Raw genomic sequence first — 125,308 nt, forward strand, 5'->3', positions numbered from 1 at the left:
CGCCGCTTAGTTACTATTAAATTGGCATTAATGCATGAGATTGGCATGACATAGGAATGGAAAAAAGCGTAAGTAAGTGTGTGGTATTATAAGACGTGACATGCAAGTAAGTGAATATAGCTAGTGCGTGACATGAGTGTATGGTACTACAAAACGTGACATAAGAGTAAGAAATAACAAGAGTAAGCATGACATTTGTGAAGCCAGTCAAAACAATTATGAGGAAACAAATTGGATCGAAAGCACCATATTTTGGAAGTACATCGCTTACATGGTTCAAGTAAGCATCAGACTATAGGAAAGTACGCGGAGAGGAAGTGAATAAGAAGGTAAAAATTGAACGTTTTTTTACTGAAAATAATTCAGCTCAAATCCATTTTACAGTAGGAGCTCAGTTGAACCTCGATGCAAAGAATTTCGTAGTTGTCCTTTATAAAGGGGGTTCGTTCTACTAGAGTTCTTTTCAACACATTTTACTGATAATTACCTAAAAGAATATAATCCAATTGAAATGTGAAACAACAGTAAAGCCATTAAAAATGCAAGCCATTGATAGGCGGGTCTATTTAATACCTCAAGCATTTCTGCTTTTCTATACTCCTCGTCGCTTTTGATTTTAAAGCTTGTTAATCACAAAAATTGTAATAAGTTCATATTGTATTAAAATTTTAAGGATGGAAGCTATAAAGTTCACGTTCAAGACTATATCGTTAGTTAAACCTGGGTTTCCTTTTTATATTGGGCTCGATATAAGGCGAAGAAATTCAAGAATCAAAGTTATTCAACTAAGTTGTTGCACACCAAACCCCTACCACAATGCTATGTGTCATTATTAACTCTCACCAAAATGTTGAATAAAAATATTTATTATAAAACTTGTCTTATCAGACGTTACAAATGTGTATATAATAGCAGCTAAGTTGTCACGTAATCGGACAAATGTAATACAATGCACAAAACTGCAGTGTTTAATTACAGCAATACAAAATGTAAACTTCTTGTGGAAAAGGTAATTCAGAACAAACTACTATTTACAAGCTAATCTTTTAAGCTACCAATAACATTAACAATTTAATCTTTTAAGCTACATTGTACCTCGGTGACAAAATAATTCAGGATTTTTTAGTCCCCTAGCCTTTTTTTTTGTAACTCAGTTTACTCTACATGTGAAACTAAAACTATGAAATGAAATCAACATTTCATTATATTTATCAACTGTATTTCTACTCAACGGAGAGGTTCTGGATGTAATTTAAAACGTAAATACCAACATTTTACTTCCTTAAGTTAATATTCAGACCCAAGTCTAACAAGATAATCAATTAAAACCAAACTTGTTTAATCAAGACTAATATTGCCTCTAGCAAGGCAATTAACATGGTCAGAAATATTCATTAAAACATGTTCTTAGTATCATCAAATGAAAGAAATCTGAATCATGACATAAGTTATTCATATTATCTCATAGGTGAGTATATATCATTTCTACTGAAAAATCTGGATTCGATTATTATCAGAATCAGTCACAACTATCCTACCATCACTGAGAACTGCTGTAGAGACTGGGCGATTAAACTCTCCTATACCGCTGCCTTTTGTTCCAAACTTTGTGATAAACTTTCCATTCAGTTCAAACACCTGAACTCTGTGATTCATTGCATCACAAACCATCAGGTGTCCTGCCTTGTTAATTGACAAGCAACAAGGTTCATTGAACTCCCCGCCCCCCTCTCCCTTCTTTCCAAATTTATACTGAAAATTGCCATCTCTATCGTGCACTTTGATACAATGGTTATTACTGTCTGACACTATAAGATATTTGTCATATTGGACACAGTGGATAGGAAAGGTAAAAGAGCCGTCCCCGCCAATTTTGTGCAAAAGCTGGCCGCTTTGAGAAAAGATCTTAACTAGGTTGTTACTTGAATCTGCAACAATAATATTTCCGTCACAGTCAACAGACAAGCCACGTGGATTCCTTAGCAGGTGATCAAGATTTCCTTTGCCACCAAATTGGTTCAGGTGTTCACCCTGCTCACTGAACAATTGAACGCAGTGGTTTAAACCTTGCACCACTAAAATACTCTCATTCTTTATATCAAAAGCTATCCCAGCAGGAAAGTTTAATTCTCCCTGTTTATCACCAAACCTACCAAACGATCTTAAGTAAGTTCCATCACTACTAAATACCTGAATTCTGTTGTTACCCTTATCAGTCACTGCAATTTCATTACGTTCATTCACTGCTACTCCCCAGGGATCCCGTAGCTTTCCAGGAGCTGAGCCTCGCTGTCCAAATGAAAAAACAGGTCTGAACTGCCTGGGTTTGACCTCCACAGCAAAGGGGCTGCCACGGACATATTCTTCATTCACCTTCACTGATAATTCAAATTGTCCAGTTTCTTTGGCAAGATAGCTGACTTTGTAGTTGCCATCTTTGTTATCTCGGACTCGTGCTTTAGTTCCACAAACATGGCTTTGATGATTTCTGATTTCCACTGTTACACAGTCACGCTCGTCATAATATTGTTCTGCTTCAGCATTTCTTGTTGTCAAAACAAACTCTGCTTCAAGACCGACAAACGCTTCATCGATTCCTTTTCCATCGGCAGTTGACAGATGCGGTCTAGTAAGAAAGCGTTTGAAGGAGCCAATGTTTTCAGCGTTTACATTCTCGAGAAAAGTTTGATTTTTCACGAAATCAAACACGAGAAAGTTTACCCCGTCACGACCGGCTGAGTTTTCTTGGCCAACTTCCTCCTGAAATATTTTGTTTAGAAGCTTGTTCGGCTGCATGATTTCGGCGCTGCCGCTTCGTTTCAGAAATGTTTCAGCTTTGTTCAGTGTTGCTTCGGACATTTTCACCTCGTCTTCAATCTCGCTCTTTTTTGTTTCAAGACGTTGGAGGGATTCTTTTGCCTGGTTCTCAACTTCATTAATAATCTCCTGCTTCTTCGCATCGATAACTTGAAATATTGTCTCGACGAACTGCTCCACGCTTCTTTTCACGTTGGCGGCGTGTTCCTGAATTTTAGCACACTTTTCATCAAGTTTAGTGATTTCATTTTTCTTCACTTGCACTCTTTCTTTCTGAGATTCAATCGCAGATTTCACTTGTAACTTGCGTTCATTTGCAGCTTCTTCCAAAAACATCTTGGCGTGACCTTCGTGATCTGTCAAGGCACAAGCGTTGCAAGCAGAAACTTCACAGATCTTACAAAAGAATTCCAGTTCTTTCTTTTCGTGTCCTGGCTTTCTACAGAATGCTGGTCTTTTTAACACTTCCTCTATGTCTTGATCTTGGAAGTCTTTAATCGCCAGCACCCGGTGTTCTTTATTCGCTCGTATTATGTTGTGCCCAGTGATACAATCGTCACACCAGAATGCACAACACTGGAAGCAGTACAAACTCTGGGAGCTCTTTTTGTCGCAGTTTCCACATTTGACTGCCGTAGTGTTACACTCTTTGATTGCCAACCCATCTAGGAGACTGTTGATGCGAAAGTTGGTCGGCAGATCCTTCAGGTTTCCATTGCTAGGGACTCTACTCTCTCTTCTACATTCTGGGCAGGTTATGACATCATGGCGGCCACTCGTTCGTAGAATCCCGTTCAAGCAGTGAAGACAAAAACTGTGTAAACATGGCAGCTGTTTTGGATCTGTGAATGTGGTCATGCACACAGAACAGGATACCTCTTCATGAAGACTGTTTAGCAAGGTTTTTATATCCATGATTGTAAGCCGAACACGAAATGGGTTGGGAATTGAAAACGCCTTAAAACAACAGTGAAGTCTTGTAATAGGATATGGCTTTTATTAACCTGATAATACTGAGCAATCACGAAGTGATATTATATATATTCTGACCTCTTGTCTACTTTCGTGGAATAATTATAACAGAACGCCAAGGATTCTCAGAACTGTGATCGGCAAAGCTTGATCTACAAATTAAAGCTGTCAAGCAATTTGTCAATGTGGGTTGTTTTGGAAAAGGTTGTGAAATATTACAGGACATGTCGAAATTATTTTGTGTTCCGCATAGTTCGTAATCGCTCTCTTACTTAGCTCACTTTATTTCAGTCCATAAATTGCAAAAGATACCTTAGGGTTGTTTAACACACTTATCAGATTTTGAACTGACGATCAAGGACCTTTGTAGTACGCGATTTAGTTCATATGTAAATATTTAAGACAACGCTAAGGAAATATATATAGAGACGAGTTTACACACCGCGACGAGCTCGTACTAGAGAACCGATACGTTGCGTAATGAAAAAACATCCCAAAAGAAGCCACTAAGCTTAATGGTTATTAGCCGCGAAAGAACGGACGCTCGAAAGTAACGACTTTCGGGGAAACAATGGAGAATAATACGAGAAACACATACAAATCCGGACACTTTATCACACTATTCACATGTAATTAAATTCAGTAATCACACCAGCTTGCCTAAATACTTCTTCCCTTTATAATTCTAAAAATTGTAAGAAAAAAAATTCTTATAATAAATATAATGAACCTTGCACCACCGACACATGATGGCATTTAAGACTGTGTGACACTTCCTGTACAGAATGAGTATTACAAGTTTACAACGCATGGAAAACTGAACATTCTAGCAAAACGCAACCTCCCTACCACCCCACCCCCAAACTTAATTCTTTAAACCAAAGAATTTACGGTCGAAAGAGAGGAAAACGCTAACTTTTTGGACAAAACTGCACAATTTTCTTTAATAACTTTTAATCACTTTCGAGTAATCGACCAAACAGCACTACTGAAACAGTAGCAATGTATGTTAAGCACTAATCCACTTCATTTTCAAGCTTGTAAGTTTGTAGTCTGGCATTTTCAAGTTCAACAGGATCTGCCAAATAGCCTCTGTTTTCTACGCTTGTGTAATATTCCATTAACTTCCTGGGTGGGCGAGCTCTTCTTGGGATCCTGCGCCCTTCAAACTTCTCTGGTTTGAGTAAGAGGCGTAGACCCAGTTTGTTATAATAACCACAAGTGATTTTTCCACCCTGTCGCTCGATGGCTTTTATGGCTGTTTTCGACGCTCTGCTAACTTCGATATCAAGTTTGGCCTGGAACCAAGTCGTACCCTGTCACGCAACATGTTCAGTTTCAGTACACAGGCAAGCTATCGTTAATTTAAGGTAGCCATGTCACGGATGGCACACGTTAATATTTTTTTGGTTTTTGGTAATTACAATCCATCTCGAGCTCACATGGTAAACTGTTATGTGGAGATTTTGAGTACACAGAAAAATGTATTGATTGATGGTAGCAAAGGACAGCATGATTGGCCCCTACAGCAACAGTGAGTTTCGTTTTCCAATAATTCCCCTCAGAGAAAATTGAGGGTCATTTACCCAAAGAACTAATAGTTTCAAGGCATGTGGCATGATACATGTATATTATCACAAGATATTCGCAGTTCAGCCTTCTAATGGAACTGGAGGAGTGAGATGGCTCGTGACACTAAACTCCAATTCCTGGATATGAAAACTTAAAGAGTAAAGGTGTGGCTCTTCCTCCCCCCCCCCCCCCCCCCTTCCCTCTCCCCAGAAAAAAAAAAGTCAGTCCATTGTAGGTACCCTTAGCATGTGTGACAGGAAGAATGAGCAAATCCCAAGAAAGCAGTCACCGTATCTACTTTTGCGTGGAGAGAGGTTTGTGTTCAAACCCCCTGGCCCATCATGCCACTGCTTAAGCCGGCCATGGCCAAACGGACTTGCAAGTCGCAAGTAGCCGCAAGTTGAACTTGGGTGGAGACTTGCGCTGTTTGGCAAACATTAATGGACTCTTAAGTGTACTCGCAAGTACACGCAAGAAAAACATTTCAAGGCTACATGCCTGTATTTCATTAGCTAATAGGTTGCTTTAACAGAGAATGGACGTCACTCAACTTGTGTTGACTTGGGTTGGATGGCCAAACGGCGAAAAACTTTCGTTGACTTGCATTCAAATTCCATCTCGACCAAACTGAGCGCAAGTCATTGCAAATAAACGCAAGAGCAAGGCCTGGCCAAATGGAGCCGCAAGTAGACCCAAGTTTTCAAATAGCGTCTACTTGCGAATCCGTTTGGCCAGGGCTTTATATCCTATTTTTGTAACCAGTATATCTAGGGACTAGAAAAATTTGTACTCCCCCTGGATACGATATTAATCCAATACAAGGTTACCTCCCAGCAGTCATTAGCAGTACCCATTTTTACTTAAGGGAGAGAGATGCACTGTCAGAGAAAATTCTCTTGCCCAAGAACACCACACAATGACCTCAGGCAGGGTATAAAACTGGGTCTTCTCAATCTGGGGTACAACTTAACAAATTCTCAAATTGTCTGTTCTCGCTTGTTGCCGCATGGCATAAATTAGAAATTCATGAGTCTGTCCGTATATTGACAATGAAAATTAGCCAATGAGCTTGCGAGAATTTCTGCAGTTATTGTAACAAGATGATTGTATCACTGCTCTTAGCACTAGTTAACAGTCATACAGGAGGGTAGCAAAGGGGTTTATGCATAATGTTATTATACATGATGAGGGCAAATATAAGTCCATGGTGAACGAAAAGTAACTAAAAGACAAACGTTAACGCGATTTGTGAATTTGTCATAAATTTATCATGAAAAGTATATGGGACACACAAAGTTTGTTAAAAGTTGTGCTTGAAACAGAAACTTGGCAAACCCTTCCCTCGTACCTTGTGACCCTCATACCTGGGTTTTGTCAAACTCACTGTCACGGTAATGAAAAAAGATGAAGAGCTTACCCCTCCTAATAATGTAACACCATCCTTTATTCTCCCAGCGATTGCTCCAGATCTCCAAAGGTGAAACATCGTGATTGGTTCTTTGGGATTTATGCGTCCACTGTCTACAAAGAACTGCAGCCGGTTTAAGTTTAAAGGTGAATAGATCTTCTTGTACCTGTAGGTTTTTGAAAGCAAAACACATTCTAAGTGTAATAAGGGTGATAATTTATGATTGAACTTGGTGAACTTGATATCTGACTCATTCAGTGCCTTCATGGGTGACGTCTACAGGTAATAACAGTATACCTGTCAACTCTCACATCTCAGGAGTTAGATCTAGAGCCAGCAGGGTGAAAACGTCAATCTCATGCTTGCTCATGTCCACAAACCAATAATTGGAATTCATTTCTTGCACCTAGCTAAAGAATCTTATAGAGCTATTACAATCTTATTTAAATAACACAATTTCGACAAAAACTGTGTAGAGTCGAACCAACGCAAGAAAAAAAAAGGACATGAAAATAATGGTCCACTTCTTTAAATTCTCAAGGGAAAAGTAATGGCAATGGGATTGTTTAACAAAACAGGAAATGTTCAAAACATCTGAAGTCAGAAATCTTCAGAATGTCTTCAGATATCTGCAATTATGGTTGGGTTTTCTTTGAAAATCATGGCAGTCCCACAATAGAAACCTGAAGCCAGTGAACCAGAAAGGTTGGTAAATATGCATACATGTACTTGTGACAAAATCCCCAGAAGGTCATTTCCAATTTTATACAGGTCTAAAGTCTATTCCAAAACGAGTCCTACTTCAGAACCCATCTAATGAAAAGTAAATAACTCTCACTCATATTTTGATCATTTTTAGGTAAGTCAAAACTAATGGCTTACTAAATATTATAGAACATGTTTTGAATCAGGGGCAAATAGCAACATGGAAATCACCTATTATTTGCAATTTTCCCAACAAACTTGCACTAAAAAAAAATGACTTTAAGATCGTACTTACACATTTTTAAAACCATGCTTAGGAACCCGAATATAGAACGGTGTATTTCCTCCTTCAAATCCAAGCCTGGGTTTTGTGTTTCTTTGACCCTGTCCTTTATGACCACGCCCAGAAGTTTTTCCCCGTCCAGATCCTCTACCTCGACCTTTACGGTGTTCCTTTTGAATAAAATGAAGAAAAAGTTTCTAATTGTCATGAGAATGCCCTAGTACCTGTGGCAACTTTGAGGGAAACACTTGATGTAAACAATACATTTTCTACTGTGAAATATCAAATTTGCATATCTATGTGGATGGAAGTGGTTGGTAAGAAATAAGATGGGCTAAAAAAAAGTTTTCGCAGATTTTAATTGCAGGGCATAAATTCCTGTAGTAGTATTTGGCAGTAAATGTACTTACTTGAGGCATTTTGATTTTGTCCCACAAGACAATGTAAGCTAAACAGTTGATAGTTTAGAAAAGGAATTGTTTCATAAATTTAATAAAATAATATGGAAGGGGAATTTCTGCTTTTAAAAATTCTGTGCTGATTTATTGGCCTCAACACATGTAGCCAAGCCATTAATGCAACCAAGGCAAATAAATTGATATGAATAGCTGCTAAATGACAAACAAACTTGATCCAAGAAGGTGAAAATGCTTGAAAGCGCCAAAAGCAACTCAATGCAACATGGAACTGCATGACTTGACACAACTCAATTCTTGGCTATGATCAATTAATAAAGATCATTATGCGCTACATACAATCTTAGTTGCATGATTCAGTTGTTAGTACATGTACATGCCAATTTAAATGGATGGAGGACTACTATGGTTACAATAATTATTAAGCACATTGTTGGTTCTTTATCAAAAAAACATCCATCAGATCTGAGATATCTCAATATTTTTGTCTGTCGGACATACCAGTAATAGTGAATACGAAAATGCACTTAAAGATCATTTTACGGAACAAGGGTTAACTTTGTTAATGCATTACCTCTGTGTAGGGTGGGTGAGAGATCACATGAACTCCACGGTGGGGTTCTAAGGCAAATGGCCCTTTGAGAAGACTACGAAATTGCCTTGTTCCTACTCCCTGAAGTTTTTTTGGCCCATATTGCATTTCATTATTTGCATATTCCAGGTGGATACCAATAAAGAACCTTTTTTTTAATGCAACATCTCAAAACAAGCAGGGTGACATATATCACATATATGGTAAATTTCTATTCTTAGTACAAACATGCATCCTTTAATGGTTTGAAATGGTGAGGAATAAACATCAAGGAGATTCCACTGATGAAATGGAGAGTAACAACGGCTTAGAAAAAAAGATATCATCCTTTAGGTTCATGACACAGGCTTCCAGTCACAGGAAGCTCTGGAATCAAAGGTGTCCATGAATAAAACAAAACCACACCACGGACAAGTTTTAAGTAGACTTTTACATCTATAATATGGAAATATCACTATTTCCACCGAAGCTAAAGTTGTCAGTTACTACATTAATAACATTCTTGTCTAGATCGAGGCATCGTTTTGGTCTAACCTTGTAACCTTTTGTGTTTTCAAATTCCCAGATATGTAGAGTGACAAGAATACAAATTTAATTAGAACAAATATAATTTTGGAGAGGGCTTTTTGAATATATTAAAGTAATACTTTTATGAACATGATCTTGACAATGTCAAGTCAAGGGTAGAATGAGGGTAAAATGGGTGATCTCTCGGATTTCAATTTTCTTTTAGGGTGGTATCTCGGTTACAGAGGGTCCCCAATAGGTTTTTTGCAATCTGGGATTAGGCTTATTTGAAGGCCGGGATTCAGGATTTTTAAGGAAAAGGAGGACAAGATTCAGGACTGTAATTATGACTGGGACACAGGATTAGCAATTTTACGAGGTATGAATTGTGAATTGTGACTTTCAAGAAACCAAAACTCAGGAATTCCACAAACAAAAATGTACAAAGAAAATCAAGCTGCCCTCTTAGTTACGTCCGAGTTAGCCGAACAATGACGTAGTCAACTTGTAACACAACTTTACATGTACATCCACTTTTTCCACAATTCAATACTCTGACACATACTCTTAAGTATGCATCAGACCGTTAAAAATGGTAACTGAACTGAATAGAGTGCAATTTGGTCTGAAATCGTACGTGTGTGATCAAAAAAAACAAGCATGCAGCGTAAATTCAATTTGAAATCACAGATTTGTATGATTTCAGACCAAAATTGCACTCCACTGAGTTCAGTTTCCAGTTTATTACATGCATTTTAAAATTGCACAATTTCTAGCCAAAATACAAGAACTAAAAGATTTTGGTCAATACCAAAATTTGCCAAACAATGACTTTTTTTCTTTCATTTTCCTGCAATGTGATTGGTTAATTGAAAAAGCCTTGAAATCTGATTGTTTTGTTTTAGTATTCCATTCTCATTGGCCAATTTGCTCGAATTTTATATCCATACAGACTTTAATTTTATAAAACTCCATACAACCTGCTCTAGTACGCTTTGGTCATTGGTGATTAATGTAATCATTTTGAGCAGAAACATGCAGTACAGGTTAGACCAGGCTCGAAAAGAGTACAAGTTTCAGTACTCTGTTAAGCAAAAACATACTCGATATTGTACAATTTCCAGATGATTGCTGCAATGGCTGAAAAATTGTCAGTGAGAAAACTGTCCTCTGAGTTGTGATTGAGGGTGACTTCCCATTATGTGTGACCTGTGAGTTTACTGTGGCATGCTGTGATATATGCTTGTGATGTTCTTCTTTGATTGCTATCATCCCCGAAAGACAAGTGTTTCAGGGATTGCAGTGATCCGAAAGGTAGGCATTGCAAAACAAAAGGGGCAAAACAGCAAAAAAAAAAATAAAAAATGAAAAGAAAAGAAACGAGCTATAAAAGATCCTAAAATGACTGATTCACCGACACAACTAAATAATTTAAAACTAGACATGAAAAACAAATGAACAAGACTATCGTTTTAGTGAAGAGAAATACAGCCAACTGAACCTAACAGTCAGTGCTTGGGTCTGTTGGGAGGGAATCAGGACCTAGACTTCAAGGATCTTTTCTGCTGACGTGAGGACTTCAGAAAATATGACTGGGATCCGGATTAGCCGATAGAAACCGTCGGGATTACGGGATTGAGGGAAAATTCCCGTCAAGGCGGCAGGATTGAAGAACCCTATTGGGGACACTCTGTCAGAGTCCTGCTGCAGAACGGTGTTGGTAATGCTACCTGACAAATAGGGGCATCTGACATATAGGGGCACTATATCAAAATACCAAAAGTTTATGATTACCTCTGCATGTTTAATGAGTTGCACTACTAAAAAAAGGGTTAAAATGACAGCTTTTGATTTCTAGCAACTATTAGGGGAAGGAAAAGACTAATAATAAATTGGTTCGCTGAGCTGAGGTTCGAAGAATGGAGGTGTCGAGAAATCTAGATCCACAGTCTTTCTTTGTCAAAATTTTATAAGTTTCAATATGAGTAATTCGGAATATTTTTCAGAATTTCAGAATTCTTAAGAGATTGATAAATGGCTGAACTCTCCTACATGTATTGCGACTCATGTTCACGCGCGGATCTGGGCTGTTTTGTTTTGGCAAATTCATGGATGCTTCATGTTTTCAAAATTGATTAATCTATCGCATAGTCTCCTTTGCAGCCGTTATTGCAAAGGAATCTACATCGTTTCTATCACGGGAAAAATACAATAGATCGTTTCCAATGTCACATAATAAAAAAATAAATAAACCCCATACAGTACTAGTAGATAAAGAAGATCATTATTTTTCCTAGGGTTAGGTCTTTGCATTTTCCCAAACTTAAGACATTTGTATAAATGTTTCACAGAAATTTACAGAGCTCACAGTATGGAAACACCGTGTTGGATTACCTTCGTGGTCAACCAATTGTCTCAGTTTCAAATGTAATATGGGTGAGCACTAGCTAAATACTGTAGCTGGAAGGCGTGTGTGATATAAATGAGAGACTTTTCACATAAAAGCATCCGCGGCTGCATACAAGAATGTCCGTTGGTGGGAATGACTCAATACAGAGTTTGTATGGGTGTTCAAACAGGGTTTTGTGAGGGCGTAGTAAGAAGAGCTGTCTGCTTACAAGAGTGTTCAACTTCAAAAGATAATGAATGGCAACAGCAAACATTTGTAGAAAGAAACTAGGATGTACTATCAACTATTAAAAACCAACATCCCTAATGTCTCGTGCTCCTATTTGTCAGATGCCCCTATTTGTCAGATGCCCCTATATGTCAGACGTCCCTACTGTAAAAGTCAGACGCCCCTATTTGTCAGATGCCCCTATTTGTCAGGTGCCCCTATTTGTCAGATGCCCCTATTTGTCAGACGCCCCTATTTGTCAGATGGCCCTATTTGTCAGATGCTCCAATAAGTCAGGTCATCCAAAGGTAATCCAACACAGAGTTTCCATACTGTGGGCACTGTAAATTTCTGCGAAACATTTACACAAATGTCTTAAGTTTGGGAACACGAAAAGACCTAACCCTAGGAAATATAATGATTTTCTTTATCTGTTTCTTGACTTTATCCACTGTATGGCGTTTTATTTATTTTTTTATTGCTTGACATTGAAAACGATCTATTCTATTTTTCCCATGATTGATATGATGTAGATTCCTTCGCAATAACGGCTGTGAAGGAGACTACGCGATAGATTAATCAATTTTGAAAACATGAAGCATCCATGAATTCGCCAAAACATAACAGCCCAGATCCGTGTGTGGCGTAAGTTGGTTGTAACAATTCTGTGACAATTTCAGAAACAGATCGCCCTTTTCAAATTAAAGTTTACTAAACTTGAGTCGCAATACATTTAGGAGACTTCAGCCATTTATGAATCTCTTAAGAATTATGAAATCCTGAAAAGTACTCACAATTATTCATATTGAAACTTATAACATTTTGACAAAGAAAGCCTTTGTTACAGTGGATCTAGATTTCTGGACACCTCCATTCTTCGAACCTCAGCTCAGCGAACCAATTTATTATTAGTCTTTTCCTTCCCCTGTAGTCGCTAGAAGTCAAAAGCTGTAATTTTAACGCTTTTTTTTTTTTTTTCATAAGTCCTAAGCTGTCATTTTAAACCATTTATTAGCAGTGTCACACATTAACCATGCAGAGGTAATCATAAACTTTTGGCATTTTGATATAGCGCCCCTATATGTCAGACGCCCCTATATGTCCTGAAGACGCCCCCATTTGTCAGGTAGAGTTACCAATCTTAGTGCTGCTGCGAGCTTAAAGCTTTTCGCAACTTTTTTCTTGCAACGGTACAAGTGGTATAAAGCAGATGCTTGGTGTAAAGAGGGCTTACGCGGAAAGTGTTCCCATTCATCCCCACAGAAGATCTATACTGAAACCACGCAGATCTGGAGCAAGGTTCGTTCATGGATGTTAGCATTCAGTAACGCTGCAGCTTATATGTGTACACTAATCACTGTACAAATAACTCTCAAATCCTCTAAATTTTAAATGATTTGTGAAAAAGTTAAACTTTAGGGGATAGAAAAACACCTACCGGTTTAAAAGCCTCCGGCAAATCTCTGATGTTATTCAAAGCAACGCGAGGAAATTGCCTCAAAGCAGCAAGGTTTTTTCTGATGTGACACGCCGCCATGTTGGTTCCTCCGATTCTGGTTTGGTCCCAGGTTTCTTTCGTTCACTGGACGTCGTGTTTGGGAGAAAGACTTGGGTCCAGTTTTCGCGCGTCAGGCTAAAATTTCCCAGTAAGCACCCTTCACGTAAGAACCATTATTAAAATCTCAATACTGTACTGTGAATGATGATTCATGGACTAGAAAGTGCGGGCGACACTCTTCAAATGTTATGTCTTGTCACCCTTTCTTTTCCTGTGGAAAACTAAAAGAGTTTCTGTATCAAGTCTCAGTTCCTTGCCAACTTGCTCAAGACCCAACAGTTCTATGTTCGCGGGTACGCCGTGAACTAGCATAACGTACGCTTGCATCATAGTTAGTAGAAGGAACAAAGCAAAGCCTTTCACTGATTTAGTTGACCGTCAATGCAAACACTGTGCGGACGGCTACCGTCTGGTCTGTGGTTCCTTCGTGTGTACGTGGCATCCTGTACCATGGAGTCCACTCCAAGCATCAGAACCCATCGGCTACAAGTCAACATTTACGCAAGTTCCTAAGAGTTGACAGCTGTAGGAATTAGCAAGGAGTGACAGGTCTGCACAACTTCTAACAATGGAAACTTTTGTACCATGTAATATATGACCCCTTTATAGTTTTGCTCTTACGAGTATGTCTTTTAGGGATTTACCTCTTTTATACGATATTAGTGGTGGCTCTTTGAAAATTTACCGTAGAGAAGGCTGATTTTGTATCAAGTGCCATTTTTCCATTAAAACATTTTTGAGGTTGGGCACTGATGGTTGATATTGTGTTACAAAAGGCAAGAGTTCTTTCCGGCTTTCATGTTTTTGTCTTAGCGCCGATTCCCTTTCTGTGAATTTAATATCTGAAAGGAGTGTTTCGATCAGATTTTTTGGATAACCTCTAGCAAGGAGACGTGATTTGAATTTGTAAATGTTCTCTTCAAATGTTGCTCTTGAAGAGTTAGTTCGTAAGAGTCTTAGAGCTTCGCCCTTCACGAATCCCTTTTTGACACCCGGTGGGTGGCTAGAGGAAAAATGAGTGTATTGAAAGGTTTCAGTTGGCTTAAAGTGTGTTTTTATATCCAGGATGGATTGATCTCTAAATCGTTTGCCTTTGTAGACAACTGTATCCAGAAATGTAGTTTCAGTATTTGAAATTTCAGCTGTAAATTTGATTGTAGGGTGACGTGAGTTTGCTTGTTCGATGAACTTGTCTATATCAGGTTGGCTGACATCCCACAAAGAAAAAATATCGTCAATATATCGTTTCCAGATTGTGGGTTTTGCGACGCTATTGCTAAGAATCTCTGTTTCGATATTGGCCATAAAAATATTTGCAAAAGCAACGGCCATTTTAGTACCCATGGCGGTACCGTGGATTTGTAGATAATTCTTACCGTTGAATTGGAAAGAATTTTCTTTCAGTATCAGGCTTAGCATTTCTTTGAGATATTGTGTGGGGATAGGAGGGTTATTTCTGTGAAAGTTTTCGTATGCTCTGCATACTGTAGTTATATCCTCTTCTTGTGGTATATTAGTATATAGACTTGTTACGTCCATTGATACAAGGAATGTTTGTTTATTCACTTTCGTCTTTTCAATGAAATTAATAAAATCTGTAGTGTCTTTTAGATAAGACGCTTGTGATATGGAAATAGGCTGAAGTAATGTGTCAGCAAATGCTGATATTCGTTCTGTAGGCCCACTGCAGCCTGAGATAATTGGTCTTCCTACTAGAGTAGGTTTGTGGATCTTTGTAAGGGTATAGAATTCCGGAATCCGCGGTGGATTTGGTGTTTGAGATAACCACTTTCTAGTCATGTCATCAATGTAGTTGCCACGGTGTAGTTCTGAGATCAAGCGTGACACCTTCGTATGTGTTTCCTTAACTATAGGCTTGTCAAGAGGCTTGTAATTATCTAGGTCATTGATTTGGACTTGGCCCTCTTGTATTTTATCATTTTTATCCATGACTACAAGTGTGCTTCCCTTGTCCGCTTTTTTGAAATTAAGATCTTTGCTTTGCTGTAAAACATTTAGCGCTTTACGTTCTTTGCGTGACAAGTTTGGTTTTTGTCTGGTTATTTTTATCTCCGCGATTTGTTGTTTAACCTCTTCCAGGTAGGTTTCTAATGTGACTGATGGTTGGACTGGCGGTTCCCAGTTTGATTTGACATAGAAGGGATGTATTGATTTGTTTTGCCCGTGAAAAATGTATTTTAAGCGCATTCGTCTTGCGAAATCCTTGTAATCTCGCAAGAGTTGGCGCCGTATTTTAGTTTTCGTTACTGTGGCGGTTGGTATAAATTTTAATCCCTTTGATAGCAATTTAATTTGGTTGTCAGTCAAATTCGCTTTCGATAGATTTTTAATAAATCTATCGTTATTTTTTGTAAGAGAAGAGGTTGATAGTTTTCTGCGTTCATTACGCTTTTTGGTTTTTACTTGTGTTTTTGTGATTTTTGATTTTCCCTTCCTTTTATTTTTTCTGTCTGTGTTACCAGTGTTAGAACATTCAGTGAACAGACGTGTACTTTTCAACATCTTTATTGTTTACAACTTCCTTTAATGTTGACAGTAGTGTAGGCACATTTTCAGCATCGATTCCTAGTATAGCTGCTAGGTTTTTTACACTGATGTCCGCCGATAGCGGTTTAGGTTTGGATTTGTTATTTAAGCCTCTCTCTGGAGTTCCTTTTCGGAGAGTTTTACCTTTTTCTTTGCGAAACTTAATTTTTTGTTTCTCGAGGCGGCGGTAATTAAACCTAGTGAGTGCTGATAGAAAGCCATGCTCTGCTTTTTGTTTGACCGCCTGAATGTCTTTTTTGAACTGTTCGTCCGGCGGGATATTCGCCCGCGCTCTGTATCGTAACGACTTTGGACAGGTCTTATTGTCCAAGTGTGTCTGTAGCTTCTTTATGGACTCCTCAGTTCGTTTGATTTTATCCTCCAGCGAGTAAAGGTTTTCTGGTTCCGCTTTTCTTTTTCTGTTTTCTCCGTTTCTTTGGTTTTTTGCTGTTGTCTCTGATGGTGTTTTGATGGGTTGATAACTCGTTATTTCGTCCTCGGGCTCTGAGGCTGTACGGTGGAGTCCACTCCAAACATCAGAACCCATCAGCTACAAGTCAACATTTACGCAAGTTCCTAAGAGTTGACAGCTGTGGATGTGTGGTTAAGATGCTATCGTAGGGCGAGTTACCATCTGTGGCCCCTTTCTTGTTTGTTTGTTTTTTTGTTTGTCTTTTTCCAGTTTCGCAAACAGCCGACGAGGCTTGCCTGGAAGGTTTAGGCTTCGTGATGAAAATTACAGTGGCGATGACCAAATCATGCTAGTGGCGCTAGTTGATCTTCTGGTCTACTTCAGTGCCCCCGATCGAACTGCTGGAGAACGAGAGCGGCTCGACTTCCAAAGGACAAAAATTGAAGAAAATTCAACGCATCTAAGGTCTAACCCTGCTGCAAACTGGCTTCATTGTAACCGACGGAGGGAATCTCAGTTCTTAGAGATTGAACAGTGAGTGCAATTGTCTCACAGCTGAGTGTAATGCTCTTTCGACTGAAAACACAGAAGCTGTACAGTAAGTGCTTGCAAATTCAGTGTGTTTCCTTTTTCCCTATAGATACATATATAGAGGCGAAGAAAGAAATTTGAAGCCGTGCTGAGGAAGAGCTAACAATTTCAGGCGAAACCTGGCCACTTTTTTAGGTTCAAATTTGAAAGGAACGTTAAAATACTGTCGTCGAATATTTAGCCTGCGTCGCAGACAGTCTAAACCGCCAGTATAGTACTATATCGGGGATTTTATGACACGACCGGCTGCAACGCAGGCTACGAATATTCAGCTGGGTGAACATCCAGGCTAAAATTTGATCGTTTTGCCCGGGTTATTCCCGCGCAACCTTTCATGCAAATGTAAACAAACATGAGAGGCAATATATCTGAGTCAACGGACGACGTCACCGACAGCAACAACAACAACAAAACCTGTTATTTAAAATTAAAATAGAAATAAATATCTTCATTGACCACTCCCCCAATGGGGCTTTACAGGGCCAATGGAAAAAAAAAATGATGTAAATGAACATAACGTGGTTAAAAATCCAAACTGATAGGAGGCAGAACAGTTGGCTATTTACAAACGTGGCCGAGGAGTTGAACTGAGGTCTACCGAGAAACAACACCAGCTTAGTAGTCAGGGCGGGACTTGAACCCGCGACCTCCAGACTACAAGTCCGGTGCCCTAACCACTCCACCATGCTGCCTTATTTCACCAGAGAGTTAGAAATAAAAGCGAAAAGCTTTAAGAGGAACTCCTCAGCTGACCCATTCTAACTGGCTTGCAATGATTAGTAGCGTTTTTAGGCATTGAGAGATTACATGCCCTCCAAATTCAATCCCTCCCCCTTGTTTCACTGGGAGTTTCTCCACTGCACACGTGGTAAGTGCTTTAAAATCTAAGTTCGCGTAGGCGCAGTGCTATCTTATATAATCCCCTCGTGCGTGGTGACGGACAGAATTCCAATCAAACTTCAACTTATAGGCAAGTCTCATTTACTTTTCTAATTTCAAATATATAAAACTAATGGTTAATGATGTACGCTAGTAGATAACGCGTACAGTTGCGTCACATAAACGTTGTGTTATTCTAAAGAATTTTACAATAAGGTAGCGCGTCAACCCGACGCCGGAGAAATTTGAAAACGCAGCTTTATTTTTTCCATGGTTAGGCCTTCCATCCACACTAATCCGTCACAAAAACGTAGCTTTTCGAAAACGCTCTTCAAACTGGAGGAATTTTTAAACGCCTGCTTTTTGTTTTCGCGTGGAAGAAAAACTTTAATTTTTGAAAAAAAGGGGCTTTTCGAAAACCATTGCTTCACGATAATCATGTGATTTCCCTGAACGAGTTTCCTCAAACACAAATCCAATATGATCGGTGATTGTTTCGTTTTCAAATTCTTCCGGCGCAGTGTGAACGTAAAACATTCGATGCCTTCTCAGAGTGAAACCTGCGTTTTCAAGTTCCTTAGGCGTAGTGTGGACGGAAAACATTTGATGCGTTTTCAGAGTAAAACCTCCGTTTTCAAGTTCCTAGTGTAGTGTGGAAAGGGCCCGACATTATTCTTACGAACTATCACTTGTCGAATCGAAAGTTGAAAACTGTACTGCCAAGAGTCAACATATCCGGTTCTTCGCAAATTCACAAGTTTATTCAAAGTTCACACTGTTCGTCTACCTCTCGCTCTGGATGTATAAAAGCGCGAGCTGACGTACGGCACTCCCCCCGGGGGGCTCCCATATCTCGTACTTTTTAGGGAGTTAAAAAGCAGTTTTGGTACCTCAAAAGTACCACAGCGAGAGCTTTTACGGTATCTTTTAGGGTATTGAGCCAAAAAAAAGTATGACAGGAGGAGATAATGTGTTGTTTTGGAATTGGTACGAACGTATTAGGGATGAAACGAATTTCAAGCCGCACCCTCAAAACAGGATCTGGGTACCTCTTAGGGGTTCTTTTCAAAATTCCCGACAAGCATCTCTATCCTTTTTCTGTGGGAATACTCCCGCCCCCCCCCCCCCCCCGTACCCCCTATAGCTTAGCGAAATTGGCCTACAACTATTTCTTAACATTCGCCTTAATCATAGCCTGAAATATCAGTTATCTCCCCGGGTTTAGGCTGAGGGCTAACATTTCAAGCTACTTTGATCACGGAATGTTGCAGGGCACATAAGCTTATTTGCTTTGTTGATAAGGGGAATCACGTTTACAGTCTGATGCTAATTATCTGGTAATCATCGACTGTCTAGCAACAGGCACTTCTGATTTCTATAAACCACGCAACTTAAAACTACGATAAACTGTCACACCTTACGACTGGAGCTTTCTCGACAAGTGACTGAGTGAGTTTAGACAATCGATCAGTTTACTGACTTTACGGCTATGCTGTTGCCAGTTGCTAGTTTCTTGGACTTATTAATCAAAAAGTCTTCAGGGAGGGTGTTGCGGCTATTTCGTTTTCCCTTGTGTCTTGCTTCTTTTCTGTTCTGTATGTTAATGCAATTTCTCACATTCTGCATGCTTTTATTTCTAGCTTCGTATGTAAATCTCGTCCCGTATATATTCATGTTATCTTCCATTCTCATTCGAGTCAGTATATCGTCCGTTACCTTTGTAACATTTTTGGTTCCCTGAACCTCGTTTTCCAGCATTTGGTAAGCCGTTTTAGTTCATCGTCTTTTGTATTCCTGTTAGGGTTCTGCTCTCTTCGGTCATTTATTTTGTAGTAATTCATTTTATGTTTATTTCTAGGAATTTACCTTCTTACTTAAGAAAGCTATAAAATTTGCTGGACCTAAGCGGAATTCATCTAAGTTGCATCAGAAGTCGGCCCTCTACCTCTTCAGGGGCTAGGAAAGGCAATTGTTCCCACATGTTTTTTTTTTCGGGCGGTTACGGGCGGCAAAGGAAGTTGGAGGGGTTTTCCGCACGGGCGGTTACGGGCGGCACAGGGAATTGGAGGGTTTTTTCGCACGGGCGGTTACGGGTGGCATAGGCGTAAATGGGTTAATTTAAGTACATAAACAAGCCATCCCAGTCCATGTGGCATTTTTTTTTTACGAATATCTATACTAGCAAGGATAACAAATGAACACAAGCCCTTTAGTCATCAATTCAAAAGTTTTTGTCAAAAGTAAACTACAAACACTAAAATGGAGAAAAATAATTCAGTTTTATTTTGGAAAAATGATCAACAAATGCAGAAGGAGAGCAAGGCTAGTAATTTATATTACAACAAGGTTATAGGCATCTGGATTGAGAAACAGTTTAATTTCCAAAAAAAAGTACTTTTACACTCATTTGTTCAGGATCTTTAGAGATTGATAAACCTGAGGTGGGGCATCGATTAGATTTTGCTTGGAAAAATGGAAAAGTTGCCATTGCAGACAGATATATAGTACCATATCTGAATAAATCTTAATGAAGTGCGGGGTTGCTGAATTAAAAAAAAAGGATAAAAAACATTTTCCAACATCAACTAGGCACCTTTCTCAAACAGCTCCTTAGCAATTTTAACAAATCATGAACTGCAAAGCTCTCTCTTGAAATTGAATGTGAAACAAGACAGGATTTGAGGGAAAGGTCCAGTAAATATCCAAGACCATTAATACAATTTGCTACATTCCAGTCGGGAAAACCAGTGCCATTCTTGACAAATCTTATTGAAGCACTCGTAAAGTCTGCAGCAGTTTTTTTTTTCGAATAAAGGTAAGGTGTGGAAACTTGCAACAAAACATGTCCATGTAGACTTGGTCTGTCCTTGGAAACTGGTACTTGTTCCCTCATCTGGGCTCGAATGGTGATTTTCAATTCAAAACATTTGACAATGTTTTCACGTACAAATAGAGAGCAAAACTATCAGAAAATACCAGGGTATTAACTTCATTTCTCAGCTGTTGCATCACATTGTCAGGCAAGTCAATAGTGATGTCTTCAACTTCAACAGTAGACAGTCCACCATCGCTTGGAGGTAGTGTTTGAGAATCACATCCAAACCATTCCAGATGCCTTAAATCTGCCAGTCACCTACAACATCTGCCACACCAACTAATTCATGGTTCCGCATGTCCAGCATACCATTTGTCCACATCTGAATTGGTGACCAGTTTCGTTCTGTTCTGATTGGGTGATTGTTCCAGGAGGAGGTCAAACTTTCAAGAGCTCTATTGTAACTCTATTTATTTTTGAGCAGACAGAGTGGGAAAAAAAAGATGTATATGTCATAATTTCTGTTTAGAATTCCCTATTCTTCCATTGCCTGAAATGTATAGTAATATATGGCAAACCATACATAAAACATCTCGCCACAACCGTTCTATGCGCTGATTGTGTACTGATGATCCTGCCAGGCAACTTCCCACGTTTGAACCTCTATATATACTCCTCCATCAGCTCCCACACCTTAACATTCTCTCTTCCCCGATCAGTTCTCACTCTGGATGGCCATCCAAAGTTATTTGTGGCAGACAGAAAAAGCTGCCTCTCAGTGCCGCTCTTGTTGTTGGTAGAGCACTGGAGAAATACAATACACCTAGAAAAACCATCGATAGCACCATAAACCACAAATCCCCAATTAACAAAACCGTGACAGTGTCCATCAAGATGCCACAAACTATTTGGTCTAGGCATAGAGCGGGCCTTACGATATACAACACTGGCCCACCTTACCCTTACATTAGCGGGGTCTACACGAACAATACTTTCTCTCACTCTCTGTCGCTGGCTTTTCAGTCCAAGTGATCTTAACCGTCCACTTATCATTGAGCATACAATCAAGGAGCCATGTTTAAGCATAAACCGTTGAACTAAGCCATAAGTTCCGGAATCTGTTATGTCAGTAAAAGCCGTTGTTATACCTCCCAGCTCAAATACGTTTTCCGATTGGAGGAGAACGTGTCACGTGCCATGGGTCAAAACTCACTAACTCCCTAGGGCGAACAAAACTCACTAACTCTCGTGATCAGGCCATGCACCTTGAAACCGTGGCAAATTTGTGTGCCAGTCGACCTGACGGGCAACGTTTCTCACTAGAGAAGGCATTCATTATTCAAGAAAAGGGATTTATAATTCGACAAAAACATATCAGAATAACAAGGGGGAAAATCTGAACGTTTTGCGCCTTGAAGCTTTTGATTTGATGCCAAAAATGGGTCGCCCTCGTTCGGCAACTTGCTCTTCGATCGCAGTCGCCACTCGCCAGGTAGGAAAATAGTTGTGGCATTTAGAACAAAATATGCTGTTCCTCGTCAAATCGAACCCAGAATTCTAGAGTTAAGCATTAGAAGAAGGCAAAGCAATTTAAGTATTGCCTTTATTTTTGTTAGCTGCGAAGAAAAAGACTGTTATGGTGTCGTTTCGGTAGGACAGCTCGGTTTGACTGCCGCTCGTACTGCAAGCACAGCCTCCATAGTCGTCAAGCAAATCATTTTTTCGTAGTTTTTCTTTGTATTTTTGAGTTGGGAGGTATAACAAAACACTTAATGACTGGCCCCTCGGGAAACAGTGAGGTTGTTTCCCCTCGACCCTCATTGTTCCCGTCGGCTTCGCCTCGGGGAACATCGAGGGTCTCGGGGAAACAAAACTCACTGTTTCCCTAGGGGCAAGTCATTAAGAGTCCCTGTCCATAAAAATGGAAAATAACTCGGCAAGGGTCGAAAATTCGATTTCGCTCATATTTTCATGGTAGATAGGCTAGGGCATGACAAAAACTACTGGATAGTTTTTTTCGCAAAATATCCTTTTATTTCAAAGAAATATGCAAATTACCAAATTCCGTTAAAATCGTCATTTGACGCACCATTTTATTAAGCAAGTTTGAGAGCCTCGCATGCAAAACCACATCATTCTTCCGTCTTTAAAACACTCAAATATTTTTGTGCAATGTTTAAATGTGTACTGGGTTGATTTTAGGGAAAGCTGCGTTGTCGTTTTGGGTGCAAAATAATTAAATTTCGAAGACATATACTTCATTCACTTAAAAGTACTTCGTGAATATAATTAATTTTCACCATGTGCGAAACCTTCAAATGGATCAAGCTTCTGGTGGTTGAATCGCAGGAGGATGGTCTACAGATTCCTGTAAAAATTTCTTTGGGCAAATGATTGTGAGCGACGCGAGAGCTTTTCAAAGTACGTCAAAAATGCAAACATTTGACCATTCGTCGTCAAATTTCAATTTACGGGTTAGACGTATATTTTAGCATGCGCCACATGACTTGACCTATGTTAAGTTGAAATAGACACAGAGCTGATAATTTTGAAATGTTCTAACCTCATTTGCTGTAAAAGGCAGGTCCAAAGCCGATTTGACGTGTTTCTCTCACCATTCGTCGCACATAAAGCAGAAGTTTGCTTTTGTTTACATAACGTCCGATGTACATCGCCAACTGTCAACTTATTTAACGGTCGAATACCATGAATCGGTGACCATCTTTCGACACATATGATCACCACTGCATCTAAGTCCAAAACGGCTAAGTCATTTGTAGATAGTTGCTTGCTTTGCACTACACCAAACTATTACGTTTGATCATCATGGTTTGATGGTTTGAATCCTTGCTTGCAGCGGTTCCTTGTTCGTCACGCAATGCTGTCATCCCATTTTAGGGGGTAGGGGTAGGACAATTTCTATCCTAATACGTAAGGCTCCGTAAGGCTTGGAATCACTGGGAGCACACAATCGTGTTGAGTAGGAAGAGATTGAATTAAGAAATGAAAAGAATGAATAGTTTACCATTGCCCTTGTTGTTATCTTTTACTCGACCACCGCTACCTACATGCCCTGCGTAATACTGTAACGCTAAACTCATACCTAGGTCTTTTCGCGCTATGCAATTATTTTTGTTTTATACATATAATACAGTGGGCTACCCCCGGGGAAATGGGTGGTGACCGCTTAATGGGGCTAGCCGTTCAAATAGAGATTGGTGTACCTTGAATATTTAATTTTTCACCGTCTTTCTGCGCTTCTGAACATCACTGCATCTAAGTCTACAACGGCTGAGTCATTTGTAGATAGTTGCTTGCTTTACGCTTCGCCAAAATATTGCGTTTGATCGATTGCTGACCATTGTTGATAAGCGTGTCGGCGCAGCACAATCTTACAACCGTTTTTTGTTCGTCACGCAATGCTGTGACGGCATACGCTGCACATTATAATCTATTTTGTATAGAGTACTCTCAGGATAAGTGAAACAATTTAATCATTGTTCATCTGTTTGTTCATATATATAATAATATGTGTATATTTATATAATCGTGTTCTATAGTGTACGTGGCGTCGGTCCAAATCACGTTTGTTGTATGTTCTGACGTTTCAGACAACAGCTGATAAAGCTAGTGCCTGTACTCACTAGAATTTTAAGAAAATCGCCATAAACAAATTATAGATCAATGAAGCAAGAACTACCTGAAATAAAAATAGGAAATCACAACGTGTCTAATTCGTGAGAAAAAAAGACTAAATTTAATTAGTAATTACGTGAGTAAATAGCCCTGGCCATGCCATTTTATTTGGCGTATTTTGTTTGCTTGGTGGCGAGGCATTGGTATGTAACAGAAAATAGTGGACTGTTGTCAAAACAGTCCAAAATTATCGTCAGTAAAATATTGTAAATAAAACACCTATTGACCAGTTACCTCCGCGCCCACCATTTGGTCATTCCGATAAGGGTTTCATTATTGTCTTTACCCCTATTAAGCGGCCACCCAAAATTTAAGAACTTTGTTTTGGAAAGGGCGATGGCAGATAAGAGTCTGAAACTGAAGTGCATGACGAGTGATAATTCAAACACACATCTATCATGATTGTCTTGAATTGACTCCATGTTCGCCAAGAAATTTATAGCCCGACAGTGAAAAATTAAATATTCAAGGTACACCAATCTCTATTTGAGCGGCTAACCCCATTAAGCGGTCACCACCTATTTCCCCGGGGGTAGCCCACTGTATTACATGTATAAACCAAAAATAATTGCATAGCGCGAAAAGACCTAGGTATGAGTTTAGCGTTACAGTATTACGCAGGGCATGTAGGTAGCGGTGGTCGAGTAAAAGATAACAACAGGGGCAATGGTAAACTATTCATTCTTTTCATTTCTTAATTCAATCTCTTCCTACTCAACACGATTGTGTGCTCCCAGTGATTCCAAGCCTTACGGAGCCTTACGTATTAGGATAGAAATTGTCCTACCCCTACCCCCTAAAATGGGATGACAGCATTGCGTGACGAACAAGGAATCGCTGCAAGCAAGGATTCAAACCATCAAACCATGATGATCAAACGTAATAGTTTGGTGTAGTGCAAAGCAAGCAACTATCTACAAATGACTTAGCCGTTTTGGACTTAGATGCAGTGGTGATCATATGTGTCGAAAGATGGTCACAGATTCATGGTATTCGACCGTTAAATAAGTTGACAGTTGGCGATGTACATCGGACGTTATGTAAACAAAAGCAAACTTCTGCTTTATGTGCGACGAATGGTGAGAGAAACACGTCAAATCGGCTTTGGACCTGCCTTTTACAGCAAATGAGGTAAGAACATTTCGAAATTATCAGCTCTGTGTCTATTTCAACTTAACATAGGTCAAGTCATGTGGCGCATGCTAAAATATATGTCTAACCCGTAAATTGAAGTCTGACGACGGATGGTCAAATGTTTGCATTTTTGACGTACTTTGAAAAGCTCTCGCGTCGCTCACAATCATTTGCCCAAAGAAATATTTACAGGAATCTGTAGACCATCCTCCTGCGATTCAACCACCAGAAGCTTGATCCATTTGAAGGTTTCGCACATGGTGAAAATTAATTATATTCACGAAGTACTTTTAAGTGAATGAAATATATGTCTTCGAAATTTAATTATTTTGCACCCAAAACGACAACGCAACTTTCCCTAGAATCAACCCAGTACACATTTAAACATTGCACAAAAATATTTGAGTGTTTTAAAGACGGAAGAATGATGTGGTTTTGCATGCGAGGCTCTCAAACTTGCTTAATAAAATGGTGCGTCAAATGACGATTTTAACGGAATTTGGTAATTTGCATATTTCTTTGAAATAAAAGGATATTTTGCGAAAAAAACTATCCAGTAGTTTTTGTCATGCCCTAGCCTATCTACCATAAGAATATGAGCGAAATCGAATTTTCGACCCTTGCCGCGAAATTAAGAATTTGTCTGATTTTTACAGGCAGGCACTCTTAAGTGCTTATTGTTTCTTGAGTACCAAAGTCTACAACCCTTCTCCATATTGTCCATCTTGAAACAAGCAACACGTCACTTATTTCTTCCACTTAACTGCGCAGCCTAAAGAGCGCAATTGAAGCAACACATGTTCACTTATTTCCAGTTTTGGCCTTCCATTAGTGCGACTCACAGGCGGAGATTCCACAGTGTAAACAGCAAGATTAGTGCACTGAGTAGAGGATTTCGCATGATTCAATTCAATCTGAAGAAGCTGATAATTTCGCAGCAGGTCATAAAGCAATGCTTCACTCTCTGAATCACCTTGGTCAACAGCTAAAGACAAAATTTGCTGCAAAGCATAGACATCCTGTTCTAAACGCAAGCCAAGAATATCCCTCTCCAAAGATCCGGGCAAAGATGTACGTGGCACACTCTCGCCGTCATCAAGTATGGAAAGGAGAAAGGTAAAAAATAACTCCTACTCCCTCGAAAAATATAACGCCCGGACGGATTATCAACCTCGTTCCCAGTGTCTTCCCTCTCTTCCTCCCTCGAGAAAGTACCCTGGTTGCGGCTGGTCACGTGTCTATGTATACAAATCAAATCCGCACAGAGGGTGTGTCTTTGATTTAATTTTGTCAACACTGTCTATGGAGGTGAAAGATGCTTTGTCTTACCGACGTTATTTTGAAAGTTAAGAAAGTTATTTGTCACAGATCCTGCCTGACCGGTGCTTCGTTTCTATCGAAACCTCTATGAGTATGAGATGTTGATTGAGAGGGAAGTTTGCTTAATCTCACTACTTTTTTAAATAACCGTCAACAGTCTGCTTCGGATTAGTTTAATCAGTTTTTCAGAGCATAAGAATTAAATAGCCGTCAAATTTTCGACGGGATGCATTCAATTTAATAAGAAGCTAGTCTCTCGACCGAAAATTGGACTTACCGCTAAACAATTTTGAAACGAAAGCCTTTGGATTTTGCAAACGCGCGGCCGATGTCGCTGTTGTCCAGTTCGTCATAAAATTTTTCACTGCAAGAGAATCGGATGACCGCAAACTTTCGATTGGGTGAATTCAATCAAATTCAGAGTTAGTCTCTTGGCCAAACACTGGACGTATCAAACTCTAAACGAATCCATCAATGCGCGCCGCCGTCGTGATTTTGCCGATCGAAAAATATAAGCTTAAGCTAAATCAAGTTTTAATATTCAGCGCGCAGACGTTGTTGATATCAAGTTCTTCGTAAAATTTTTTCGTCGCAAGGGAATGGAATGACAGTCAAACTGTCGATGAGAGTAATTCAGTCAAATTCAAAACTACCTTTGTCGGCGAACATACGACGTATTTAACTCTAACGGAACGAGTAAATACCGTTGTGATTTTGCCGAATGAAAAATAAAATAAAATTCACCGCGTGGTCCATTTATTGTGGTGATCGTCATTTCCAAGTTCTTTGCCAAATTTTTCACTGCCACAAATTCCAAAGACCGTCCAACTATCGACGGGGAAAATTCAGCTAAATGCAGAGCTAACCTTTTAGCCGAACATTGAACGCATTGAACTCCTATATCAAATGTGTCAATGCCTTCGCTGTGATTTTTGCCGATCCACAACGGGAGGGTTACAAATTCCACTTCCTACTGGGCTCAGTAGGCACGCTCTGTGCTGAGACAAACTTTAACTTTCCAGCCCCTCCCTTCAATCACATCTCTGGAATCTGCAAAAATCTAGCAGACACGTGACCAGCTAGGGCACGTTCTCGAGAGAGGAAGAGAGAGGACCATGGGAACGAGGGTGGCGGAGTATGGGGTTTGGACGCCTGCATGTTTACTTTTCTTGGCTTGCTTGCGGTTAGCACGGTTAGGTTTGCTTGCAGTTAGTGTCACTCCATTTTGCTCGCGGTTAGCTTCACTCCATTTTGCTTGCGGTTAGCTTTCATTTGTATGTTAGGGTAACTCTATATTAATTTATATTACTGTTCATTATATTTAGTTTAGATTTTGGCATTTCTGGCAGCTAGCAGCACGGTGGTAGAGTGGCAAGAAAGGTCACGTCGGCCCTGGTTCGACTCCAAGTGAGTGCAAAGTTATGCAGCTCTTTTTCGTCATAAAAAGTTGTAAGACTTAAGATTTAGTTGACACAGTGTTTCTTCGTGTAGGTACCCGAGAGGAAGTCACCTTCAATCTACGCCCGTGAGCTAGAAACACCCCGAAGAATCCCCGTCCGCCATCTTGTAAAACAATTTAGCCCCAGTCCAACCCAATGCTACAACCTTCGTAGAGGATCATGGGATTTGTTGACAGACGTTTTCGCCCTTCTCGAATGTGATCGGATTTGCCGCTTGACTGAGACCGCAAACTGTTCAATCTGGTCAAATTTCTTTTCGTTGATTGTGATCGGTTCTTTACTTTGGTTGAAGTTGATTAAATAGGCCCTTTGCACGATCCGGTCACATGGTACAAATCACACATGCTGGTGAGCAAGTTGCGTTGTGGGACTTACAAAACAAAGGCAGGTCCAGGTGGACTGGTACGAGTTGCATTGTTTTGGGAGTCCCACTGCGCAGCTTGCTCACCAGCATGTGTGATTTTGTACCATGTGACCGGATCGTGCAAAGGGCCTATTTCTTAGGTTGAATGAGATCACATTCGAATAGTGTGATCGTCCGGGTGAGTGTAGTTCTGAAAAGAACTGTTGTTGGCGACTGACGTTTCGACAACCTGAGCGGAAGTCATCTTCAGAATTAAGTGAATGGTGTTTGTCAGTCGATGACGTTACAAGTCTGGTCCGTTGAACGTGATTGGTCAGTATAGCCATGATGGTATTGGCTGAAAGACTCGTGTAAAGTTTGTCATTAGTCATAGGTGGGTTTCGATCCGTCTTTTGTTAGTCAAATAGGTCGGTTTTTGGTCCGTGTATTGTTAAGTCCCATTGCATTGACTGGGACTCTGCTCAGTGCTTAACCTACAGTACAAACTATTTTCAACGACTGACTCTGGAAAGCTGATACACTAACCTAGAACAAACGCCTCTTAACAGATGTCAACAACTACCGGCGCCTTACAAACGACTTATCCATGACAGAAACGAAACCGACAAATGGACTTCTAACAGACCGACTTAACAATACACGGACCAAAAACCGACCTATTTGACTAACAATAGACGGATCGAAACCCACCAATGACTGATGACAAACTTTACACGAGTCTTCCAGCCAATACCATCATGGCTATACTGACCAATCACGTTCAACGGACCAGACTTGTAACGTCATCGACTGACAAGCACCATTCACTTGACTCTGAAGATGACTTCGCTCAGGTTGTCGAAACGTCAGTCACCAACAACAGTTCTTTTCAGAATTTCACTCACCCGGACGATCACACTATACGAAGTATTATCCTGAATTTAATCGTGCCCGTTGAATGTGATTAAACATAACGTATATTTATATTATGGTTCATTGTTATGGTTCATAACATGTATTTACCTTATGGTTTTTCATAACGTATATATTTACATTATGGCTCACGTATATATTTACGTTATGGTTCATAACGTATATTTATTATGCAGACACGAGTGTTTTACTGGAAAATACAAACAAGTTGTTCTGATGCTAGCTAGGTGTATTTACATGACAAAAGCAGTAAGGTCTGTATCAAAACAAGGTCAACTCCTGCTTCGCTGCCATCCAAAGGCCAGGTCACTGAGCAGGCAACTGTAAAATGGTCTATTGAACAGCATGGATGATTGGAGAAGAAAGGCCGACACTCCACGATCTTGGCTAATTTGTTTCGTCTCTTTTGTAACATTGACCTTCAACATTGGAACTTACTACAGTTTTGGCTTATTGATGCCTTCTCTAATGGTGCAATTTCGGCAAAATAACACGACAACAGGTAGGCAAAGATTTTATTTGCGACCGTTTGAAGCACTTTGATCCTGAACTAACTCTCTATGGGGGCTAACCCTGCTAGAGCTCAGTCGCAGGCCGAGGAGAACATTTCTTTTCCCTCAAAATAGAGGCGTTGTTGGACATTTCGAAGAGTAGATTTGCCAGCACAAATTGTTAGCCACTACTTATTATTCAGATCACAGGCCGCCCAAGCTCACGATGCGAGGAGGTATTTATTCGCGTGATTTACAGCCAACATCTACTATTACATAACCACCGAGTCTGGTTGCGCGAAACGTGACCTTCGCCTTGCAGCATATGTTATGGCGCGTTTTCAGAGTCAAAATTAAAAACTAACTTTTCCACCTATTCTTACTTGCTAAATAAAATGTCACACATTTCCTGTTTTTGAAATTAGATTGCACCAGGAGCCATAATCGGGGACGGAGACCGCAAGTCTCGGGATTCGCGCGCACCTATGATATGGGACAATATTTCTATTTTTAGAACAAATTGCGCCATCCTGACGTCATATATCCGCGCGGATTCACGCACATGTCAGGGGCTCTCGCGTGGATGTTGTCACGTTGCGTGATCAAATGGTGAGAGTTAGAGATTCTCTTGCGTATTTTCCACGGCAATGGCAGGGAATAAGGCAGGGAATACGAACCAGGACGCTTATATGTAGTTTAATGCTCTGAGCTAACGGAAAAGGTGGGTTTTTCAGGGTCGAAAACAAGACTTCAATCTCGCGCTGGGAATGAATAATAAGATCTGCTCACGCTAGTTGTAAGCTCACGCGTATGCTTAAGAATATAGCGAGAAAACTCTCTACTCTGGTATCGAGTTAATTTTTGTGAGTTTCTCAGACAATGTTTAATCATAACCAAAACCTGTTTTGATGGTTTCTTATTGTCTCTGCTTGTTTGGTGAGTTTGCAAAGGTTTCTGAAAGGTAAGTCTGACGCGTACAATTAGCTCATTTGCATAGTGCAGCTCGTGCACTTTCAAGTCCGAATCGGTGTTTTCAATTGTCAACAAATCTTGACAAAGATTTCTTTCGTTATCTTTTGTGTTGAGATGCTGCAACAAATTTCACGAATGCAAAAAAGGCTACTGTCATAATGTGTGTTTCTTCAACATAAGCATAGTGAAGTTTTACACTGCGAAAATGAAAATAGACAAGGAGTTTTTATAACTCGATCAACAAAATCGAAATCGTTATTCCAAGTTGATTGAAGAAAGCGTCATCGTAACTTTGCTGATTATTTCTGCTTTATTCACATATTTTCAGCTTAGCTTTTAATATGTTCTCACACATTTATCAATCTTAAACATATTTAAAAACTATAGAGCTATTGTTTGAGTTCGATGTACGCTTTCACACGAAAGTGCGGCGGAAGTACAATTTGTCATGTTTACTGACTGTACAAAACACGCATCGGCGGGCGCTCTCATTCATCGACAACAGAGAATTTGCTGGATTTTTACACGAATAAAACTGAGCAGTATCTACGGACGTAAAGTTATTAAGCCTCGATGAAACATCAAGCGTTGCTTACAATTCAAGCGAAACTCAAACTAGCAATTATTTTGTTTTACTTTTCGGTCGCGATAGACTGACAAATTCCTCGCAAGCGTGTGGCAAGAGGAGCTATGAAACTATGAAGTCCTGAAGCTCTGCTATATCTAAATATATCCAGCTAGTTTTTTGCTGTGTAGTGGAAAAGCTGGTAATCTTCAACATATGTGAAATTTAAAGTGGAGTAATGTACAGCTCATGTGAAAGAAGCATCACTCGGAACACAACTTGGTCAGCGATATATATAAGCTTACAGCGGAACATACCTAAATTCGACACTGTCTTACTTCACTCAAACTGGAGCAGCTTACGACGAAAATACTTAAGCAAAACTCCAACAGACGTAAACGCGTTGAGTTGTGGGGCAAAAACATGAAACATTTCGGGAATTTCGGACGCCATTTCCCCCGCGCGACATCCGCAAAAATCCTCGCAGCATGCACGCGCGTGTGCCGCAGGTGATGGCGCAATTTGTTCTAAAAATAGAATTATTGTCCCATATCATGGGGACAACCCCAATACTGGAAATGGCGCGCGCTTACGGTCTCCGTCCCCGATTATGGCTCCTGGTTACCAAATGTCGTATTACTTAGTTTAACTAAACATCCCATACTGACACCTTACAAGTTCGTTATGAAACCCCGCTGCCGAGCCGACATTCTGATTTGCAAAATTTGTAAATGCGCTTGTTCTGACTTCTCGATTCTACCAGGCGTCTTCTCCGCGCAGGCCTGGATCCTACATTATTATATATAACATGTGACTCCAAGTTTCGCGCGTACTTTCGTCTGACAACACTAAGATCACTTGATCACCGCGAGGTCTACTAAACTTTAATATGTCAGATTCCCCGCAAAATATCTTGAGAGAAGCGGCGGATCGTCTGATTCAGACGGCCGAACATTTGGGAAGAGTAGCTTCCCTGTCATGGGCGAATTCTGCAGCTTCAAGTTTGCCTGCAACAAGCTCTGTTCTTGCTACTGCAAGTGGCAACGCAATTTCAAATATTTCGTCCACAAACAGTGCACCACCGATCGCTTCGTCCGCTGCTTCAGAGCACGCCAGGTTATTTGGATACAGGCCTCCAGTTGCAGGCAATGTCAGAAGCCATGGTACCAGTGCCAGAGGTAGAGCTAGAGGTCGATCAAACTCTAGCGCCCCGTACCATCTCCACCACCGAGGCCTCACGTGGAGCAGATCGTTTGTTTGCTTGGCTTACAGCAATCAAACACGTACACGTACACCAAGCCAACGGGTTGTGTTAGCGCTAAACAACCTGGGGGAAAAGCGCATAGAATTCCCTCGCGATGGCAACGGGGCTCAAGTACATGAAGCCATCATCAGTACATTTCCATCCCTGGCAAGCGGCTACCAGCTTCTCCGCAATTCCGAGGGTCGCGGAAAAGAGTTGTTAAAAATACCGATGCCAGCAAGAGGCTTTTCCGTTGACTACCTTAAGAGTGTCCTTGGCCACGCGAAAGGAAAAACAAAGACAGCTCTGCATGGACTCCCAATGTGGTTTTTGTGGTTGCGTCGCATTATCAAAAGCCTTCAAATCATAATTTTGCTCCTACAAGCATGTCTTTTAGAGATTTACCTCTTTTGTAAGATATGATCGGAGGCTTTTTAAAAATTGTTTTCAGTAGAGGCTGATTTTCTATGAAACTCCAGTTTTCCATCACGATTTTGTTAAGTTTCTTTACTGCAGGGTGGTATGTAGTGACAAAAGGCAATAGTCTCTCTGCCGTTTTTTGTGTTTGCGGTTTAAGAGCCGATTGTCTCGAGTGAAAGATGACCTCTGACAGGGACCTTTCTATATATTTCTTCGGATACCCGCGTTCTTCGAGGCGTCGTTTGAAGTTTGCAAGGCACTCTTCAAATGTTGTTTTTTAAGGGTTTGTTCTAAGCAGTCTTATTGCTTCGCCTTTGATAATGAGCCTCTTTTTACCCCCGTAGGCCGGCACGAGCGGCTTGTAGTGAGTTTTGATGTCCAGGATGGATTTTTCTATGAATCTCTCTCCTTTGAACACTACTGTATCAAGGAAAGCTATTTCGTTCTCTGATATTTCGGCCGTGAATTTTATTGCTGGGTGGAATGTGTTAGGTTGCTCAATGAAACGATCTACTTCATTTCTTTTACAGTCCCAAAGGGAGAAAACGTCATCAATGTAACTATATAAAATGTTTAAGCAAGCAACCGGAACGATGATCCTGCTGGTGGTATACGCTGGATCAATAGTGATCTAATCGGCTTTACATATAAAATGAAGAATGCAAAAGCAAAAACCGACACAACCTAGGATGATTTTTTGAAGGTGTACTATATTTCGGCTGGCCAAACCAGCCTTCTTCAGGTACAATGAAAATTTTACATTGGGACGTGGTCAATTGAACAAAAAGGCAGAACAATTGATCCTGATGGTCTGAACATCCGCGAAGAAACATATTAATTGTTTCCATTTGTTTTCTTTTATTATGTTTTTTTTTTAATCATGTTATTTTATTTTACCGTATGCTTATCCTTAATTTATACTGTCAATTGCTTTTACGTACTTCCGGTGTTACGTAAATATCGGCTACATAAAAACACGTCCCAATGTAAAATTTTCATTGTACCTGAAGAGGGCTGGTTTGGCCAGCCGAAATATAGTACACGTTCAAAAAATCATCCTACGTTGTGTAGGTTTTTGCTTTTGTATTCATCAACGTAACGTTTCCATTCTCTTGGCTTGGTATTGTTTTGTTGAATTAAATTTGTTTCGATCTCCGCCACGAACAGAACATAATCACCCACATCTTCACTTACTGTGTCCTGTTGAAGTCTTCTTGCAAAGTCGACTAATGTATGGCGAAGACCGCTCAAGAATTGCTCTTGTGCCGTCGACGCTATTTATAAATCCCCGGGAAAACTCCGATGGATCCTGGCACTAGGTTGGCATTATAGGATCTAGGCCTGCGCGGAGAAGACGCCTGGTAGAATCGAGAAGTCAGAACACGCGCATTTACAAATTTTGCAAATCAGAATGTCGGCCTAGCAGCGGGGTTTCGTTATGAACTAAACTGCTTGTTAGGTGTCAGTATGGGATGTTCAGTTGAGATGTTTAAACTAAGTAATACGACATTTGGTAACTTATTACATTGAAAGTCAGAACGTGCCGGACTTAAAATCCGAGAGAAGTCAGGAAACGCGGATAATTTTGTTCAAAGGTCAAAATATGCCGGATGTTATGATTTTAGTATTCAGGAAACGCGAAATGTATTGTTTCGGAGGTCGAAAGAGATGTGCAATCTAATTTCAAAAACAAGAAATGTGTGACATTTTATTTAGCAAGTGAGAAAAGGTGGAAAAGTTAGTTTTTAATTTTGACCCTGAACAACGGTTTGAATTTATACAGGTTTGTATAGGGAAAAACGGTAATCGACATTATAGCTGAAATTTTGATATTTTTGCAATAAAAATGACTTACCTCAATGCCTTGTTGTCTTTTCTACTGTCATCTCGCTTCTCAGCTCGATCCGAAGCCTTTTAAGCGAGTTATCGCTTTTCGTTTTCCCTCCACTAAGAAAGAGTACCGAAGTCTTTTAAGGTATCAGCCAACCCAAAATTGACCGTTTTGCATAGTCTTGGATTTTTATATGATTCGATAAATCTTAGGAATAGCTTTCGTTTAAAAAAAATCCACAAAAAAATGTTATTCGTACGGGAAGTTATTAAGCGAAGACAATTTTGCCATCTTAATTATTCTAATTAGCCGCTGACAACTCTTGTCATCGCATTGTCAAATAAGGAGAGGTTACGTTACAGCTAAGCGCATGTGTGTGTGTTGTGTTTCACAAAATACTCGCGACTCGCCATCTTGGAAGCTCTCAAAGTTGTCGTCTTGTGAAATCTATGAATGTCTTCAAAAAAGAAAAAAAGATCGTGTCCCTTTTCTTCGTCAAAGCCAAGACCAAAGAAAGGGAAGAAACCATTTAGCTGTGAATCGGCAGCAGACCTCGCTTCGAGCGACAAAGGTTCTTTCTTCACCCAAGACGAATGGCTACAAGAAATCGAAGAACATGAACGCAAACCGGATATGAGTGAAAAGCGGGTAACCCGAAAACACTGACCCCCGGTCCGCGGACCCTCACTACGGACCGGGTCCGTTGACTACCCGTGGACCGGTCCACGGACTACCCTTACAGACCCCTCTACGGACCACCCCCCAAAATAGAATGAAAATAAGAAAAATATTTCACTGATGGGTTGTCATATCAGCGAAATTTTGAGTGTTACACTGTGCAAATGAAATTAACACGCCCCCCCCCCCCCCCCAAAAAAAAATCATAGATGCCTAAAAGTTCTTTACAGCGTAAGGAGATGTTGATGGCAAAAAGAAGGAAAGTTTTTAACTTTCATTTGTGCCTCAATGGCGCTATGGGAGGTGTGTTTTTAGGTTCAAATAGGCGGTTTAAGCTTATTTGTATCTGTAATTTCGCTTAGCAAATTATGAAGCCTGGAACGACTTCACGAATCTACGCGAGAATGGGCTGAACAAAATAGCAGAGGGGAAAGAGCACAAATTTCGAGGCTTCCCAGAGGCTTCCCGGAGGCGTCCTGGAGGCTTCCCAGTCTTTCATATACGGTATGACCACGGAAAAGGAAATGGCCATGTGTAATGATATAACTTGCGCCGGAGCCTGAACCCAAGAATGTTACATTTGCACACTGTAACGTTGGAAATTTTGCCGACACAAGCAATCTATTAGACAACCCTTAAGTGAAATATTTGTTTCTTATTGTCATTCTATTTTGGAAGGTGGTCTGTAGAGGGGGTCCGTAGGGGTAGTCCGTGGACCGGTCCATAGGTAGTCCGCAGACCCGGTCCGTAGTGGAGGTCCGCGGACCGGGGGTCAGTGTTTTCGGGTTACCCAGTGAAAAGCAGTCGGTTGAAATGAGTGCAAGCCGTTCTAAAATTCGGTTAGAAGAAGCCGAAGAAGAACAAGAAGATGTTGGATCGCGGTGGGCGAAGTTGAATGGTCGAACCATTGTTTCCTACCGCCGCGAAATTTTGTCTGTTTCTTGCTACCTGTCAAACTACTATTGTTCAAGAAAACTGATACTTTCTTTTATCGATCAACACTTTATTTGCTTGACGCCTAGGTGTCGCTAATCTCATGGCGGTCGAAATTCTATTTTTTTCTTGTTTCTCAAAATGAAAATTTGGGCGAGTTGTGCATGCATTTTGAACTCCAAGTCGGCAGCCCCTGGACCAATTTGGCTGGAATTTGGCCAAATTGTTGTCAGATAGCTTTTCTACAAATCCTGTCTGCGAATTTTAATTCTTCTTTTCATTTCAAAGTTATAGCCTATTTTCCACTGGTGGTGGCAATAATTTCTCATCCCCGGATAAATTTGGTTGTAAAAATAAAACGAACGCACATTCCAGAAATCTGAGACATGGTTTTTTAGGCAAACGAGTGAAGAAATGAAAGCCGTATTAATCGTTTTCTTCCGTTTGTTTTTGATGAGCGTGGAACTTAATGAATGAAAACACTTAGCCTTGCAAAAACCTCCTCATTTTTTAAGCGCATTAAAGTTTTGTACCTTTTAAAGGGAATTAGCTGTAATCATGATTATTCAGCTTTCAAAAAATATACGGTTTATAGGGGTTTGTGTTGAAACAAAGAGCGCTAGAACGATCCGCGCGCAGACGCCCCCGGTGGGTTGGCTGATGCGAGTTATCGCTTTTTGTTTTTCGTCTGCTAGGAAAGAGTACTCTTTCTTATGCATCAGTCAATTCCAGCAGTGCCCATCCCCGCTCGGGCTAACCCCGGGCATTAGCATTTTTTTAAAAACATGGGCAAATTGCCCGGGGTGGGGACACATAAGCTGTCTAAATGCCCCGGAGTGGGGACGAAGAAAGAGGGCAAAAGCCCCTCCCCCGGGATCGTCGCCTTCCGACACCTCTGCAGTTTTTTGAATTAATCAGTGAATAAAACGGTCAACTGTTCGGTATTTTAATGCAACGGTAAGGCTTCAAGGACAACAGTACGTGTTAGTTGATTCTGATTATACTTATTTCTTTATATTTGTTTTTAACAGTTTGCTAGAGGATAGCTGGGATTGCGGCGGACGTGCCCCCAGCCGCGAGCGATGATAGGCGCCTGTATTCGCAGGCTACTTTTTCTGTGAAGAATCAAGACATTTTAAATGATGATGCGTTGCATTTTAAGCTCGCAAGATCTGTCTTGAAGATCGCATCATTTGAATTCGCAAACCTTGAGTATTTTAACTCCACTTTCATGAATTTAAAAAATGTTAAGCTAGTTTTGAATGCGAAATGCGAAATAGTCGCTTTCACGTCAGTGATTGTTTTGTGATAAACAAAATATAGTTCACCTTACAAGTAATGAAGAAATATGTAAAATTGAGAAAACATACTTTTAAAAACATCTTCAAGTTTCTCTAGTCCCTGACGGACAAGCCATTGTTCGACAAACGTCTCGTCTTTCCCGATGAACTCATCCATGGCACTTTCAAAACACGTGTGTCGAATGCACAGGGGTCGCCCCGGGGTACGCAAATGCCCAGCCCCCGCGCCGCGATAAAATTGCGGATGCCCCACCCCCGGGACTGACAACGTGAGCAAATGCCCCGCGGTTGCCCGGGGGGGGGATGCGCACTGCTGGAATTGACTGATGCATTAGTAGAGGAAAAACAAAAGGCGATAACTCGCTTAAAAGGCTTCGGATCAAGCTGAGAAGCGAGATGACAATAGAAAACACAACAAGGCATTGAGGTAAGTTATTTTTTATTGCAAAAACATCAAAATTTCAGCTATGGTGTCGATTACTGTTTTTCCCCATACAAACCTTTATAAATTCAAACCGTTGTAACACAACACCACCATATGCATGCTGCAAAGCGAAGGTCACGTTTCGCGTAGCCAAACTCGGTGGTTATGTAAAGTAGATGTCGGCGGTAAATATGTCAAGTTTCACGCGCTGAACGTTCGCATAAAGATTAAAAAATAAATATATAAATAATAACTTCTCGCATCTTGAGCTTGGGCCGCCTGTGCTCAGATTCGTTGATTTTATTTGCAAATGAAGATACGTGAGCTAAATGCGCCGGGAAGGAAAATCAATACGGCTTTGAAATAAAAACAAAGAGGAAAGAAACTGACTTAAAATAGAGAGTCGTGTTCAAATAGCGGCTTAGGTGATCGACTGCGACCTGTGTGATATATGTAATTTTGACCATGCGGTTACAAGGGTCTGGGAATTTCTGGGTGGGGATATGCCGCTGGGACCCTGGAACCCTTAGCCCATACCAGAGCTAGTTCAGCTAAATTTTGCTAACCTATACTAGAGTAAACTTCCCAAATCCCCCCCATCTATCGACACTATTGAGACTGATTTGCGTAAATTTAAACTTGCCGATTTGATTTTTTTATATTTTTGAGTGGCAATTCCTGGTTTCATCAGATAATATCTTCAACCAACCAGTCAGTTTTGTGAAAAATGATACCCTATTCTAGACCCAAACGCTCTGATTTATATACCCTATCCTAGAGTAAACTGCTTGAAAACTATACCCTTCACAGCAGCACATACCTATATAGCCCATATATGGCAGTGCCCCCTCCGGGCTCCACGTTGGTGGAGCTCTGTGTTCCACCAATATAGCGGCCGGAAAATAGCGCAAACATCTGGAACTTACTTTGGCTATCTAGACAGCTGATTATCTGAACCGAACCAAAAAACATTTACACAAGCACTTTTCCCTATACTTTAACTCCTAAAATGGCTAAAAATCACGAGATAAGTGTATATTTATCGACAAACGCGATCTTAGCCTCATGTCACCCACCGCCATAACTCCGAAATTCAAAATGCGCTGGTTTCCAAACGAAGAACGTTATTGAGCTGGAAAGTTGTGAACAGATATAAATTTAGTACCTCTCATACCTGATGAGGATAAAACTTTTGGGGGCTCTTTAGTTTTGGATTTGAGAATTTGATGACGTCACGTGCACACACTCTTTAAGACCCGGCGTAATAGAGCGTTTTCATTGTCACACAATAAAAAATAAAATCGAAAACCATTCGGTAGATAAAGTCAAGAAATTGTGATATTACAGAAGATAAATAAAGAAGACAGTTCTCCAAGTTTAAGGTATGTGCGTTGTCCCAAAGTTGAGATATTCGTCGAAATGTTCCGCCCAAATTTACAGAGCCTATTATGGAGCCGCCATGTTGGTGTTCCTCTGTGGTACACCAGTATGACGGCCGGGAAATAGTGTTAACATCTGGAACTTACTTTGGTTATCGGTGCCAGTGATTATCTGCACGGAACAAATAAACATTTAAATAAGCACTTTTCTAAATACGACAACGTCTTGAATGGTTAAAAATCACGAGATGAATACATATTTTTCGACAAACGCGATCGTAGCTTTATGTCATGCACCGCCATAACGTCAAGGTGCGCTGGCTGGAAAGTTGTAAACGGATATAACTTTAGTAACTCTTATGCCTGACGAGGATAAAACCTTGGTGGCTCGTTAGTTTTGGATTTAACAATTTGATGACGTCACGTGAAAACGCTCTGTACGGTAACTAATACAAGGACTCTGCGCTCGAGCTCTGCGGGGGAGATTAGACTCAAACGGGGCGCTCGCTTGCAAGGAAGAGTCGTTCAACTTTTAGGTACCGGGTTCTAATTTCGAACTGGACAAGCAGCAACAACTAGCAACTCAGTCTGGGTTCCAACAACAGTTTACTCCTAATGCAAGTATAATCAAACGTAGGCCGGTTGCGTGACACCCTGATGTATAATTCATGAAGCACACGCAACATTTCTCTTTGATTTTTTTTGTTTTTCAGCGTGGACAGGTTCATTGTACGTATCTCTTGCCTACATGTTTGGACCATTGGTGACTCGCTTTATTGGAAGGTTTGGTTTTCGATTCACCGCCATTTCTGGGGCTCTTCTGTTGTCGATTAGCTTCATCGCAACTTCATTCGTCAACAATTTCTGGCTTTTCTTCGTTTTGTTTTCCATACCGACAGGACTGGGTAGCGCAGCATCTTACCACTGTGCCATTTTAGTTGTTCTTAGGCGCTTTGTCAAATGGCGATCTGTGGCGGTTGGTATTTTATCCTCGGCATCAAGTGTAGGCATGTTCGTCATGGCGCAAATAACAGAGGCGCTTCTCTCCAAATACGGACTACGAAATGCTCTCAGAGGATGGGCCTTGCTGTTCTTTCTAACCGCCTTCTTAGCATGCAGTTACGACTCCCGTGATCATTTTGAAAACGAGTATGACAAAGTGTTAACAATGGAAGAGAATAAAAAGCAACCTCCTTCAGTCGTTCCTTCGTCCGTGCTACGGAATAGTTCATTTATGATCTACCTCGCTTCACTTAGTCTCGTGTTTTTTGCAGTGCTAACTCCGTCAATTTATATGGTAAGACTTCAGCAAAAGAACTCTCAAAGTTAAGTTGCCTGCTATGCAATTCTTGACCTGACTAGCAGTTGCTGGCGTCCCTCATTTGCTTTTCGGAACTGAGCTTCCATTAGGGAGTCAATACATGCCACGATGACGACGGTCACCAAACAAAAGTTTTTAGGCCCCTCCCACAACACGCCAGAGAAAATTTGAAAACGCACACACTAATCCGTCATGAAAACGGAGCTTTTCGAAAACGCTCTTTAAACCTGAGGATTTTGAAAACGCCGGCTTTGTGTTTTCGTGTGGACGGAAAACAACTTTTCCAAAACGATGACGTCACGATCATCATGTGATTCCTTGCTCGAGTTTTCCTCAAACACAAATCCAAAGTGATCGGTGACTGTTGCGTTTTCAAATTTCTCCGGCGTAATGTGGATGGGGACAGTGGGGCGAGTGGTTCGCTTTCGCGCCTTTAGTTCCGCGTCGTTCTTTGTGGACACAGCCTTTCTGCCCGCTCAACCTTAGCTGATAAGAAAGTCAGGTAGCTTTTAGTTTTCTGTAGCCTTTGAGGGTAAGCTCGTCGGCTTAGCTATTCCGAACAGTATTTAGACACGATGTAACCTATTCGCTTTCCTTTTCCCTTTCAGGTGAAATTTTGTGAAAGTGAACTCGGTATTCCTTCTGACCGCGCGAGTCTTCATTACACCTCCATGGCGATTGCCGCATTCTTCAGCAACCACATATTCTGCAAACTAAGCGAACTAAAGTGCAAATTTGTCAACATCTTCGACCTCCACCAATTAGCGACGACTTGTTTTGGTATCGGCTTGTTGTTGTTGCCCTTCATAAGGTCGTTCACAGCTATGATAGCGCTTTCTGTACTATTTGGCCTCATGGACGGTGGGCGGTACGGCTTGATGCCACTAGTCGTGTTAGAATGTGTTGGTCAGAAGAGGACAGACCAGGCGTGGGGTCACCTTAGCTTCAGTGTTGGTCTGGCGTCGTGCGTTGGACCCACGTTGATTGGTAGGTAACGTTTAATAATAGGCCTTAAACGCACTCTCGGTATTGGACTGGAAATAGCTTGCAATTGAGGCTCATGCGAGTTAATAACATATCAATTGCATTTGAAAAGACTCCCCACATTAGCCTCAATGCTAGCTAATTCCACTTCAATACCGACCATACCGAGAATATGAACATGACCTATCCAGTCAGCTATGCTAGTCACATCCAAATCTTGCGGAATAACTGATGCCGGATCACGGGTAGTGTAACTTGCCTGACAGTCGCTCGAGTGATCACAGGGAGTCAGATGGAGCGGCGCGCAAGAGCGCAAAAGAACGAGACACCTGTTCCAACTCGCATCCTGTTATTTGCTCGAGCGCCTGAAGACTCCTTAATACACGACTGTACATAAACTCCATGATTACTTTGGGATTTTATCAGGCTGCTAAAACTTGGTTTCATAAATCGAATCAAGCCGATTACGTACGGAAAACGGAGGTGTTAAAAAAAAAAAAATGTTCAAATGTTGTTGTTTATAGTGGTCAATGCGCTTAGCTACACCTATGGGCACTCCCTACTACACCTATGGTGGATTGGTTGGCGAAGAAATTTAAGCCGTACATATAGCTTTTTTTGCGTTCGAAGGAACGCTCATCGCGACAAAAGAGAAAAGAGAACTGGAGGCAGTCGTGTCACTTGGGCACATCTCTTACAAGTTTTGCTTATCTTAAGCCCGTGTCAGTCATGGACACCAGGCTTAACGTGGGGAAGGGGGAAAGGGACAGAGAGAGGGGGGTGGGGGGGGGGGGGTCTTTACGGAATGGTACTTGCGTCCAAAATGGCCTGGGCGCTCAAAAGCCTGTTCCAGTTTTGTCGCTCGCGCCCGTCCTTTTTTTTTTTTTATTTTTTATTTTTTTTATTATCCCCACTGTACCAAGAATCTGGAACAGGCAAGACGCCCATGGACACTGGGCGAGACATTTCACTGTCAAAGCTTACTACCAGACCTCGTTCCCAAGGTCTTCTCTGTCGTTAAATTCCAACATGATCTAAAAACCAAGAACAGGTTCTGTCTCGTCATTTGTGATGTGCCTGTTTTGCAGGTTTTATTGCGGACTCAGCGGGAGCCTATGGGCCGGCATTTTTCGCAGCAGGTGGGATAATGGTTTTCGGTTCATCTCTGGTCTTGCTCATAAAGCTTACAAGAAAATTTCTACTTAGACGACAACACGCTTGAAGCTCGGCAACATTCCATGGGAAGCTCTCTCTTTCGAGAGAGAAATTGTGCTGTGATTGCAGAGTGTTTTCGTCGCCTTGCTTGTCGCATAGATTTAGCCAAGCTTGAAAGCGGCGCTCCTCAGTCTTTTTTTGGGGGATGTTGTCAATCTTACTTATGAAAATAATCTAACATGTGAGGCAAATTTTGGACAATTGTGTAGTTTCAGTCCATAATAAGTTAAATTGCATCAGCAAAGCTGTGTAATGGTGTGATGATGAAAATAGAGACATTATTTCATGGGCAGATTTCAGTGGAGCCACCAAAAATTTTGATCATGTAACAGAACTGTCATTTATGCTGCGTGGTGGCATTTCTTGTTCTTTCCTACCTTATTCAAAAAGACAAGACATTGTTATAAATTATTATACCCTTTCTTAACTCCCACACAAAAGAAACTTGCATATTTTTGTTGTGGGGCATGATTGCGATACGGTAGTTACAACATACTGAAATATAGCGAGGGTTCGAGCTATCAGGAGTCGACTGTATTTACACACTAGGGCACAAATTAACCTTACTGGAAGTTATCAGTGGTTAGGCTGTCCATCAAATGTCACAAATCTCTCAACACTGTCTTCTTGTAAACATACTAATCTTGCATCCGGTTCTCCATTTCGTGCCGGCAGAATATTAATTTATGCCAACGCAGATTATCAACGCAGACTATAAATCAAGCACAATTAATATCATTCCAAAGCCAAAAAAGGAATTATTTAAATAAATAAACTATGAGAGAATTCTCTCCAAGAAACACTGCTTAATTTTACAGGCACTACAAATAATTACTTAATATATATTTAATGTGTACCATACAGTGTAGTTGTCTCAGTTCAGTTCAGTTTCTGTTATTGCACACTATTTACAGAAAAACAACTTAACGTAAGATGGTTTACAGTGATATAGGAAAAATAAATACAGATAGAAATAAACTAGAAGAAACAATATTTAATTGTGTACAGTGACCAAAGTAGCCAATGAGCTTTCGAGTTGGTCACTGTCATACAGATATAAGTTGGCGTTGGCCGCATGCTAAGTTAATTTAAATTAATATTTACATTAAAGACGATATTATTATCATAAAAGAAGAAAGACATACATAAATGCAGCTAAAATAAAGGAAAACAATGTCCTGAATATTGTACAGCAATATCTTACATAACTAACAGTTAAACTATGGTCAGTTTTGAGTGGTCAATAAGAATCTTTTATACCGCTTTTTGAAGAGCATGTATGGAAAACGTTTAAGTTCTGGTGGGACAGATTCCCAGATTTTTATTGCAGAGAATTGAAATGTAGATATACCATAATTGGTGCGTATTGATGGCTTAAAGAAGTGTGCTGTGACAATCAGTTGCAGCTATGATTAACAGATTAAATAACTACACACAGGATGGGTTGCAAAACTCAACTTCCAGGTCAGGTTGTTCAATGAACTTAGTGCAGTAATTATAATCGCATCAAGTTGTCTGTAAGTACTGAGAAACCAAACAAAGCTTTACAATCTCGAGCAATAAATTATTGAAGTGTGACACTTTTATGTACAGTGTATAAATATATTTCCATTAGTATTGGGAAGCTGCATCCATCATGAATTAATTTGTTCCCATGTAGTTGTTTAAAGCACTTCTCACACATGAATCTGTCTTAACAATGGTCTCCGTGTTCTACAACAATTTATACACATGTATCGTACACTCAGTGAGATATTGTTTATAATCGTATCTATAACAAAATTCTCGATCATGATTGGTTCTCCGCGCGCCTATTTGTCACGTAATCGGCGCGCGATCATGTGGGTGTCCAATCCTCCGTAGGAAAAAAGATGGCGATTGGTACATTTACCCATAGTTCTTAGCGCACGAAAACCTTGCCAACGTTCATAAAAACGTACAGAAGAGTTACAAAATCTTCAAACCTAGCATAAACAATGTCCTTCGTACAGGGACAAATATTGTAAAAATTTGGCTTTCTTTGTGCCTTACAGGCTGTGTTAGGTTCGCAAGGTATCGTGGTAAAATGTACAGCCGCCATCTTTTTTCCTACGGTGGATTACAGGTATCCAAGTGGTCAATATTTTTGCATTTTAGTTTGCAACTTTTTCACCGCAAAACATTACCGGTCTAGATGTCGGTCTGGATGGGAAAATCTAGACCGCTTTCAATATTGATTCCAGCCAATCAAATTCGTGAATTCGGTAGTTCCCAGTCCTTGTGAGACACAGCCATATAATAAATATATAACATAACATATTTGCATGCAGAGTCACGTAAAACGTTTGGCACGAATTGAATCCTTCTGTGTATTCAACACAGTGCTCAATTCCTTAATGAAAAGCATTTCAAAAACTAAGCAATCAAACTTCGATCTGCATTTCTTCAAAATAGGAATTCTTATTCTTATTCCAGCACAAGTTATGAGGACTGACCCGAACTAATCTTTCCGATAGGTCAACAAATCAACCATTTTGTTCGCTAAGTTTATCGTTTTGTAATTTCTCAAAACACATGAAACACGCTGTACTCCAAGGCTGCATGTCTCTTGTTTTCTTTTTTCTTTCTTTTTTTTTTTTTTTCTTCAGTAATACAACTACAAGGCTGCATGTCTCGGTCGAACTGTTAGCTGGAGTATGGCCGCCACGTTAGGCAACTTCGTCGTCGTCGTGCGTACGCGCCCACGAGCAATACCGCTAGCCATTTTTACCACGACAAAAGCGATTTCCGGGTTTCCCCAGTTTCCATAAGTATGGGGCTACGCCCGGTCCTTACGGCTCTTCGGGCCGCCGGAGCTCCGCTATGAAAAAACAAAAATTGAATCAAAGGAAATAATGTTGCCGGGTTAGCAAATGTTCGACAAGTTTTAACAAGAGACAGACCAAGCTTATCGTTTTCAATACAAATATGTTTATTAAAGTCAATTTTACACAAAAATGTCCATTTTGTTTTATTTTAGTAACAACTTTCTATGTCATAATGCACATGTATATCAACCATTTGTTTGTGCGAATAAAACTTTAAGCCGACTTTTTTTTTAATAAGTCTTTCTTCGTAATTTACACGACCGTGTTGCATTACAGACTAACACATAAAACTATACTTATGCTTATTTCTATTTCGAAACCATTTTTACGTATTTTCATCGAACTTTTCACGAGAAGGAACTTTATACTCGTCTTCGGAGGAAGACCGAAGGACCTCCGAACAGTCCCGACTGCTCTTACCAACAAAACAACAGCCTACGAAGTGACTAAGCTCAGTGCCCTGTTCATATTTCGCAAAAACTTAAATCGTAAGACGAAGAACTTCAGATACTTTAATTTTCGTCAGAGAAGACGCCTCAGGCCGTTCTCTAATGTAACAAGGTTACCTTTGTCTAGTGTTTGCGTTTAAAACTGGAGTAATGTACTCTATGAATCAGGGCGATGTCACATAAGCAGCCAATCAACTAAGAAATTGACGTCTGTTTTTTATGCGTCTGTCCTCTTATTGATGATAAAGTGCGTCATAACATTGTCAAAGTGGCTGTGGAACCAGAAGAAGCTGTACTCTTATTGATGATAACAATGAGCCAATCAGCGCGCGAGAAATTAGACAGTTATTGTAAAAAAGTCAATCGAGCTTGAACGACTATCCCGCGCTTTTCGGCTGTCATGTGTTGCTTTTTCCGGGCTTGCCACCCGTTACATGTCATATTTTTCACACGATTACTCACCTTTTAGAAGTCACTAGAAAATTGATTTGAACTAAATTCTAATATTCTATATACTGTAGACTGAAAGTCTTAGAAACTTCTTTGACGTTGAGTTGAAATGCTACGTGAGATGAACTCGAAACTGATCAAAAATGTAGCTTGGAATGTGAGCCTCAACAACCTGAAAGTAAATCAAAGTATCCATTGAGATAGGAAACAGCATGGCTTAAACAACTTTATTAACTATAGTTCTTGCTCCTTGATGTAATGTTAGGATTTTTTTTGGAAGAAGGCGTCAAACTTAGGTTTCGTTATTTCGCCACCTTATGAAACAATAACGTTTCCGCGATAATGGAATCCTTAGAGACAAATTATTTTTGAAGCTTGCACTTTATTCTGGCAATTTCACTAATTGAAATACAGACATTTCCGCTCACGTTTTAGTACGTTTCTCAGAACGTTTCACTGTATCTATGTACAGAAAACATATTTCCACACCGAAACACAAAGACAAACAACTGCAAGTACGAGGAATTGAAATACGATTTCTGTCAGAGACCCTGTCACGCACGACGTCCTTTGGTCTCCCCATGCACGGCACGAATTGCGTTGCGTAAAGATCACAACTGATTTATGATTGGCCAAGCTCTACAGAGGAAATGTAGTGTTCTAAAGTGTTTGTTTTCCTGTAATCCAACAACGGTGGTTGTTATTTGGAGTAAAAACAAGGCAAAGCAAAACTGACCTTTCTTGGAAGCTCACTGTACATGATAAAGTCTTCCATGAAAACCAACAGGTTTACAACTTCTGCTGGGATCTCCTGGCTCCTTACACTGAAATATATGTGAATCAATGAATAGACGAAGAAGCGAACGAAATAACCAATTATCAACCTACCGAACAAACTAACGAACGAAAAAACGAAAACGAACAGTTGATCAATCGAACGAACGAATGCCTGAATGCTGTATGAATAAAGAACTACATGAAGAAACAAAATAAATTAATAAACAAACAGATCGACAAAAAGACTGACAGATTGGTAAAACAGACAGACCGACAGACAGACAGACCGACCGACAGACAGACAGACCGACCGACAGACAGACAGACCGACCGACAGACAGACAGACCGACCGACAGACAGACCGACCGACCGACAAAAAGAGACATCTAGATATATAAGTACATGCAGACAAACTGAATCAACAGATAAGATAATTAAATTATTCTCAAAATAGAAGCACGAATGTCACTCGAGTCATGAGTCTTCGAAAGCGGAATAACTAACTGATGACGACAAAAAAGAGAAAAACAACGTTCAGGTTATCCCCCTGCCATTCCTGGATAATAATAAGATGGAATTTGAGGATTGTTCGAGGGTGGCAAGGTTCCGTACTTACTTAGTAGCAGAAGCTTCTATAAGGGACCTGACGTACTGTCCACAGCAAGCCAAGAATTGTTCCGTGTACTCCGAATGGAATTGTTTAAGGACTGTTATCATTCCCACAACAAATGGCGCGCTGTCGATTTGATCGGTTGGACGCCTTGCTACCATTGTGCCTGGAGCAAGAAGACAGGTATAAACTGGATTAGCTGGGTACAGGCGAAAAATCAAATGCCAAATGACGGTGAAAACACGCCTACGAGAATCGACGAAGCCTTGGGGTCTCTCCCCTATATTGCTCACTGCGTCATAATGGTGTGAAAATTTTCGCAGCACTCGAGAGTCTTCGCAATAGTTTGGATTGGACACTCTTCAGGTAAGGAACGAGGATCCTCAACTGAGTGATAGAATAATACAACAGGCTCACATCCCACTTTGGGAAGGAAAACGCAAAGGCATGGCAAGTAAATAAAACAAACCCGTGCTTTTTAAATCTACTCTTCAAAGAAAGCAAGGAAAAAACTAGTGTTTGAATCGTTTTAGTCCCTCCTTTGAAAAGCAAGTTCTGAAACATCTCAACGCTTAGCATCCATTCATCTAACTGTCTTGAAAGGTAAATTACAATAATTTTGACTTTATGTAGCTAAGGTATATTTTAAAATGTAAATAGTGTCCCCAATTATAAATACCATTGACACTTAAATAAAATCTTTCATTCAATAGGATAAACAAAGAAAGTTGCAACTTGTTTCAGAGCATGATGGTCCCAGAGAGAAAATTTGTTGCGTTGTCCACCAATATCAAGTCAAAAGACTGCAAGTCGTTCATTTGCATTTACGAGTGTAATCTGGCATCTGTCCCAGGTTTTTCGAAGGATGTAGAACGCCACTGATCGGTTTCATAACTAAATCACTACTCATTGTACAGCTTTGTTGGTTTTACTGACACTTATATCTATTAGGTACTGATTTCTCCGGTGGAAGGCTCTACCACCCTTTGAACAACTGCGACATCAAAGCCACAACTTTGAATACAAAGCCTTCTGTTGAAATGAAGTGGTCATTGGCTAATTCAGTTCTTACCAACACTCTTGACGTACACCAGCTTCGACAGTTGAGCAGTCACGCACAGAAAATTCAGCAACGCAAAATACGGATACTTCTTTGTGGTGATATAAATCTGTAAAAAAAAATCACAAAATCCCTTGTAGTACAAAACTGAAGAACAACTACATCACGCAGGGGATGAAAAAAGAAAGAAAAGAAAACAATTACAATATGACTTCAGAGCAAAATAAAAGCCTGACCTTGGTCAGGGGGTTGTGGATTCCAGCCCATTCAAGATATGACGTCAGTTCAAACATCAACGGGTTCTCTTCTTTGGGATATGGCCGAGTGGGATCCTGGTAGTGAGCCTCGACATCGCGCAAAAGTGCGCTGTAGTAGAATTGATGAAAGAAAAAGACAGAGGTTAATTCCAGTTTAAGAAAGAACTGCTACTCTATCTAAACAAAGCTGTTGTTGATTTTTCTCAGGTAGCAAGTAGCATTTAGTAAATTTTGAGTCGTGACGGTAAACGGAAAACTTGCACATCACAACCTTTTCATTTCAACAAGATCAGTGATTGAAACATAAGGAAAGATACAGCAGAGCTCTCTATTTCGTATGACTTTCACAGTAAGCTTGTCCTATTCTCGAGTAAAATAGAGCGCATCACTTTTTCAAGCCAAAGTTGATGAATGAATATATTTGTTCGACCGGGCTGACAAATAAATTAAAAATAATCTACACTTTCAGAGCTTAGTCAACTTCTGGTTGACGACGAACACGGCAAAAAGGCGTATTTCTTTTCTCTCTTTTTATTGCAGCAATAATATTACAAAAAGGCGTATTGCAAAATATGAAGCCTAGTAATTGTTAGACGGCTATAGAGAGCACCACTGTAAGGAACAAAACCATTCTTACTTGTTAAAAGTCTCCAGAGCATTATGAAGAACCTCTGAATCAAACTTGCAAGAGCAGTTCAGTTCATTGGCAATCTGTCTTCTAATGAGCTGCATCTGTCCCACCTAAACGATGAAAAATAGCATAAGCCGAGGTACGTTGGCATAAACAACAAAGAATAGACGGACATACTTTACCTTCATGATCACCTCACAGTACTGAGTCCACAATCGAGCCAGCTTTTGGGTAACTGGAGGATACACCCTATAGGGTGAAGCTAAATGGAGAAAGAATACACACATTTAAGACATGCGCTAAAGATTTTACTTGTAAGCACTGTCTGACCTACTAAGTTTGTCATGATCACAGACTACACATGCGCAATAGGCGACTTGTATGATGTCGACATTTGACTACAACAAGCGGACAAACTGCTAACGAAAGAAGGCAAAAGTTTAATTGTTGTCGTTTGCTGTTAAGGGTAAACGTCTCCAATAATTCAAGACACAGGATTTTGTCAGTTGTATTCAAATGTTGACATCTTGGAAGTGTGCTGTTACCGATGAGCTTCATGGCTTCTCAGAATTACTGCTCTTCTTTAATTTTCATATCATAGAGCAACCATGAGGAAAGCTCTTAATTTTTCACTTAGATGAGACTCTATACAATCGCAGTTTATCTCCCAGAACTTTTTCCAGGTTGCTCAACAATGCGGTGGTTCCCATTTATACATCTGGGTGCAGAGAGGCACTGTGAGACCAACGTGTCTCGCCCAAGAACAAAACACAATGATACACGCCAGGGCTCGTTCCCCTGAATCCGGAGCCGAGCGCACTAACCATGAGGCCACCGCGCCTCACCGAATATACGAACGCGATTTATAACCAAGTTGAGGAAACGGGAGAAATTCTGGTTCCATCTCTTGTGCAAGGATAAGAGTGTTCCATACAAGAAATACCAACCAATGAGACTCTTGACAGGTGTAAGCTGTTTGGAAAGAGGGACTAAAGTGTCCGCCACAAGTTTGTCTTTAAGTGCTCCTCTGAGAAGCCCCTGGAATTTCTGGGGACAGCAACAAAACAATGCCGAGATTATCACAGATCCGTAAACAAAGACACAGAAACATGCATGTGTTTCAACATAACTCTTAACTTGAACTGTATATTTACTTTTTCAAACAGGTTTAAACAAAGGAAATCATTACGTTATCAATCATTACGGTGTTTGGATATCTGATCTTAATTCGTACAGATTTTTACGATTTATTTCTCCGTTTTCTCCTTAGTTTTAGTCACTTTGATTGAGGAGGTATATCAAACACTCGGGGCAGGGTTTCAGCACATTTCTAAACACCTCAAGGCTCGTTAAAAATACTGCATTACGTCGTATCTTTAACTCTCCTCTCGGGGTTTGGAAATATGGTGAAGTTTACACAGTCTCTCGTGTTTAACTATATTACGTAGACAAACAATTTCCAAACCTGCAATTCCTTGACGATCATGAATGACAGCAACTTGTCTAATCCAGTCAGTCCAAATGAACCAACAGCCTGCTGGAGCTGTTTTAGAATCAGTAAATTCATGACCTCTTGTTTGGTTCTACTGTCGTACCAGGCTCCCATCTGATCAATGTAACACGTGGTCCTGCAGTTAATAAGATAATATCTCGTTGTAAATGTAGCATTGCTACAAGTACCAACCAAACAAGCTGGCTCAGAGCTTTCCGAAAAGCCAAGACCCTTGATTAACGAAGACCAAAACCTGCATAAATAAATCTCTTACCTGGTGTCTGTTATTCGTAGAATCTCCCTCGCTAGTCGTCCAATGAAATTCACCGATTCATCCACAGGGGGAAACTTCGGTATAGGAATTGTGGTCGATTGATAGACAGACTGCCAATCATGAACCTAACAAGACAGACGTAGATTATCATAAAAGAACACTGTACCTTTGTTACATGCAAATAAAAGTCGATGTTAGTTTAACATTTGACATAATTTTCACGACATCAAATTTTCGCGTCGCAATAACTTTATCGTCTTTCTTAAGTTTTGATTATTATTTTGTTTTGAAATCATTGTGGCACTTTTTATCTGCAACAAAAGCTCACAATCCATTTTACAATTGACAGTAAAATCAAAAAGAGCTTCTATACGAGTTTTGCCCCCAAACTACATCTACTTTTTCGAATGTTTGCTGTGCAGTACGTTTACTTCGAAAAAATCCTTGCAAGTCCTTACATTTCAGCCCTGCTGTTGTTGTTTTTGCCGTTTTTGTTGATGGTAATTTTTGAAAGGTCTATTCGAGAGAACAACACATCGCAACTCAACACAAACCTTTTCTCTCAGAAAGCTGTTGCATTCCTGTTCCACGTTGTAATTAATAATCCTAGAAACTTCCTCTTGCCAGATTTTCAGGCCATAAATGTTGATGTAATCTTGGATGTACTCAAAGGAGCGGCGGAACCCATCCATTCTTCCACCGAGCTCTTTCAGCCTTATACTAAGCTCAGATTGCTGTCAGAACAAACAAAATCCGGGATCAATTTTTCCGCCCAATCATATGCCTGTCCTTAATTACTTCATTTCATATTTATGACGCCATAGGCTGTTTCCAGAGGCGACGTCTAATGCTCTGGTCCCAGTCGTTTAAAGGCTGAACAACGCTATCCACCGGATAAATCGCTATCCAGTGCACAAGCGTTAACAAAACAAACCACGCTATCCACTGGATAGTGATTTATCCGGTGGATAGCGTTATCCACTTTTCGAACAACCCAAGCCTGGTGGTAATGTTTGGAGATAAGTTTGCAGTGTTTAGATGAAAAGAAATAAAACGTGTATGGCTCAGAAAGGGCGGAGGGGGTAGAGATGTTTTATGTCCAACAGTTGCAGGATTACGGACCTGACAGCATCTTACATGAAGTTTGAATCTACTATAATGATTTTCTGAACATACATTTGAGATGGATTTCTACTGTCGCGTAGATTCACGCGCTTGAAGGAGAGCAAACAAAGAGATTTATGGTGTCTGGGAAAGACGTTGAACGTAATTTAACTTCTTTTGCCCCAATCCTCCATAAATTTATTTCACGTATTTTACGTGGGTGCATTTACGCATGTAAAAACAGACAACATTGGAATCCACCTTAAAAGTGCTCTGTTTGAATCCCAGTACAGCGTACCTTAGCTTTTGGACTGAAGGTGAGGCCCATGTGCAAGGCAGATGCTACCTGTCTTACCAACTCCTTTCTTATCCCATCCTCTAACAGCTGCTTTGGATCAATCTGTCGACAGTGGAAATAACACGTGTTACTTCGACAAAACGGTGCAAGGGGAGGGAGAACAAAATGTAAGCTAATTTTAAAGACTTTTCCGAGGCACAGCTATATGTACAGATTTTGAAGAAGTCTGCCAGACCTTTTTAATTTGACACTAAAACTCTTTTTATTATTTCAGGCGAATTATATAGTTATGTAACAGAACTAGACCATTAAGGTTTCCATAAGTGAAAACATCTCTTTTAGGTCTCCACTTTTCGAAGTCAGAAGTGGTCCATTGATCTTCTCACCTTTATAATTCCCACTAAAGTTGTTTTCATCATCAAAATCCCTTCTGTGAACACTGAGATGGCATGAGTCAGCTTTGCTATCTGAGAGGGGGAAAGATGTTTCACTAGACTGCTAAAAGCTAGTAAATGTTATACTTATAGAGAGAAAATCAGATCATTTCAAATGAACACGATATGATGGTCTCTTCACGAAATTCAAAAAACCTTCCATATTCATTCAGAGTCGAAGAAGCGGTATCGCAGAAGTCATGGGTTCGCATCCCATTCAAGCCTGAATTTTTTCAGGCTTTAATCTCACAACTACTTAAGGTGTGTGCATAACTGCGATGATCAATCATTTCTTCATATCTTTCTCCGCAGTTCAAATATGTGATCTTTCATATATTCACTTGTAAGTGATACCAGAGCTTGGTCTCAGCATTTTGTTGAAATTGAAGGGTACATACCTGGTATCTTTCATCTAATTGTGCATATTCTCTCAATTTGTCCTTTTCCAACCTGGTTGGAACCTAAAATTAACAATCCCAAGATCGATCTTTAAGTGACACCTAAACCCTATCAATCTGGCCTCAATTGTTCGAAGGCTGGATAATGCTATCAGAGGGATAAATCGCTATCCGGTGAATAAGTGTTAACAAAACAAACCACGCTATCCATTGGATAGTGATTTGTCTAGTGGCTAACGTTATCCATCTTTCGAAAAACCTGGGCCTGATTTGTATACAGCATGACCAAGCTTGTGTCACTTGATTCTAAAATCTTGTTTTCTTCTTTAAGAATCTGTCCTTTTCAGAGAATTTCTTTCATTATTTGTTGTTTCCTGTCAGAAACGCTACTATCTACGTATGTGAGATTACTTTACGGTACTTTACTTTACTTTACTTTACTTTTTGCAGCCCAGCGTCTACATCTGGTTCGATTCGCTATAGAGGTTATTCTGAGAAAGCTTTGCGTAAACTCGCTATAAGATTGTGGTCGCTAAAGTGCAAACTGTTGACGTTGTGATCGCGTAAGGAGTGATAATTTTACAGTTTGATAGTTGTGAGATTAATTATTTAAGAGTAACCTTTTTCTATACTCAGCTTTTATATATTAACAAGAGGAATCAACGGTTCAAGTCAAAACGAAATTTGTAACTACAGCAGATTTTACTTCACCAACCTCTTTCACATTGCTAATCTGAAGTTGAATGATTCTCGCAAGAAGACCAAACATTGTCTCAGGAATAATCTGCAAAACCTGCAGTAACACAATACAGTGTATTATTTCCTTGTTACAAGTGGAAGAAATTGTTCCTTGCTGGGTGTCAAGAACATACTTAGAGCAGTTTTCAATTGAGTATCGTAAATAAAAACTAAAACCATTGAAAGTAATCAATCTAACCAATCACAAACGACACAGACAATCCAGTGAACCAATCAAAACTCAAAGCAAATACATGCATATGATGGGAAGTGTGGGATAACATGTATGAGCACGTACACAGTTATGGCGGGTTATGGTTTTGTCTCATTTACCTTTCTAACATAAGCGACCAATTCGCCAGAGTAGTACTGGGACACACTCACTAAATCAGGACTGTTTGCCTGGCCAATGCGCACAAGAGGCAAATCCATAGCTGATGCCATCTATGGGGAAATTATAAAAAATCTAATAGTTTTTTTTTTTTTTACTGTGAGAGATCTGGAGACCGCCTGAAATTCAAACTCGGAAGAGGGGAGTGGGCGGGGGGGGGGGGGGGGGGAGGAGATGAAAAGGCATCCTAAGGAGCAGGGGTGGTGCTGAAAGAGGAGTAAGGGGGAGGGGAAGTTTTTTCCTTCCTTCCGCCACTAGCCCCATTACCCTCTCCCTGGAAACTTTTCCTAAGCCAACATGGTGGCGAATCTACTTGATCGCAAGCAAAATACCGATAACTCATGAACACACAGAAAACCCCAGTAGTGCGGGCTAATCAAAAATCAAAATTAATGCACAAAATTGAGTGCAGTGGGTGGTAGATACTAGACTACAATACCATGATTTTACATTTTTTTACCTTGAGGAATGTTGCTCTTAGTTTCTGAACCAGTGAAGGGTTACTCTTTATTCCTTGCTGCATGAATCCAGAATAACTACAAAATAAGGGCAAAGAATAAATAAGCAGGGCAGTACCAAGGTATGAAGGGAAGAGTGAGTCTGCCTCGAAAGGAATGAAGCTGTGAAGGCCATCATGTGGGGTCAGCCATCAGAAAATTCTGATGCCGTGAACCAGTGACAATATGATATTTGAAGATCCCTGTTTTTATTGTTTTAAGAGTGTAAATTTTAAATAATTTAGTGTTTTGATAGGAATTTTATGGCAGGTTCACAACAGCCCTTGGGTTGCCACATGCCGACCTAAAAGAATATGGTGTATAAAATGTAAGTAAATGGATAAACAGTCAATGAACTGTTTCACTTATCCTAAGAATGCTCTATACAAAAAGTATACAGAGCAAAATGTAAAGATATGAAGACAGAAGGTAAATGTAACTCAAGTTTCATGCACTAAGCAATCATCAGACTAGATGCGTTTTGCACAAACAACGAGTCTGATTATCGCTAGTGTGTGAAACTCGAGTTACATTTACCTTCTGTCTTTATATCTTTATATCTTTATATCTTTATACAATGTGAGTATGTACAGTATGTACATAAGGGTTTGCCGCACATTGAGTTGGTTTGCAAATCTTACCTATCAATGATGTTCCAGGCATATGATAAGTCCGCTACCAACTGAATGGTGATCAAAACCTTGAAACACATCAATGTAAGAGTTATTAGAAGCTAAAATTGTACAATTATAACAATCTGTTGCCTAACTCATGGTGATAACTGCTCTCATAACCACAGACTGATGTAAATAATACACACAGAAGCACCTCTTCTTTGATGTTAATTGTCCTTATCATCTGATGCAGAAACTGTCTTGTCTCCAGCAGAAACTGTCTCACTTGCAGGTTGCTTTCTAATTGATGAAATTCTTGAACCTAATGAAACAAAGATCATGAACTAATTAGAGCAATCTCTTCTGGACTTTGCAACTCTCTGATCAATTTTAAGGGAGAATATTTCAAATGCTCCTGTTCTAGATTGCAGTTGGGTTGAAGAGTGGTTTTCACTTGAGAATGGAAATGTAATTGATTTTGCACTTACTACGCCACACAATTGGTTTAAAAACTTGCGCCACTTTTTCTTCCAATTTCTTCGCAAACCAATTGTGACTCGTTCGCACACGTTTCCAGCTCTTTGCGTCAGCTAAATGTTATTACAGGTACCTGAAATTATGATTGCTTACCGTAATTAATTGCCTGAGTGTGTCTTTTGTGGTTGGCTCTCTAGAGTGATTAATTTGGTTTTGGTTTTACGACACTCAATTGGATTCAACCGCTCTATAAGTTTGAGTTAAAGCAAAGCTGCAATAACTGGTAACAACGGTAACAACGTTAAACACATGTCCATGTAAACACAATGTAAAAGTAGATAGAGACCTCTTCTAATGCTTGAATAAGCTGCACCATTTTCCGTCCAGCAGAGGTAGAATCGTCATAGCTTAATGAGGAAATCTGATTGGACATCTCCTTGAACCATGCCTGCAGGTTTTCTGGAAGATATAAGAACTAAATGTTACTGACTTCAGATCTACCAGAGCATTCATTGGTTAACAAATCAAATTTGTATGCAATGAGTTTGTAATAAATAAGTAACCCGGCTTATACAGTAGTACCATTCTTTTGAATTCGTGTGAGTGGTTTGGTCCCAGAAAACACTTCAGATAGCTCATCCATCCTTTCAACTCCTTCTGTTTTGTGTTTCTCCCACTGGGACTGCTTCTGTGCCAACATCTGCTTGAACATCTAAATTAAACAGCGAACACAATGCATAGACATATGTACCTGTGTTTCATGTTCAGTACAAACAAAATTACAGAACTTCATTTATTACACTTAACAACTAAAGTTCATAGTTCTAGTGTGCATTGAATACAAGGAATGCAAACAATGCACTTTAGATGGGTCCTAGTTGACTTTCCCTTGCAGTTACCAGAAAAGCAAATAAGATTATGCACATGTATGATGCTGGGGTTCAAAATATACCCAGCAGCTTTTGTGCACAGATCTGTGATTTGAATACAACTTAAAGGAGCTACGTCATGGCTAGCCTATCTTGAAAAGCTTAGCCTAAATTTTTCAAGTTTGTCGTTTGTAATCCGTGTTAATCTTCTCCATCCTTGTTTCTTTAAGGTTTATTCTTATCTTTTAGGTGCTTTTCTATCTCAGTGAACTTTTATTTTTAGGTTTCCTTCAAATTAAACCTAATTTTGTACGAGGCGAAACAACTCAAAATAACGTGACTGAGCTCCTTTAAACTCTAAAGGAAAACTTCACTCTTCCATCAAGACTCGCACTCAAGAAAGATGTACATGTATGTGTACACACTGTACTTTTGTACTACACAAAACACACCTGTACAATCTACATAGCTCACGAGAATAAACAAACCTCTTTCAGCTTCAGTTCAAACTGAGCAGTATTCAACAGTAGCTCAAAGACAGCTCTTGGGTCATAACCTGACATAGTTACCATCTCTCTGAGGGTACGGCATCTCTTGTGCACATCAAACACTGTAAAATGATGCCAATATGTATTTATTACCTGAGGCCTTATGAGTCCCATGGCACGATAGAGGCTGCTACATAATGATGAAGAATTGATACAACCTATAATTTACTGTATATGTATCTTAAATTTAGTTATAACAGGGCTCCAGCTTCCTGAAGGCTTGCCAAGTGGAGCACAATTCTAATAGGAACCCATGAATTACTTTTCTTATGGTCATCATAGTCATCATGGTCATCATGGCTAATGGGCTCAAGGGCATGTACACACAATGCTGCCCAGGTACTCATCTTTGATTGGATCACAGGTTCAAGCCATGTTAAGTTATTGTAATCAGGAGCTCCACTTTTAGGCTTGGCTAAATCTATATAATTTATACACAAATATATCTTAGTGCTAATGTAAATACAATCTCTGACTCTTGAAGGACATCATACTCAAGTACAATTGTACAATTCACCAGGAGGGTGTGATTGAATTGCTGGGTTTCAGATTGGTGGGTGGGAGGGTGAATGCCTTAAATGTGACTTAGACCCCCCCTGTCAAAAAAAAAAAAAAAAAAAAAAAAAACACATTCATGTGAGCACCCAGACTTTCAACTTTGCCTAAGAAACATATTTTTTGGGTGCAAAGTTTGTTCTTTAGCTGGCAGAAAACAACACTTACCTTCACAGTTATGGAGCATGAGCCAGCGTAGTGTTACATTACAGTCTCTGATGCAGTTCATGAGTTTTGGAATGTGATCCAGTGCATACTCCTCCACAAGAAATCCTTCTTTGAGATAATTCATCACCTGAGATCATTACAAATATCATATACAGTTTAAATTGTACCACTGTTCATAAAAATACCTCTGATGGAACTTTGCAAAAGATCAATTGAAAGTAAAATAAAAAGAATCAATAATAATTAATGATTTTATCATTACAGTAATACTGTATAGTTTGGTATGTGATTTTTATAGCAAAATGAATTCAAAATTATTGTAAATGGTTTTGTTTTTGTATTTTAATTTTAGGGTGGAATACCCATTTAATATAATTATCATGTACAAAGGAAAACACTTGTCTATGAGTAAAAAAGATCAAACTAGATTAAAACCATAGACATCATCCCATCATACATACATGCATATTGAGGATAAATGGCCAAAACTTTTAACATTTGGCTGAATGAAGGCCCCAGCAAACCCTCCGTTGGTGAATGTTATGGAACAATAAAAATCCAGTTAAGATACAAGTGCACATATGTGTAAGGTTGTATTCAAAAGTATCAATAATCATGCTTGAATCTGTTGTGCATAAGCAAAGTCAAACACTCCTCAGCGAGAGATTTAAAATTGCTGTTCTTGTCTGTATAATTAACTTGCAAGCTTTAAACCTATCACTTCACACTTGGTAGTAATTCTAATAATTATACAAAGGGGAAGTTTAGATGTTTTAAATGCGGAAAGATGTGTTAAGTAACACAATATTATGAGCCAAGCAGATTTTTTAAAAAAAAAACATTTACCTCTGCATTTAAACTTCTAACTTTGGCATTAGATCTGGTTGCCTGTAAGGGAATTACATTGATAAGCTGATGAATGTCATTCTATGACATGCACCTGTACAATATTGTATATAGAGTAATCTTGGTTTATCTTGATGTTCTTTAAACCTATATTTACTTACTACAATAGATTAACATAATAGCACCCATATTTTCACCAATCACCTAAAATTTACGAAGTGATGGAAATATAAATTTTACAACACGTTACATGTGATAGGTCTCTGTTTACTGTAAGACGTATTTTAAGATGAAGTAAAATTAAGATCTTCTCACCAAAGTTTTGACATTAGTAGGATCTAGAGTATTGTTAAGAGCTGTCTTAGCAGCTTTGTAGGGATCCCAAGCTTCCACCAGATTCACAACATTTCCCATGTAAACACTGATCACCTGCCAAAGGACATTAAAAATATGCTCAGTTTGAACTTTGACAATTAATAATGCAAAGTTCAGACACAACTGAGTAATTTCACTTTCCATTCTGAGATGGCCCAGATATTGATTTTGCTACACAACAACACTATGTATGCCCAAGCAATGTTAATATACATGTACCGGTACACGTACATGTAAGCTGGAAAGCAAAGAATGAACCCATTTAAACTGCAAGTATTTCCCTCTGAGTGGTAGCCCCCAAAAAAGAAACGGAGGACCAAATGAGGACCTCAGTTGGTAGAGCAATGGTGATTTAATCCACGGGTCTTGTTTTCGAATCCCACCAAGGGCAAAGAGTTTTCTTTACAATTAACTCATGTGGTTTTGTTTCTTTTCTAGTGCTAATTCTTGGAAGGAAATACTTTTAAAAAAAAATAACACTCCAAATTACTTAAAAGTTAATTCAGTCACTAGATTCAAAATTGTATACGCAATGTTAACATAAGCTGCTGTTTTTGATTAACCTGAAAATTCTCAAGTTTCTGACTGATGTGAGTCACACTCCATGTATTATATTTATCAGATAACCATGCAAACAGTTCAAAGATTTTATTAATAATTGCAATTTAATAATTCTAGTAGCTGATCTTGTACACAGTGAAGTAAAATGGTACTTGGTTTTCTGAATGACAGCTTACAAAAGTATAGTACACATACGTACAAAAGAAAGTCCTGAACATTTAAATTTAACTGTCCACAGCACTGACCTGCCAAACCTCAGGTTCAAGGTAGAGCATTTAGTTGAGAAAAGGGGGGAATCTGCTGTAATCAGCTGTCTTACCCAGTTATCAGGGAAATGTTTGTCTACAATCTCTCTCATTTTAGCCTGCTGGTTCTGTAGAATGTCTGGAGCAAAAAACAAGATGACATACAACATGGAGGCCTGGGTTGCAAGAGCTGTGCTACGGTGTTCTGGTAAAGGATACGCTGAAATCTGATGTGCACAAAGAGAACCAAAAATAAAGATTCATAATAAAAATCAACTTTGAAAAAGCACTTTGTCAAATGAATTAATGCAAACACACATACAAAAAAAGGAAAAAAAAAAAAATAGAATCAACACCACATTTGGGGTCACACCTGATTGTAGACATCGTCAGACCGAAGACGACCAATTAGCATATCCACAAATGAATCAGGTACTGAGATACGTCTTGCAAGAAAAAAATACAGACAGACTGAGTTAAAAAATGGAGACCACTACAGCTGTCATTCAGAACTGTAACTGTGTTGAGTATCACCGATTCAGAAGTTTGACAACTGAGAGTACTATCATGGAACCTTTAATATTCCTCTGTTGCAGATCATGATCATGAAGATGAGACTGAGGAAATGAAAAATCAGTTGAAACTAGTTTGAAAGATTTAAAACCAAAAACAAAAAAAATAAAAAAAAAGAAACGCAGATTTTAAACCATGCAAAGTACATGAAGAAAGCAAACAGCATCATTGTTTTTACTTTGACTTCTGACAGAAGGACAGGAGACAATAAATATCAAATGGCTACAGACATACATGGTGAAAGTGCAAAAATACAAGACTACTCACTGAAAATAATCCTCTGGGTACTTGAGAGGTCTTTTTGATCCTGGAGCCAAGGAAAATCCAGTGCTTCTAAGAAGCTTGCACACATCATCGATATTGGAGTCAACATCAGCCCTGGCTGCACTGAAATGGGAAAATCAAGCCATGGAAGATTTACTAGAAGCAATTTGTAGATTCACATTACAACAGAACACAAACAGAATCTTATTATTTGAATGCAAGCAACAGCCATGTACACATACTCTGATTAGCCAAAAATAGTTCGAAACAAATTTAAAACACTGGGTTGTTGTTGGAGTTCCGATAGCCATCGGCAGCATAACAGCAAGCTGGTTTCTTTCTGAGTGAACAGAAAATCTTGGACCTAATATGTACTGAAGCAGAATGTAGTGGACAAAGCACAATCTTATGTTTTCATACATTGTACATGTATATTTTATAGACTCCACAATTGCCAGCATGACTATATAATTTAACAACTGCAATAGCTGTCTTTATGTTCTAGAAAGGTGGTTAATGGTGGAACCTCTCACCCAATCGAACCTTGGCATGTGATTAAAGGGCCCTAATCAGACACACCTTTGTTTTTGTTTACATCCGAGGGTTTGGCCATTATATTTTATTCGGAGCATGTTGAAATGAAGGAAAGTACTGTGAAACTACTAAAGATGATTAAACATAATTATAGTATTATATACTTTCAGAACACAACTTACAATAAAGCAATGGGAGTTTGCTTCACTATGCAATATCAATAATTTCAATGACATCGAAAATGGCGGAGACTGACTAGGGTCCTTTAACATTACACTATAATGATTCAATAAGTGTATGACTATTGCAGCGTAAAACAAGACCTGCTTTCAGGCTTGACTGTAATTTATAGCAGGCTGCTGAAAATGTAACTGGCCTTACCAGTATCTGTGATATGACACCAACATTCTCTCACGCACATCCCCTTCAAACTTCATATCAATGACAAGAAGCATAACCCCGTACAGGTACAAACTTTCACACTGTGTGGAAGAAGGTAAAAATAGCAATGCTAATAACAAACAAGACTAGAAAAAACATTTTGCAGTCAAAATCTTGAACAATGTACATACATTGTCCTTTCAATTTAACCATTATTTTCTTAGCATGATATAATTTTCCAAGAAGCATAATTACTGTTAGTATATCCATGTATAATGATTGTAAAGTCTAAATATTTAAATTCTTATTCTAATAAATATCCATGGTACACTTATACATGTATATATGAAGCAGTGCTCAGGCCTTTCATGTATACTTTCAGGACTAGTCAAAGCAAACTAGTTTTGAAATAAAAATAAAAATAAAACTATGTGCAACTGTCACTTCCAGCAACGGTGAACAAATTGGCACATCAAAAGCTACATGTACAGTATCGTGAGGCACTTCTGTGTCTGATTTAATTCAAATTGTACTACAGTAAGATTTCTATAGTGAAGTAAAGAATGGGTTAAGATTTGAGACTGAATTCTCCAGATATGTTTAAGTACATGTACATCATAACAAAGCACAATGATCACTGGTGGGAATGAACTTTACCATAAGCTGTTTTCCGTCTTCATTGAGCAGTACACTCTCTAGTGTTTGCTGAATGAAAACTCCTTCATCAAGATCTTCCAGGTATCTAATAATAAGACATCATTAAAAGAAACATTGATAGCAATTACATGTAGTGACACGTATTATAAACAGTGTAATTGCATTTTGTCCACATCATCAGAGGCTATACTTGCTCCAGTTCTATAGGATGAAGCAAGGTCTGAAGAAAATTTGCCCTTTGTGCAAACTCTAAAGTTCTACAGTGTATGATGTGCGAGTTCAAAAGTCATTTCCACTGGCCCACAAAAACATTCATCCATAATAAGATTAACTAAAAATTAATTATTTAAATTTAAACCAATAATACTACCAATAATTTCACCTCTCACAGTACTTCAGTTTTAATTTCCCCAAAAATGTCCAGGCACTAAACTTCACTTGCCCAAAAGGCAAGCAAAGGATACAATCGGATCAATCTGAGTACTAGCCTGACTGCAAAATTCACTAGTCCTAGGCTACAGGACATAACTTTCTTTGCATGCTAATGAGGCTGTCAATGTACATACGGTATGTAGGTATAAATATTGCTACTCTTGTATAAGGGATGCCTTGCCCAGTAATGTTCACAACACAATAAAGTCCAGTCAGTACTCATGCCATTCTGACCCCTTAATACAGGCACATAGTCAGTACAGTTCTTTCATCCTGGTATATATAAATTGGTAACTAGTGGATGACTGAGGCAACCTTAGCAAAGTACTACATCAGGGAGGTATCATTGAGGGCTGTAACCTGTAACACCTGTTACAGCTGAGTATGCTCGATTGGTCCTTAATGCTATGGGTGAACTTTTCTTTTGTTAGTACCATTCACCCAGAATGTAACAAGTTTGTTACAGGTGTGAAGAACAAGGCCACAGGTGACTCAAAACTTAATGACAGCCATGCTACAAGGTGAGCTGTGATCAGCAAGAATGAGTAGCATCTCATTCCAAGGGATGTACAGTAGTGTTGTGTCTTATCTCACGACAACTTACAGATGTATACCTGTTTAGATCAGTGATGTACTTGTGGACACTCTCAAAGGCTTTATAGAATCTGGTCAGGATCTCAATGTGGTTCTCCCTAAATTCCTCATCAAGATCTTGAAGTTCCTATTGCAAGTATATTATTTTACATAGAGAAACACATTCAGTGGTGGCTTATCATTTAAAGACAATAACAGGGATAGGATTAGTAAGGCTGATGTCAGCATTCGCAAAAACGTTGGACTGCATACAGTCTATTGTGCACAATCAGAGTGTGAGTTACAAGGACAGAATATAGCAGGCCAAAAATCCAAGTAATCACATGCGTAGAGCAGTGCGTAGTGTTAAAACGAACTCGACAAGAACTTCTGACTACGATGTAAACAGAGTTTAATTGACAGAGATCAATGTTCCATACAAACTCAAATGAAACGAATCACGTGCCAAGACGAAGGTAAAATTAAACCACGTGCTGTAAGCTTAGCCGTAAGTCGTATGATGTAAACCATATGCCGGTTCGAACTGAAATACAATAACGAAAATAGAAGCTAACGTAACTAACATACCGAAGTATAAAGATAAAATAACATAAATGAAGAAACTATTGCTAACATTCTCAATAACGTCCGTAACATGGAAGTGTAACATAATCGGCACTTATACTGATCGTACGGAAGGCTGGAAAACGATTAATAGGCTACACGGTGTGTAACTTGGACGGTACCTTTATGGCAAAATAACTCTATATTGGAGATATGGATCTAATCAAGTGCGATTCCGAGCATACAGAACTAACTAACCGATTTAGTAACGATAAAAGGAAACTCAACCGAAACAAATAACAATAGAAAACCTAAGAACTAACCCTAAAGAACAAGGAATAGATTACTCACTTTGGTTTGCACACGCACTGAACTTGACTTGATAGAATAGACGAGTAACAGTGTATAGAGAAACTATGGCCCAATGCCGAGTAGAAGTTGACGCAGTTAAATCTGCACTTGAACTGACCTAACCGAGGAAAACCTCGTGGATATATCTAACCGGAGAACACGTACGCAAAACCTAGCAGTTATGACTATTTCCCTAACGGACATAGCAGCTGAAGGCTGGTCAACCACAGTAGATTAAGTAAGTAAGTAAGGCCTTGTTTGAAAGTGACAATTACTTGATAACATCTACGGTAAAGTAAGTTCCTGCGACCAAAAAACGAATTAACATCACGTTTCAAAACCAACATTCCGGCCCCTTAAAGGCGGTACTGCAGATAGCCTTTACAAGGAGATAGAAAAAAGGGTTTGAAACATGAGGTTGACTAAATGATAATACTATTACTTATATTAATTGGTAGATTATATTGTATTGTTCAAGAGAGTTCTGCAATCCACTGAAACTAATGGATTGTGGGTGTTCATAAGTTCCTTAATTCCTTGAAACGGCGGCTGCTTCCAGTAGCACAATCTTGTCGATTGGTCGCACGAGTTCCGATGTACTGGTCTTTAACTTGACGGAACGAACCAGTCCATCTCTACGGTTGGTATACACCTCCAGGATCCGACCGAGTGGCCAGGAGTTACGGGGCTTGTTGTCGTCAAAGACCAGGACGATGTCGTCTACTGCAAAATTCCTCCGCTGCTTGTGCCATTTCTGCCATTGCTGCAGTGACGGGAGGTATTCTCTGACCCATCGCCGCCAAAATATGTCTGCTAGATACTGCACTTGACGCCATCTCCGATTGTAGTAGTTGTCGTGGCTGGTAAAGTTTCCGGGTGGAACAGTAGGTCCTGAGCGCAGCAGCAGCAGGTGGTTGGGTGTCAGAGGTTCTAGGTCACGTGGATCGTCTGACAGCTTTGTGATAGGTCGTCCGTTGATTATTGCCTCCACTTCACACAACAGGGTGTTGAGACCCTCATCGTCTAGCACTTGCTCTTTCATCAGTGCCTTCATGACCTTGCGTACCGTCCGTATACACCTCTCCCATACTCCGCCATGGTGAGAGCCGGCTGGTGGGTTGAAGGTCCACTTGATATTCCGTTGGAGGAGAAAGTCACGAATCTGCGATTGATTCCATTCGTTGATTGCTTCCCGTAGCTCGCGCTCTCCCCTCACGAAGTTCCCGCCGTTGTCGGATCGCATCTCCTCAGGCTGACCTCTCCTTGCGATGAATCTGCGCAACGCGCTGATAAAGGACTCTGTGTCCAATGAGGAAGCCGCCTCTATGTGGACTGCACGTAGGGTGAGACATGTGAATATCACGCCATACCGTTTGACCCTTGTCCTTCCGCGTCGCACTTCGAATGGCCCGAAGCAGTCTACACCTGTGTAGGTGAACGGCGGTTTCGAAGGCGTTATTCGGTCTTCGGGAAGACTCGCCATCTTTTGTTGAGCTGTTGGCGCCTGGTGTTTACGGCAGCTGAAGCACTCGTTGAGAAGATCTTCCGTTTATTATCCAGTATCTCTGCCTAGTGAGCGACAAAGTGTACTCTAGGCCCGAATGACCAGCAACGTGGTGGTAATACTGGATAAGAAGCTTGACCACGTGGTGTTTCTTTGGCAGGATAACTGGATGCCTTGCATCGGTACTGATTGGCGCTCGTTGTAAACGACCACCAACTCGTATGAGACCATGAGTTAGGATTGGGTCAAGCTTGAAAATGTTGCTAGATTTCTTCAACACGTTCTGTCTGCTAGAAGTTGTCTGTTGGTCCACTTCCTTAAGACAACCGAGTTCCTCCTTGAAGCATTTGCTCTGGACGTGCTTGAGGATTTCGAATTCAGCGTTGTTCAGTTCCGCTATGGTGATGGGCGTGGTTGTGTCGGTTGACTGAATTGGACTCGTCACTCCTCTCCTTCGTTCCTTGCTAAGACGGGTGAGGTTTGACTTGTAACGGAGTATCCACGCTACTATCTTCTTGAGATAGGTCCAGGATGAAAACCGTTCAATGATTTCTAAAACGGGATCTCGAGTAGAAGCTTCGCTCATATGTACCACCGCGTCTTTCTTGACTTCTGGGTCATCATCAGGAATGGTAACGTTCATGTCAACAGGTCGTTGTGGCCATGTCTCAGTTGACTGAGTTAGGAATTCTGGGCCATGTATCCAGCGTTGGAGAGAGTCTGCTGACGCGCCTCTTGATGCGTCGTCCGCTGGATTGAATTGTGTGTTTACGTATCGCCACTGAGAGGGAGAAGATGCGTCGTGTATCGTTGCGACCCGATTGGCAACGAAAGTCTGAAAGCGCCTGTCTTGGTTTTCTAGGTAACGCAGGACACAGGTGCTGTCTGTCCAGAAGAATGATTGACTGATCGGTAGACTCAACTCCCCTCGAGATATTTTCTCTAGTCTTGTTGCTACAACGGCTGCTGATAACTCCAGTCGGGGAATGGTAACTGGTTTGATTGGTGCAAGTCTGGATTTTCCCATGACAAACGAACATTTCACGTTTCCATCATGACCTGTGATTCTGAGGTATGTGACGGCTCCGTAACCCTGTTGTGACGCATCGGAGAAGTGATGAAGCTGGCACGACGTGATCTCGCCGAGGTCTGGCGACTTGAAGCAACGGTCGATTGTTAGTTGCTCTAGTTTGGGTAGCTCTTGCAGCCATACTTGCCAGCGGTGCAGGAACTCATCTGGAATCTTGTCATCCCAGCCATACTTGTTACGACAAAGGTCTTGCAGGATCAGTTTCGCATTGAGAATAAATGGAGCGGCGAACCCCAGGGGGTCGTATACTGAGCTGATTATGGATAGTATACCTCTTCTTGTAGCAGGCCTGTCCTTAATGACAATACTAAAACCAAACTGATCGGAGGCTACGTTCCATTGTACACCAAGAGCTCGCTCCACTGGTAACTTGTCGAAGTCGAGGTTTTTGACTTGAGCTGCTCGTTCTGACTCTGGCAAGGACTCGATGACCTTTCTTGAATTAGACAGCCATTTCGTGAGCTTGAATCCGCCTCGTGCTAGGAGCTCGCGCAGTTGTCTTGCGAGTCGAATGGCGTCATCGTCTGATCCAACTGACTTGAGGCAGTCATCGACGTAGAAATTGCGTTTCACGGTTGAAATGGTTTGGGGGTCAAAATCTGCTTTGTTGTCTTCCGCTGTTTTCTTCAGTGCGAAGTTTGCGCAGCTTGGGGAAGACGCGCCTCCAAACAGATGGACTCTCATCTGGTACTCTTCTGGCTGATTGTCGAGATTTCCGTCTGGCCACCACAGGAAACTCAGAGCCTCGCAGTCACTTGGCCGGACGCGTACCTGGTGGAACATTGCTTCCACATCAGACATTAGGGCTATTTGATCCTCTCTGAATCTGGAGAGTACACCAACAAGAGAGTTAGTCAGGTCCGGCCCCTGTAAGAGCTGGTCGTTCAGTGAGGTTCCGTAATGCTTGGCTGAACAATCGAAGACTACTCTCACTTTACCGGGTTTCTGTGGGTTGAATACGGGATGATGGGGAAGGTACCAGCGGGTTCCTAGAGGGCCAGGGTCTTGACTGTTCACTTTCCTGGCGTAATCCTTAGATAGCAGATCGTCCATAAACCCTTTGTATTTCTGATGGACAAGTGGTTCTCTCAGCAGTCGCCTTTTCAGCTGGAGGAGTCGGCGCTCTGCTAGAGTTCTGTTGTTCTGTAGGCGTGGCGGGTAGGACTTCCAGGGTAAAGCCATTTCGTAATGACCGTTTTCTAGTTTAACTGTTTCTTCCATAATGTTCAGAGCCTTCCGGTCGTTGAGTGACATAGACGTTTTTGATTCATAGAAGGTGTCGCTAAATTCTAGGTTGCAAAACTCATGAAATTGTTCATCAAGGGTCTTGTTTCCTTGAACAAAGTTCGCAGTGGACACTTCAGTCGTGGCTGCTCTGCCCAACGGGCCGTTAAGCACCCAACCTAACACTGTTCGAGTTGCAAAGGGACCGCCATCCTCACTTGGTCTCATTTCTTTGGGTTGTAGAGCCTCCGGTACGTCGCTGCCGATTAGAAGGCCAATCTCAGTGTCTATGTGAGATATGTTGACGCCTTTCAAATATGGCCAGCGGTCGACATCCTCTTGCCGGGCGATAGCTTCAGGGGGAATAGGCAAGCTTGGCCTAGAGTAGACCTTTGGCAGCTGTACTGTCTTGTTCTCGCTTAGATCGAAAGCTTCCAAACTGACTAGGGAGCATTCAGTAGGCTCGCTTTCACCTTGCAGCGTTGTTAGTGACAGCTTCGTTTTAGTTCCCTTGAAGTTCAGCTTTTCCAAAAGGCTTTCGGTGCAAAACGACGTGTTTGAACCGGAGTCCAGGAATGCGTACGTTTCCACTATTTTACCATGACCCTTTGCCTTGACCCGGACTGGAAGAATCGCGAGCCCGGTTACTGAATTACTTGATGTGGAGTAACTGGACTTGATGTAACCATTGTTGGCAGAGTTAGAATTAACGGGCGGTGGCTCCACGCCTTTGCCTTGGCCCCCAGTTGGGCTTTCGGTTATGGTTGAAGCGGTTGACGCGTTTGTATTGCTTCTTGGATGTAGGAAGGTAGAATGTTTACCGACACACCCTTGTACCCTGCAGAAGCTTTCCTTTGGGCAGTCGCGCACGAAGTGACCGGCTGTCAGGCAGTTACTGCAGAGTTTATGGTCGTCCACGAACCTTTGCCTTTCCTGGAGAGACTGTTTGCGAAACTTGTCGCAGCGTGATAGCCAGTGGCTAGAAGAACATGATGGACACTTGGGTTTTTCCTTTGAAGTTTTATCGGGTGGAGGTTTGCCTTGAGTTGAGAAGCCCCCTCCTCTTGGCGGTTTTCTCGACGATTTGCCGTTAACTTGCTTTCCCCTGTTTTCGTTTACTACCTTGCCGAAAATGGGATGGGTTGCAGCTCTTGCCTTAGCTGCCACAAAGTCCATGATATCTTTGACGGTGACGTCTCGGTTTTCCCTTTCTATGATACGGTCAACAGTATCGCGCCACTTCAATCTAATTCCAAATGGAAGCCGGTCGATTATCTTCTTGAGGTTGTCGGGATTGTCCAGCTTATTGACGTAACCAATTTCCTTCAACGTATTGACGCAGCTTGAAAGCTGGATGGAAAACTGCTCAAGCGCTGATCCGTCGTCAGGTTTAATCGATGGCCCCTCAATTAGTCGTTTAACATGCGCGGCAGCGATCTTGTAGCTCCGACCGTATCTTTCCTTCAGCAGCCTTCTCGCTTCCACGTAGCCTTCTTCTTCTTGCATGGAAAGACAACTCCTCATTAGTTCCTGGGCGGGACCAGAAGTATACTGCACTAGGTAGTACAGGGGAGAGCTTGAACTTGTGGTCTTCTGTTCCACGAGGTGTTCAAACGCGTGTATGAAGTCGCAATAATCGATGGGATCACCGCTGAAAACTTGCATACTCGGCTGCGGAAGAGTCAGTGCTGCTGTACTTTGCTGCTGATGACGTACAAGCTGCATAAGGGCTTGGTTATGTCGATCTTGCGTCTCCATTAGACGAACGAATGATGCATCGTGATGGCTACTGGGTTTGATGTCATATGGCAAACTTTCTTGGTTTGGTGTCATCCTATGGCGATATTCAGGTGCTTTGGGGTTCAGAGGATACTTAGATGGCTGTCGAGTTTCGTTTGGTTCATAGGGTTGCTTGCCTTGAGAACCAATTACTGTCTCGTCAATGATATTGCCTGGGGGGCCTCCTTCCATGGGCGTAGACGCAGACTTTACGGGTTTGAGTGCTGCTCTGACCGGCGTGACTTCATCCCGATGAAACAGCTCACGCTCGCGGTTTTCCTCGGCTTCTGCCTCCTCGAACACTTGTCTCTCGGCCTCAGCCTCTGCGATGTCGGCTTGCAGTTGGATTTCCGCTTTCCTTTGCTTGATTCTCAATTCTTCGATTTCGAGGTCGTGCAGTTTTTGAAGGGTAGCTGCCTTGACCTCTAACGCTGCCTTTTTTGCAGCAGACCTTGCCTTTGCACTAGGGGTACTGCTTGTGCGAGAACCAATAACAGATCGCGTGTGGAACGAATCACGCGATCCGGCGTTACTTACAGAATCCTCGGGGCCGACGAAAGCACTTTGAGCTGTCAACAATCTTTGAGCGTCTGGTTGCATGATCCATGAAGAGATTTCTCTCTCTAGTTCCGACGCTAGTTCTACAAGCGAGTCGTAATATTTTTCCGAATCTTGACGTTCTCTTTCGGTCTTAATTTGGCTATGATAAGCTTCATGAGCGATTTTGAATTCCTCTAGAACTTCGTTTAGCTCAATCTGGACTCTTTGAATGGCGTCGGCGGATTCGCGTGCGGACAATAACTCGTTAAGTCTATTGACCTTTCTTGTCACGTTTGTCTTCGCAAAACTGCGGGCGGCCTTTAGATCATCCGGTGATTGCGGTTTTGCGGAAGCCATTGTGGAACGTTAATCCTTGATAAATCCGATTAATTGCGGTAGATAAGAAAACGACAATCGTGCGTTACACTGAATGACAAATTGCAGATAACACGGGGTTGAAGTGCGTTGGAGTGATTGACGTGCAAATTAGTCAGCGAATTCTTCGAATTCCTTCGCGGTGCAGCAAATTCGAACTAAATGTGAGTTACAAGGACAGAATATAGCAGGCCAAAAATCCAAGTAATCACATGCGTAGAGCAGTGCGTAGTGTTAAAACGAACTCGACAAGAACTTCTGACTACGATGTAAACAGAGTTTAATTGACAGAGATCAATGTTCCATACAAACTCAAATGAAACGAATCACGTGCCAAGACGAAGGTAAAATTAAACCACGTGCTGTAAGCTTAGCCGTAAGTCGTATGATGTAAACCATATGCCGGTTCGAACTGAAATACAATAACGAAAATAGAAGCTAACGTAACTAACATACCGAAGTATAAAGATAAAATAACATAAATGAAGAAACTATTGCTAACATTCTCAATAACGTCCGTAACATGGAAGTGTAACATAATCGGCACTTATACTGATCGTACGGAAGGCTGGAAAACGATTAATAGGCTACACGGTGTGTAACTTGGACGGTACCTTTATGGCAAAATAACTCTATATTGGAGATATGGACCTAATCAAGCGCGATTCCGAGCATACAGAACTAACTAACCGATTTAGTAACGATAAAAGGAAACTCAACCGAAACAAATAACAATAGAAAACCTAAGAACTAACCCTAAAGAACAAGGAATAGATTACTCACTTTGGTTTGCACACGCACTGAACTTGACTTGATAGAATAGACGAGTAACAGTGTATAGAGAAACTATGGCCCAATGCCGAGTAGAAGTTGACGCAGTTAAATCTGCACTTGAACTGACCTAACCGAGGAAAACCTCGTGGATATATCTAACCGGAGAACACGTACGCAAAACCTAGCGGTTATGACTATTTCCCTAACGGACATAGCAGCTGAAGGCTGGTCAACCACAGTAGATTAAGTAAGTAAGTAAGGCCTTGTTTGAAAGTGACAATTACTTGATAACATCTACGGTAAAGTAAGTTCCTGCGACCAAAAAACGAATTAACATCACGTTTCAAAACCAACACAGAGTTATGCCTGGCAAACATCAAAGGAGCAAACAAAGACGCGAAGATTTATGTTGGAAGGTCCACGACAGTGCACAATCTTTTGTTTTGCGCTCATACACTATGCATGAATTACGTAACCAACACGTTTTGATTGGTTAGTTCCTCAGTACGGAGTAAACAACTATTGTGTTTTGTGCACCGTCAAGGTCAAAAAAGTGAACAAAAACATACAACAAAGAATTTTGTTGAGTTTCATAACCATTCCCCTCTATAATTCAACAAATGCTATATATCCCTCATTGACAAAGTCACTCATATTTATAATTATTTATCATTATTTTGTTAACCAGTGTATATGAAGATGGCCATTGATTTGACTTTAATTTGCTGAAGACTCAGCATTTGTGACAAAATTACTACTAGCAACCACTTATTCCTCAACCTGAACCAGGTGCCAACATGAAAGCAAGGCCTACAAAAAGCCATTTCCCTTCAAACATAGTAAACAGGCCGATGTGTTGTTCTAGAAAATAGCAGTACATGTACCTCTTCCACAGAGCATTTTCTTGATTTAGCCTCCACCATATCCCTAGGAATATATTCCAGTTTTGTTCATTCTTTCATTTGATAATTTTGGATTGAGACTCCCCTTCCCATTGGAATTTCCAATAACCCTCCCTGGGATAGGCATGGATACTTGATGGAATGTTTTTCTTACCCCCAAGAAAACCTTTGACTGTCAATGCTGATGCACTGACTCTATCACTCACTTTAAAAACACCAGGAAAGTCTTGCTAAATAAATGGAGAGATGCCGAGGATAAGAAGGGGGTTGGGGTTGGGGTCTTCCTGATCAGATCAACCTGTCACTATTTTTTACTGACAGGTTCTCTATAGTTATGAGTTTTCAGTTTCCTATTCATGAAGGATCAGACTTAATGAGACAAAACGTTCATTAGGCGTTCCACCGTCCATTGTACCTCTCTGCACCATTCTAGTATTACATGTTCACCCCTTTGGAAAAAAAAAACAACAATTTATCTGTCGATTTCAGCTACCTCGTATATTTCCGCGATCAAAAACCGTCATGGTTGCCAGAAGGCACGAAACATCTCATACCAGATACACCTATGCTAGCTCTCATTCCCTAAGCTTATGTGATTCAATTTACAACTACGTGCAGCACATGCAAAAACGAAAATAACAACTCACCGCCTTGGAATCAATCCGGTTCTCGTAGTAGTCAGGTCCCTTGAAATAGGAGAAGTCTGCCAAGATCTCGCCATATTTATCACGGTCTTCTTTCGTTTCTTGCTTGAAAACCGGAGGTATAAAGTCGGAGAGCCGCAATAGCTCGGCAACGATGGCATTTCCTCGGCTAACGAGCTTTAAAACGGTCTGTCCGCAAGCGTTGTTATCTGCAAGGAAGTCCACCATCTTGGATTACCGATATCATGTGACCGAGGCTCGAGGAGTAAGTCCCATGATGCGTTTAGAGTTGGGATTTTGAAAAATGGCGGCTTCGGGGAAGGACAGACTATTTCACTTTAAATCGAGATTAGAGGTACATAGATCCATGTAACGTTGGCAGCTTGTAGCTTTGTGACATTAGGACTTTGGTCTCTTTTTTCATGTTAAATTTGAACTCTGTGATCTGCCATGTCCCTTCAGGAGCTTGACTGCCCATATCTCGGTGGTGTCGAAGATTCATGGATGGAAGAGCTGCTGTTCAAACCAGGAGAACCAAGGTTAAGACTTCTGCAGTGGATGCTAGCAAAGTAAGGCATATATAAGACTTATATCTAGGCGAAACGTCTAGTGGCCTTTTCTCAACCTTCGGTAGTACCCATAATCATTCCCCATACAATAAATATGGGGAATGACTTGTGTATACAGTTTAAGTCCATACAATGTACTATTGATAATTATTACATGTATTTTCAGGTTTGATCCAGTTATGTACAATATGCTGGAGAACCAACAGAGTAAGGCTTTAGGGAGAAATGACTCTAGACTTCAAAGTGAGTACAAAACATTTAAATATCTTTATTGACCACTCCCCCCAATGGGATTTTTCAGGGCCAATGGAAACAAAACGAAATGATGAAACAAACGATGTAAATCCTTAATTAACATAACATGGTTGAAAATCCCAACTGGCAGGAGGCAGACCAGTTGGCTATTTACAAACATGAACTAGGAGTTGAACGTGGGGCTATCGAGAACAACACCAGCTTGTGGTCAGAATGGGACTTGAACCTGCAATCTCAGGATTTCAAGTTTGGTACCCTAACCACTCAGCCAGAGAGCCACACTTCATCCTTGTATGTATACTGTACCTGCAAGCCTGTGTATGTAGTTAGTCACATGTTTGGTTCAATTTCCAAAGCCATTATTTTGGGAAAACTGTAAAATTCAAAGTTTATAACAAGTTTTACTTTGTATAATATTTCAGAGTTGCTGTTTTCATGTCATTTGTTGGGACTTTGTAAAAGTGATGATATTGACCTTGTTCAGGTAAATTTCAAGGGTGTAAATTTACAACAAGAAGCTTTGACAATGTAATAAAAACGATAATGTATGCAGTTTTGGGGGCAAGTTTAAAACACTTCTTATGGCGAAATGACAAAATAGCACGATGACTTAATAGTCGATGAGGGATACGGTTGTACCCTTACTGATATTGAGAGCTAACCACTGTTGATTCAGTGCTATTTAGGTTAACCATGGTGCCATTTTGTGCCTTAAACATGTTGGGCAGTTTTGGTAATGTGAAATTTACCAGCTATATAATATTAAAAAAAATTATGCAATTTAATACTGCCGTTTTTGGTCAATTTAAATTATCACATGATTTTATATTTTGCTTGTACAGTAGTACTAACTTATATCAAGGACTAATGTTCCTGTTATTATGCTCCACATTACATACAGGCCTATGATGCTATTTCATTGTGGTGTTCTTTGTAGGGTACCAAGTCTAGAAACAAACAAGCAGCATTTTGGGAAAACCTGATAGATCTTGTCAGTGCAGTAGAATCGTCAGGTCAGATTCATCACTTTACAACCCCAATAAGAACAGCAAGGTTTGTGTCCTACTTAGAAGTGACATAGTGTGGTAAAGTAAATTTTTCAATACAGGGATTAGGAGATAGGGCTTAACATTATATTGTGGCAGCAGTTTCAGTTATGAAGGGTTGATTTCCAAACAGATACCTGGAACTGGGACAGTAGGGTTATCAGTAAAGGAACAGGGTTGCCAGTCAGTCAGGGAAAAGTCAGGGAAAAACAAATAAATTTTTCAAGGTCAGGGAAAAGTCCGGGAATGTTGCTAAAAGTCAAGGAAAATCTTAGTTCTTGTGAAAGTCAGCAAACAGTCAGGGAATTTAAAGCAGATGCACGTGCTACAGAGGCCGAAACAAAAAAACAAAAATGGATTTGTTGGTCAAGTACATGTAAAATGCCATACATGTGTGTTCAAAATCCCATCAAAATCGTAAGTTAGAGGTCGAAAATGAAGAGAAGACTATCAGTGGTCTGCAAAAGAAGTTGAAGCTACTTGAAAATGTGGATTCCGCTTATTTGATAATTCACCTAATGCAAGGTCAATGAAAAATGTTTTGAGGTCAGTGAAAAGTCAGGGAATTTTTGGGTTCTAATGAGTGGCAACCCTAAGGAAAATTATGAACATTTGGAGCTTACAGTCAACTAGTTTACATATCGCAATGAACTGATTAATTTGAAAGGTTGGAAACACACTCATGATGAAATTTTAAGGGAACTGGACTCAAATCTTGATCTGAGACATCAGATAACTTACATGTAACTAGTTCCCAGTCTCTCTTGAATCAAAGTGTTGCGATTGTAATGTAAAAAAGGTGAAGTTCGCATACAAGCCATGTGGCTCATTAGGCCGGACCTTATCCTGCTTTCTCAATTCTGTAGCATGAAGTGACTGGGATTATTACTACTCCTCCCTTGATGTAATGCTAGTCCATCACAGTGTTACCTCCAGCATTAAATTCACCGGTACCCATTTGTACACCTGGGGAAAGAGAGGCACTGTGAGAGTAAAGTGTTGTGCCCAAGAACACAACACAATGTCCCCAGCCAGGGCTTAAACTTGGACCACTTGATCTGGAGTCAAAGGCAGCAACCACGAGGCCACGACACCTGCCCTTCAGAGTGTTGTAACTGATTAATAATACTCACACAAATCGTTTTAAAAGCAAATTGAAAATGCACTTCATCTACAAGACTCATGAAGCTAGATCTAATTAAATCAGTACCCTCATCCTATTTTTTGTATGTTTTGTATTCAGTTTGTTGTCAGCTACAATCATTTTTTAATATTATTTTTTGCTGTTGTTTCAAAAGTTTACAGTCTGCAGCTCATTTCTCTTTGGACGACCAATTCAAGAATGACTGTTACTTCCTTGATGCACTGTGTCGCCAAAATGACCTTCAGGATATTTTTAGGTCAAAAGTTCAGCTCTACCCTCCTGACTTGGTAAAAACTACATCAGGACTGGAACATAAAAAGTAAGTTAGAGTAGGATAAGTGTGCAATGATGGGACTGTTTAATTCTACTGCACTAATCACAAAGCAATTACTGGGAAAGCCTTCTCTTGTTCAAAATATTTACCAGAAAACACTAGTAAGCATCAAAATTCAGACTCTGGAACTATATATACAGAAAGACATACATAAAACTTTATTTTATCTCAGATATAAATTATTAATTCACTTATTTCTTACTTTTACTGGAAATAAAAATATTTCCATGGTGTGCGAAAAAAATTTGAATTTCCGAAGGGGAGGGTGGTCATATGAAAAATCCCTTCCATGAGGGGTATCGATATTTTCTGAAACTACACAATTAGAAATATTTGAAAGGAAAAAAAAAACAATCCATGAATTTGCTTATTCAGTTAAAAAAATATATTATTCTGACATCTGCAGTTGAAGGTGGAATGCCAGCATACTAATGCAGAAACATGTGCTCTTGACCATGCTCTTCAAATTGAGGGAAATTTTGGTAAAGAGACAACCAGATGTGCAATTACAGTTTAGGTCTGCTTAACACCTGCTTACTAACCCCTCATGTCCATATTTTGTAAAACCTAACTAACGCATACAAACATTGAAGCACTGAAACACTAGAATAAACCGAATTCTGAAGTGAAAAACTTTGCTCAAAAAATTACAGACACACTATTTATGTCTGCTACACGGATCATCATAACCCATCTTAATAACTCAGCCAGACACACATTCTGATACCAGAAAAAAAGCAGACTTCTGAAGAAAAAAAATTCAGTCAGAAAATTATGTATTGATCAAATAGAAACATCAACACCCCCTAGGCGTACCCCAGGCATTTGACTCGTTGCCACGCCCATTGGGGGAGGGGGGGGGGGATTTAACACCATACAAGAGAACTGGGGAGGAGATTTGGACAAATTCCCGCGGTTGTTTTAACCGTGATCGTAATCATGGCGGAATTCTTGGAGATGCGCTCGACATAAGCATAAGAATAAGCACAAGAAAAACGGAACTGTTCGTTTTTCTTGTGCTTATGCTTATGCTTATGTCGAGCGCGTTACTAGTGAAAACTGCAAAAGACAAATGAGTGGGTTCGTTCTTCTTATGTTTCTGCTTATGCTTATGTTTACGTCGCGCCTGTTTTCACTTGTGCTTATGCTTATGCTTGTGCTTATGTTCTAGTGAAAACTAGCCTTAACAGTTTGAACATAACGACATAAGGAAAAAAAAACTGATTTATTCCTTACGTCGATGTTCACATTACTGACATAAGCGATTAAAATGACGACATGATTGATCATCGCAGTTATACACACAACTTAAGCAGCTATGAAATCTAAAAAGCCTGATTTTGTTTTCAGGGTTTAATTTCACAGCTGCTTAAGTTGTGTATATAAAAAAATTTAACTGCGATGATCAATCATGTCTTCATATCTTTCTCTGCAGTTCAAACATATGATCTTTCATATTATTCACTTGTATATTAAGCGATTTATGTCGTTTTGTCGCTGGTGTGAAACAGGCCCAAGTGAACAAACAAAACTTGCAATTGTTCTAAATCTGTGTTCTCACAGTGTAGCAAAGGCACTTTAAATGAGAGAATGAAGTGCGAACATCGTATAATTATGCTAAAGCAGTGCTTTTTCGGGTGCTCGAATTGTGACAAAAAATGTTTTTGTTCCCTTGAAATCAGTAAATGATCATCCGTTTACTCTAGAGGCCCTCTGGGCACTCTAATCTGGTAACTACAGCAACGCTACCTTTTCAACAGAAATGTTTCTGTGACACAAACGCACATATCGCCCGCCCTTAAAGGCGGTTGTTTTGTTTCGGTTGAGTGAAACCAGCGATGAAATAAGTGAAGCGAGGCAGTTGTAAAATATTTGAATATGTAAATTACATTAGCTTTCGTATTACCTTGATTTAGACACTTAATCGTTCAAAAACGTTAACAGCACAGCAGTCGAGATATTATCGCCGCAAAATGGACCACGAGGATGCCCGTCACCAAATGAAAGGGCATTCTCAATCGGCGACTTCGCAAGATTCTTCAGCGACGTGTAACCCGTCTAAATTAACCTTTAAAGCTTATTTCTTTCTATTTTTCGCCGCCATTGGCAGTTCCCTGCCTTATCTGACATTGTACTACAAGCAGCTTGGACTCACCGCTGGACATACAGGGATTCTAAATGGCGTGAGACTCTTTACAGAATTCATCGGGTCCCCGTTATGGGGCATGGTCGGGGACAAATTTAGGATGCGAAAGATTATCTTATTCGCTTCGCTGGTGTCGTATACAACAGGGACTTTGTTGCTTATGGCTGTTCAACCGCAAAATCAACAGTGTGTCAAGACTGAAGCGAATAAAACTGAGATAACATCTCTGATTTTTACCGCAGGAGGAACGCTAAAATTAGGAGACGACAAACAAGAGGAAAGATTTGAAAACCACGCTAGTACTGCACATTTTACCCGCAAAGTCGACGAATCCGAAATCACGAAAATATTCATAATTTTTCTGGTGATAATTTGTACTAGTCAAATCATTGGTTCTGTCGTTTTCAGCATGCCTGATGCTTTAGTCGTGGGCTTTCTGAAAGAAAATGTTCACGCGTTCGGAACTTTCCGAATGTGGGGCGAAGTGGGCGTCGCTGGAGGTTCGTTTCTCGTCGGAGGAGTCATAAACTTTTACCAATCGGAGGTGTGCGGTGAGACTGTGAAGAACTACTTCATTTCATTCTATTTCTTTGCTGGATTCAATGCGCTGGCAATATTCACTGTTATCTTCATAAAAGTAAGCTACGCCGATCTGGAGACATCATCAAGCGTTACTATATTACCATTACTGAAAGAACTTCTGAAATTCCGTAATGCGGTGATTATAATTATGGCTACTTATCTAGGAATGCTGAACGGCTTGCACGAATACTTCGGCTTCTGGTACCTGGATGATCTCGGGGCCAAGCCCTACATGTTGGGTATCGCATCTGGTTTGCGTTACACCGTAGCTATGCTCGCGTACTTCGCGTCAGAGGTTGTAATCACCAAGGTCGGACATGTGTGCGCCATAACCGCAAGTTTAGCACTTTACGTAGCGGTGTACCTGGGCCTGGCATTTGTCCTCAACCCTTGGCTGGGTGTGGTGCTATACAGTGTCCAGGGATTGCTGTATGGCACAAGCTGGGTAGCCTGTGTGGTTTTTGGCGGTACCATATCCTTACGACTTGGCTTCTACGCAGTTACACAAGGTAATTGATGACTCGGATTATCAATTCTCTCTACTGATTGCCGTAAATTTCTTTTAATGTTGGTTTGCGAATTTGGCCGTACATCAAGGCGTAGGGTTGAGTTGCAATAAACAGCCACTGATTTTTTTCTTATTTTATCGTCAGCTAACCGTATGTCTGGGATAAACTGAAACATGCTAAATGTGCAATAATTTTTTAAGGCACCATGCAACTACTAAAAACACTGCAAAGATTTTGAGTTCGAAGAAAAATACATTGTTTGGATGGGATCAATGCTTGATCTTGAACGTTTGAACAGGGAACCGAAATTTATTTTCTTAAGGTCAGGGAAAAGTCAGGGAGTTTTATTTTGAGTTAGGGAAAATTGACAATTTGAAGAAAAGTCAGGGAAAATTGAAATTATTACACCACCGATTAAATACCATTGAAGGCTGGAAAAACAATTCAGGTCATTGTTGTGCTCTCAAAGATGTTTTCCTTCACGAAGAAGGCGAATTGTTGGTGTTTTTTTTTTTTTTTTTTTTTTTTTTGATCAATTGTTATCAGTCTTGCTAAATAAATGGGTGGAAAGGACCGCTGTGAGGAGTAGCTGGAGGCCAGTACTATATCTGAAATTTTGTAGTTATTTGGTTCATAAAAATCATATTTTATCGAGGAGAAGCCAGGGAATTTTGAAAAGCGATATCTGTGGCAACCATGTTGAGCTCGCAGTTTCGTCAACTGCCAGCTACGCAGAGTAATGATTCGCTTGAAATGAGAGTTAAACGCAAATCTCATTAACTCTTATTTTGTCCTCGTACTTTTTTTATTTGGCCACTAAACTACGTGGAGAACTTGAACGAAATTTAGGCGACTCTGGAACCTAGGAGCATTCGTTTATTTTTATGTTATTTATTAATTTGTTTTCTTCTTTTGCGACATAAAGCAAAAAGTTGATGTCGACAAAATTTCGGGCAATAAGGGTCCGTTTCTTACCAACATTGCCGCCTAAAACTGATCGCCGGCTCAGATAAATCGCCGCTTTTCTGCTTGACGTTTCTAACTTCGTGTTTGTTTGACTGCAGGTGTCCTGGGTGGATGTTACTGGGGACTAGGAGTTGGCACAGGCATAGTGATCAGCGGTCTCCTTATCAACTGGGTCGGCGTTGCCAAGACTTATTTCATTTACTCTATCACGACAATATTTGTTTTAGGTCTGTTTTCATCCACTCATTTGTTCGTAAAGTTAAGAGAAGGAAAAAGAGAGAGCGAAGAAAGTTATAAATTAGTGGCGACGAGTGAAAAGGAACCCCAGGAATAACGTTGACGTTTAATATACAGGGATAAATTATTGTTTGAAAACTTGGCTTCTTAGAGTTGAACCCAAGCCGCGTGCAGATGTCTAGTATGTCTATTGCTTTCACTTATTTCAGTGTAATTTCCAGATTCCTTGAGTTCTCGATTTTTCGAACCTTCCGATAACTCGAACTAGAAGTCGTTTCCCTCTCCTCAGTCGAACATTGTCATTTTACCCCCTCCCCCAACCCCCTGCAAAAAAAAAAATTCTCGAACTACTCGAGTGTTTCAATTAAAGCAATTTTCGTTTCCCTTCAAGGATCGAAAAATCGGGATTCTCCTGTAAAATGTTTCAAAGAAAAAGAAATAAAGAATTCAAAGTTTACTTGGATAAAGTTTAGTAAATGCTTTTTAATCTACAATGAGTGTTAAAAGTTGTTATACAAACGCAAAAACATGTCCAGACGAGCATACTTTGCAAATCTTAATAAAACTCAGCCAGACCAACATTCTGACACCACGATAAACAGAACTCCGAAGACTGATTAAATAGAAACATCAACATCCCCTCCACCCCCTCCCTCCTTTGGGCATATCGCGGGCATTTCACTGTTATATGGGAGGAGTAGGACGAGATTTGGACAAATTCCGGTGTGTTTACCTTGACGGAAATCACAGCGGTAATCTTGCAGATAGGGAAACGAGAGAACTTTGAGGGAAAACCATGTTCATTTGTGAGATCCTGGCTGGAGAAAATCGGCCTGGAAAAGCTATTCGCCGGGTTTCAAGGAAAAAAGGGTTTTGCTTCTGTTTTCCGCGTCTATGTACGTTAAAAGTTCATTTCTAAATCACGTAAACTTCTGTCCTCCTCTACAAGTTGTTTTTCTCCAAGTATGTACTAAGTTAGATGCATTTCACCACCAATATTTGCCCTCGGGAAGGCAATTCACAACCGAAAATTCAAAATCTCCTATGCCCAGGGAGTTGCCCGGAGGGGGATGTTCAAAGCTTCGACTTGACCGGCTTTACAGAGTGAAATAAATTAAACTTCATGGGCACGGGTTTGCACGCGATTGCAAACGTAACTTCAAGCTTGGAACATTCTAATCTAAAAATATATATACTTTTAGAGCCATTACTTCTCTTGTAAACAATGATAAAACAAAATATCATCCTTAAAGGGGCTCAGTCACGGTTTGTGCATGTTGTCAGCCTCAATTTTTCAAATTTGTCGTTTGTAATCCGTGTTAATCTTCTCCATCCTTAGCCACCCTTGTTCCTTTATGGTTTATCATTATCTCTTTGGTGTTTTTCTATCTTATTAAACTGTTATTTTCAAGTTTCCTACCATTTAAAGGTAATTTTGTATGTGGCCAAAATAACTCAAAATACCTTGACTGAGCTCCTTTAAGAAAATAACAACTTTGTCATGTTACATCTAAACACAGTAGTTATTCATTTAACCCAATCATTGTGTAAATGTCAACAGATGAAGTTACACCAGGTAATTGAAACCTTCCAACCGTTCTGAAACGACTTTTATTCCTGCTAGGTTCTAAAGAACGGCCATCAGCATAAAAAAAAGCCGTCACAAGGCTGCATGCTTATTACTACAAGATGTGCACCTCGCGTAGTCTCGAACTGTAACTTTCTGTTTGGCTCTGGTAAAACACTTGAAATACCCAACTTGGTACAACAGCTAACTTTGTTTTTCACCAACACATTTCCCTGCCTCTTTTTCACGATTGTAACTTTTCTTACCCACAAAAAATTCAACAACTGAAAAATTATCTACTGTAGGAACCCGCAAAAATAACGTCATGTCCCAAGTTCGTAAAGCATTGCTTGAACAAACACAGTTTTTAAAGCAATGGCAAGCACGACTCTACTTCAATTTAAAAATATTGTGTAAACGTGGCTGAACAAAGTGTTTTTCAAAATTATGCAGGTCCTCATATGATTATTTAGTGTTAAAATATCTGCCAATCAACAGAATACCTGATGAAAAACAGTTGATGTCCGTCACAGAAAAGTTGGCGAATGAATTGGAAGAACAGAGCAAACAGCTGGACGAGCTAAGAGAAAATGTATGACAAACAGTTCATTTTATTACAGTCGAACCTCTTCGCCACGGCCACCTTGGGGACAGAGGAAAGTGGCCGTTATGGGGAGGTAGGGGTGTAATATAACCCCTGTTTTTTTTTCGGGGTGCTACATTTTTTGTCAAAAAAAGCTTATTCTAGCATATGTTCATCAAAATGTATCAATACAGTAGAAACTAAACAGAAACAGATACTAACGACGCCCGGTACGGATCAAGTCTGTGACCTTTGACAATACAAAAATGGGATTTTGTATACACCGTTCGTCAGTCGTTGATTAACTGGCCGTTGTCGAGAGGTTATTTTGGCCGGTTGGGACGAGTTTTAGTAGCCGTTGCCGTTGTGGAGAGGTGGCCGTTGTAGAGAAGTTAAAATACGAGTGAATGTATGGACCGTCCGTCGGGACCAAAAAAGTAACCGCTGTTGAGAGGTGGCCTTTAGTGGAGGTTCGACTGTATAAATCTTACACTTGAATCAGATAACCTTTCTGCTCATGATAAATCAGTGTTTTTAATTGCCCATTATAGTCGCTCTTTTCCTAGTTTGAAATTTGCTAAGCTCTTTCGTATGTTTCTTTGACCACAGGCTCCTCTATGTGATGCTGACGCTATAACAGTTGAGAAAGTGAGCAAAACACTGTCTCTATCACTCACCACCATGGCTCAGGCTGTGTCTGGATTTCTTCACTGCTTTGAGACCGAGATGAAGCCTTGGTGTAAAAGACCAGCACCTTTACTGTCAGGTACAATGGGGTAATCTTGAAAGTTGCTCATAAAATGTTGGATAGCTTCTCACTTGAATGCCTAAAAGTTGCCAAAAAATTGTCAATAATCCAAAAAAAATGCTACCTAAATTTCAAAAGTTGCTACCTAAATTTCTTGATATTTTTATATAAACGTTAATTAAAAGCTAAATTTTTCGTTCCACACAATGATTGCTAACATCGGTCAAGGAAAAAATTCTAATAGACCAGAACACATGGTTTATTTTACGTCTTGCCGAACGATACGAAAGAACTTCAAACTTCAAAGGTTGATAAACATTCAAGAAATTCGCATAAATTGAAGTTTTCTGGGAAATAGTTGGCTTTTTCGTGCTTGACATGTGCTCTAAACCTACATTTTGATCAGAAGTTGCTCAGAAAGGCTCGAGGTTGCTAGAACTGCAAAAAGTTGCTCACGTAATATTTTCTTGGGATGAATTGAAAGATTACACGTGTTGGTATGTGTTGTAGGTTAAAAATACTGTCCATGTTAAGCGCGGGTGTAATGTGGGGCTCAAAGACTTAGCCCTTGATGTCTGGTGGCTTGATTTTTATTTCGTAGACTCTGGCTTCTGGGCTATCATAAGCATGAAAAACTTAATTTAACTTTTAGTTTACTTACAATTTCCTTTTGATTACAGAGGTTGGCCCAGCATTCAGTAGAGTTCATTCACTTTTACTGAGATATACAGAGGTGAGAACGAATCCGGAGGCCTGTTTTGGTACCATTCATGCCTTTACTCAGATGATTACGTGGAAATGGCAGTTGTGTCTTTAATGCAGGGATTAAACATAACAATAACCCCATGGAAGTGATCACCCTCAGTGGCTCATTCGCCAACTATGCATTAACGTATTTTGCATTTTAAAACTCCTGACAAGGTTGCCCTAAATACCAACCTACTTCATCAAATAAGCAACAGCAACAGCCCTCCATGAGGGACTCAGTGGGTCCGTTGTTGTAGCTGTTGATGGTGATGGTGATGGTGATGATGATGGTTGTGGTGGTCGAGGCGGCCACAGCAGCAGTGGTGGCGGTGGTGCATTTACCAGCTCACTGGGAAGGTTGCTCTTGCTAAAGGGCTACTCTGTTTGTTTGTTTGTAAACTAGTGCAGCGTGCAAGGAAAGTCGTGTCCGATAGCCTGGGGCCAGTGGTGTTTGCAGTCTGGTTGGTGGATTCGGGCAAGCGAAGTTTCTTAGCAAAAGTGTTAATGAAATTCAAACTGCAGAAGTACTGTAAGAGATGAAATTTTGTAGGGCTTGTCGAAATGACTTTAGGATTATTACATCATAGTTACAGTTTGCTCGAAGCTAGGGTAAGCCGCAAAATTGGTGGAAAATGCAGTGTCTTATGTGACTATGGTTGCAACGGGCACACAAGTATTATATTCTCTTGTGTGAGTGATGTTTTAATTCTGTTTTACTTGTCCTGTTACAACTTTCAGCTGCTGCAAAGCTTGGGAACAATCAAGGGCTCGTACAATGAAATATGCCAGGAAAGTAAAGCGAAAGTCTCAAAAAGACAAGCAGATGACTCAGGTAACATGTACTCTTACATCTTCATTATCGCTTTCACAGTCGCCTTCTACGCCGTCTCTATACTCTCTATTATTTTATATAATTATGTCGAATTATTCTCGCATTTTGATTGGTTCTAACTTATGATCAATTGGAAGACAGATGCATAGATGACGTCATTAACAATTTTTTTTCTTTATTATATCAAACAAGTAGATTCCATGTTGCCGGGCGTCTGTTCAGTAACAAATCACAGACGACGTCAAAATGTGGCAAGAACATCAGTGACACACTCGGCTATCGCCTCGTGTGTCACGTTTTTGTTCTTACCACATTTTGACGTCATCTGTGATCAAATACTGAACAGACACATGGTAAACATTAAATCTATTTGTTACGTCAGTTTCATTCCAAAGTTCAAAAAATAGTGATTTTCCTTACGAACTGCCAGAGATTTGTCAGTTCATGTAGTGTGGAGAATTAAGTATTACTTGACATCAAGATCCCCCAAGTTCATTCAGTTCTTTATTTTCGTCATCGCCTGCCTGATATAGCATACAGTACTGCAGAGACAATTTTGATATTAATCACGGTGGCATTCGGGGTTTTTTTCCCTTGCTTTCGGCCTTTTGGTTGATTCCCTCAAAGTCCCAGACCTGGAATATACTCGTCCAAAGATTCCTCGTTACCCAGTAACTGAAATGACATTAGATAAATCGCAAACCGTTGTGTTCTTGGATTTCGTCTGTTAGCTTTGGTTCCTAAGGTCTCAGGGAGACCTTAGGAACTAAGTAACGGTTAGGATATATTTACTTTTTTGTTATCTCTTATAATTTCAGGCATCAACCAGGCGGAACTGCAAACACTTCAGGGGTGTTTAGGTGTGTTGGAAGTTTCATTACAACGACTCAAAGAAGGAGAGCATTGAAATCATGATGCACTGAGCGTGCATCCACAGAAAAAGGAAAATACACGGACTCACATAAAACCTGCAAACAGAGTCTACATAACTTCCTGCAGTATAGAGCAGCCCTTAAAACATTGAATCAAAACTAGAGAATTTTGCGTCTTCTTCGAGAATCTTTTAAGGATACCGGTGATCGGAGGGATGGTCACTGATTGTATTTAAAGATCATGGGTGACCTGCCAGCTCAAAATGCTAAGACGAATCCACATCAGTTTTAAACATGTGTTAAACCTGTTTCAAAACATTACAGGATCCACTATACTGCATGGCTAGCGAGAAGAACAAGAATGATTACAAACTCAAGCCTCGGCCGAGTCTCGTATTAGTAGTACGGAGTTTAAGTAACCACGACGCGACACCGAGGACAACGTCGGTTAAGAGAAGGAATTTATATTTGACCTACGAATCTTGCGGTACTCTAAAGTCATTTACTTTGTTTATCACTGTCAAAACTATCACAAAACTATCACAAGTCTGGAACACAGCGATAAATTTGAAATAAAAATTTAAAAAATCAGCCGTTGTGGTTCATGTTCTCCAGACAAATCAGAATTTGGTCATTTCACGTTGTTGTTTTGCCGAGGATGGCAAAGAAATGTACCAAGAATTATAACGCAAAGGCACAGGCATTGTTCTGCTATTTAAGCTTTTGTTTAGCAACGTTCCCGTTGCCGTCGTGGTTTCTTAAACTCCCTAGTGTGAACGTAAAACTCAGTGTATTTAGTGTAAATAAAATATTTGGTATTTATTTTTACATTGGACTGTTACAGTCCCTACAGCTAGTTATTGCAGTGGTAACATTTTGTGTATATTAGGCATAAATTATCAGTCTAGTTTTTGTATGCTTCATGTACGGACAATAATAACAGGTGTTTCTTCCAGCAGAAAAACGTTTATTATTATCTCTTTGGTGTTTTTCTATCTTGGTAAACTATTATTTCCAGGTTTTCTTTGATTTAAAGGTAATTTTGGACATGGCCAAAATGACTCAAGATGTCCTACAGTCTAGAATGGGGGACCGTTGAGTGATAGGAACTGTACTGATCATCTTTCCGTTACGTTGTGAGGAAGTTTCGCTTGCTCTGTTCAAGTTACATTTGGAACGACTTCGGTTTTGCTTGAAGAAAAGACGTGCTCGTACAGCAATGCAGCGATGATACCGCCTGGTATGGGTCCAACCCAGTAAACCTTAAAAAAACGGGGGAAAAGAAAAAAAAAAAAAAAAAGGCAGTGAAACGTTCATTATTCAAGAATGCGTCTTTGCACCTAAAATCGACTTCTTACAATGTTTCAACAAGTTACCAGATAGCATTTCGCGAGCAAAATGAATCGGAAACCGGCTGATTGGTTTAAATTTTAAAAATTGGGATAAAAAGGTAAATCCAGCTTTCTTGGCTTAACACCAATTTCTGTAGCAAGAAGGGCGTAGGAATATTACTACCCCACTGGATGAGATGCTAGCTCTTTCTCTCGAGTTGCTTCAACGATTCACCTGTGCCCATATACACGCCAGGGTGGAGAGAGGCACTGTGAGAGTAAATTAGTGTCTTGCCTAAGAACGTAGAACAATGACCCCGGCAAGGACTTGAAACCTGACCGATCGATCTGTAGTCTAAGTGCCCTAACTATTTTCTTGGCCACCTCGCTTCGCTCCCAGGGGTACGTGGACGTAAAACAGGTTCTCTCGCTTACCCAATGATGTTTCCAAGAGTTCATGATCAGGGCGGGCCCGAATGACCGCGCGGGATTCATACTGCAGCCAGTGAAAGGAATCTTGGAATAAAAAAAAGAGTCGATCGAAAATATTAGTCATCTTGCTACCGATTGCTAAATGTCCATGAACTGATTTTAAGGAGCTTCTTGCGCTCGTTCAATTTTAACAGAGGAATCCTAACATTCAGGCTAATTTCTGCATACCATGATTGGGAAGTTTGTATTCAATATAATGTACTGGTGGTTGTTTTTTTGTTTGCTTTTTCCTTTTTTTTTTTCTAACAACGCGCGCTCTCATTGGCTACTTCGAGATCACCTAACTGTTTTCCGCCAAATGTTTCCCGAGCGGGCAACATTGCTAAATCTATGACGTCAGGGAGTAACAGTGAACTGTTATCCGCGAATTTTGACCGACGACCACCATTGGACACCAATTCTTTAAATGTCTTCATTGTGCTGTGTAACAATATATACATTCGCGGGTAACACTGAGATTCTCGGAAAACAAAATTAACTGTTTCCCTCAGTACCAGTCTTTTTAAAGACTGGTACCGTTTTAAAAGACTAGTACTCTTTTTAAAGACTGGTACTGTGTCAATGTTTGACATTTAAAAATGTTAAACATTGATACAGTGTGAGGTCCCTCATGTTGATAGCCTGCACACCTCAACCCTGAGTCGAGACAAGTTTCTGCACGTACAACCAATGCCCTTCCTTCTAGGAGACAGCCGTCCAGCTATCTTAGTCCCGTGACTAAGATCTAGCGATCACAAATTTGTTCCAGCTCCTCTTTCCTCCCTTCCCCCGTCCCCTTACCTTCCCCCGTCCCCTTACCTTCCCCCGTCCCCTTACCTGCCCCCGTCCCCCTCCCTCCCCCGCAAAGTAGGTTGTTCCATTCGGTATATATTCCTTCCTTTTACTCATCAATTTCGACAATGAAGGAATCCTATTCGCGCAGTAAGCAGATTTGCGCACATTTGTGGAGGGAGAGAGAGAAGCTTCAATTACACCTTGGAATATTTTGGTTGCCTTGGTACAGTATTTCTAAGCTACTTTAACACACCTACCCCAACCATGTGACAGATGAACACACACAATCCTATGGACAGAGGTATTTCGTACCCTCGATGTTCCTTTCCAGGATCAGTCGCGGCAAAAATGGTGAAAATCAGCACAAACGTGAGAAGGAGCTCAATTCCAAAGGCCTGGGCACCATTTATCTCTTCCGCAGGTTTAGTCACTCCCAGGTCCCCGTGTAACCGAGGACTTGTCACGCCATACAAAAGCGCTGCTCCTAAAATTCCTGGTAACAAAAATACGTTTATTTCAAAGGTGGAGTTAGAAAGTGTAATTGTTTAATTGGCAGAATGTTAAACACAAACAATGCTTAGTGAGTAGGTTCATTCCTTGGTTCGTTCGTTTCTTCGTTCGCTTCGTTGATTGTTCGTTCCTTCATTGGTTCCCTCGTTTGTTCACTCGTTCGTTCGTTTCTTGGTCGTTCGTTCTTTCGTTCGCTCCCTCGGTCGTTCGTTGGTTCGTTCGTTCCCTCGTTTGTTCACTCGTTCGTTCGTTCCTCGTTCGTTCGTTCGTTTCGTTCGTTCTTTCGTTCGCTTTTTCGGTCGCTCGTTGGTTCGTTGGTTCGTTCGTTCCCTCGCTCGTTCGTTCCTTCGTTCGCTCGCCCTCTCGTTTGTTCACTCGTTCGCCCATTTAATGATAATCTGTCTTTTACAGATCCGTATGACAGGGTAAACGTGAAGCAGTCAAAAATGTCATTCAGGTTTTCAGCCGCAAAGAACATATTTTTATCTTAACCACTCAGTGGCACGACCCTTTCAACTGTACAAACAGAACGTTTGGCAAATATGGAAGCCTCAGATATATAAAGTGTATTCCGGAAAAAAATATTTATTTTTCGTCGTTGCTGTTTGTTTTGAAAGACGGCACTGTGTATATAATTTTAGCTTGCGCTATTCGGTAGAATACGTCTACTGGCAAGCTTTGTACATAAAGGAATCTTTTCCAAAAGCAATACCAGCCTTGAGTTGCTAGTTCACAATCCTCGATAGCAAATTGCACAGTAGATTTGCGAAAGATACCATCCTGACAGGGTTTCAGACGCATTTCAATTGTGAAATTAAATCGCTTTTGTGAACATGTGCTTTTGCTCTGCCTCTATATATAACTACAATCTTAAATTTTCTGTCGGTCCAAGATATTGTAAAGTTAAGAACCAATGTCAAAAAACTGTTGTAAACTGATGGGGCACTTGAAAAGTGGAACCCATTCTAAGAGTTCAGTTTCCTTGTAAACAGCTATTTTCCTGTAAAAGAAATATTTTGTCAAGTTAGTGTCGCTAGGTTACAAGCCTTTATAGGTAGTTCTAAGTGAATTTTGTATAGAATTTCAAATCTGTGCAAAAACTTAATTTGCAGTAAGCTAGGCGCGAATTTCTGGGAAACAAGATTTTAAGGTAACGTTGGGTACAAGGGTCACCTTTATGTACGAATTTAAAATTACAAACTTGGATTCAAAATTAAATTTATTTTCCACTATTTCCTCGAAATTTTGCACTGAATGAAACTGTCGCACAATATTCGCTCTCCTGGTAACAGAGCTCACAATTTCTTTCTTTCTTTATCCTTTCTATCTTTGTTTCCACGACATTTCAAATGTAACCGAACTGTCGAACAATATTCGTTTTCATGGTAACGTAGCTCAAAATATCTTTCTTTGTCGCGCAAAAAGTTAACCATATACTTGCTTCCTTTAAATCTGTTTTTTAGTGTAGTTTATTTACTTGCGTTCGGTGTACTATTTCACCGGTTAGGGCGGGATTCATTATCGGGAGTCCTCAGATTTTTTCTTAATATGTACACTCTGCCCCCACAAGAATATATTTTATAAGAATATCGAGGCTGAAATTTTCAAAATTTTAAGAATATTTTAAGAATAAACCCGAGGCTGAGATTTTGAAGAGAATAGAATTTTTGTGTTGAAAACGTTGTAAATACAATACAATTATATATTTTTAACTAAGCCGCGTAAAATTCTTCCTTTCTCTAAATGGCAAAACTAGCCCAAAATACAACAAAAACAGCACTAGCTGTATGTTTGATGCTAATAATATTTCTCAAAGAAGTTACGTGTGCCATATACCAGGCTTCAATCTAAGAATATTCACAAGAATATTTTCAGCCTAAAATCGGCAGAAAAAATATTCAGCTCGGACCGGGAAAACAATATTCTTCATAAGAAAAAAAAGTTCAAGTCAACTTTGGCAAAAAAAAATTGATGGAAAGCAGAAATTTATTTTAATAAACGTTCCGAGGACCGCTATAGGGAATCTTGATAATTATCACAGACTTTAATTTAATAAAAATCAAGTGTGCTTTTTGGCCAACGCCGAGCGTAAACTAAAATGAAGCGTAAACTAAAATGGAAACATGCAATGACAAGTGACACGTACGGATGTGTTTGGTTACCGAACAGATAAGGTTTTTGTTTTTTTGTGCCGGCTTATCACAGATGCCAGCTTTATCAAGAACATCGCCAGTGAATGCATGCGGAGTTTAAACAAAAGTGCTGTGGCGCTTCCTATTACGTTTTTGCGAGACAAAATAAAATTTAAGATTGCATGATTAAAGAAGAATAAATTTCGAGAAAAAAAAAACTGAATATCGTACGTACATAAAACACTGCGTACATTCTGTCTTCTTCGTAAGGTTTACACCGGTTTTGTAGCTAATTTAATTTTTTTTTTTTTTTTCAGCAAATGCAAAGCTTAAAATACACGGTAAATTGTAATTACACCTCGGAAACTACAATTAATGGTATGGAAATTTCCCTGTATCACTTTCTTTTTGCTACGCTAAGAAATATAAACCGGAGATGAAAAAAAACAAAAACCAGTGTCCGCATCTTCTAGTTGCATGTTTGCAGCTTACCCTAAAACAACCACTCCGAAAGATTTGAAATATATGTCTTCCTATGACTTCCTTTTAGTGTTTACGAGTTTTTTTGACTGCCTTCACCTGTTTACCGCTAGTCAATGACAAATTACAATTGTAAAGAAGTATTCTTGTGAACTTTTCATTTGCGAATTTAAGTTGGGTTGAATAATGAACAACTTCGGTCTTTGGAATAGAAGTATAACTGTCACAGTGATTTTATTCCTTTGTCGCTTTTAACTGATAACACGTTCATGTTTATTTTCTATTTTTCAGGCCCTCACAGGCTGAAGACGAAAGTTTGCGCAGTCAAACGATTTTATTTGAATTCGCCTGACTAAGTGACGTATTCCTTAAGCGAAACGTATTCTTTACGCTTTGAATTCATTAATTTCATCATTTAATTGCCGTCCAAAATAAAACCCATTACAAGAACCGACCATAAAATAAAAACTTATGGTTAAGAACAAGCTTTTTTGCACATATCGGGAAAAATAAAGACAATTTCTTGCTTAAAGATTTCTAGGACCAGTGAACTAAACAGGGAAACCCGTTTGTCGTAATTTTCTCATTTAGAAGTCACCATTAAATATAAGATACATATACCTGAATGCGCATGAAAAACGTGAATGCACGTTTAAAATGTACTAGAAAGTTCTTCAAACGCAGTGCGGTTTATTTGGATGTTAATTGGTCCCCTCGTTTCTCGCGAGCGAAATTGTTGAAAAATATCCATCATGGTGTAGGATATTTCCCTATGTGCACCTAATTTATCTACCTCCAAGGAGCTGCGCCAGCGTATAAAACACCCCTTCTAGGATCGAGATTTTCCGTGCTGCCATCAACGCAACGCTCACAACAGGGTTTATGAGGCCTCCGCTCAGGTGCCCGATCGTCATGGCTAATGTGGCGATGCTAAGTCCTGCAGTGACGGAGACGTGTAGGACAATGTCAGAGCTGCTGTACCGGTTTAACTTTGACCCACAAACCAGAAAAACAACCATCGTTGTCGCAAAAAATTCTCCTCCGGCACAAATCCAAAATTTGCGCTTTCGGAGCGCAGTCGCGTCCGGCATGTTTGAACTGCTAATGCCAGTCGATTGTTCAGCTTCAAAATGTCTTAGCTCACACAGCGCGCATCATTTATGTTGATTCTTAACATGATTTTGATGCATGGTCGTCAAACAAAATTGTTCGCTGCGCGCGACTATTGGCTTGGTAGCAATTTAAGTTTCTATTTTTGTTATGGAGATCGCTTCCTGCCCTTAACATCATGTTTTGCCCAGAAAATGGCTCGCAGTCTGAATATTTTCAATACATCTTTGTCAGATGCGCGTGTTTGATTTGTTATTATTTGTTTCCGTCACTGCAAAGTCAATCAAACTCTGCGATATGACCAAGAACTTGTACGTAGTGATGTTTTTCTAAACATTTGACGGATGTTTAAATACTTTTTATGATGTTTTTAGTAAATTTGGGTTTGCGATATAACAATTTGCTATGGCAACAATGTTCACCATGTGTAAGGACCATGCGAATTCACAACTGCTTTAAATGACTTCAATAGGGAAATAGTAGGCCTTTCCACAAATACCCGGATTTTTTTTTTTTTTTTGAGATATTTAGAAGTTTCCGAGATATTTAGGTAATATTTAGATATTTAGAAAGTCTGGGGATATTTAGAAATGGTCACAGCTCCTTTTGGCTGAGCCCTGTGTTTTCCTCTCTATTTTCTTGAAACAATTCTTATTGTTATGCCAGAAACAAGACATTTTAGCGATTTCCCACTTGAAAAATATATTCGATATCACTTAAAGCAGTAAAGCAACAATTTTTAAAAATGGTGGATGCTGGTTACATCGATGCGCCAGAATCTTCTTCCTCTACTGCTTCTGCAAGAAAATTTTGAAAAATTCGAAACATTTATATTTGGCCTAAGTGATTCAAAATCGGTTTATTTTTAAATCACAGATAAGAGATATTTCGAGGGTTTTTCTAGATATTTAGAACCGTTTAGCGATATTAAAAAAAATTGAGAATGTCCTGGAAAGATATTAAGGCGATTTTACGTGATATTTGTGGAAAGGCCTAGGAAATAAAATACAGCTGTGGATTGTTTGACAAAATTATTCGCTTTGCGGGAGGTATAGTTGTAGTTTTATATTTTTTCTTGTTTTTAAAACACCTCGGTTGCATTGTCTTTCTGTAAGCCTTGTTTGTTAATGCATTCTAGTTAATGGAGGCTTCACCAAGTTAATGTCGTTAGTATAATTCCGACAAACTCGCCGCATTCTATGCCGCAAATTGTCGAATCTGATTAGCTCTCCATTGGTGGCTATTCACTCCTTTGTCTATAAATCGAGAAGCCCTACATAAAACGACCGTTTGTGGAGCAACTTTAAAACAAAAGGTAAAAAATTACATCGACTTCTAGACAGGTTGCAGTTGCAAGCTACTAAAAGACAATAGGTGTTAAGCACCGACGTTCAAATGTAATTAAATTTCTTTGAAATAGGATAAACTGTAGAGAGGAATTAAAAATAGCTGATACCCACCATCAAGCAGTGTACTTCTTTACAAAAGCTATAGGGTGAACAAATATAGACGCAAACAAAGAAAGATTTTGAGACAAACGAACGAACGAACGAATGGGCGAATGTATGAGCGAACTAACGAACGAACGAACTAATCAACTAACCAACTCGCGGTGAGAGAGCATAAGAACGAACGCAAAAACGATTGATTGAGTGAAGGAAGGAAGGCAGGCAGGCAGGCAGGCAGGCTGGAAGGAAGGAAGGAGGGAAGGAAGGAAGGAAGGAAGACAGGCAGGCAGGCAGGCAGGCAGGCAGGAAGGAAGGAAGGAAGGAAGGAAAGAAGGAAGGAACAAACGAATGAATGGGTCTGCAGCAGGTCTATAAGGACGTGAGTACGCGGACTGAAAATTGGACAAGGTCAGAGGTCCCGATTCCTGGTGCTGATCGAAAGGATCGCGGATTCCGTGAAGGAGATTTAGAGACAACGAAGGATGGGGAAGATAACGCCGGCAAGCACATGCGTGACAAGTGGAAGCCGCTGATTAGATTTTGCGATTGGAAGTCCATAAATAAAAAACACTACGACGATAACACACAAATGTGATTAAAGTTTTAATTCTTCACGCCATCCGTTTGTCAGTATTGTAAATATTAGTATATTAAATATGCGCAATTTACCAAATGGAAGATGGTTTTCCATGTTGTTTAACTCGAAAGAGAATATTGAACGCTTGAGGTCTAGAAAAACTCCTAATGGACACGTGAATGGAACGCAAGTGCGTTCAAAAATTTTTCTAGACCTCAAAAGTGCATTATCCTCTTTTAGAAACGTTGCATAAAAAAGCAAAAATATTTACATCTAAGAAGAGGCGGTAATTGCGTTGGCAACACAAAATCCGGAAGAAAACTGCTTTAAAATTTCCAGCCCTGCATTTATAAAAAAGAAATGGCGAATATGCAACAGCTGTATTCTAAAGGCTTCATAGTTCAGTTTTGCTTGGTTACAATCCAGTTGAAGACTCGTAGTTTTCAGGGATTTCTTTTTAACTTCCGTCTACATTGTGTAACTTATTTACAATCGAGAGGTTTATTTCAAGTCAACTAAAAATTCATACAGAACTATCAGTGTAGAGACTGTTTCTACTTTGCGAATCACTCTTGAGAAACAATGCCAGGGCAACCATACTCTCAACAACTTGAGGCCATGTTCGTGTTCTCGCCGTAGTGGACTGGAACCAGCTTGCAATGGAGGCTTATGCGGGGGAATATTATTAAACGAAGATTAAAGTCATTTGCATTTGAAAAGATTCCCCGCCGGCATTAGCCTCAGTTGCAAGTTAGTTCCAGTCCTATACCGAGAATACGAATATGGCCTATTCCATGCTACGAAGTTTTCGTCTACACCAAACGAACCCAGAAATCCTTGCAAGCTAACCCGTGTCCAGTCTCCCAAAAGTTTCTATATACTGAGTCTCTTTCTTCCGCTGTATACTACAAACAGTTCTGTTTTGAATTTCAAACATGTATTAAAACTATTAAAAATTGGAGACAATGAACTTTGATGTATCATTCTGGTCCGTCATTTCCACAGTGTAGGTGTTACCATTTTGTAGTGTATCAGTCTGCTTCTTTCCTTGCCCTGCAAATAACAGCTGGTAAGTGCACGTCGCCATCAGGCCGCCAGCCGTAGGAGCAATCCAGTATATCTGTTATTGAGAGAGAAAAATGAGTAGATCGTGTTAAATCACGTCCGTAAGTTTCTTCTACACCACGAGACCTAGATTGTGAAACATCGTTTTTACGGCACTGTACTCCAATTTTTTTTGCCTCTAGCTTGAGTTACTGACTGACTGTAATATTTTTTGTCGTAGTCTCATAAGCCTGCATGTTCCAGACCACTAATATTTTCCATTGAAAAATTTGTAACGGTCACTTTTGAATATGTATGTTGACTAGCATACAAAACGTCAAGTTCTGATTAAAATGAGCTCGAATACAATGTTTATCACCGTTGTTTGTATTATATTTTTTATCAAACTACGATGGCCTAAGAATAAGAGTTTATACGATACCGCATGTACCATCACTTCTTTGCACAGATATCTTACCATCGACAAAACTAATCCTTGTCTTGCAGTATTCTACGAGCACTTGATATCTGTGTTCTAACATCGTAAACCGACGCTCTATTCTACGCCAGGGATAAAACATTTGCCTTGGCGAAGCTTTCGTAGAATATCCAAAGTTGTTTTCGTGTCGCCACTGAGACGTTTTGTATCGGTATGAGTCGCTGAGCTCCATAAAAGTATGAGACTAAATAATACTAGTGTATCTTGAATTTACTTAGTTTGGCCTCCTTTTCCAAAAAAGGTATGAAAATTCCCCCTATAAATCGTTAATAGAAACCTCTTTCAAAAGGCCAGCACGTGCCCAAAATATAACAAAAGAATACACATTCAGAAAACGATAGATTCGATAAAAGAATACCGTAAAAGACATTAGCACTAGGGTAGAAAATACCCTTGTTTGGACACGCAAATTTTGCTACCACATCATCCACAACCTGTTTTCTTACCCAATGGTCTTTCCACGAGTTCATAATGACAGCAGGGCCGAGAGAACGAGCAGGGTTTAGGCTGGCCCCAGAAGATGGGATCTGCAATGGAAATAAATTAACAAATTCACGTCAGTTTTTTATGCGTCTGGCCTCTTATTGATGATAAATTGCGTCATAACATTGTCAAAGTGGCTGTGGAACCACGAGCAGGAGGCAAGTGGTTCCGCAGTAAACTGGTCAAGACCCAAAACTGGTCAAATGCTGGGAATGATTGAGGGGAAAAGACGCCGTAAACTTGCCATAAACAAAGATAAGTGAATTTTATTAAAAATGTCGCGAACATTGTCAATAGCTTCTCTCATTTTTTGATTGGCTACTTAAAAAAGTCCATAAAATCTCATTGGTTAAAAAGTTGACAGTTTAACAGCTAAAAGTCAAACTTAAATCTTGCATAAAGTAAAATTTTATTCGTCTGTACTCTTATTTATGATTAAAATGAGCCAATCACCCGCGCGAGAAATTAGGCAGTTACGGTATTGTAAAAAGAATAGTTCACAGATTCGCACATATGACTTTGCCTTTTTCCTTGCCTTCTCGTTGGAAAATGGTCCTTATATTTGTAAAGCGTTATGAAATTTCTTGTTTTAATTGCCGCTCTGAACTCAAACAAGGCATGCTATCTACATACTAATGTTTAGTTCCTACCCCATGCATGAGACAGATGAACACAGTAATTCCAATGGCCAGCGGTACCCCATAACCTGTCATGCCCCTGCTTGGGTCGGTGACCGCGAAAATCGCGAAAACCAAAATGTAAGTGAGGACTAGCTCCGTCACAAACGCCTGCGCAGTGGTGACGTCATTGGCGGGTGCTGTAACTCCTAAAGCGCCAACAGATTGGCTTGGAGTGATGCCGTAAACAATGGCTGCCCCACAGATGGCTGAAAAGGAAACAAAACATGAGCAAATTTTGTCTTTAGAGTTGAGCTTGTAGGGCAAGTCTACATACGAGCCAAGTGGCCCATCAGGCCGGCGCTTATCACCGATTTCTGTAGCATGAAGCGACTAGGACTATTTCTACTCCCCCCTGGATGGGATGCTGGTCCATCACAGGGTTACCCCCAGCATTAAACTCATTTATACACCCGCATGGGTGGAGACAGGCTCTGTGAGAGCTACCTGTCTTGCCACCGCGCCTTCCACAGCAAAAGGTATACTCCCTTGAAAAAGAGTCATGTTAACAGTTGCGCAGCTCGGAATCTTAACATTTAATATATATCTTTGTAGTATAAGACTTGATATAAAGCTTGGCTTACCAGATCCATACCACCATTCCAAAATTTCCTTACTCTAGTATAGAGAAAGGAGAACGAATGGGAAGCGGGTTGCACGTGAGAATGCTGCCTACCAAATTGACCCATCAAAGGGCGAATATTACAAGAGAGATCATAATAGTTGATGTTGCTTGTAAGGCGTAATGGAGGAAAATGACGGTCATGTATTTTCCTCGGAAACATTCCCCGCAATAACAGATAACAACATTAGACAGTTCTTCCTGGATGCTCTCTGTCGTTTCTCTGTACATTCATGTTTTCATTTACAGTCTTGTCTGAATTTAATACCTTCTTTTGGCCGAGAGGTTAGATAATTTAAGTAACTACTGTTTCCATGGTTTTCCCTTATATGAGATCAATCTTTAACGTTAGCGTGTTTGGTAAAAAAAAAAAAAAAAACAGGGAAAAAGAATGTACATTAAAAGAGTTAAAAAAAGACAATCTGATTGTTTTCTTTCAAAAATAACACTAATTGAGAATAAGGCTGATTGTCTAAAAATAGAGTTAGCCACAAACTTAACTTCTATTTTCTTGTACACGTATTTCTAGTTTTAAGACAGCTTTTAATCTACTAATTTCTTCATGGGACTTCTTAAAACCAGTTATATCAGAGCTATGCATAACTATCTCATCGAGAACTTGAACGGCACGAATTTGTAATTCTTGACCACATATTTCATTTCATCGCTGTGGGCTCTTTTGTTTTATGCCTGAAATATTCTCCTTGGTCCAATGGGTTCGAATTGATCGTGTTAACTGTATTATCTTTTCAAGCTCTTTTATTACACTGAGCTTGCTTTTGACAAAACTTGATATACTGACTGATATTGCGTTCATAAGTGGAGGTGCTAATCTTCGTTTGGCTTTTGCAATAGTCCCAAGTCTGATGTTCCTTCCATTTCCTGACGTGAAGTGTCTCGTGTAATTGACTAAAAACAGACTTCACTCTCTCCAGAGATTTTATATTATTTTTTTACGCTTGCTTCAGGCTCGGATGGGTTTCTTGTTGCTTTTCGCCTTCATTAAGATTATTTTTAAAACGAAGCATGAAAATAACTAGTCCTGTCTTGAAGGAAAAAAAAACGATTTATTTCTCGTCCTGAAGTGAGCGTTGCGTTCCCTCTTACTTTATGTGAAAATTTCAAAACACATCATGTGTTATAGGAGTTTGTTTGCGATCCACTCTTATGTAAATATCTGAAGTAATGTGAATTGTCACGTCATTCCATTGAGTGTTGGCTTTCAATTCCGGTTTACAAGAGAAGCTTAATAAAGTGAAAACTTAATCAACTACAGCAACCTGAAATTAAGTTCACTTGTTGTTCATTAAGTATAGAAGAACTCGGCTGTAGCCTTTTAGAAATCCCGTGACTTTTTAGCTCTTTTTTAACACTCCTCCGGAAGAGGTCAGTGCTTTTACGTTTACCAAAATATATCATTCTACAACAGCCAAATGCTTTGAATCGTTAGCCAATTTCCTGAATAGCGAATTTTATATAGATCTACATTAACTCTCTCGAGACCGAATACTATTTTCTATTTGCATAAATCCTTACCTCCCGTGCACTGCGCTATGATAAAGAAGAGAGCTTTCAACATTGAAACTCTTCCAACGGCCATCATAGAGATGGTCACGGCTGGGTTAAGCTGTCCTCCGGAAATGTGTAGAATAGACATGGCAAGAGTCGCAATGCTCAGTCCATGGCTGAAAGCGATGTGCATAACCGAAGGAGGGCTGTAGTTCCATGGTAATACAGTCCCACATACCATGAACAGGAATAAGAGTGTTGCTAAAAACTCGGCGAAGACTTCGGTCCAAAATGATCGGGAACGTAACTCCATTTTACCGTCTCGAAGAAACATGTTTGCGTCGATCCGTGTTAATTATATGTATGGACCAAAACAAGACCGGTACTCACTGCTGTCTCAGTGTTCAAAAGTGCAGGCGATGTTTACTCAAGAGACCTTATAAAGCCCCCACAGCTACCGGCTTTCAAGGGCTAGGAACAACCGAGAAGGACTTTCAAAGTCACACATGCTGATTGGCTAAATATTCGTCATCTTTCATTAGCCACTTGTCGTGACTTGATGTGGATGACAGACTTGAGTTTGAGACTATCTGTCATTGTTGACTAAAATTGGAGGGAGGGTCGACTGAGGGTGGAATCCGTGAGGGGAAGTGTTAGTGGGTTAATGTGCACGAGAAACTGAAAGACTTTAAAAAGTCTATCTTTGGGTTATAGGCTGGCTCATGGTCTTGTGAATACGGAAAGTTGACGAAATTCTCCGATTGGGAAAGAACTACAACTGTTTTGAGTCGCTGCACACGTCATGGATGGCACTGGATAAGCGACTCCACTCTACTCAATCAAATTTGAAAGACAATCACACTAAGTCCATTCTCCATTATTTCAGCCCGTGGCCGGTTGCTTACGAGTCGCGACCATTCTTAGAAGCAAGCAGCTCTATTTGCGACCACGTTTTCGAATTTTCGAAGCGTTCGCTTATGAGAGCTTCGACTGTCTCATTTTTCGCGTGGCAGCCGAATGCCACCATGTGCATCGCGCAAATTAACGTTTTGAGCATAAAAGCAGTGTAACCATTAATTTCATGTTTCTGAGAGAAAATGGCGGTCAAACGTAAACCTTAACTTTGTAGGTCCTGAAGATCTGTATGTCGAGTGGAAGAGATATAGGTCGTTTAGAATCATTATATCCAGATGACAGAAGTGTACTAGTATGTATGAATACGACGACTTTATCATTTTTCAATGTTAATAACGGTATCAATGCAACTTTTCAGAAACTTTGACTACATCTCCAGTAAAAGTTTGACGCACCTTGTCCGACCGAGTTCAGATAGTGAATAATACCTTCAGTTTAAAGTTGAAGCGGTGCACATCAAAGAAAGTCAACCCGAGCCGTGTAGCTGGCAACAGTTTCCAACACTTTTCAACAATTATACGTTGATTGATCACAATAGACTATGATCTAGTTGATCAGTAGCGTCACTGTATATCAGTTGATCATACAATAATGCTATCGCGAGACCGGAATGCCAAATCATTGGTAAACTTGAAATTGTGACCATGTCGCTGAGGTTGCAGGTGACCATGTCAACAGCATAACCTGATGAATTCAGCCTTACTCTAGCTTCATGCACTGGCTTACAGCTCAAATTTGAGCTCGGTGTTCGCCTTTTCGGAATGGCCTGATAGTTAGACTTCGGATTGCGCTATTAAGTTTCCATGCTGAATTAGACCCGTGATGGTGATGTGTCCCTGGGCAAGATACAAGATACCGGCGTCAATTATGTTTCTCAGCTATCTGTTTTGTACACGGAGAGATCTTTGAGCTGGTGTAGTAAGATAGATCAAGGTCGTGTAATTTAAATAAAGGACTGTACTTTCACAAACAAGAGGATTATCTTCCAGTTTCTTCGTTTGGGACAGGGAGACAAATCAGCCAAACAGGTGGCGGTTTCCCTGAATCGAATGTTAGTCCCTGTAAAACACGACCTAAGCTTCACTGAAATTACCCTCGTGGTTTCATGCCATGGGGACCCTTCTCAAGTACTCACAAGAAAGCTATATGTCATTTGCATACGCTCTGCATTTGATCATAATTATCCTGGGATCTTGTTCAGATCCTAACTGTTTTTGTGACCCCTTCAGATACTGAATCGATCGTGACGGAAGCCGGAAATTTTATACAAGTAAATTTTAGTGGGTGCAAAAGAACATAACGGCTGTAGTAGTTGCAAAAGAGGTGGTCCATTAGAGTGAAGCCTTATTATTTATTTAGTGTTGGCTCTTTGGGTAATTCTGTCAATTTTTCATCCAAAAATGCAAATGTTCTTCTTTTTTCCTCAATCACTGGTAAGGACATTTTTGGGTTTCCTTTTGCAAAAAACTCCAAAAGAGAAACGTTTTAGGTTTTCGAGATATCGGGAATAAATTATTTTGAATTTCTGTCTACTGTCCATTCAGCGTCGTCAAGTTACTGTAATTCTTAAAATTACCGCTAAACTGTCGAGGGACTGTTCTGAAAGGTCTTGAATCGCAATGTCACTCTACGACCTTTCACGCAATTGCCAATTCAATCTCAGTTTTTTCATTTTAGTATTTCATCTTTCTACGTCTTGAATTATTTTCGATGTCTTTGAAGAACCGAAACATATTATGTCGGTTTCCTCAGACGGAAAAAGGACAAGCAGTCGTTTCCTACTTTAAGAGCGACCGTTCTGGAGGAAAACTCGCCGCGCTTCGTCTTCAGTTATTTGTTGTGTTCAGAGCCGTGTTTTTTCCAGTGAGTATCTACTGTTTCAATGTCTGTAAAATGTAGATTTTCATCGACAATATAGTTGCCTGAGTCTATGCTTAGAGTTTTCTGCCAAAACATTATAAATCTAACACTTCCGATCATAATCCCTCAGACCAGATACCGAAACGGCAAAACTGCAAAAATAGGTCCGCGGTGCGTACATGCAAGGGCATAGAATCCAAGTGGGGAGCTCATTTAATTTTGGCAACTCAAAAGAAGGGGGGTGTTAATTGGAAACGGGCTACTTTGTCAGGACAGGGTGCTCATTTCACTTGTTTGTTTATTTGTTTGTTGGTCAATTGGTGATTTTGTCTGAAATATTTGAACTGCCCAGGTTGGAAGATTGGGAATTTTCAAGCCGTAGGAAAAAGATCTATGTGCGCTAGATAAAACCTAGCGAAGCGAAGGTCCATTGCGTAATGCCATCCTAAGTCAGGTCAATATCGAAGTGATCTCTGCGTATGTCGCAAAACAAAATATACTTGCATGTTAAGAAATGACTAATGCTAAAATACTAACGAAAGAGAAAACGTACATTTGATGATTTCTCAGAGGTTTTAACAACAGCCCTTTTCTAGCTAGGACATTAAAATCTGACAAAGAGGTTATACATGGGACTGACCTGGAACAACGTAGCTGTTATAATAAAAGAATAGTTGCTTTTCTATGGCGCCAGTTCACTAATTGCCCAAGGCGCTTCGGAATAATAATGTGTAAACATAGCTGAACTGAAAAAATTTAAAGATTTGGAAAAGACGTAAGTTAAAATGTAACTGCATTTTGACTGTGAAGCTTAAGGGAAAGAGGTAAACTTTATGAGTGAAAAAGCAGTTTCTGCTCTAGAAAGCCTTACACCGTAAAACATCGGCATCTACTTGTGCAGTAATACATGAGTACTTTAGAAGTTTTAGATAACTGAGAACGATATGGAAAACGCTATGATTAACACAACTTGCAGTGCAGCATACATCAAACCTTGGACGTAGATTGATAGACAAAACTCGCTTCAAAATTATCATTTGATTAGTTATTTCAAGTCTTTAGGCTGATTTCGATGTCATTATCGAATTAGACATGGCAAGTGTGTGCAAATATTTCAGGTTTCTTTCGATTCCCTCCATATGCCTGTCGCCGGTAACGTCCTTTTCCGATTTCAGACCAAAATTGATCGAAAGCGTCTTCGTACAGCTTACTTTCTGTTGTAACTTTCAGATCTTTCGTGAACTTGCACATTTCATTTTAAAAATGTATTCACAGATTCCCAATGCAGTTGAATTTCTACTTGCTTTCCCGCTCCCTGTAATCCGCAACGTACCTACAAACTATATTATAATGAATTGCAATGTATCCTTACCTCCCGCACTCTCCGCTGCAATAAAGAACACTGCTTTCAAGATTGAGACCCTTCCAACGGCCATCATGCAGACGGTCAAGGCTGGATTTATAAGTCCACCAGAAACGTGAAAAACTGACATGGCCAGAGTTGCAATGCTCAGTCCACTAGTCAATGCAATGTGCATAACAGAATTTGGAGTGTTATTCCAAGTTAACCCTGTTCCACAGGCTAGAAACAGGTATAAAAGTGTAGTTAAAAATTCGGCAAAGACCTCGATCCAAAAGAAACGTGAAAGTAGATCCGTTTTTGTGCCGCAATGAAATGTCATGTTGTTGTATTGATGTGTGAATTGATTCGAGTTGGAAAGAGGTATATAAGAACCTATCTAGTATCGACCCGGTCTTCGCTTCTTCAAGGGAGCGAAACGGAGACCACTGCTTTGGATGTGTGAGCAGCCTATCACCTGACAGAGCGTGCTTTGTTAATTGACCCTGGGTCTCCACGGCTAAATTAACACCTTGGGGCAAAAACGTCTTTTGAATTTACGGTGCAAATCTGTTTGATGGTGTTGCAAAAAGAATCTTGAACGGTTGTGCAAATCATTTAAGTGGCACTAGCCGACAGACGCCGAAAACGCATCAAGCCTGCAGGTACTTGCGTTCCGCCTCCTGCAAATTCGGGCATCGATATCTCAAAAATAGCCACCGTCTACTGACCCCTAAACAATTTGGCTCAATTAGGTATCATGCTATTCTACGCGCGACCCGCTCTCACAGTATGAACATTTCTTGCGTAACAACCCGAACAGCGATTGCTTGCTGATCATAAAATCACCCAAAGTGGCTGCAGGAGCAAGCAGACAACAACTACCGAAACAGAGCTCAGTAATGGGTAATTTCCGAGTTACTTTGTGCCTCTGTTTCAAAACGAGTCCTAATGCAAAACCTTTCATATGAAAATGGTTTAATTTGCATGAAAATGAACCTGTAGGCCAAACACATTTTCATTTGAATGGTTTCGCACGAAGTCTCGTTTTGACACATAGGAAAAAGACAGCTCGGAAATGGCCTATTTGGTACGTTTAAGTTATTACGAAAATATCCTCTTTCTGCCTTTTTTGAAACAACCATAGAGTCCCCATGAAAAACCTATTAAGTGAGATCTTGAAAATACCGCAAACGTGCATTTGCTTTGCGTGGTTCCTGTTCTCTTGTCACGATGGTGGGCGGCCTGCATGGAGTTGATTTTGACTCCATTTCAAAAGAAATTGAAGTTTCTGCAAAACTTCTTTGAAAATGATCATACGGTGATTTTTCTCTTTCTCGAATTGGTCTCTAGATCAAGTATTTCGGGTTGGCACACCGGCTGCGGTGGAACACAACGAGGCACCACTAAACCTGACAAAAGCATTCTCTAGGGTCCTAGAGGAAGAGAAGGGGGGACCGGCGACGGACTAACATCTGATCAAGGGGGGTAGTAGAACATCATATGTCAGAAACCGGGGCCGGGTAAGGAGGGCGATATGGACCACTTGGCCCGAATGCAACAATTTGATCGAGCGTTCTTCCCCAGGATGCCGGATGTATTTTTTTGCCTTCGGTAACTTTCTGAACGGTCACAAAGACTTGATAAACAGTTTTTACTTCAGACTACCAAATGTGAAGACTGCGTGTAGTGGGAAATCATCATTGAATAATTAACCAAGCCTTGATTCTAGTCGTTTAGAAGGAAGCGAGAGTGCTGCAGCCGTTATGATTATCTGTAGCTCTACCCCATTACTCAATCGTGTACTCAGCTCTAATCAATGAAGAACTCAATGCGTTTATTTTCACTGAGTTACTGACTGATCGACCAAATTTTAGAGGAATTTTAAAATTTTCGTCTTGAGAAATCGGGTAAGTATCCTTCAAATGCATAATATAAGTCCTACAATTATATACCGTTTGATACGTAGAGTAAAATCAAAGAACAAACAAACACTGACTTTCTAAAACGACTAACAAATCTAAACTAGAACTAAGTTAGAAGTGCTCAAAACTCATCTGAAGGTTGAAAACAGCCCACTTTAAGCCTTACGGCTGTGACAAAAACGTAAAAATCTAACTACTCCTACTTGTATTGATGTAACACGCAGGACGTCATTTTTTCGCCTTAAGTTCAATAATCAATGTTCCGGAATGTATAGAAATTATAGTTATCTGGGATAATTTACATACAGTTTCTTAATCAAACAAGATTGCTTGTCGAATATTTAGTGGAAGAAAAGCAAATGATTCAACGGCCTATGAGATGCCCAAAAGTGTTGAACCAAACAAAATCTTCTTTTGATTTGTTATTCAGCAAAAAGCTTACCACAGTTACGAATTTCTATATTTACTTCGCTAAATTTCACACTGTTCATAATGAAAGTTTTTCGATCCGCATGTACATTGAAAAATCTTTAGACCACTTTTGCGCTCGTAAAATGTCAAGCACTGACTTAGCTCTCAGCGAAAACATCGGCAGCAATGCTTGGTCATGCTTTGACAAGCTACATAAAGATAAAAAAACTAGGCTTTCAAAAAAAAGCTAAGCTAAACTCAGCACGATAACTAAACAATCTAGAGGGCAAGGTTTTTTCTTTTAAAAAAGAAGAGCGTAGCTGCAATCAGCCGACAGTTTACAGCTTTGAATCTGCGTAAAGATCCAATTCGTTGACTGACTCAGCAGCGGCGCCCATCTCTTTTCGGGATCGAAAAACCAACTGGTACAGAAGTGCTGCCACCAAACCTCCTCCAATTGGTCCAGCCCAGTACACCTGAAAGACACACAGATATGTTTAAAATGACAGGCGTTTCGGGAAAACTTAGTCTTGCAGAAGTGTCAGAAGCGTGCGCAGCAATGTTGAAAGGTATCATGGGTAGAGCTGGCTGGCTACCACCTTGTTTAATTAATCGAAGTTCACGGTGTTTCTGCGTGAAGTAAGAAGAAACCATCTATTTTGGTTTCATCTATTTTCCCTTCCATTAGCCTGGAACACCGTGAACTTCAGTGATCAACCATTGGTATACTGAGGAGGGAGCGTGGCAAAGTGGTTAGGGCGCCAGACTTGAAATCCGGAGGTCACGGGTTTAAGTCCCGTTCTGGCCACCAGCTGGTGTTGCTCTCGGTAGTCTCGATCTCGCAAAACTGCAAAAATGTATGGGTGGCAAAAACGGTAATGAGCCCATACGTTCTTTGTAAGATTTTGAGTTTTTAAACTCGTGTGACAAATAGTATTCTATATTTCGGGCTTAAATTTCTTGGGGCAGTTAATCAAGCCACGCCTTTTTAATATTCAGAATGATACAGACTATGATTTGAAACTGAAGAGCTTATGAAGGGAACAGTTTAAACAAAGATTCCATTCAAGATTTAAATAGTTGGCAAATTGTCTTTTACAACCCCGTCTTTATTAAAAGGGGTGCTCTAACTTTCAAGGCTGGGAATGAAACCAAAGTCTGTTCTAATTCTAATGAAAGTTATTTGCCGGGAATTTCTTATGTTCATAGTAGTATTAATGGTGCTGCACAAGTTTTTTTATTAAGCTGGTGAAAACTATTGACCAAGCAGAACGTTTCTGTGGTTTTCGTTAGAAGACTGTGGATGAAAGCTTAGTGAGAGGCCATTTAAATATAAGCTATTTAGCACTGACTACTTTATCTTTTTAACTACTTTATCTTTTTAAATTTTTGTCAAACATAGCACAAATCTATCTTGAAAGATATTTTCTATTCTTTTCAAATTTGTATCAGAGCTTATCTGGCAACGAAAATCTGCTTTCTGTAAAAGTTTGATATTCGGCGAATGCTTATTCATTGCGTTTTTTTGAGTTGCTGTGTAAGATATCTACCTCGCCAAATACGTTTTCACCCTTAAACAGCCTCTTTTGTACTGTAATAATCTAGAAATATGTAAATTGCTCAATGTTAGACCCTGTAATCACATACCCAGTGATCCTCCCAGATTTCTTTTTTGTTCATGATGACCGCTGGACCAAACGAACGTGCAGGATTTATACCACATCCCGTAAAACCAATCTAAAAGTAAAGCACAAAGTTAAATTATGATGCAATGTGAGCCAAACTAAAGGAAGAATTGTGGATCATGGTGTTTATAGCTGTGGAAATTAGCCAGCTGTATATCCGCCATAGATCTGAATTACTTTTTCAGTTAAGGAGGAGGGCAAAGATTAAATATCAGATATGCAGCAAACTATTGTTTTAGGTCGGAAAAAGCTGCAGCAATTGTTAAGGGAATCCTTTTCCTTGTTGCTCGTAAAAATGGACAAGCAGGAAGAAAAAGAGCTCTAAATCCAAGAGGAAAATGCTGGATTTGAGGCACATCGGGAACAACTCAAGATTTTACTGGTTTTTTGTTGTTGTTGTTGTTGTTGTTGTTGTTGTTGTTGCTGCTGCTGCTGCTGCCGCTTTGTTTTTGTTGTCTATGTGTCTGTTTTTCTTTTCTTCCTTTCTTTTTTTTTGGGGGGGGGGGCGTGTACATGTGTGTTCCTTTTATTTTTTATGAGACTACTTTTAAAAAGAAAAATTAAAAGACGGTGTCAGCCTGTGTTGTGGTTGCTGTTTGAGGTTTTCAACGAGTCTTAACTGATCTTAACTGCGTCAAAGTGAGCTTTACCTGTACTAAGTTCACAATAAATCTGGGGCACTTACTATTTACATGGGAAAACCGGAAATTCCAGTTGGAAAATCAAATGGTTCGCGCCATTCCGTTTGGGAAGCTTCAGAAAATATGGGCTGTGATTTGAGGTGATGCTATTTTTCCGCTGTTTTAAGTCTCTCTAGCTGATGTGGATATACTTAATACCGATTCCTTCTCCCGCAACGTGGCATTCAATTGTTTAATGTTTATGCCTGAAATTTCCAACCGGATGGTTTTTGTAAATGGTAAGCACCCCTTGCCTCCCAACATAGGCCCGCAATGCATCTATAGAAGTGTTCTATTTCAGAGATGTTACAAGTTACAAGTAATGATGGTTTAACCGCACTATTGGCCCAGGCAACCAATATGTTTCGTTTCTACATCACTAGTTTTCTATTGGACAGCTTGATTGTTAAACCCTTAAGGTCTATAGCGTCAGTGTGAGGTAGGCTATAAATTTAGAGACCTTAACTCACCCCAATAAAATGACACACAGCTACACAAAGGCCGATAGACAGCGGGACTTCGTATCCATAGTGATTCCTCTTGGAGTCTGTACTAGCGCACACAGTGAAGACCAGAAGGAATGTCAGCAATATTTCAATCCCTACCGCTTGTGCCGCGGTCACACCGGGGCCTGGGACTGTCGCTCCCAGGGTTCCGCGTTTCTCGTCAGGTGTGATGTATTTCAATACCGCTGAGCCAGCGATACCTTGTTAAGAATAGAAAGATATCTTATCATTTTGATTGAAAAATGTAAATTTGCTGCATGTCTGCGTTTTTCAACATTATAACAAAACGGGTTTGTGTGCATAAAGACGGTTTAAAAACGGTCCGCAGTGCGTGCAAAATCTTTAGCTTTGGTTTGTAAATATACGTTTTTGTTTGCGTGATGTCTTTTAGAAACATGTTCCCTTATCTACCCCAAAACCACACCACACTCGATCATTTGTATTTCAATTAATAAATTGAGTGTTATTTAGTTTTTTATATAAGAGCCATACAAAAATCAGTCAACCAAAGATTGCCCTGATGCAGAACCTCCATTTTGACGAAAAATATTTTCGCGATTCACAGTGAGAGCAGAATCATTAAAGTGTCACGTATTTTTTTCAGGCGAACGTCACTGCGCGGTTGAACCGGATATCCGTAATATCTTTGGCCCGCCCAGAATGTTCGGTATTGCCTCTATGGAATTTTTTAAAAATTGTTTACACGACACAAAATGCTTGCCAATGACAACATGTGGAACTCACAGTTTGCATAGACCCAACCCGAAAAAAAAAAAAACACAACGGCAATATTGCACCAAATGTTGTAAGACAGAAGGCGTCTTTTTTAGTCCGGAATCTTGTTGACTATCAGCAGCATTGCTAGCAAGTTTGCCGCTATTTCCTGCCTTTTTGCTGCCCAATCACTGACCCGAGCAAACAATGTGTTTCTCCTCCCTGCCAATCGTTAGAATTTCCCATTAAGTCTTAACTTTCAGAGATTCTGATATTTCACCAAGGTCATTGTCCATTTATACTTATCGATGCATTGTTCGCCAATGTATCGGTTTTGAGAGAATAATTAAGGTAGGTGTTGCCTTGGGATGGGAACTCATAAGAGCTTTCCACTTGAACTTCGTCTTAATGGACGGAAGAAATTACCATTAATAACGTAAGCTATTGATAAGATCTGTATATCAACTAGCTTGATGTCTCTTAAGATTTTGACCGACCCCGTCGGGAGCCAATGGCGATTTTAATTGTTTAACTCTTACATGAAGTTTCTAAAAATAATAACTCAAAAACAAAGGATGCTAGTGTGTATTAATTGATTGTGTATTATCTCAAAGGTGATGTTTTTTTCTCCGAGACGAAGGGCACACGTTCTTTGTTTTTGCTTGATCAATTACAGCAAATGGGAAACAGCCACGCTTTATACAGGCATTTGCATTTGTATTCCACGCACTTTTGAAGCCCTTGACAAGTTTGCTGCAAAAGACGTCAGTTGATAAAGTAGCTTTTGCTGGGAAACAATGACGGACAATCAAAATGGCGGCAGTAAACCCAGATCTTTGTTTCCAAGACATAGTCAAAAAGTTCAAAAAACTGAAAATTAGATACGTTTTCCACTCGACATTGCATTGTGTCTAATTCTAGTCTGCTGGAAGGTTTCAATTAGATAAGTGATATAACAATCTTCATAAGCTTACATAAGTATGAGTAATAATCACTCTAGAAGTCCCACTTATGCCCTTTTAACATGCATGTTAAGTCATGTGTGGAATGAAAGCTTTTTTGGGTGAAAACATTCTAAATATTTTTAGAATTTATTCCAAGTGGTATGCGAGCCAAATACCTGTCATAGCGTTTTCGTTAAGCGTTAGGGGCGTTTTCTATATTCAATTTGCCAGCTCTCCTCTGGAGGCGACGACATAAAATACAAAACCCGCTTCGGTAATTTTCATTCAGTGAGAGAATTGAACAAAAATGTGGCGGTTTTACAGACGATTTAACCAGGTCCACGAAAGTTGTTATTAACCCACATGACTACCATAACTTGTGTTCAGCCAGTTTTTTATTCAAGTCACGTTTTTCGCGATTGTTTCGTACCTAAGATTACTCTTTTAGAAATAGTACAACAGTTCAACGGTGTTGTTTGGATTGAAATAAAGAAAGGTCGGCCGTTATTATTCGTTTTCTATGATCATTAGAAGTTTGACAGCATTCAATATTGCCATTAAAGGACATTGAGAAGACTTGTTGTGCACCTTACCAAATTAACACTACATATATGGTTGGTATGAAAAGAACATTTGCAAGCGTTTTCTTTTTTTCTTGAGAAGAGCGGACAAACTTTGTAGGATAATTTCTATCTTCCTTATGCTTTTAAGATCGTTGGTCTAAATGCGTTCGTTCGTTCGAAACGAAGTTACTGAAAAAAAGACTTCCTCTTACATCTATAAACATTATCTTTTTGCTATCTCAAGAATCTTCCGTTAGTCTTTCACCGAGTACTAAATTCCGAAGAATCACTGAATATAGAAGGTAAAAGTAAAGTTGTTTACATCCTTTTATAATTATGTACCAACAATGCAAACACGTCTTTTATGGTACACTTACCTCCAGCCAGCTGAAAAATAACGTAGGTTATCCCTCGAAAAACGGAAACTTTCCTGATGGCCATCATGGCAATGCTAACGGCGGGGTTGATGTGTCCGCCACTGAGATGCAAGCTGCACATGGCCAGTGTGGCAATGCTGAACCCAAAGCACAAAGAAATCAGTTCCGTGGACGGTGGATGAAGCGGATTCCACGTGATGGTTGTACCAGTGGTAAGGAAAATGAAAAAGAAAGTCGCAATCAGCTCCACCAGGGCACTTGCCCAGAAATGGATACTTTTCAGCTCTGATATTAGCATCATTTCTGCTCGCGTTGACTGATCCGTCTGTTAATAAGCTTCCAGCTTGGCACCTCTCCGTTTGACTATCTGGCAACGCTTCAGAGGACTTGGCATTTTATGTGTTTTGTTGATTTTTTGCGTCCGCTTTGGCTTTTGTAATGGAAATGAAGCACTAATTACGACATCGAAGGAACTAGAACGTGATAAAAAGTTACTGAGCTTCACTCGCCTGATTTTATTGTAGTTCCGCTTTCGCTGACAATGTAAAATTCAAAAGCAAGATGCTGTTGAAAGTGGAACGAGTATGAGCCATGGGAAACCATTGCCAAAAAAAGGGAATGAATCCATGCAAACTCCCTAATTCCCATTCAGGAGTTGTCAAAATGTAATTTCTCCTTCCAGTATTAATCAACTGTTAAACAGACAGGTGACAAGAACAAAGACTAACTGATAACAAACAAGAGGGCATTGTTGTCCTATGCCATCAAATGTTCACGGCTGACATGTGGAGTAGCCTTCAAGGACGACGAGACGTCCACGCGCACGGTAAAGAAGGCTGCATTCACCAGCCGTGGTAAATTGATATTTCAGGAATGTCACTAATGGGTTCAGACACGCTTGCCTAGCGTAAGCTTAGAGCTTGTTAAGTCTAACTAATTGCATAAGGTATTTCCATTGTTCAGTGCCAGAACACCATATGCAAACTTAGCTTTACACCATTTCAAACTACGAGTTCCGGCCACAAAATGGTTCCGAAACGTCGACGGGAATGTGTCAAGAAATATAGGTTTGCATGCGACGTCATCGGTGCCGTGTTGCATTGACGGCAAATGACAAAAGACTTCTATTTTACTTCTCTTCTCATTTATTATTCATAAACGTTACTTTGCTGCCACGATTTGTCATTTTGGTTCCAAAACAGGAATATTTTGTATAAAGTACTTTGGCTCTCTCTTACCACCTGCCTTGTTCTATGATTGACAAATGAAACGAGACTGGCCTAGGTTCTGCAAACAGTGCCTGTTTGTTCATCTTTGTGTTGATTTTTGTGTTGCTTGGCCAACTGGGTCAACACAAGCTACTTTGGTAGATTGAGGCAACTATGGCAAACAATTCTAAATGGCAATAGATTTTGGCCACCTCTCTGGCAAAAAAACAGCCAGGTAGATTTAATTAAAGATTTACTGTTACAAAAAAGCTGCAGCTGGTGGTGTCTATTTATTTTTCTTTGTTAGGAGACATTAGCACTACCAGGTTACTCCGAAATTTGAATGAAAATGAAGTTATGTTTGTATGTAGGTATGTCTCTGTACGGTGGTTTTATAACAAAGAAATAGTGTAAATAGCTCACGGATTTAATGGAGATGATGGCATCAGTAGCCTTACTGGATTTTAGAGGAGTGTGTTTGTCATTCATCCAACGATCTTAAAAGCATAGGTGCTTCATTCTTTACACACGTTTTCGAAAACGCTATTTTAACTCCAAGGTTTTTTTTTTTTTGTTTGGGCGAAAAAGTCCAATTTGGGCGAACACCAGATTCCACAGGAATGACCCAGTCCACCACAATTGCTGTAACAGTGATGACGGTCTTAATCTTGTTTTGAGTTGATCCTTATCGGTTTGAAACCGTTCTCCCATAACGCTTAGATTTACTGGCTTTCTCACGGAGACCAGCTTACTTATCCATACAAATGCAGTGCTTTCAGTGTGTATGTCTCCCATGATAATATTGCCGTTGATGCGAAGAATCTTCCAGTCACGATGCTCTGGCACACAGGATTGACATAGAAAATGCGATCAAGGCAGCAATCCAAATATCAGTCCAAATAATACATTTTTATATATAGGCCAGTTACCAAGCCATTCATAACTTTGAGTGACAACCGGTCATCAGGCTGTTTCCAACTTAATATTGAAGAGTGTTTTGTCTAACTAACGTCTTGCAATGTCCGAAGCCAAAATAAATATGTAATTACTGACAACAGTGCCAATTTAATGAATACCTGAAAAGTGTGATGCAATAAATGTCAAGTTCATCTCACATATAGACCTTACTCCCACGGTAATCCCTCTCAAGTTATTTTTAGGTATAACATTCAGTCCTTTCCCCGGCTGATAATATTTCCATACGCACTGCGTAGATCTGTTTTATGGAGGATAAGAATGCGTGTTAAGCCACTTGGGCTGTACACTTGAGAAACATTCGCTTCGAAGGATTGGTTACTTTGAGGTCCTTTCAAGATTTTTTTAAGCTGGAAGTGATCTGAGAACGGTTTGAGGGGGATTCATTTAGGAGTAGGGGTGACATGTGGAATTTACTTCCTTACCTTCCATTCCGGCTCGCTTGGCCAAGAAAGGTCATACTAGACAACAACACAATCCAGAGCTGCCGAATACGTTCAGTATTTATTTGTTTCAGCTAGAAATTCCTTTCATCAACACCGCCTCAAGCTGGCCGAGTTCCTTATTAGTTAACGATCCAAGCCGTCCTATTGCTGCAGGTACTTTCAGATTCTGCCAACTCCAAGTTAGTCTCATCCAAGATCATTTCACTATTTGTAGTTTAGTTGGCAGCGAACGAAAGGCTGACTAATTGTTCCAAAGATGGAAGCAGAAATAAGAGATACGAGATTTTATTAATACTGAACAGGTTGCATGCATGCATGCATGTGGTACATGTCTGGAAAGAAGATGGCTCGTCGATCGCACACTGACAATAGAATTTGTTTTGAGTTTTGTTCTGAATATCAAGTGCATGCTAAAGCCCTGACCAAAACTGAAAAAAACTTGCAAGAATGTTAAGGCCCACCTAAGATTCACTTTTCAAAACGTATTCACTCAACTACAATGCTGCTTTTGCAGACGTTCAGGTCTATTTTCTCTAAACATTTGCAACGCTTCAAGTCCTTCACATCCGAGCCACGCCTGTGGCTCTTGGTCAACCGGTGGTTTCGAGCATATGGTATACAAGGATGTATCAATTTTTTTTCTAGTTTGTTTATGAGTTTGTATCTAGTTCAAATTTGGATTCCCAGGATACTCCGCTTTTCTGTAACATTTGGTTAGTTGGGAAAGAATTTGTTCGTTGTTATGCTAGATGGTTTTGAATGATTGAGGTCAGCATTGGAACAACACCCCTCCCTCCCTCTTCTACTCATGATCACTTAGCTAATTTTCATATTTTAAAAACTTGAATATCTCTAGAACGAAAAGAAATATTTCAGAATAGTAAACAAAATTCTTCAGACTTCTTGTCTATGTTTTAAAATGGCTTAAATTTGAAAGATGCGATTTTCGTCATAGTAGCACTTTAATTAAGGTTCTGCCGCAATATGACTGATGGAGGAAATTAACTGCCCGGCCGTCGCTTCAAGGCCCGTCTAACTCAAACCTGCTAACATTTTTTTAAAAACTGTCAATTACCGTATAAAGCAAATCTGTAAAATGGTTTGTAATGGAGGATGCAGTAAATAACAAAAGTGAATGTTATTTAAGTAAATGACAAAACACAGGACCACACAGCATTTTTACTTTTCTTGCAATATTAGTTACGGAGAATTGTTATACGAGCTAAGTGTTGAAGAGGCGTATTGGTGAACCATTACTTCCCCTCCCACTTCTCCTCTCGACTGACCCCGCTTAAGGTTTCTGCCGTGATATCGCTGACAAATAGAGATTTACAGCCTCCAATTAAACCCTTTAATCCTTACGTCATCAATATTTCAATATCGCTTTAAAAATAGGAATGCTGTGTTATTGCAACTTTAATTGGAAACAATGCTCCAAATAAACCATTGATTTTATTGTTATGGACAGTTTCCCATTTTTTTAAACTAAGGCTCCTAGGAAGCTGTGAATTATTGTTAGAAAAACAGTAATAATTGAGTCGCAGCTTAGATCATCAATCTTTTTGAACTTTTTAGCTGAATTTGTGAAGTAAAATTTGTCGGTTGCACGGTTTGTTTTCACCAGTTTGAAAGACAAGCATGCACGAGATGGTTTAAATACGAGAATGCTGCAAAGTCCCACGAAATTTTCGATTGCGTTCACGAGTCTCAATCTAAAATTATCGTTCTGGTATATTTTTATGTAAATGATGTACCTAACACAAAGGGAATAAAGACCACATATTGAAATACTTCATTACCTAATTACTCCAACACCCGAATATTGGTTAATAAATAATTAAGTGAATTCAAGTTGGAAGTTTAAACACAATGCGGAAAGTTTGGGTTAAACCTCCGACGACAAAACTGATTTTCCAATAATTAGCCACACGGTACTTTGTGTCATGGCGCCTTAAGCGTATTGTTTGGTTTTTACTTATCACCCAATCAAACTGACCAATAAGGAAAGCTTGTTGAATCGCTTCGAGCGAAATCCTGTTGCGATCACGTATAACAAGGTTTCCTTGGGCAAATGAGCGCCAAGATCGCCGATCGTATCTCAGCTTTGGGGAAACTGTACAAGGTTTTTTAAATGTTGTATTTTACGGCCAGTAGGAAAATATGGCTGATTCAGACTCTGGTACCCATGTAACGGACATCAGTGAGAGTTTTCCAGACGATTTTGAGCCAAGGAAAGAAGGTACACGCAATAGTTATTTTCCTTTTCGGGGAGTTTCAGGCCATGGTACATTAATTTGCTTATTAGCACTTTGTGCCCGTGTCCAAATATTCCCTCGTCAAAACAACTCTGATCCTACCGCGAAACCCGTTTTATAGTCATAAGTTCTTATAAGGTTTGTTCACGGCAAACGATGTCATTTTGGTCAGCAAATTGAAGGTTGCTGGTGATTCAAAATTCTTCCAAGCTGACAAAAGCGGTCTAATTATATCGTCTATGGCTCTATTTAGCTTGCATATGAGATGAAACGTTTTTTTTAATATCAAACGCATAAACCGAGTAACCAGGGTGCTAAATATCTGAAGCTCCGAGGTCATTATATTTGTACGAAATCCTCCCTGGAAAAAAATTTCTTCACTTGTTTTGTGTATTATTAAGCGAGCTTTTCTTGTAATTAAGGTAAATTCACTTTAAAATGTTCACGTGATCTGGAGTTATCTCGTGTGAAAACGTTTCTTTCCAAGCACTTGCTGGTGAAAAGTATATCAGATAACCTTGGCATATCTTACCATTGGTTATAGGAGATTTCCGAATTCGACCGAGTGTAAAACGGTTTTCCGGCTAATGCCCTAAATTCATTAATATATGTTTTTCAATTCGTATGATTGCGAGCTAGCCATAAGTTGATTACAATTAAAACAAATTAAAGTGTTCTGCAGCATGGTGACACTTCGATTTCGTGCGAAAGCGCGCCATTTGGACTCTCAATTCATCATACCGAATAAAAAACATAAACACAAACTAAGGGCTCACGTAAGTTCAAAAAACTTGTAATAGTGGAAAAAATTACAATCTGAAAGTTCTGAAACGTGGTATAAACAATCGGTGAAAACCGCCAAAAAGGGATTTATGGATACTTTTTAAAAGGGTACTTGATCTGCTTTCGCTGCGCGACTTGATAGGTTGGGTAGCTGATCTCATAGCGGCTTAAACTAAACTTTTGACTGCTGGCGTCATCCGAATTTCTGCATCGAAAATAGAAAACACGAATAGAAATAGTGTCAAATCATGAAGTAAATTATAAGGTGGTTTGTTTTTCTCAGTTGGAATCCGTGCAAAAAAGGCATTGATGACTATAATGTTTGAGTCATCAGAGCATGTGATCTTGAAATGATCATACAGATTATGCTTATTATGTCATGGATATATTTATCGCACTGACATGTTCTACACACCAAATTCAATCTGGGTTTTGTGAACGGGAGCTTTTAATATTTGTGCTGAGCGGTAATTGGTACGTTCAAGCTTGCGGGTCTTTCTGTCTGTCCTGGATACAAATAAATCGCATTGTTTAACCTTTGTATCTCGTCCTTTGTGTTCCGGAACAGTACTACATCTTGTCTTTCATTTCATTTTTTGCGTCATCTCTGAACGGTTCCAACAGAGACAACTTAGCCTAACAATCACCTTTCCGTTCTTTTGTATAGCGTCGTCTTTAATGGCTGTAATCAACTGTCAAGCTTTTGATTAAATATATCCAGAGCTCCTCCATATCTCCACCATTTCTTTGATGGCCGAAAGTTAAATTTCCACCCTTTAATTGTTGGCGGTTAGCCGCATTTAGGTGCTTATTTTGCAACTCTGAAATAAGGAACAAGCAGTTTTTGATGTGCAGGATGTGGGGCTTATCATAAGCATGTTCGGTCCATAGCCTTTCCCACCTTATATATATTTGGAAGCGATTCTTGAACCTTCTTTGGTCCAATTCTAATGTATGCATGATGAGGACACCAATTAAAAAATCACACCGTACTGATGAATAACGCTTAGGGGTATTTCAATAACTTTTTTTCTGTCTAGCAACACTGAAAGGAGTCGTGAATCAGGTGAAGACATTACAGTATTGGCTAATATTATGTTACGAAACTTCACGTTGCAGCTTACATTTCTAAATAAAATGACATTTTCGTTTTTTTTTTAGCTATACTGCAACCAGTAATGGAAACAGGAAACAGTTTGCCCAACAACATCCCAGAAATGACTTCGGCTGAGATTAGCGGAGACGATAACGCTTGGAATCGATCGAGCTTATTGTCTGCAAGTCAGCAGCGTCGAAACAGTACGGGAAGCACTCCTCGCCTAATACGACACGCCCCAGGACGAGCCACCTCGCCTACTCCAACCATACAAAGCCGAACGTCATCGCCGGCACGTTATGCAATAACCCATGCACCAGTATCTGCCTTCCACGTGCCCAATCAGGGTCCGTCATCTGCTCGTCACATGCCACACCGTGGTACATCTCCGGCGCGATTTGGTTCCAGCCGTTCTGCATCGCCTGTCTCCGCTCCAGTTCGACACTTGGCAGCTCGTGGGTCTTCTCCCGCTCAATTTCCAGCAAGTAGAGGGAATTCACCCGCGGGGCGTGTGTCCCATCGTAAGCCCAATCCCACTGGACGAGCTAAAGGTCATGTTATAACACCAAGGAATCATTTGACCACTGCCAACGTACATGCAACTCCGAGAAGACACAAGAAATTGAATGGTAATGTTACCACTGCGCGGCGCCCCGCTCAGAACAGGACTCGGCGCTCTGCCGCTCCAAAGACGGTTAGCTATGGTGACTCACTGAGCGAAGGGGATGGAGCAGGATTTCTGAGAACCTTGGACAGTATTCCTGCACATTCGGGATCAAGGAGTGCCTACGATTTCGCCGAAGCCAACAGGCGTACCATCGCCAAACCCAAGCCCAAATTGAGACAACTTGATTTCACAGAAATAGACCTTGATGTGACTGAAGAGCTAGAAGAGTCAGACGATCAAGCTGATGAGAAGTCATGGCTACCAACAGGAACATACGCTGTGTTCCTAGTTACTCTCTGGACGGCTGTGTTGAGACTTATCGATAGTGTAGAGGGGAATGGTCCTATGGCTTGTTCTGAAGGCGAAGAAACTCGTCTTTGGATCTGCGCAGCGTTCTTTTCGCTTGTGCAAGGTCTTGCGGAGGCCTTCTGGCAAAGAAAGAACCTGCTAAAAGTCATTTTCAGTATGTCCTGTCTGTTTGGGTATTTTATCATTTCGCATATTCAGCCTCTCTCGTGTCGTCTTGGAGAGGATAAAGTCACGGAGATAAGCAAATGGCAGGCTGCTATCAACTTTTTTGTAAGTGCGCTGTTGGGAGTTAGGATTTATAGGCACGCTTTGGAATCGATGCAGGAACGAAAGATGATAAGGGAGAGAAAGAAGCGTAGGAGGCAAAGTGAGGATTCAGATGATGAAGTCTTTGAGGGATTACCAGAGGCTGTATTATAACTTAGGATCTCAAAGACACTTTATCAAATGCTGATCTTACCCATATGCAAACTATGACGATATGATAGATATATGGTCTTTCATATATTCACTTGCATATGCAAACTAGTGACTCGTAACTGCGACAAGAACTTTCCTCGTTCATTCGCCTCTCATTTGTAAGGCACTAGAGTGTTTCCAGGCTTATTCCTTCCAGTATCAATACATTGTCCGGCAGGCGCGAAAATCATAAATTAATTGAAATTTTCTTGATTTGCCGGCAGATTCTCAAAACCAAACGATAAAAGAAACCCATGGAATCAGTGAGGAGAATAAACATTTTTAGCCTAGGATCGGTGAAACGGATGAAAATCTAGCGGTAACCAGAATTGGTCGTGCTACTTCAATAGGTGAGAGGCAAATTTATGGAAAAGGGGAGATTTCAAGTATTCTTGTTGCACTGGGAAAACAGCTGACATACACAGTTATTCCAAAGCACAAGCAAATACTGGGAAATGCGGTTTCATTATGAACCCAACTGGTCTGTGCGCTGAACGCCAGAACGTAGAACTAGCAAGTCGTCCTTGTATTATGTTCTTGGACAGAGCGCTTTACTCTGACAGGATCTCTCGATCTCCCACCCCAGTGAAAATGTATCCTAGCAAATGGTAAACGGGGGGATTAATTTGACCAACGCTGGTGGTTGAGTGGTGGTAAATTAGAACAAAACTTTCTATGTACGGTCTTCCTTTTGATTAAAACACCTTGTAAAATTGAAGCCTTACCAAAGTTTCTCTTGCTAAAATTATAGATGACGATGTTCTTATCGACAGAACTACATACAATAAGAGATCATCTTAGATATGATCTGTATTCAGTTTTGCGTCGTCCGGGGAACTCATTGACATCAGCTAGTATTTCATGTGTACTTCGTTTCCCGCGCTACTTAGTTAGACTTCAATAAAAAATACATTATTTTCATGGCTCCATTTTTCTTGGCTATCGAGTATTTTAATCTTTGTCCTTCCAGAACTTGTACCTCGCTACGTAACATGTACTTTTCCCTCTCCGTTAGCCACTTTGCAATCACTAGGAATTTTTGATTGTCTAGTGACTGCGACCTAATGTACCTACCTCCTCCCCATCGCCCAGGTCTCTTTTGGAAGTCATCCTTTGCAAGGATTGTGGAGGGCGAAGAACGAACGGTTCTGTCTTATAATGGCATGGTTACGACTACAGTAACATTTGCTTTTGTTCAGTAAAATGAATAACAGTTTCGATTTATTGCACTTTTTAGAGCTTAATTAAAACCAGTAAATCGAAAACGTTTTTTGATACTCAAGGTTTATAAACAATAGCCTCCATTTGATGCGAAAATATGCTCGGGTATTTGTCCGCGGACATTATCTGTTCCGAGAAGGAAATAGTTTTCCGAAAGCGTTGCTCGAGGAAAACCGTGAGCTTTGAGGAAGAGAATTTTTTAAGTGAAATGAAGGCTATTGTGTGTTTACAGGAGCTCCTGGTGTTTATTATCCGTCAAATATTTTTCTCAAAACGCAAAAAATTGGGGAATATTGCTCAGATATTCCCCAGTTTAGCCGGGGCATATTCAGTCACGTGACGCATTTAGCCCAATCGCGCGCGAGAGAAAATATTTGTTATCAATCTCTTGTTGTTATGTACATTTGCCAGCTCATTTCGAAATATTCTTAAGAGCGCTTATAAGTCTCTTGAGCAAAACACTGCCCCTCCCCCCTCCAACCTCGTTCGTTGTAAGGCCCACCTAAAACCAGAATATTACGCCATACAAAGATCATATGCGGCTCAGGATTCGCATGTCAATCTCACGGAGGGCCTTAAATTTTCTAAAGTGGGAACACTGGTACAAGTTTCTTGCACCGTACCTGAAAATATGAGCTATATTTCAATGTTTGAAATCTGATTTGCTTAAAAGAAACTACATGTAAAAAAACTCGAGAGAAAAAAATCATGATCAGCCCACACGAAATTTATCTCGACAGCTTTTGATCCTATGCGGAAAATATCGCGAGATGATATGAAATCGGGAATTGATGTTGACGTTAGAACCCGCCAACTGCAGGGCGGCTTGATTGATCAACCTAGTTGGGAAAACAAATTGCTCCAGGGCTGTGTTGCCGATGCGCGGTCTGCATTCTTATGTTCAAAACAGCAAAGTGCATGCTTAATACTTAAATCAGTAATATATTTTTTTCTCCTATATAAATCATCACAAACCGCCCGTATATATTTTCCTCTGCAACGCCGATTACGATAAGATGTTAATCCTTCGAGTCATGCAAACAAGAGTTTACTTTAATTTTTTTTTAATTGGACACTCAACCCATAAAAAGAGGGACACACTGAAATAGCTGAAAAAAAAAATGGGACTAATCAGCTTAGAATTTTTAAGCCGGAAAATCGTTTCTCAGTGGAGAATTTTATTAAGCAACATAAATGGCATGAACTTTAGAAGTCCACACCGAGCCAGGTAAGCGTTCTGAGGAGTTCTATCTAATTCCATTGTTATACTGATACCAAAACAGTGAATTTTCCAATTGCTTGCCTCATTGCCTAAACGACCGGTGTTTCCTTTAAAGTTGATTCGCTCCGATGCCAGAGGGGCTAATTTTGGTTTACTAATTAATTCCGGCGGGCGGTTTATTTTTATAGTTTTCGACTTCGAGAAGCAGCCGGCCAGTTAGATCCGCGTTTACCTTAATTCTATTCCCTCCATACTGAGCCGGCGAACTGTCATAAGATTAAACCTTTCGAGTACCGCAAAAGCTCTTTTTTTTTTATCGTAGAATAAGAACGGAGAAGTGTTCCGCTGAAAATCTTCCAGTTGAAATAAGCATCACTTGTTTTACCGCCTTGTGAGGCGAGTCCCTTCTCTTCAGTTGAAAACTGCGCACAAATAGGGCATGAAACCTGGGTGGATGGTGATGAATTTTGGTCCTTTTCTTCTCTTGCGGTTTTCGTTCTTTTTTTTTTTTTTTTAAAGTACTGTAAGTAATTTACGACAGTATTCCTTGTGTGTAAACGACCGTCAGCATCTTTTATCGGATAGCAGTGGGTTTGAGTTGTGTTATCGAGTCATTGAATTGCATCAGATCTTTTTTTATTGCTTTTCCGTCACCATTTTCATTCTACTCATGATGACAAGGAAAGACTGCAAACAGATCTTTGTGGTTATTTTTAAATTTAAAGTGCGGAAACGACCAGCTTTTCCCAGCTTGCCACTGATAACACCACAAAGATGCAATGCTTTTATACAAAAAGAACTGCAAAACACACGATAACAATGGTTGGTAACATACATACGGATATTAAGTATTACTATTTTAGAGTTTATAAATATGCAAAATGGGCTTCATATAAGTGTTTTTTTTTTTATTTACACCGGCAGAAGAGATAATGAAACTCTATGAAAATCGTGCAAGAAGGCAGAAATGACGTCACGACGTAAGTATACAACGTCACTGTCGCCGGAGAACTTTTTTTGCGGCAAAACGTACATTGTCTTCTACATCCTATCAATTTATCAAGCAAAACCGCTCCCGAAAATTTAGCTTAATAACACTCAAATACCGAAATTAGCAAAGGAGGCTTTTAGAGAAAACAAATGTTGACGTTGATCTCGGGCGGACATTTCTTTGACAATTGCTTTGCCATTGTTCAAAAAACAATAGGACAGGAAGAGGGAAACAATGGTTATCATTGCTGGATCACTAAGCAGCAGGTAAACAGTTTAAGTGCTTAGTAAATTTGCATAGCTATCTCGGTTTTGAAGTTACCAGTGAAGGCGCTTTATGAACCGACTTTGCTTGTGTAAGTGGAGTTCTTGTATACTATGGGCAAGGGATTGTTGTTTGCGCTAGTTCGCAGAGGCTCAAAGTTAAACTATCTAGATGATACAGGTAACAAGCAGTCTGAACGCGAAGGGAA

At 40.1% G+C, this 125,308-nt stretch overlaps 10 protein-coding genes across 12 annotated transcripts in view; 4 read left to right on the forward strand and 6 right to left on the reverse strand.

Moving 5' to 3' along the window:
* LOC145462767 (E3 ubiquitin-protein ligase TRIM71-like) overlaps positions 1-4,167 on the reverse strand; it is a 17,902-nt gene extending 13,735 nt beyond the window's left edge. The window contains exon 1 of the mRNA XM_081446357.1: positions 1,069-4,167. Coding sequence (XP_081302483.1) covers positions 1,486-3,732 — 2,247 coding nt within the window. The 5' untranslated portion in view covers positions 3,733-4,167 and the 3' untranslated portion in view covers positions 1,069-1,485. The remainder of the gene's footprint in view (positions 1-1,068) is intronic.
* Positions 1-46,368, forward strand: part of LOC145463123 (monocarboxylate transporter 12-B-like) — a 219,012-nt gene extending 172,644 nt beyond the window's left edge. The window contains exons 2-3 of one of the 2 annotated variants that reach the window (XM_081446836.1): positions 39,923-41,111; positions 41,744-46,368. In XM_081446836.1, coding sequence (XP_081302962.1) covers positions 40,563-41,111; positions 41,744-42,130 — 936 coding nt within the window. In that variant the 5' untranslated portion in view covers positions 39,923-40,562 and the 3' untranslated portion in view covers positions 42,131-46,368. Of the gene's footprint in view, positions 1-39,289; positions 41,112-41,743 lie in introns of those variants that run through there. The other variant, XM_081446837.1, reaches the window with a different exon arrangement.
* LOC145462769 (large ribosomal subunit protein uL15m-like) lies at positions 4,268-13,465 on the reverse strand. Its single transcript, XM_081446359.1, has 4 exons — positions 13,328-13,465; positions 7,770-7,927; positions 6,779-6,935; positions 4,268-5,105 (listed from the first exon to the last, which is right to left on the reverse strand). Exons 1-4 carry the CDS (start codon positions 13,424-13,426, stop codon positions 4,806-4,808), a joined length of 714 nt encoding a protein of 237 aa, XP_081302485.1. The 5' UTR covers positions 13,427-13,465; the 3' UTR covers positions 4,268-4,805.
* On the reverse strand, positions 14,129-15,844 carry LOC145463344 (uncharacterized). The gene has a single exon (XM_081447096.1). It carries the CDS (start codon positions 15,653-15,655, stop codon positions 14,129-14,131), a length of 1,527 nt encoding a protein of 508 aa, XP_081303222.1. The 5' UTR covers positions 15,656-15,844.
* Positions 46,369-46,924: 556 nt separating the features above from the next.
* LOC145463114 (WASH complex subunit 5-like) lies at positions 46,925-74,713 on the reverse strand. Its single transcript, XM_081446826.1, has 32 exons — positions 74,464-74,713; positions 64,755-64,861; positions 63,709-63,793; positions 63,052-63,152; positions 62,140-62,259; positions 61,673-61,745; positions 61,374-61,526; positions 60,434-60,547; positions 60,119-60,160; positions 59,273-59,399; positions 58,490-58,611; positions 57,715-57,844; positions 57,479-57,591; positions 56,870-56,977; positions 56,683-56,741; positions 56,005-56,080; positions 55,487-55,597; positions 55,131-55,208; positions 54,416-54,478; positions 53,970-54,050; positions 53,584-53,685; positions 52,736-52,915; positions 52,182-52,306; positions 51,881-52,043; positions 51,363-51,462; positions 50,598-50,677; positions 50,422-50,525; positions 49,764-49,893; positions 49,540-49,636; positions 48,474-48,633; positions 47,816-47,903; positions 46,925-47,251 (listed from the first exon to the last, which is right to left on the reverse strand). Exons 1-32 carry the CDS (start codon positions 74,686-74,688, stop codon positions 47,192-47,194), a joined length of 3,477 nt encoding a protein of 1,158 aa, XP_081302952.1. The 5' UTR covers positions 74,689-74,713; the 3' UTR covers positions 46,925-47,191.
* Positions 74,714-74,727: 14 nt separating this feature from the next.
* On the forward strand, positions 74,728-87,674 carry LOC145463120 (HAUS augmin-like complex subunit 7). Of its 2 annotated transcripts, XM_081446833.1 has the most exons (11): positions 74,728-74,815; positions 74,923-75,029; positions 75,196-75,272; positions 75,707-75,768; positions 76,222-76,337; positions 77,629-77,793; positions 84,314-84,407; positions 85,008-85,164; positions 85,827-85,879; positions 86,632-86,725; positions 87,544-87,674. In XM_081446833.1, the coding sequence occupies exons 1-11, from the start codon at positions 74,765-74,767 to the stop codon at positions 87,630-87,632; spliced, it is 1,065 nt and encodes a 354-aa protein (XP_081302959.1). In that variant the 5' UTR covers positions 74,728-74,764; the 3' UTR covers positions 87,633-87,674. The 2 variants fall into 2 exon arrangements, with proteins under 2 accessions (XP_081302959.1, XP_081302958.1); XM_081446832.1 differs by having other exon boundaries at positions 86,632-87,630.
* LOC145463119 (major facilitator superfamily domain-containing protein 6-like) lies at positions 79,166-84,337 on the forward strand. The gene is made up of 2 exons (XM_081446831.1): positions 79,166-81,045; positions 82,110-84,337. Exons 1-2 carry the CDS (start codon positions 79,782-79,784, stop codon positions 82,343-82,345), a joined length of 1,500 nt encoding a protein of 499 aa, XP_081302957.1. The 5' UTR covers positions 79,166-79,781; the 3' UTR covers positions 82,346-84,337.
* Positions 87,675-88,745: 1,071 nt separating the features above from the next.
* On the reverse strand, positions 88,746-104,910 carry LOC145463892 (uncharacterized). The gene is made up of 8 exons (XM_081447682.1): positions 101,313-104,910; positions 99,128-99,363; positions 98,441-98,521; positions 97,416-97,571; positions 94,110-94,455; positions 90,452-90,687; positions 89,364-89,444; positions 88,746-88,859 (listed from the first exon to the last, which is right to left on the reverse strand). The coding sequence occupies exons 1-8, from the start codon at positions 101,617-101,619 to the stop codon at positions 88,758-88,760; spliced, it is 1,545 nt and encodes a 514-aa protein (XP_081303808.1). The 5' UTR covers positions 101,620-104,910; the 3' UTR covers positions 88,746-88,757.
* A 1,683-nt stretch (positions 104,911-106,593) lies between these two features.
* Positions 106,594-113,707, reverse strand: LOC145463507 (aquaporin-4-like). The gene is made up of 4 exons (XM_081447258.1): positions 113,205-113,707; positions 110,571-110,806; positions 109,383-109,472; positions 106,594-108,211 (listed from the first exon to the last, which is right to left on the reverse strand). The coding sequence occupies exons 1-4, from the start codon at positions 113,503-113,505 to the stop codon at positions 108,074-108,076; spliced, it is 765 nt and encodes a 254-aa protein (XP_081303384.1). The 5' UTR covers positions 113,506-113,707; the 3' UTR covers positions 106,594-108,073.
* A 6,311-nt stretch (positions 113,708-120,018) lies between these two features.
* LOC145464094 (uncharacterized) lies at positions 120,019-121,534 on the forward strand. The gene has a single exon (XM_081447908.1). The coding sequence runs from the start codon at positions 120,050-120,052 to the stop codon at positions 121,361-121,363; it is 1,314 nt and encodes a 437-aa protein (XP_081304034.1). The 5' UTR covers positions 120,019-120,049; the 3' UTR covers positions 121,364-121,534.
* The last annotated feature ends 3,774 nt before the right edge of the window (positions 121,535-125,308 follow it).

The sequence above is a fragment of the Orbicella franksi genome, chromosome 12 (genome assembly GCF_964199315.1).
Source record: "Orbicella franksi chromosome 12, jaOrbFran1.1, whole genome shotgun sequence".
NCBI lineage: Eukaryota > Metazoa > Cnidaria > Anthozoa > Scleractinia > Merulinidae > Orbicella > Orbicella franksi.

What these genes read in the sequence shown, in the direction of transcription:
- LOC145462769 (XM_081446359.1), bottom strand. Translation starts at nt 13,426, where the DNA reads ATGGCGGCGTGTCACATCAGAAAAAACCTTGCTGCTTTGAGGCAATTT. An exon ending in TGCCGGAGGCTTTTAAACCG is followed by an intron (nt 7,928 to 13,327) that starts GTAGGTGTTTTT and finishes TTTATTCAAAAG; the next exon opens with GAACACCGTAAAGGTCGAGG. An exon ending in GTGTTACATTATTAGGAGGG is followed by an intron (nt 5,106 to 6,778) that starts GTAAGCTCTTCA and finishes GTTGCGTGACAG; the next exon opens with GGTACGACTTGGTTCCAGGC.
- LOC145463344 (XM_081447096.1), bottom strand. Translation starts at nt 15,655, where the DNA reads ATGCGCTTAAAATACATTTTTCACGGGCAAAACAAATCAATACATCCC.
- LOC145463114 (XM_081446826.1), bottom strand. Translation starts at nt 74,688, where the DNA reads ATGGTGGACTTCCTTGCAGATAACAACGCTTGCGGACAGACCGTTTTA. An exon ending in GGTGTACGTCAAGAGTGTTG is followed by an intron (nt 48,634 to 49,539) that starts GTAAGAACTGAA and finishes TTCTTGCTCCAG; the next exon opens with GCACAATGGTAGCAAGGCGT. An exon ending in ACAGTGAGCTTCCAAGAAAG is followed by an intron (nt 47,252 to 47,815) that starts GTCAGTTTTGCT and finishes ATTTACTTTCAG; the next exon opens with GTTGTTGAGGCTCACATTCC.
- LOC145463120 (XM_081446832.1), top strand. Translation starts at nt 74,765, where the DNA reads ATGGCGGCTTCGGGGAAGGACAGACTATTTCACTTTAAATCGAGATTA. An exon ending in CTGCAGTGGATGCTAGCAAA is followed by an intron (nt 75,030 to 75,195) that starts GTAAGGCATATA and finishes ATGTATTTTCAG; the next exon opens with GTTTGATCCAGTTATGTACA. An exon ending in AAATGACTCTAGACTTCAAA is followed by an intron (nt 75,273 to 75,706) that starts GTGAGTACAAAA and finishes ATAATATTTCAG; the next exon opens with AGTTGCTGTTTTCATGTCAT.
- LOC145463119 (XM_081446831.1), top strand. Translation starts at nt 79,782, where the DNA reads ATGGACCACGAGGATGCCCGTCACCAAATGAAAGGGCATTCTCAATCG. An exon ending in CTTCTACGCAGTTACACAAG is followed by an intron (nt 81,046 to 82,109) that starts GTAATTGATGAC and finishes GTTTGACTGCAG; the next exon opens with GTGTCCTGGGTGGATGTTAC.
- LOC145463892 (XM_081447682.1), bottom strand. Translation starts at nt 101,619, where the DNA reads ATGTTTCTTCGAGACGGTAAAATGGAGTTACGTTCCCGATCATTTTGG. An exon ending in CATAGCGCAGTGCACGGGAG is followed by an intron (nt 99,364 to 101,312) that starts GTAAGGATTTAT and finishes TTTCCTTTTCAG; the next exon opens with CCATCTGTGGGGCAGCCATT. An exon ending in ACTCTTGGAAACATCATTGG is followed by an intron (nt 88,860 to 89,363) that starts GTAAGCGAGAGA and finishes CGTTTTTTTAAG; the next exon opens with GTTTACTGGGTTGGACCCAT.
- LOC145463507 (XM_081447258.1), bottom strand. Translation starts at nt 113,505, where the DNA reads ATGATGCTAATATCAGAGCTGAAAAGTATCCATTTCTGGGCAAGTGCC. An exon ending in TATTTTTCAGCTGGCTGGAG is followed by an intron (nt 110,807 to 113,204) that starts GTAAGTGTACCA and finishes ATTCTTAACAAG; the next exon opens with GTATCGCTGGCTCAGCGGTA. An exon ending in CTGTGTGTCATTTTATTGGG is followed by an intron (nt 109,473 to 110,570) that starts GTGAGTTAAGGT and finishes CTTTACTTTTAG; the next exon opens with ATTGGTTTTACGGGATGTGG.
- LOC145464094 (XM_081447908.1), top strand. Translation starts at nt 120,050, where the DNA reads ATGGAAACAGGAAACAGTTTGCCCAACAACATCCCAGAAATGACTTCG.